At 40.3% G+C, this 144,179-nt stretch overlaps 4 protein-coding genes and 1 non-coding gene across 5 annotated transcripts; 3 read left to right on the forward strand and 2 right to left on the reverse strand.

Annotated features, from left to right (window-relative positions):
- Positions 1 to 44,759: 44,759 nt before the first annotated feature.
- On the reverse strand, positions 44,760 to 55,614 carry MAIP1 (matrix AAA peptidase interacting protein 1). Its single transcript, XM_049773292.1, has 5 exons — positions 55,131 to 55,614; positions 51,380 to 51,451; positions 50,427 to 50,553; positions 48,578 to 48,725; positions 44,760 to 45,147 (listed from the first exon to the last, which is right to left on the reverse strand). Exons 1-5 carry the CDS (start codon positions 55,587 to 55,589, stop codon positions 45,069 to 45,071), a joined length of 885 nt encoding a protein of 294 aa, XP_049629249.1. The 5' UTR covers positions 55,590 to 55,614; the 3' UTR covers positions 44,760 to 45,068.
- Positions 53,281 to 53,344, forward strand: LOC126009955 (small nucleolar RNA SNORD43). The gene has a single exon (XR_007496105.1). It is a non-coding gene; the product is annotated as a small nucleolar RNA SNORD43 (small nucleolar RNA).
- A 171-nt stretch (positions 55,615 to 55,785) lies between the features above and the next one.
- Positions 55,786 to 79,187, forward strand: TYW5 (tRNA-yW synthesizing protein 5). Its single transcript, XM_049773286.1, has 8 exons — positions 55,786 to 55,895; positions 59,983 to 60,137; positions 67,846 to 67,915; positions 70,536 to 70,580; positions 72,193 to 72,330; positions 75,863 to 75,950; positions 76,314 to 76,430; positions 78,785 to 79,187. Exons 1-8 carry the CDS (start codon positions 55,818 to 55,820, stop codon positions 79,039 to 79,041), a joined length of 948 nt encoding a protein of 315 aa, XP_049629243.1. The 5' UTR covers positions 55,786 to 55,817; the 3' UTR covers positions 79,042 to 79,187.
- Positions 79,188 to 86,191: 7,004 nt separating this feature from the next.
- Positions 86,192 to 91,027, reverse strand: C5H2orf69 (chromosome 5 C2orf69 homolog). Its single transcript, XM_049773275.1, has 2 exons — positions 90,589 to 91,027; positions 86,192 to 87,051 (listed from the first exon to the last, which is right to left on the reverse strand). The coding sequence occupies exons 1-2, from the start codon at positions 90,904 to 90,906 to the stop codon at positions 86,227 to 86,229; spliced, it is 1,143 nt and encodes a 380-aa protein (XP_049629232.1). The 5' UTR covers positions 90,907 to 91,027; the 3' UTR covers positions 86,192 to 86,226.
- A 29,750-nt stretch (positions 91,028 to 120,777) lies between these two features.
- LOC126008682 (DNA (cytosine-5)-methyltransferase 3A-like) lies at positions 120,778 to 122,487 on the forward strand. The gene is made up of 2 exons (XM_049772920.1): positions 120,778 to 122,144; positions 122,178 to 122,487. The coding sequence occupies exons 1-2, from the start codon at positions 120,804 to 120,806 to the stop codon at positions 122,463 to 122,465; spliced, it is 1,629 nt and encodes a 542-aa protein (XP_049628877.1). The 5' UTR covers positions 120,778 to 120,803; the 3' UTR covers positions 122,466 to 122,487.
- The last annotated feature ends 21,692 nt before the right edge of the window (positions 122,488 to 144,179 follow it).

Here is a 144,179-nt window from a genome sequence, read left to right on the forward strand (position 1 = left end):
AACAACAAAACAACAACAACAACAAAAGAATAAGTGTTAGACCTTATCACATGCTTTCTCCTTTTTTTCTCTTTTATTCTCTATTGATATGATCATGTAGTTTTTCTTTTTTTGTTGTTGATATGGTGCATTTTGTTAATTAATTTAGATATGTTAAACAATTCTTGCATTCCTGGAATGAAACCTACTTGATCATGATGTATGACCTTCTTGATGAGACGCTGGATCCTGTTTGCCAGGATTTTGTTGAGGATCTTTGCATTTGTGTTCATCAAGAATATGGTTTGTAGGGGTTTTTTTGTTTGTTTTTGGGTTTTTTTGGCAGCTTCTCAGTCTGGTTTTGGTATCAGAGTGATATTAGCTTCATAAAAAACTATTTGGGAATGTTTCTATTTCTCAATTTCAGGAAAGAGCCTGAAAAGGATTGGTAGTACTTCCTCTTAAAAAGTTTGAAAGAATTCATTAGTGAATCCATCTAGGCCAGGGCTTTTGTTTTTGAAAAGACTTTTGATTACCATTTTAATTTCCTCAGTTAGTGATGAGTCTCTTCAGATATACTAGATCATGCTGATTTAACCAAAGACGATTATAGAGTCCAAGAATTTATCCATTTCTTCTAGGTTCTCATGTTTCATGGCATAGAGTTTTCCAAAGTAGTCTCTGATTACTCAATCTCTGTAGTATCTGTAGTAATCTCCCCCTTTTCATTTCTTATCCGTTTTATTAAGTTTCTATAAATATTTTTTCTTATGAGTTTTGCTAGTGGTTTATCAATATTGTTTATTTTTACAAAGAACCAACTTTTGTTTACATTGATCTTTTAGATTGTTTTATTTTTGGGGGGTGTGGAATTTTTGAGTCACACCCAGTGGTGCTCAGTGGTTATTCCTGGCTCTAAATTTAGAAATCGCTCCTGGCAGGCACAGGGGAACATATGTGATGCTGGAATTCAAATCTCTTTGTCCTGGATTGGCTGCTTGCAAGGCAAATGCACTACCACTGTGCTATCTCTCTGGCCCCATTTTTAGATTGTTTTTTGGATTTCCACTTGATTGATTTCTGCTCTAAGGTTTGTTTTTTCCTTCTACCTACCTATTTTTGGTTCCTTTTGTGGATCATTTTCTAATTGTACAAGCTAAGTCATTAAGCTATTTATATGTCCCTTCTTCCTTTTTTTGTTTTTTGTTTGTTTGTTTGTTTTTGGTTTTTGGCAGTGCTCAGAGATTACTTCTGGCTCTATGCTCATAAATCGCTCCTGGCAGGCTCGGGAGACCATATGGGATGCCAGGGTTTGAACTACTGTCCTTCTACATGAAAGGCAAATGTCCTACTTCATGTTATCTCTCCACCCCCCTTCTTCCTTCTTTTCTTAATCTTTGAGTTTGTTCCTTTAATTCTATGAAAGCCCTTGTGTTCTTGATCATAGGGCACTGGACAGTGTTCCAAGCTCCCTTCTTTCTTCTTAATGTGTGCTTGCAAAGCTATAAATTTTCCTCTTAGTACTGCTTTTGCTGTGTCCCATAAATTCTGATAATTTGTGTCTTCATTGGCATTTGTCTCCAAGAATCTTTTGCTTTCTTTCCTCTTTGATTTTATCTCTGACCCACTGGTTGTTCAGTAGTTAGCTGTTTAATTTCCAAGTGTTTAAGTTTTTCTTCTGTGTCCCTTATAGTTCACTTCTAATTTCAATGCCTTGCGATCTGAGAAGGTAGTCTGTACAATTTCTATCCCCTTGATATTATGGAGATATGTTTTATGGGCCAGAATGTGATCTATTCTGAAGAATGACCTATGTTCATTGGAGAAGAATGCATATCCAGTTTTCTGGGAATGCAGTGCCATATATATGTATATATATATATATATATATATATATATGTGTGTGTGTGTGTGTGTGTGTGTGTGTATAACTTTCTTTCATATACATGTATATAACTTTATGTATATAAAACTTTCTTCCATATATATGTATGTATATATATATATATATATATTGTAGTGTACCTGAGACCCACCCATTTCTGGGAGGCGTCTTGGGAACCGGATATTAGGTGTGACCTTACCTGCAAGACCCACCCATTCCTGGGAGGGGTCTTGGAATAGGTAGATAAACCCGGAAGCCAGGGGATTAAGGGTCTTTGCCTTTTGGCCCTGCTGGGCTCTCGGAGGGAGATAGCTGAAAGAGGATAAGACGCAGGGCAAGCCTAGAATGGCTGAATGCTTGAAAGGTTATGAGTAGGCCACACACACGTGGTGGCTAGGGCCTGAATAAAGATAATGCTTCCAGATGCCTGCCTGTGAGTGAGTTTGATTCTGCCATTCGCCTAACCTGGGACCCGCCGGCTGCATGGGGGTTGCTGAGCCACGTGGCCTGGGGGGTTGCTGAGCCACGTGGCCTGGGATTGCAGAAAGAAATCCATCACCATCCACCGCCATTCAGCCTGATCATTAATTATTTAATACAACATCTGGCGCCTGAACAGGGACATGAAAGCTTGTATCACCTCCAGCCGAGGCCAAGGCCCAGCACTGAAACTTTGTTACAATAAACAAAACCCTCGGCTTTCTCATAAACTTATTAAAAGTCAAAATTGGAAACAAAGGAGAAAAAAGACTATTGAAAATGGACTGATTTTCTGAGAATGACCTTTGGCTTGAATTTGGATTTCAACTTTGGAAATTTCGGACTGAACTTTTAGTTTAAATCACTTGGAACTCTGGACATCCAAAAGCGTCCTGTGAAGATGTGGGCCATAAGCTGCTTCCAAAGTGTGCCCGGAGGGAAGAAAAGGCAGCGGTGAAGCCCGTCCAGCATCAAAGAAGCGGCGAAAAGCTCCAAGCGGCTTGGCTCAGCTCGGCTCGGCTCAGCTCGGCTAGGCTCAGCTCGGCTCCAAAACGGCGAGCCTGAAATCCAGCTGCAGAACCTGGAACCACATGGTCAACAATAGCGCGAGCAAAACCGGCCTGCACAAAGTTTACAGAAGCCACATGGTGAGATCAGCATGGAACAAATTAATCATCTGAACTATGGTTTTAGGTGTAGAAAATTAGTGGGTAGTCATATATTTCACTCATAGTTGGTAATGGGATAAGTTTTAGTAAGTTAGTGGTTAAAAAATAAAAGGGAGGTAATACAGTTCAGCCCATTTAAACATCTGATTTCTAACCACCTGCATCTTTGCCTTAGTCATTTTCTTTATAATTTAAATGTTTTGTTGTCTTTCATAGTTAATATTTTCAATTGCAAAATGTTTTACTGTGTGTATTTTAATGTACTTAGCCTGTTTTTAAAATGTATGTTATGCATGTATACTAAAGTACTTGTGTATAGGAAAGGTATAGGAACAATAAAGTTCCCCCAATATAGTTTAAAAGTATAGGAACATAAAAGTTCCGGAATAGTGCTTGGTAAAAAAAGCATTAATAAAATTTTAGGTTACAGGTGTATAGTATATTTTGCAAAAATGTTATGTTTTTGAAAAGGGCTGGTATATTAATTTTCACTTTATTACGTTGTTAAATGAAAATATTAACCCACCTTTGGCTAAAGGTGTAGTCAGAATTACAAAAAGGGTTTTATATTTCAGAAAGGGGGGAAATGTAGTGTACAAGAGACCCACCCATTTCTGGGAGGGGTCTTGGGAACCGGATATTAGGTGTGACCTTACCTGCAAGACCTGCCCATTCCTGGGAGGGGTCTTGGAATAGGTAGATAAACCCGGAAGCCAGGGGATTAAGGGTCTTTGCCTTTTGGCCCTGCTGGGCTCTCGGAGGGAGATAGCTGAAAGAGGATAAGACGCAGGGCAAGCCTAGAATGGCTGAATGCTTCAAAGGTTATGAGTAGGCCACACACACGTGGTGGCTAGGGCCTGAATAAAGATAATGCTTCCAGATGCCTGCCTGTGAGTGAGTTTGATTCTGCCATTCGCCTAACCTGGGACCCGCTGGCTGCATGGGGGTTGCTGAGCCACGTGGCCTGGGATTGCAGAAAGAAATCCATCACCATCCACCGCCATTCAGCCCAATCATTAATTATTTAATACAACTATATATATATACATAACTTTCTTCCATTTCTCTTTCAGACTAGTATTTTCTTATTGGGTATCAGAATGATTGACCTTTCAAGGTGTGACAAGGCAGTGTTGAGGTCTCACATTATTATTGTGTTGCCATTGATGTCATCTTTCAGATTTGTTAACAATTGTACTAAATATTTTGCCAGTCCCTCATTGGGTGAATATATGCTTAGGAGTGTGATTTCATCCTATTGTACATATCCCTTGATTATTATTAAATGTCCACCTTTGTCTCTTATAACTTTTCTGAGTCTAAAGTTTGTGTCATCTAATTTTAATATGCCCACTCCAGCTTTTTTAAAGGAGTTGTTTGTTTAGATGAGTTTTCTTCAATCTTTATTTTTGAGTCTAAATTTGTTCTGACTATGCAGATGTGTTTCTTGTAGGCAGCAGAATGTTGGATTCAGCTTTTTGATCCATTTTGCCACTCTGTGTCTCTTAACTGATGCATTTAGTTCAATGACATTGAGAGAAATAATTGTCATGGATTTAGTGTCATCTTTGTGTAGAAGTTTGGTGTGTCTATTGATCTGTCTTGTCTTAAAGTAGACCTTTCAGTTTTACTTGAAAGGCTGGTTTTGTGTCTGTAAAATTTTTGAGCTGTTGTTTGTCTGTGAAGCTGTGTATACTTCCTTCAATCCTGAAAGTGAGTCTGGCTGAATGCAGTATTCTAGGTGAAACATTCATTTCTTTGAGCTTTGTAACTATATTCTACCACTGCCTCCTGGCCTTGAGGATTTCTTGTGACAGGTCTGCTGTAAATCTTAAGGATGCTCCTTTGAATATAATTTCCTTTTTTGATCTTGCTGTTTTCAGTATTCTATCCCTATCTGTGAGATTCCTCATTGTGACTAGGATGTATCTTGGGGTGCTTTTCTTTGCGTCTTTGTTAGCTGGTCCTCTTCAGGCACTCTGAATTTGGCTGCATGCAGTATTTAGCTCTGGAAGTTTATCTGCAATGATGTCCTTGACTGTTTATTCCTCATGGAGATTTTATTCCTGTGTCTCTGAGACTCCATTGATTCTTATGTTGTTTCTGATGAGTTTATCAAAGACTTCTATTTTCATCTGTTCACATTCTTTGAGTACTTTTTTCCATTGTCTTATCATTTGCTTTAAGATTCGTTTCCAGTCTCTTCTGTTGTATGGAGTTTTTATGCATCTCATCTTCCAGTCCACTGATTTTTTCCCAGCTGCTGTTATTCTGTTTGAGAGGCTTTCCACTGAGGTTTTCATTTTTGTTTACTGAGTTTTTCAGACCTGTTATTTCAGTGTGGAGTCTTCTGATTTCTATCTTCATATCCTCTTGATTATTTGTGGTCCATTCAACTCGATCTATGCTTTCTTTGAGTTGTATGAATATCCTCCATATTTCTTCTCTAGTTTCCTTATCTGAGAGGTTAAGTAGGTGGTTGGCACTTTTCAGGACATCAGAGCTGCCATCTTTGTCTCTATGCCGGGTGTTGGCCTGCATTGTTTACCCATTGTCACACTTGTGTGGGTTTTTCTACTTGTTATGGTGGGGTTCATTGACTAGAAAATGAGCACAGCTGCAAAGCTAAGCATAGTGGCCAGGCTTTTCTTGTTTCATCCTCTTTGGGCATTTCCAGCTCACTTCCGATCATGCAGCTTTTGCAAATGCTTCTGAGCGGATTTGTCTTAAAAGCCTCAGCCAATGGTCAGGCTTCAGACTCTTGTAATGGCATTAGGCTGCAATCAGGCTCCACCCTCCTTGAGCATTGCCAGCCTACCTTCCACAGACACTTTTGGCCTGGGTTGTTCTCAACCACAGCTACAGCCGATGGTCAGGCTGCAGCCCTTGCAATGGTGTTCGTTGGCCCCACTTTTTTTTTTATAACCAGTTTACTCCACACGGTGAGGGATCAGGAAAGGACAAGTATAGGCATCCCAGCCCCCAAGACCAAATTCCAGACACATCTCCCAAATGCTTCCTGAAGAAGTTCACCCAATTCCTCAGGAAGACTAATACTTGAGCATGAGAGCACATGCCTTGATGGCTTACTGGGAAGGGAATTCTGAGCTTCTTCTTCAGGGTGCCCAGGTAGAAGTGGTTTGCAAAGAGGAGTTTGAATCCTCCCTCCAATCCCCACATATACACTTCTCTCTGCCCTGGGGTGTTGCATTAAATAATTAACGATGGGGCTGGATGGTGGATGATGCCATCCAGCCCACATGGCTCTGCAACCTCCATGCAGCCGGCGAGTTCCAGGCCCAGGTGAAATCACTCACTCACACGCAGCCTTCAGGAAGAATCATCTTTATTTATGCCCTAGCCACCACAGGTGTGTGGCCTATGTCAACCTTTTAAGCATTCAGCTATATTTTGCTAGCCCTGCATCTTATCTCCTGTTAGCCATCTTCCCTTTGGGCTCCATGCGGCCCAAAGATCCAAAAGCCAGGAAACCAAGCCGGGCCAAAAGAGAAACGGCAAAAGCGCCGAATCCCCTGGCTCAGAGGTTTATCTATCCTTTTCCAGACCCCTCCCAGAAATGGGAGGTCTTGCAGGTAGTTACACCTATTATCCGGTTCCCAAGACCCCTCCCAGATATGGGTGGGTCTTAGGGTCTTTGCACCCAACTTCAGGGTTTTAGCTAGGTACACCAACATTTCCTCCTTTTCTTAATATTTTTATGCACCAACGTAATAGAGTGAAAATTAATATACCAGCCCTTTTCAAAAACATATCATTTGCAAAATATACTTTACACCTGTAACCTAAAATTCTATTAATGCTTTTTTACCAAGCACTATTTCGGAACTTTCATGTTCCTATATTTTTAAACTATATTGGGGGGAACTTCACTGTTCCTATATTTTTTCTATACACAAGTACTTCAGCATACATGCATAACATACATTTTAAAAACAGGCTAAGTACATTAAAATACACAGTAAAACATTTTGCAATTGAAAATATTAACTCTGAAAGACAACAAAACACATTTAAATTATAAAGAAAATGACTAAGACAAAGATGCAGGTGGTTAGAAATTAGATGTTTAAATGAGCTAAACTGAATTACTTCCCTTTTATTTTTATTTTTTAACTACTAACTAAGTAAAACTTATCCCATCACCAACTATGAGTAAAATATTACTACCCACTAATTTTCTACACCTAAAACCATAGTTCAGATGATTAATTTGTTCCACGCTGATCTCACCACGTGGCTTCTTTAAACTTTTAAAGTTCAGATGTTGGTTTGTCCCACGCTGATCTTACCACGTGGCTTTCTTCCGTAGTTCCAGGCTCCGCTGCCGGTTTGTGATCTGGAGCGTGGATTCCAGGTTTTTCGCTTTTCCGGGCAAAGCTGAGCCCAGCCAAGCCGATCCCAGCCGAGATCCCAGCCGAGCCGAGCCCAGCCGCTTTTCCCCTCTGGGCATTACTTTGGACGGTTTTTCTCGCTCCTGCTGTTTTACCTTTTCAGGCTTGCAGCGGAGCAAAAGCTGAGCTGAGCTGAGCTGAGGCGTTCCTGCTTCTGGGCCGATAGGAGCTTTTTGCCGCTTTTCTGATGCTGGAGGGGCTTCACCGCTGCCTTATTTTTTCTTCCGGGCGCACTTTGGAAGCAACTTATGGATGTTCAGAGTTCCAAGTGATTTAAACTAAAAGTTCAGTTCGAAATTTCCAAAGTCGAAATCCAAATTTAAGCCAAAGGTCATTTTCAGAAAATCAGTCCATTTTTAATAGTCTTTTTTCTCCTCCTTTTCCAATTTAGACTTTTAATAAGTCTTTGAAGAGGCCCAGGTTTTTGTTTCTTGTAACAAAGTTTCAGTTTTGGGCCTGGGCCTGGGCTGGAGGTGATGCAAGCTTCCACCTCTTTTGTTTTAATTGCCCTTGTTTCCCTAGAAGGGGTCACGGCCATGTTTGAACATGGCTGCACGTGGCCCAGTGTTTTGGGCTCAGTGCACCCGAAAAGAGCCAAAATGAAACAGAAGAGCAGAAATCTCACCATTTTCGCTGTTTTGTTGGGTTCAGGATTCAGGTCAAAGTTTGGAGCGCCAGATGTTGCATTAAATAATTCATCTTTATTTATGCCCTAGCCACCACAGGTGTGTGGCCTATGTCAACCTTTTAAGCATTCAGCTATATTTTGCTAGCCCTGCATCTTATCTCCTGTTAGCCATCTTCCCTTTGGGCTCCATGCGGCCCAAAGATCCAAAAGCCAGGAAACCAAGCCGGGCCAAAAGAGAAACGGCAAAAGCGCCGAATCCCCTGGCTCAGAGGTTTATCTATCCTTTTCCAGACCCCTCCCAGAAATGGGAGGTCTTGCAGGTAGTTACACCTATTATCCGGTTCCCAAGACCCCTCCCAGATATGGGTGGGTCTTAGGGTCTTTGCACCCAACTTCAGGGTTTTAGCTAGGTACACCAACACTGGGGGATTTTGTTCTGTGGAGACAAGAGGGCCATGATTGGGTGGAAAGGCCCACACAGTAGTTGCCTTTCTCAAGGTCTAAGGACTTTGGGAAGCAAGAACTGCGGCAGTTTGATTTTTAGGAGGTGTCAGGTTTGAGGAGATGGTGAGAAATCTATGTGGAGATGCCTCATAGGCCTTTAGAGCTCTTATGTTTAGGTTTTAGAACAAAGGCAAATAGAAGAAACTGGAGATGTCTGAGCTAAACAAACGGAATCAAGTGGAGTTTCCCACACCAGCTGCCAGATGGTAGAAGGTTGTTAAAGAGAGCAGAGCTTCCCAATGCCCTGAAATTAGCACTCCCAACAATGCTAAGGTGGTAGTTCCTGCTCTCTTTCTTTGAAGAAGAATTTTTTTAATGAGATGTGTGCCTTTGGGGGGATCATTCAGGTCATCTGAAGTTAAAGCAATCTGATGTTAAAGCAATGATTGAATATAAAAATATATTGGGCCTGCTGCTAAGTAGCCAAAAGTTTCAGTAGCTTAAAGAGTGGCAATACAGACAGCTACCTTGATGCTTTGGTCTTGAGGATTCCAGTCTCCTTCTGTCATTCTGGTTAACAATTTCTCATAGCTCACAGTTGTTACTAAAGTCTCAGTCTTCAATTGTACCTTCTAAGTAGCAGCCATGAAGAAGAAAGTATATATACTTCTCTTTTCAGGCAATCTCTCAGTAGCCATATGCAGCAGCCTTACTTACAGTTCTCTGTTCAGAACTTACATACCTAGTGCAAGAGACTGAGAAATGCAATTTAGACAACCATAGTTTTCCTGCCTTTTTAGACCCCATACACCTAAAATTCAAGGATTCTAGAAGTAGAGGTGTATGAAATAGTGACCATGTCAGGACAATTAGCTTCTGTCAAAGAATGGCTGAAATAAGAAAGAGTGTGAAGAACCAGAGTAATTGCACAGTGGTTAGGGCATTTGCCTTGCATGTTGTTTTCCCAGGTTTGCTCTTCAGCAGCCATAAAATCCCTGGAGCAGGCCAGAAATAACACTTGAGTGCTGCAAGGTGTGGCCCAAAAACAAAGAAAGGAAGGAAGGGAGGGAGGGAGGGTGGGAGGGAGGAAGGAAAGGAGGGAGGGAGGGAGAGAGGAAGGAAGGAATGAAGGAAGGGAGGAAGGAAGGAAGGGAGGGAGGGCAGGAGGAGGGAAGGGAGGGCAAGAGGAAGGAAGGGAGGGCGAGAGGAAGGAAGGAAGGGAGGGCAGGAGGAAGGAAGGGAGGTGAGAGGAAGGAAGGAAGGGAGGGCGGGTGGGAGGAAGGAAAGACAGAAGGAGGGAAGGAAGGAGGTAAGGAACAAAGGAAGAAAGGGAGAAAGGAAGGAGAGAAAGAAGGATGGAAGGGAGGGAGGAAGGAATGAGGGAAGGAAGAAAGGAGGGAGGGAAGAAAGGAAGGGAGGAGAGAAGGAAAGAAAGGAGGAGGGATAAAGGAAGGGAGGAGAGAAGGAAGGAAGGAAGGAAGGAAGGAAGGAAGGAAGGAAGGAAGGAAGGAAGGAAGGAAGGAAGGAAGGAAGGAAGGAAGGAAGGAAGGAAGGAAGGAAGGTAGCTGTAGGGACAGTCTCCTCTTCCCTCACAATTAGCAGATCCTCTGTCCCGCTCTTTCTGCTGCTTCTCGGTCCTTCAGCTTCACAGTGCCCTCTGCACTCCTCTATTTCAAGGCTAACCCACCACTGCAGGCCTCCCTCTGGTTCTGTGAAGAGTCACTCCTCATTCGTCCTTGCATGCTCATCAGAGGCCATTTCTCTCTTTGAATGAGCTGGAGCTGGAGCCGTTATTATGTCCAGAAAGACTGTGAAGTTTCCACGGATCAGCAGTTTCGGTCGTTGACTCTGCCTGATGAGATGTGGAGCAAATCATCAACTATTCAACATGTAAACACCAAGGATGCGCGCCTGGGAGGATCCTGCGAAGTTTGTGTGGACCCTGAGCCTGGGAGGGTTTTAACCCAGTCTTGGGGGAGGGGGCCAGCTCTCAGTCCCCTCAGGATCAGCTAAATTCAGTCAAGATGGAGAAAATGCACAAAGAATGAGAACAATCAGTGCTGGCGGGGATGTGGAGAGAAAGGAACTCTTATCCACTGCTGGTGGGAATGCCATCTAGTCCAACCTTTATGGAAAGCGATATGGAGATTCCTCCAAAAACTGGAAATTGAGCTCCCATTCGACCCAGCTGTTCCACTCCTAGGGATATACCCTAGGAACACAAGAATACAATACAAAACCCCCTTCCTCACACCTATTTTTATTGCAGCACTATTCACAATAGCCAGGCTCTGGAAACAACCAAGATGCCCTTCAACAGACGAATGGCTAAAGAAACTGTGGTACATATACACAATGGAATATTATGCAGCCATCAGGAGAGATGAAGTCATGAAATTTTCCTATATATGGATGTACATGGAGTCTATCATGCTGAATGAAATAAGTCAGAGAGAGAGAGAGAGAGAGAGAGAAAGTGAGAGAGAGAGAGACACGCAGAATAGTCTCACTCATCTATGGGTTTTAAGAAAAATACAAGTCATCTTTGCATCAATTCTCAGAGACAATGAGAGGAGGCTTGGAACTTCCAGCTCACTTCATGAAGCTCACCACAAAGAGTGGTGAGTGCAGTAATAGAAATAACTACACTGAGAACTACCATAATCGTGTGAATGAATGAGGGAACTGGAAAGCCTCTCTAGAGTACAGGTGGGGTGGGGTGGGATGGAGGGAGATTTGGGACATTGGTGGTGGAAATGTTTCACTGGTGAAGGGGGTTGTTCTTTACATGACTGAATATTTGTAATCAAGATGTTTAAATAAAGAAGAAAAAAATGGAGAAATGTTGAAAAGGGAAAGAAGAAACAAGTGGCCTTTGTTCCACAGCTGAGTCTCCCCAAGACCAAGTCTTTCCTCTTCCTTTTCCATAAGCATCTTAAAGACAAGAACTCCCTGAATCTCCTTTGAGGAAGGTTTTCTTTTCTTGATGTTTGGTTTTGTTTTTTTGAGCACCACTTAGCGGTGCTTACTCCTAGAAGGCTCAGAGTATCATATGTGATGCCAGGGATCAAACCCCAGTCTTTGTGTGTAAGGCAAATGCTCTACTCGCTGTGCTATAACTTCAGCCCAATGAGGAAGGTTTTTCTAAATGCTTTCACTCAGCAACCTGGCAAAAGAAAGAAGGTGGCACAGCTCACTCTCTGGGTGCAAAACAAGCCACAATTCAGGCTTCATTTACCAAAAATCTTTCTACACATTCAAGCCTGTCAGCCAGGTCACTTTCAGGGTGAGTAAGGGTGTGAGGATAGGAAGCCAAAGGGTGCCAAAACCCCATTTTGGCAAAGGTGCAGGATTCAGGGATTCTGTTTATGGCTCCAGATCTGCTACTTCCTAGTGACAATTCCTGTTTTTTAGCCTCACTTTGCCAGCCCTGAAAACACAGGGAGCAGGTTGGTGGCTGAGAGGCTTGTTGTGAGGCCTAAGTCAGGACATATGCCTCAAACTCACACTGGTCCTCCTCACTCTATCCTTGCCTCTGCCTTCTCTTTTTCTCTTTGCAAGCAGAACAGCCTCTGAGGGGCTGACTCAGATAAACCTGCTGTATTTAAGAGTTTTGTCCAGTCCCAAGTCTCCCGGCCATAAATTTACTCATTGCCTACTTGGAGTCTATGTGTGTGAGCCCATTCCTCATCCAGATCTTTTCTGACTCATTCAGAATGTCCTTCCTCAACAGCTGTCTGGCTCGCATCATCCTCCCTTCCCCAAAGAGTCTTCTGAGGAAAATCTTTCATTTTTCCACACACAAAACTCTCGTTAGCTAAGCAAGACTTCAACCAAGATGACCCGGGTGTCCAAGGTGTCAGCAAAGCCACAGCTGTGAAAACAGGCCATTCCATTGGCTGAACTCTCCTTGTTACATCAGCCCCTCTGGAATCCCCCTTAACCCCAGTAACTAAAAACGTCTAGGATCAGAGCAGGATGTGGGATCAAGTCAAGAGACTCCAACTCCCAGCCTTTTCTTGACTATTACATGTAGGTCAAGTCCTCACTTCCCTTGTCAGCCTCTCAGTCACCTTGACAGTCTGGCAGTCTGGCCATGGCTTCCTCAGGGGCCAGAGTGATAGGACAGTGAGTTATGTACATTCCTGGCATGCAGCTAACCTGGTTCAATCCCTGGCATTCCTATATGGTCCCCTACACATCACTAGGAGAGATCCCTGAGTACAAGAGCTTGATGGAAGCCCTGAGTACCATCAGGTGTGGCCCCCAAACAAGCAAAACACACACACACACACACACACACACACACATAAACACACAAAATAGGCAACCTTGGAGTAATGTGAATAAAAGTGTTTCTTCTCACTTGCTTCTTTAATAAGATGACCAGACCAGCATTTACATTCCTTTCTTCTTCCTGCCACAGTAGAAGGAGCCTACGAAAGCCAGTCCTTGCTCAAGAGCAAGTCCCAGACCCTTATATTGTCTCCTTTCATTTTGCTCTCTTCTTCTCTTTGGATTGAAACACTCCTAGCATTGTATAAATTGTATAAATATCATCTCTCACTTTTCATCTGCTTCAATCACTGTTCCAGTTCTCAGAATCCTTGGGCTATTAGTAATCTCAGGCTTTAATTCCTCGTTCCCATTCCCTCCACTACATGAACACATCACACAATTTGTGATCTTTTTTCTTCAACCAAAAATAAATGTTTTTTAAGATACAACAATTCAAAAATAATAATAATGATAATAAAGATACAACAATTCTACCTAGTGAGTTATTTGGGTCTATGATCTGTATTGAATGTTTGTTCTCTATGGACATGCCCCCCCCCCCAAATGGAATGATGAATGACATAGTCATGAATGACACAGAATTCAATATATATTGTTAAATAAATGATTTTTTGCCTTTTTCTCATTCCCTACATCTGATACACCAGCAAATCTTATAAATTATACATCAAATTATCTCCCATCTCATGGACATTATTCTTATCATCTTTCACCTGGGTGTCTAAAATGACCTTTCTTTTTGTCTTAAGGCACCTGACCAATTGTTTGGCCTTCAAATCCTTGGATGAGAGCTTGGAAGTATATAGCTCTGTAGTAGTGCATATGTTTCATTAAGGTCTTGAGTTTGATCATTGGCACGAAGGTGAAAAAGTTTTAAATGCCTTAGTCATCAACTTTATTTCAATGCCCTTCTCTTATTTTTCTTGAGCCATCTTAATAAGTCTCATTGTCTCCCTTGACATCCAGAAATTGTCTGGTTATTTTATCACAAGGCCTTTTCATTTGCTGTCCTTTTTGCCTCTAGTGATCTTCCCTTTTTTAATATACCACGTTGGCTTTTTCTGTTAAAGCGTCCTTATTATTAACACAGAACACAACCTGCCTCAACTTTGATCACTAATGTAAACTTCCTAATGTTTGAAAGTGGTTGGTTTCTTTTCTTCTTTTATCCCACTAGTTCTGGGGTAGAGCATTCAGTCTATATTTATCAAATAATGAATGAATGACTCTGATGTGCCTTTCCTGCCAATTTCCATATGTACTATTGAGAAATTGAATCCTACATTTAGGGTCATTTGAATACTGAGTAGCTCACAGGGCTACAGAAGCACCCATTCTTTGAGATTTTCATATAGTTCAGAGGCGCTACTTTTCCTGCCAAAGTTCAATGCCTCTGCAGGATGTTTTGAATTCCTGGTGTCTTATGTACTAAAGAGAACTTCTGGCTTCAATTTGCTGCTCCTATAAATTCTCATTCTCATTCACATCATTTCTCAGGCAGCTGTTCTTAGCTTCCTGCTCCAACATGACCCAGATGAGAACTCAGCTTCCTCTTAGTCCTTGGCCCCAAAACCCACTTGGCCAGACATTTTAGGACCAAGCAGACTCTCTTGAAGTTTTGGAGCATTGATTGGAATGGAGAAGAAGTGGTCAGCAAAGCTAATGTTTTATATCAGCATTAGGAAAAAAACAGGATTTTAACTTCAGTATTACATATTTCTGTCCTTAAGAGTCCCCATATTGGAGAGACAATACAGTGGGTAAGAAACTTGCCTTACACACACCAGACATGAATTTAATCTTCTAATCCCCATATAGTCCCCTGAGAATTGCTAGGAGTAATCTCTGAGCACAGAGTTGAGAGTCATCACTGAACACTACCAAGTATGATCCAGAAAAACAACTCCTTGGTCCACCGTGATCACACAGACTGCCATAGGTGATTTTTTTTTTTACAGGGGACATTTCTCAGCTTCTTCCCCTTTCCTTTTCTTGTTCTCCTGCTGGTTTTGGAGATCAACTTAATGTTCTCTTCCTATTCTTTTCCATCAGAGGGGTAGTAATAAGGAAAGAATGGAAGGAAATAGGAGACACGTGTCTTTCAAATACAGAGAGTAGTCTATTCCCAGAGAAAATCTAGTTCCTTAGGAACAAAATGGCTTCAATTTGTGGTCTTTAAAAGTAAATTTTTATGGGGCTGGAGAGATAGCATAGTAGTAGGGATTTGCGTTGCAAGCGGCCAACCCAGGACCAATGGTGGTTCAAATCCCGGCATCCCATATAGTCCCCCGTGCCTGCCAGGAGCAATTTTTGAGCAGAAAATCTGAGCGCTGTTGCCAGGTGTGGCCCCAAAACAAAACAAAACAAAAAAATTTATATTCCATGTTACCCACACATTTGGTGCACTAATTAAGCACTAGATGTACAAACATATATATTACCTACAATAAGAATGGCTTATAGAGACAGGCATGATAGAAATAGAGAAATGAACAACTAGAAATACCAAGTGAGATAAGTCAGAAAGAGATAGTTATGATAATTTTATGACACTTTGGACTTTGGGGACCACAACCAGAAGTGTCCAGGGAGCCATAACAATGCCAGGATTCAAACCAGGTTAGTCATAGGCAAGGTAAATGTCCTATCCAATGTACGATCTCTTCAACCAAGTACTCTAGGAAATTGTTTTTATTCATTTTCAAAGAAGTGTTGTAGATAATAAGTTTTACTTGGAGTAAATATTCCTCTTGTCTGGGTGTATAACCATTCCATCCCCACTTCAAGCTGGTGCATGGTACACTTTGGTTCAAATAAAGCAAATAACTGTGCATGGTAGAAAGATTGATGGAAAAGGACTGAGAAACAGTTGCACAGGTTCCAGTTTAGCTTAGAGCAAAGGAAGAAGAATCCTTATTTAAATGTTAAGTATTGACCATCACTGCAATGCTCTGACTTGGTATTTCAAGAACAAATTTAAGCATGGGGAGGAAAATCACACATCTCAGAAACAATAAGAAAAACAATAAAAGGTCTTTCTGGTGAAAGAGATTGAAACTATTTTCTCCAGATGAAAACATTTAGAAAGGTCATGTTTAGATTATCCTGGGAACATAATAGCTGTCTCCCCAGAGTTCAACACAAAGTACACTCCCACCCAGGCTTCAGTCTGGGATAGAAGTAGATTCCCCTGACTCTAAGCTCAAGTTGATATTTTCTATTTCATTCAGTCCAAGAAAACTTGGTCTCTGAATATAAAAGAATTTCTATTGTGTAGACAACTCTGACCCAATACTGTCTTGCATAAATTATGGAAAATCAGGCTGTAAATGGAATGATCTGCCTTTGTTTTCCTGTGGGTTACTCGGTGAGAGACATACTGAGTGTTCTAGAAAGGATAGAAATAGGGCTGTTCTACCCTCCTAGCAAGGGGGAGGGGAGAGAGGAGAGTATGTTATTGTTCCAATGGTCTCTTGATCATTGATCATGCTAAGCTTCACTGGCAACACACTGTTTTTCCCAAGAAGTCTTCTTTTGAAACTATGTTTGAGAAACAGAAAAAATAGATTCTTTGCCTTTGGAAAAAAGCTGTCCACTAGGGACTCATTGTAATCCCTTGGATGAGGAAAGCAATATTCCAGTTCTGTGATTAGTTGAACTGCCAACTCATCTATCATACCCCCTCTTTGTCTCTTGCCTTCTGGCATGTTCCTCTTCTACCTGAGATCAGTACAGGTCACTTCATCAAAGTCAATGACCAACTCCTCTTGACCAGGATGTCACCTCTGCAGAGAGGTCTTCTGACCCATAACTAAGCCAGCTTTAATTTTCTTTTCTCTCTGCTACCCATTATTCTGTATATCAAACTCTATTTTCTTTATAATATTTTTAAAAAATGTTTCACTCTTCCTGACTAAATAGGAAGTTCTAAGAATGTGAAAAACATATCATGGTGCTCATAACCCTTTGACACTAAAAAAATATTTGGATTATAGTAAAGTCATACTGACTGTACAAAGAATTATGGGTCACTAAATTAAGACAGCAATAATTAATAACAAACCTGGGCTATGCATATGCATGATCTTTTTGTTTTGTTTTGTTTTTTGGGGGGTCACACCCAGCGATGCTCAGGGGTTACTCCTGGCTGTCTGCTCAGAAATAGCTCCTGGCAGGCACGGGGGACCATATGGGACACCGGGATTCGAACCAACCACCTTTGGTCCTGGATCGGCTGCTTGCAAGGTAAACACCGCTGTGCTATCTCTCCGGGCCCGCATATGCATGATCTTAATCATGTATATGCATAATCATAAAAACTGAAGTCAAAAATATAAATGCGGGACAAGAGAGATAGTACAGGAGTAAGGCACATGTCTTGCTTGCAACCAACTCCTGTCCGATCCTTGACAACACAGTATCACTGGGTGTTCCCCTGTATCACTGGGCACAACTCTTGAAACCCTCAACCACCACCAGATAAAGCCCTTGAGAGCTTCCAAAACTATCAGGTAGCCTGGATAATCCTGGGCACTGCAGTACCCAAGCAATACCGTATCATTGAGACCTTGCATTCAACTGCCACCAAAGTTAGTTAAGAATTTCCAGTAGGAACCTGTTATAATGAACACTGCTTGGGATTCTAGATAGAGATAGATAGATAGATAGATAGATAGATAGATAGATAGATAGATAGATAGATAGTTAGATAGACAGACAGACAGACACAGACTGACAGACAGACAGACAGACAGACAGACAGACAGACAGACAGACAGATGGACGAACAGACGGACCTGAGGACAGATGGGAAGATGAACAGACAGAGGGACAGAAGGAAGGATAGATGGATGAATGGATAGTTGATTGATCGATAGATAATAGAGGATAGTCTTTGATGAACTCAAGTACTGGGCTTGGGAAGATAAATGTAAGAATGTATTTTTACCATGCTTAAGTATACATAGAATCATACTAGCATAGCTTAGCCTAGCCTCTTGACAATACTATTGAAATTTGGGACTGGATAATTTTTTTGTAAGAAGATAAAAAGTGTACTTTAGGATATTTAGCAGTATCTCTAACTTGATCATTCTGGACCTACTTTGTTTACAATCAAAAATGTTTCCAGAATTCTTCAAATGATCCTAAAAAGCAACATCATTCCAGTTGTAAGCCGTTTATCTGGCGCAACACGTCTTCTTCAAGAGAAAAAGAGAAGAAAGCTAGATTGATAATCAATTTCTTTGCTTTTTTTTTTTCATAGCTTGAAGACTAGCACAAGCATTGAAGGGCCAGAATGTGTGATTTCTTTCACTTTAGCTTACGAAATAGACCCAAGATCTCCAGAATGAAACTTAAAATTCACTAAAGAAAAAGTAAGGTGAATGAAATATGACTCAAGAAAATGTCAGGCAACAGTAACAGGATTTAATTACGGCTGTCTCCAGTCAATGTATGCGAGTCCTAAAAGTGCCAAAGGGATATCGTGCCAAGATGACTGAAATGATCAACATTAATGACTGGTGTTGAAGCAAGGGCTTGCTGGGTGGACAAGGCATGTGGAATAAATTGCGTCTGAATCTTAAGTACCAGACTGAAGGTGTCATTGGACCATTGTACTGTGTGAAGAGAGCTTTACAGACCATCTTGATATCAATCCTAATAGGAGAAAAACAAAACTGAGGTCTTCCCCCATCTCAGACTTTCATCTGAGATGAAAGGGTCTGACTTATACATAGATAAAATTGAGTCAAGAAAAAAATAAAAGGGATGAGAAGGAATTGAAATGGGCTTGATCCAGAGAAACACATTAAAAAATTAAACTGTTTTTACAGGAATGCAAATGTAGCCACAGAGAAGGCAGCATAACAGTTAAGAAAATCGACTTTGAGGGAACTGAGAATGGAAAAATCATTACAGTCCAGAGTCCTCCCAAGAAAAACAGGAAAGACTGCACTGCAGGGAAGGCACAAAAACGTCCCCCTCACAGACAACCAGACAGCAAGTGGAAACTTGAGATATGGAACCACAAACTCCCACAAATGCTCAGGCTGCCTGATGCAGTGCAGAGTCTGTGAATAAGGCTTTGAAATTATCAATGGCAATAGCTGAATAGAACAGAAACTCTGAAGACTTCTCTGTTGGGAGAAGCATTTAGAGGGAGAAAAAAAAAGCTGGGAGACCACTGACTTCATGATTTTCACAGCAGGAGGGGAAGCTTTTGAATCTTTAAACCACAGCTTGAATGTAACAATCGCAAAGAAACTTACTTTTAATTAAAAATTAATCAGCACAAATTTTCAGTGGAGCCATTGTTCCGCCAACCTGAGGTTAAACTGGAAAGGAAACTATTAACGGATGTGGTGGCCAATCTATCTCAATAATTTAAACACCTTTTCCAGAAAACGTTTGACACCATTCTTCGCTTTTTTAAAGAAAGAGAAAAAAAAGCTCATCTGCAAAAATATATTCTGGCACTTACAAGTCAAGCTACTTTAACCCCAAGGAGAAAAATAGAATCTCTCAAACCAATTTTCAGATAGGCTATCGGATTACAGTCAATATTCGAGCAGGGCAGGAAGAACACTGAGGCTCATTTGAAATACTGTGTGTGGCTCTGATAAGAACATAAATATGGAGAAGGTGGCGCAGAGAGCAAGTAAGTGATAAAGAGACTCAAAGGAGACATACTTTATATTAACACGTATCTTGCAAAATCAGCAACTGCACAGCACTTGGTCAGCAAAGACGGGGATTTATGAGAGAATTTCATTGAGATGTTTGGGAAAAATCTAACTGGATTACAAAGGATAATGCAACAGGCTACTTGACTTTGAATAGAAGGGTCTGCACAGTCCAATGAAATAAAAAAAATGGATGAACAAACTTTTCCCATTGGCTGTGAAGCACTTTGTTTGGAATTGGAAGTGCAGGATTAAAGACCAAGAGATTCAGCAACGTCATTGTCAGAACTGTAGATAGATGATAGGCAGGAGTCCAAGTTCATAGTCTGTTTACTGGAGAAAAAGACACATTCCTTCTTAGCATGACCTTACAGTTTTAAGTATAGATGTTTCCCTTCGTGGGTTCACTTCATGGTGGATTTTGTGCAGACTTGTTTCATGATGCAGAAAGTAACTTCAAGAAAATCTAGACCACAGAGCTCAGATTTCTGAAGGTTCTCTCTGGCTTTTTATTTCATCTCTTATTGAGTCACAGTTTCAAGACAAATGGCAAGACAATGTTGAGAAAAGTTTGAAAAACTGCAAACTGCAATTATTTACCTCTGAGGAAGATTCAGAATGAAAGGTTGTTCCTGAGCAACCCCTCTGGGAAGAGGAAGAAAATAGGAAGTCTAATTTTTCTTCCATTTTCTCTCTCCCCTTGGGGCTTCCTACTAGAAACAAATAGTCAAGTTGCTCTCTCAGTCCCAGGGGACAACTGTATAGCATATTGATGGGCCTTATTTGCATCTCATTGATTAGTCTGTACTGCAAAAGATAAGCAATTTGGCCCTGTCATAATTTCACAGTTAGAACTGACTCAAAAAAAAAAAAAACCCAAAAAACACTAGTACATTTTACACAAATCCATACTTTATTTTCTTGGAAAAGAACATTGGTTTGGTATTCACAGAGTTAAAAGCTAACAATTTCATTCTATTTTCAACTGTCACTAAAACTAAAAGGGAACTTGAAGACAATTCACTTACTGTCTTTTAAAACAACAGTAAATATTAATTCCTTCATAGTGTTTAGCATGGATATGATACTGGTTTATATATAAACTAATGAATTCTGGCAACAGTTCTGTGAGGAGGAGGACCATTAGGTTAATTCACTCAGACTCTCAAAATAGTTTGAAGGCAACCAGCAGACCAACACAGCAGGCCAAAATGTGAAATTTTTCCCCTTTTCCATGCTTTGCTGCAATTCTATGTTCCTTATCAGATGTCAGACAACTAGATGTGCATGAGAAATTATTATTAATAGCACTGCAACCACAGAATTCAATTAATATTTTTAACAACAACAACAACAAAAAAAGAAATGAAGAAATACGGCACGACTCCTCTACCATGTTCCAAAACAAAATAATAGTCTCCAACACTTCTCAGGTAGTCTGATACTCTGTGGAATTCTCAGAATGAGTGGGAGCACATTCTCCTTTGTGCATGAACCTCAGCACCCCAGTGTCACATCCAACAAAAATGGCCCAGCTCCGGAAACTTAACCTCATCAAACTACCAAATCAACAAATTAATTTTAGATCTATAAATTCTGGACTGAATGGCCACTTGACACCTCAACATTTTATAGTATTATCAGCCCAGTAATATCACAGGAAATCTGATGGGAAAGTTCCTAGACATCTACCAAGCTTAGTGAGCTTAAACAGTAAACAGAAGATCAGCTAGAACTGACCACAACCCCATAAATCCTCAGACATTGATGTGGAGAGAAAAAAATAATCATTTCAAATTGACCCTTTTTTATATAAGTTTTGATCATTGCATTTGCCTTAGTGTTGTAACAAACAATATGAAGAAAATGTGTTTGTGCCTGCAAGAGAGAAGTGGTAGGAAATTGGGGACTGATGAAGGGAAGGTCACACTGGTGTCGGGATTGGTGTCCGAACACTTAATACCTGAAATGACTGTATTCTGAACAGTATGGTATATTATAGCATTATAATAAAATATTAATTAAAAAAGAACTGTTTCTATAAAAAAAAAAAGACATGTGAACCCACGCCAAAGCAAGACCTTCTGTTCTAATTGTGACCAGAAAGATAGTACAGGATTTAAGGCACTTGCCTTGCTTTCATATGACCTTTTCATATGCTTTCATAAGTTTCAATCTCCAGCACCACATATGTTCCCCTAAACACCATCAGGAGTAATCCCTGAGCACAAAGTCAGGAGTAAGTTCTGAGCACAACTGAGTGTTATCCAACCCATCTCCACCCCTCCCCAAAGAGTCTCCAGCCCTCTTTGGAATCCTGATCTTCTAGGAAATAGAAGAGTTCCTGCAATGGCAATATGTACTTCTCAGAGACAGGGGAAGCTCCTGATTGTAAACCCTCCAAACTGTCTTGGGTTGGAGCAGGTAGAGCAGGGCTGTGAACCTTCCTGAGAAGAATCTGGAATGAAATTTACCTCCAGAGTTGATTTTGCGGGAATAGGGGTGCTCTGTCCTTCCCTAGTACACTAGAATGGTTTTCTCAAACAGAGGCCAGTGGGCCCCAGGATATTGAAAGGGACCACACGTAAGAATGGTCTAAGTGAGAGCGCCACCACAGGAGACTGGGAAGTACTACAACCAGAAGTACAAAGGTAGAAAAAGAAATTGAGAAGCACCAAGGACCTTTGTGAATTCATGGCTCCTCTTGACAACATAGCTGCCACATCACTCGCTCGCTCTCTTCCTCTCTCTCTCTCTCTCTCTCTCTCTTCCTCTCTCTCTCTCTCTTCCTCTCTCTCTCTCTTCCTCCCCCCCCCCTCTCTCTCTCCCTATATGGTCCCCCGAGTCTGGAGTGATTTCTGAGTACAAAGCCAAAAGTAACCCCTGAGCACTACTGGGTATGCACCACCACCCCCCCAAATAAAAGACTCTGAGGCTAGGCAGGTGATCAGACACTGGGACCTGAGTTCAAATCCTTGCCTGTCAATCCCCATGCGAGCAACCAGGAGGTGCAACCTGGTGCAACCTTGGAGACACCCTCTGCACACACCCCGAGCACCCCTGAAGTTGATGTGGTGAAGTTGATGAATACCACTGAAGCACCACTGATATTCCCCTGACATACAGGGCCTGAGTAGTTTCACAGCCTCCAGCACTAACGTTTAACCAGCTTGCCCAGTAGGCTGAGGGGCACCACGTCTCCCTGAGCAATGCTTGGTAGACCCTCTAAAGTTTTTTATTTATATGAATTATGTAACACTCCTTGAACTGAATTGTACTGAAGGAATTAAAGTCTTGAGAGTTTTCTGGATCAGTATTCAGTTCCCAGGTGTTCCAGAAGCTACAGAGTCTCAGGCCAGTGAAGCATCCCTGAGCTGAGAGGTCCTTATTGACAGGAGAGGAAACTGCAACATCTTAGTGGTGAGCCCAGCACTTCCGCCTCACAAAGAATACAAACTTACAACCCTGTGAATGTCTCACAGCTCTCCTGTGTTGTTCTCCAGCTAGAAAGGTGAACCAAATCATTAGCAGAATAAGAAAGACTATTTAATTATAGACACATGTAAGGAGAAGCCACTTGTTATAAAGTAAATAAAGGGAACTGTCCAGAAGAGAGGAGGGGTCAATATTAAGAGAAAAGGTTTTCCTAGATACATTACAGCAGGCAAGGTGCTTGCTTTGCACACAACCAATTTAGCTTCGGTTCCTGGCTTTGCAAATGGTTCCTTGAGCCCTGTCAGGAACAGCCCTGAGAACAGTTGGGTGTGACCCTAAAAACAAAACCAAGAAGAGAAGAGGATTCATATGATAAAATCTTGACTTGAAATATTTGCCTGCCATAAGACAGGTTTCTCTGATTTAAAACAAATAAACAAACAAACAAACAAACAGGCAAACCAAACAAGAACAGTTCTTTCTGGCAATGATTCAAAAGCTAGGAAGTGCTGATTCTTTTTTTTGTTTGTTTTTGGTTTTGGTTTTGGTTTTGGTTTTGGTTTATGGTTTTTGGGCCACACCCGGTGACGATCACCTAGCTATGAACTCAAAAATAGCTCCTGGCTTAGAGAACTATATAGGATGCCGGGGGATCAAACTGCAGTCTGTCCTAGGTTAGCACGTGCAAGGAAAACACTCTACCATTTGCGCCACTGCTCCAGCCCCAAAAAATATCACATTTCCCGTGAGGCCCTTGGGGTTACTACTGACCTTCATTCAACAGAGTGATATTACAAGCGACTTGTATCAGGAACGTCTATTCCACATATCTTTGAAAAATAAATTTTTGGAAAAATAAAAAAATATTTGAAAAATAGATGTGGGCACCCTATAGTGGCATAAAATAAAGCAGGAACTTTTCCTCTCAGACTTTGAAGCTGGAAGACCACAGTCAGGAAACTGCTGAAAGTCACCACCCTCTAACCTCTCCACAGATCCCTTCCTAGTCTCCTCTGACTCTGAGGGTGCCAGGTCGTTCTTGGCATGGACAGCATGATGTCCATTGCTGCCCCTCTCCTGAGGCCCTCTCGTGGGGTGTCTGGGTTTCCTCTTTTTGTTATGGGGACATCAGTTATCTCCTTTGAGACCTTCCTAATTTCAAGTGATCTCATCTCTGTTCTTCTCTAAGAACATTTGCAAAGACCTTATTTCATAAATCGGGGGAGGGGGAGGGATTATGCTCTATAAACCCATGAAAGTGGGTTAGTCAGATTAACTAAACAAAAGTCATCATCAAGTCTCATTCAATAGGGCTACATTATAAGCTTTTAAAGAAAACAGGGCATGATTATTGCTTTCGTTCTTTCTGTGGCTGCAGGAATGATAGTTGTCTTTTTATGAAATGAAGAAAAGAGTTTGAACTGGGAATGAAAGGGTAGTAGGCCCAAGGTTCCATGAGGGGGTGAAGGAACTGGGGAACAAGCTGAGGAGAGAAATAGCAGCACAATAGAAGCAGGAAGCTCCAACATGAAATGATGTCAAAGGGATGCAACCAACATTAGCATTCAAAGAATAGAAGTAGGAGTCTCAGAAAGGTGGGTGAGGGAAGGCATGAAGGGGCCAATCATCATTGAGGCGTGCTCAGTGCCTGAGACTAGACAATACTAAGTTTGTACAGGGAAACTGGACACATTGGCCTGACCCTTCAGCTCCTCCCCAGTGTAGCCTTACTTCAAGATGAAAGGAACAGAATAATCTGGGGATAAAGTTGCTTCCTCTCATAATTAAAAGACATCCCTTCCACTTTCCTTAAGGACTAGGTGTAAGGCATTCCTCCCCCAATGCTCTAAACTTTCTATGGAAATGTTAATCACACCTGGATTACAGGGCCACCACCACCCCCCACGCTGGTGGGGGAAATATAGAGGATAAAGAAAAGGGTCTGACTAAGGGAAAGGGAGGAGGAAGAGGCAGAGAGCCAGAGGAGAAGCAGCAGAGAGGAAGATGCTTGGAAGAAGCTTAGCAGAGTAGCCATGTGAGGAAAAGCATATGGTGGATAGGGCCTTGGAATAAAGCTGGCTGACTCCAATGAAACTTTGACTGCTCGTGATTTCTTCACCACTATTACCCTGCATCTTCAGACTCATTTGCCAAAGGGGCTAAAGGTGCCAGGCCATGCTGTGCCAAGAAAGGCCTCACTCAGACACGTGGACATTAGACATTATAATTTATATTAAAACAACAACTAGAGAGAAGGTTAGATTCTAGAAGCAATGTTCAGGGAGCTAAGGTCTCCTCTTTGAAAAGTGAGAGCCAGGAAGAACAGTGCTGAATGCCAAGTAAATCACCTGTTATTCCTGAAGATTCCTGGGTGACACAAGTGGAGCAAGAGGCAGTGGTGCAGGTTGGGGTCTAATCTAATCTGAGACCAGACAGAAGCCTCCTGAGTGCTGCGCTAAAATCAATTCACCCAACGTCCATTCTGATGGGACTGGGTAGACATTGTCACTGATAGTTCCAGGGTGTGAGACACACATCTGTCGCTGGCAAAGATTCAATAACAAGCATTTAGTGATGCCTAAAAATTAAATATAAAGTTTTAATTCAACATTACTTAGACCAGTGATCTCAAACACAATTTACCTGGGGGCCGCAGGAGGCAAAGTCAGGGTGAGGCAGGGCCGCATAAGGGATTTCGCTTACCGAATATTCGCAATAAAAAATCCCATTAGTAAGAAAAAAAATCGCATTAAACATTTGCATACCCCAAACTGAACTGCTCGGGGTATGCAAATGTTTAATGCGATTTTTTTTACTAATGCGATTTTTATTGCGATTATTCGGTAAACGAATAATTCGAATACTGCAATATTTGAAGGCTGGCCGCGGGCCAGAAAATGTTGTACGGAGGGCCGCAAACAGCCCACGGACCTCGAGTTTGAGACCCCTGACTTAGACAATGTTTCTACAATGGTGGTGACATTGGTGGTCTTGTTCACACTCACTACATCCAACCACCACCAAAATGCCCAAGACCTCCCTTCCTCAACCCATGCCCCTTGCATCATCCCATTCATCTAATCCTATCCCCCATTTGGGGATTGGGGAGTAATGGAATGATACTCAGCAGTGTTCAGAGGTTACACCTAGTTTCGTACTCAGAGATCACTCCTGGCATCTCAGGGGGTCATATGAAGTGCCAGGGTTCAAACCTGGGTTAGTCACATGCCAGGCAAACATCCTACACGCTCTTCTATCATTCTGCCACCCTATATTTTTTATAGGGGGCCACATCCAGCAGTGCTTAATTCATATTCCTGGATCTGTGCTCAGAAATCACTCCTGACAATGCTCAGGTGGTGCCAAGGATCAAACTGGGGTCCAATGCAGTCTACCTCTGTCTTTTCTCTCCATCCCTTTAGGTAGATGCTTTTAAACGTGTGTGTGTGTGTGTGTGTGTGTGTGTGTGTGTGTGTGTGAGTGCATGTGTGTACTAAGCCTATGTAGTAGTCTGGTGAGGTGCCTGGGCCCCTTTTCTGAAAATGTTTTAAATAAAAAAAAATCTTCATAGTATTCCAAAGCAAAAAATAATAATACCATAAGATAACAATTAAAACCACAATAGGGGAGCTAAAGAAATATGCAGGAGGTAAGGCATTTGCTTCTCAAGGAGGTGTTTTGGCCATGCATGACCCTGGTTTGACACACACCCCAGCACTGCATCTGGTGCCCTGATTGACCTCAAAGCTCAGAGAAGGAGCAACCTTTGAGCTCCACCACAGACATGACCCCAAAACCGAAAATTTCAACAAGAAAAGCAATTTTGGAAGGTGGTTTATATTTTATTAACGTATTGAGTAATAAGACCAACCAGTGTCTAGAAGGTTCGATAGCTCCATTCATGCCTAAGTAATGAGTTCTACTGAAACTGCTGTATTTCACAATCTGTAGCAATGGTAGTAAAGTCTATAAGTATCTATGATTCGTATCTATGATATTTTTTATCATGGAAATAATATGCTCCCTTTGACCTGAGTCCCTTCGCTTCTGGCATCAAATCACAGAACTCTAGGAGATGTTGCCCCTCCCCCCAATTCAGAATTTCTGTTCCAAGTTAGCTTTGCAGAGGGACCCACATTTTTTTTTCTGATTAAAATACAATTTTTTTATAATGGCTTACATATCTTTCATAGTAGTATTTTAGGTACATATTAACATTGAATCAGGGGAATACCCATCACCAAATATGTCCCCCCATCCCAGTTCCCTTTTTACAACCCATATACCCCACCATCACCCCCCGGGTTGCTAGAGTAGGTGGGCCCCTCTTTGTCTGGCTTACTATTAGTGATCATATATCTATCTGTTTGGGACCCACATTTTAAAGCTCTGAACTAGCCAGAATCCCTGACCACTCGCTTATGTTAGCAAAGGGCGCCCTCTGCAGCCACAAAGCTCACCCTGTTCCTCTGAAAGTTTAATTGGCGATGTTAGAAAACAATAGGTCGGCAATTAATTCACTGACTCATATGGAGAGGGAAGGCTACTTGTCATCCAGGCCCCAGGGTACCTAATCAGCACAGATTTAAAAGCCCCATTTGACTAAATGGGAAAGTGCTGATAGCTGGTGCTGTTGGTCATTAGCAGAAGAGGACTGATTCCAGCCTGGCAGGCTTTCTACCTAGTCCTGGTCAACAAGTTAACCTTGCAGTAGAATGCCTTTTCACCAAGGTCTTTAGACTGAGCTTTCATCAGAGCTGGACTCTTGGAATCAAATGGAAAAGGAGAAGAGAAATGAATTCAGGACCACGTGCAAGAAACTTGGCAAAGAATTTTCAGAAGTGCTTCTGCAACCAGTTCCTAAATCACCCCTGTGTGGAAAGTACTTTCAGGGCCCTGATTACAATGAGTGCTTTGACTTTTGTAGTTATTTGCCACAGGATGAGGTGTGGGGAGAAATGTTCTGACTTGCTCTTCGGTCACTCTTGCGTGGAAGAGGAAAATGGAGAGGTCTGTGATGTCCAGAGAACCAAAGAACGCTGAGATTTTACGCTAGTGTTGGTTATCTAGATCAGCAACACAAAATTCTGGAATCTGCCCTCTAGAATTCTGCTTTGCTTCCCAGCCTTCCTCATTTACCAACAGGGAGAAGTGAGACAAGTTTCTCATTTGCTCTGTACCTCAGTTGCCTTCTCTTCCCAAGGAAGATACCAATTTTCAATTTTTTTTAAATTAAAATCATTGTGATTTACAAGGTCCTTAATAGTTGGACTTCAGATATACAATGAATCAATGCCAATACCACCACCAATGACCACTTCCCTCCACCAATGTTCCCCACGTGCATTCCATACCACCCCTTGCCCCCTAGCCTGCCAATATGACAGGCCCATTATAAGTTTAGATGGTTAGAGTTTGGGCCTCTTGATTCCATTGTTGTTGCCCTTGGCTTGGATATTTAGTTCTGTTCTTTTCTTTTATCTCCACCAATACATATAAAACCGCTTAGTCCCTGGTCCCCATCCTTTCAGATTTGTATTTCTCGTTCACTCAATTTCTTTCCTTCTCCTTGGGGCCTCCCCATTGGGGCCAATGGTGTTTGAGACAACTCCCATTTAAACCATTCTGTTTCTTCATACAGTTATTCTAAATACCACATATAAGTAATATACATTCTGTATTTAAGGGTTCCTGTAATGACCTACCTAAAGTTTGGAAACTGAAGTTGGCAAGGCATTTGCTTTGCATGTAGATGACCTAGATTTGCTCTTCAGCACCCTATCTGGTCCTGTGAGCTTTGCCAGAAGTGATTCCTGAGTGTAGGGCCAAGAGTAATCTCTGAGCACCACTGGATGTGACCCACTAATAGAAATAAAAGGAATAAGTACAGACCCTCAGATCAGTGGAATAGACTTGAAGTATTCAGAGAATGTTCCCCAGACATACAATAACATAATCTTTGATAATGGGGCAAGAAATGCAAAATGGAGCAAGGAAAGCATCTTCAACAAGTGGTGTTGACACAATTGGTCAGCCACTTGCAAAAAGTAAACTCAGACCTCCATCTAACACCATGCACAAAGGTTATATTCAAATGGATCAAAGACATTGATATCAGACCTGAAAATATAGGTATATAAAATAACACGTGGGTAAAACACTCCATGACATTGAGACTAAAGTCACTCACAAGTGGACATGGAAATAAACAGATGGGACTATATTAAGTTGAGAAGCTACTGCACCTCAAAGGAAATTGTGACTAGGATACAAAAGCCACCCATAGAATGGGAGAAACTATTCACCTCGTATCCATCAGATAAGGGGCCAATATCGAAAATATACAAGGTACTGGCAGAACTTAACAAGAAAAAAATCATCTAACCCCATCAAAAAATGGGGAGAAGAAATGAACAAACACTTCCTCAAAGAAGAAATACAGATGGCCAAAAGGCACATAAAAATGTTCCACATCACTAATCATCTGGGAGATGCAAATCAAAACAACTATGAGGTACCATTTCATGCCACAGAAACTGGCACACATCACAAAGAACAAGAACAATCATGCTGGTTGGGATGTGGAGAGAAAGGAACTCTCATTCAGTGCTGGTGGGAATGCCATTTAGTCCATCCTTTATGAAAAACAATATGGAGATTCTTCAAAAAAACTGGAAATTGAGTTCCCATGATTCAGCTATACCACTCCTAAGGATATATTCTAGGAACACAGAAATACAATTCAAAAATTTCTTCCTCACACCTATATTCATTGCAGTGCTATTTACAATAGCCAGACTCTGGAAACAACTAAGATGTCCTTCAACAGATCAATGACTAAAGAAACTGTGGTACATATACACAATGGAATATTATGCGTCCATTAGGAGAGATGAAGTCATAAAATTTTCCTATATGTGGATGGACATGGAATTTATTATGCTGAGTGAAATAAATCAGAGGGAGAGGGACAGATGCAGAATAGTCTTCACTCATCTATGGCTTTTAAGAAAAATAAAAGACATTATTGTAATAATGCTCAGAGACAACAGAGATGAGGGCTGGAAGGACTGGCTCACAACAACTGGCTTACAACAAAGAATGGTGAGTGCAGTTAGAGAAATAACTACACTGACCACTATGGTGACAATGATAATGAGAGAGAAATAGAATGCCCATCTCAAATACAGGCAAAGGGAGGGGAGATTGGGGACATTGGTGATGGGAATATTGCACTGGTGAAGGGGGGGTGTTCTTTTTATGACTGAAATCCAACTACAATTATGTTTGTAATTAAGGTGCTTAAATATAATATTAAAAAATAAAATAAAAGGAAAGGAAAAAAGCAAAGATCTGTTGTAATGAATAAATGTGATATTCATATAAAAATGCCCCATCCATGTAGGTACTCAAAGTAACACTAAAATCTCTTCTAGTAATTTATTGTCCACAAAGTCTATTACTGCATTGTTTACTTCTGGTTTGAGGTCAGCAAGGTTATGTTTTCCGTCTAACGAGTGGTTTTTCCTCATGTGTGCCACATGAAGGTAATTAGGAAGGATAGAGACCAAAAAAAAACCAAGTCTGGTTCACTCCTCGGGACGCTTCCAACTGCTTTGAGCAGGTGCAATATTGCAGTGTGCATTCTGAGAACCAGTAAAGCCAGGAAAGGGGAGAACAGTAGATATGTCTGGTAAACACAGACTGCCTATTCTCTCTAGCTTTTCCTTCCTTCCTTCCTTCCTTCCTTCCTTCCTTCCTTCCTTCCTTCCTTCCTTCCTTCCTTCCTTCTTCCCTCCCTTCCTCCCTCCCTTTCCTCCTTTTCCCTCCTTTCCTCCCTCCCTCCCTTCCTTTTTTCTTCCTCCCTCCCTTCTTCCCTCCCTTCCTCTCTCCCTCCCTTCCTTCCTTCTTTCCTTCCTTCCTCCCTTCTTCCCTCCCTTCTTCCCTCCCTTCCTCCCTCCCTTCCTTCCTAGCTCTCTTCCTCCCTCACTCCTTTCCTCCCTCCCTCCCTTCCTCCCTTCCTTTCTTCCTCACACTCAGCAGAGCTTTTTGTACTCACAATAGACCATAAGGACAGTATCATAAAAGAATGATCATCTAGTGACCGGAGCAGTGGCACTAGCAGTAAGGCGTCTGCCTTAAAAGAGCAGGACCTAGGAACTAGGATGGACCGCTGTTCAACCCTCCGGCATCCCATATGGTCCCTCAAGCCAGGAACAATTTCTGAGAGCATAGCCAGGAGTAAACCCTGAGTGTTACCCAAAAACAAAAACCAAAAACAACAACAACAATTAAACAAAACAAATGATCATCTAATTCTCTCACTATTCTTAGTGATTTTCTTTACTGAAGACAAAAAAAAAAAAGTATCTTGTTCAATACTTAACTTACTTCTTACATAAAAGCAAATTCGATTTGGGAATTGTTAAGTAAATAAAATAAATTATGGTAGAATGTCCAATCGACTGATTGCTTTATAAAATGGGGGTAAAGTTTATATAACCTAAGGAAGACTAGGAGGAGCCTGTATTCTTTTTTTTGTTTTTTTTTTGTTTTTTTTTTGGGGGGGGTCACACCCACAGCACTCCTGGCTTTATGCTCAGAAATTGCTCTTGGCAGGCTTGGGGAGCCATATGGGATGCCGGGATTTGAACCAACGACCTTCTACATGAAAGGCAAATGCCTTACCTCCATGCTATCTCTCCAGCCCCAGGAGCTTGTATTCTTAAAAATACAAGCCTCTATCCTATACCCCGTTAGGTATAAGAAATATCAACAGCTTCTATAACAAGTCAATCTACCAAAAGTTTGTGTCATGCAGTCAGAAATAATTCTCATACACAAACCTTTTCACATTTACGCACATTGTGAGATCAAATACCGACAATTAAGTTCTCTTATAAAGCCTTTTTTTAATTTCTAAAATTGACACTTTGCAACAAGCAATTGGTAATAAAATTGAGACTGTATAAGGGTTTAACTGAACAATCGTGACTTTATTTGGAAACCGCATTCATCTGAAGAGTAATTTAACACACCTTGCTAAATATCATCAAATGAAGAGACAGTAGTTCGAGTGTTCTGTGATCCTGTTTTGCAATTGTTGGTATACAAAATTAAAGTCCTTCATCATCAGTTTCCAAGAATACAGTAGTCAGCAGCTCTCAGAATGTCACCAAAGGAAGATCTGAAAAGCCACTTTGTTCTTTAGTTCCCTGATCTCTGTGCAGCAAAAGGCACATTCATAGCTCTATGGAAGCCATTCACAGAAGTTAAGCAAGAGAAATATCTACCGTATTTTCTGGCGTATAAGACAACCCCTAATTTTGCAGTTAAAGCATAGGTTTAGGCCTATATTTGCTGTATAGGACAGAATGTTCCTGTGCTGCAACTATATCTTCCACAGTGAGCCAATCACAACAAGCAAAGGTTCAGAGGTTTATAGACTTCCTCTCTGACTCTGGCCAATCTGAGCAGGCTTTTTACAGTGTAGATTCGGGTACAGAACACTGTATAATTTGCATACATAAAAAGCCTGCTTGGATTGGCTGAGTTAGAGAGGCTGTCTGAGCAGCCTTGCAGTGATTGGTGCAGGATCGAGTTGGAAAATTTGTTTTGTGGCAATATTCAGACAATTTTTGTTTAGCGGCATATTGAAACGTTTTTCAGGATATACTCGGTGTATAAGATGACACCGGATTTTCGGTCGACTTTTTTTGTTTCGAAAGTCGTCTTATACGCCGGAAAATACGGTATAAGCTTCATGCGGTCACATTACTGCTGCTATTCAAATGCTTTTCTTACTCTCAACTTTCCAGGTATGTGGTAGAATTAGACTTATTGGCCCTTTTGATTGAGTCAGGTCTTGTTCTTGCCAGTAGACTGTATTTCTTCCCGTTTAACTTTTACTTACTCACTTGACATCCTCCAGAGCTGTATTTTTTCTTGGTCCTAGTACCAGCTAGCAGTAGCCTGTCAGCTGAGTGTCTAAAAGGGTATGTGATGCTACAACCACATAGATTCCCCAAGTGTCAACTGGACAAAATCTATGAACCCAGATTATCTTCTCTTTGCTTAACTCTACTGGAAATTTGGAGGGTTATTTTTGTTAGTGCTGCATACTCTTTATTATCCTGACTGATGTATCTCATCACCTGAGAATAAAGGAATTGATACAACCTGTGGTTCCAGCTACCAAAGAAGTGAGTTCCTTCTGATTTGACTCATGCTTATGTTCAGGGGTTGGGGAAACAGTAGAAATAGAAATAATGGGGGAAGGCACCTGTCTTACACTGATAAGGGTTTGGTCCCCATACACTCACAGCTCTAACAGGAGTGATCCCTAAGTGCAGAGGACTAGAGAAAGCCCTGAAGACCACTGGGTGTGGGGCGAAGACACCCCCCCTCCCCATTTGTTCATAAAATTCATTGAGTCAGCATAGTACAAAAAATAAAAAAATAAAAAGAGGTCCTTTTCTCAGCAACTTCAGATTCTTTTCCAAGGTACTGCCAAGCCACACATTTAGATCCTATGTACAGATAACGCCCCCGTGTGGTGTAAGGAATAAATGACAGAGACCAAAAAAAGCTCAAATTTAGTACCACACTTCCAGAGGTGGTTGTGCATGGTCAAAAAGTCATGCCCAGCTAAAACATAAGCATATGTTTTAGCTAAAACATAAAGTAGGAGGCAAGGATCTAGAGAAATAGTACAGCAGGCAGGGTGTTTGCCTTCCACGCGTTGGCTCAGGTTCCATCTCCAGCACCTCATAAAGTTCCCTGAGCTTCACCAGGTGTGATAACCCAGAACCAGAAATAAACCCTGAGCACCACCAGGTGTAACCCAAAAACACCAAGGAGAGAAAAAGGGCAAGAGGAAAATGTTTCTGTGCTGTGAAGCAGGACCTCAACAAGATACTGTGTCTGTGTATACACAGATATTCATGGGATATACATAGAATATATTACAATATTCCACATGTGTTTCCATATATAAAGGATACAAGGTGAAAAAAATATTTTGAGAATTTGATTCATCTTACTATGGAAGACAAAGCTCCAAATTCATATTTTAATACCAATCAAAAGTTGCTATTGTTGAAAAATAAGGACTCATCCCTCAAAGACCAATCAGTTCTTTAAAGTATATTTAAAGTATAGATAGAATAGAATGAGATGAAAGCCATTTTATTGGGAATGGCAGAAGGTCACACTTAGTGGCAGTCAGAGCCTACTCTCAGCTTCCTGCTGAGGGCTGCTCCTGGAATGCTCAGACCAAATTAGTGCTGAGAATCAAACCTTACTTGGGGACCAGTTCACTGAGCCCAAACCAACTTTGTTGTGCTCAAGACGCTGAAAGAAAACAGAGACAAGTGGAAATCTTTTCCTAAACAACAAAATAAGAAACAAGTGGAATGTCTATATCTGAAATAAAGTTGACATAAAACCACCCAGAATCTTTAACCAACAAATTAACTCTTCTACAAAACTTCTCTAAGATAAATAGTTTGCTCTGCTAGGTGATCAAACAGTGCTTGTGGCTATAATGCTACATCATTGTTTTTAGGGTTGGAACAGGGGCAAGTGTATAGTGAAGGATCATTGGGAAGCAGGGACCCTCCACATCTAAGCCCATAAGTTTAGGCTTATACACGGACAGTTGTCTCCCTAGCATTGCTTCTCAAACCCATCACGACTTTATTGTTACTTTTTTTTAAATTATTGTGTGTAGTTTTTTTAATTTTTAGTTACTTTTATTTGAACACACTGGTTTAAAGGTTGTTAATAATACAGTTGTTTGTTTCACCACTACAGAGTTGTTAAAGGTAGAGTTTGTTTTATATATATATATATATATATATATATATATATATATATATATATATATATATATCCTTCTCTACCAGGTAATTTTTGGACCTTACTGCTTTTGAGTAGCCGTCTCATCTTTTTTGTTTGTTTGTTTTTGGGTCACACCCGGCAGCGCTCAGGGGTTATTCCTTGGCTCTATGCTCAGAAATCGCCCTGGCAGGCACAGGGGATCATATGGGATGCCGGGATTCAAACCACCATCCTTCCGCATGAAAGACAAACGCTTTACCTTCATGCTATCTCTCCGGTCTCTCATCTTTTAATAATTCTGCTGTACTGTGCTGTGGTTGAAACCCCTAACTTAACAGTGTTCAGGTGTGCCTGCTAGAATGGTGAGTTTGTATCTAATTTAGACACCAAGTGATCTTGAATTTTATACACTTTCACTCGATAAACAATAATTACTGAGATTTCTATCCAAAGAGATCTTGACAGAGGCTACTCAAGTTTATTTAGCTGCACTCTTTGGTAACTATTTTGGCCACTGAATTAGTGGTTCTTCAACTGCATGATTATTTTTGGGGGGAGAGGGGTACATCCATTGACACTCAGGGGTTACTCCTGGCTCTGCACTCAGAAGTTGCTCCTGGCTTGGAGGACCATATGGGACGCTGGCTCCAAAACTAAAGAGGTCAACTTTTGCATGATTGTTTTCTTTTAGTTCATTTATTTGTATGGAATCTTGACTCAAGAGTTTTGTTTCTGGGGGCTGGAGAGACAGCATGGAGGTAAGGCATTTGCCTTGCATGCAGAAGGTTGGTGGTTCAAATCCCAGCATCCCATATGGTCCCCTGAGCCTGCCAAAAGTGATTTCTGAGCATAGAGCCAGGAGTAACCCCTGAGCGCTGCCGAGTGTGACCCAAAAAAAACAAAAAACAATATATATATATATATATATATATATATAGTTTCTGTAATCTTTGATAGTTTTTAATCTGTTGATGACACATATAGTCTTCATTTGTTTGTTTGTTTGTTTGTTTGTTTGGGCCACACCTGGCAGCACTCAGGGGTTACTCCTGGCTCTGTGCTCAAAAATCGCTCATGGCAGGCTCTGGGGACCATAAGGAATGACAGGGATCAAACCCGGGTCTGCTCCAGGTCATTCAAATGAAAGGCAATCGCCCTACTGCACAGCTATCACTCTGCCACCCCCCCCCCCACACACACACACATATGGTCTTTTAAAAGGGAAGAGATTGAGTAGTAAATTCCTTAAATTTCTAAGTCCTTGGACTAAACCAGTGGTCAGCAAGCCGCGGCTCGCGAGCCACATGCGGCTCTTCACACTTTTTTTTTAATATAAATTTTTATTTTGATCATAGTGGCTTACATATTGTTGACAATAATATTTTAGGTACATATTTACATAAAATCAGGGGGGATTCCCATCGCCAAATTGTCCTCCCTACACCTCCGTTTCTGTCCTACCTCCCTTTTCCTTTTTCCTCACCCCAGGGCGGCTAGAATATGTGGTCCCCTCTGTATCTAACCCACTACTTAGTAGTCTTGCACCTGTTTGGTCTTGATGCCTCCCTTATGTCCCCCTCTAACTGGAGTCAGGACTAGCTAGTTCAAGTTGCGTGGTTTTGTTTGAAGGAGAGAAAAGTAATAAACTGGGGTAAGAGTCTAATACCCCGAAAATGGGCGGAGTCCTTCTAAAGGCTCTCATCATCAATTTGGGAGATGGAGAAAAAGAAGGTGAAACACTCCACTAGTACCAAAAGAAGTGTCAAATATCCAGTGAGGGCTCCAGCTATATCGATAAGCACCACACAGAGCAGACAAAACAAACAAACAACCAAATAAAAAACAAAAACAAAAACAAAAACAAACAAAAATCACGCCATGGTCTTGAATTGAGAAACATCTTCACACTTTTTAATGCGGCTCTTCTGTGTTCCGGGCGGCTGCTCCAGGAGTCAGGACTCTGCTCCTAACCTCTGTCAGTGTGTGCCCTGTATGCAGGCCCGGCGGCCGGCTCCACACAGCTCCAGTCAGGTCATGTGGTATGTGGGGGGTGACTTTTCGGTTTTAAAAATGTGGCTCTCAAAATAAATTTTAGGGGCCAGCGAGGTGGCGCTAGAGGTAAGGTGTCTGCCTTGCAAGCACTAGCCAAGAAAGGACAGCGGTTCGATCCCCCGGCGTCCCATATGGTCCCCCCAAGCCAAGGGCAATTTCTGAGCGCTTAGCCAGGAGTAACCCCTGAGCATCAAATGGGTGTGGTCCGAAAAACCAAAAAAAAAAAAAATTTTTTTTTAATCGTGGTTTTGGCGAGATCTGGCTCAGTTGAAAAAAAAGGTTGCCCACCACTGTCCTAGGAGTGGTATAGCTGAATTATATGGGAGCTCAATGTTCAGTTTTTTTTGTTAGGAATTTCCATATTATTCTCCATAAACAATATGGGCTAGATGGCATTCCCACCAGCAGTGAATGGAATTCTCTCCACATCCCCACAGGCACTAATTGTTCTTGTTCTTTGTGATGTGTGCCAGTCTCTGTGGCATGAGATGGAACCTCATTGTTTTGATTTGCATCTCCCTGAACAGTGATGTGGAGCATTTTTTCATGTGCCTTTTGGCCATTTGTATTTTTTCTCCTCATTTTTTGATGGAGTTATATTTTTTTCTTGTTAAGTTCTGTCATTATATATCTTCGATGTTAGCCCCTTATCTGATGGATACTGGGTGAATAGTTTCTTCCATTCTGTGGGTGGCCTTTGTATCCTAGTGACTATTGCTTTGAGGTGCAGAAGCTTCTCAGCTTAATATAGTCCCATTTGTTTATCTCCGCTTCCACTTATTTGGAGAGTGATGTTTCCTTATTGAAGATACTTTTAGTTTCACTGTCAGGGAGTGTTTTATGTATATGTCTTTCTGTATACCTTATGGTTTGGGGTCTGATATCAAGGTCTTTAATCCATTTGGATTTGACCTTTGTGCATGCTGTTAGATGGAGGTCTGAGTTTGGTTTTTTGCATGTGGTGGACCAGTTGTCCCAACACCACTTGTTGAAGAGTTTTCCTTACTTCGTTTTGCATTCATTGCCCCTTTATTAAAGATTGACTATATATCTGGGGACTAATAATTATTCAAAATTTTAAATGGAGACCCTGGAGTACATTGTGATAAGAAAAATGTCAAATGTCAGACAAATACTTCATGATATCACTGAGGAATGTCATCATATTTATTTGGGGGGGCGTCGGTTTCTGAGCCACACCTTGGAGCGCTCAGGGTTTACTCCTGGCTTTGTGCTCAGATATCACTCCTGGCTTGGGGACCATATGGGGCACCGGGGGATTGAACCACATTTTGTCCTAGGTCAGCTGCATGCAAGGTGCATGCAGCCCTACCACTGCTCCACCACTCTGTCCCCATCACATTTTTTATGTCTAAAATTTTTATTTACATTTTTATTTAAACACTGTGATTTACAAGATTGTTCCTAATACAGTTTTTTTTCATAATCACTACAAATATTTTTGTCCTTTATTTTCTCTTCATTTTTTTTTATTTAAACACCTTGATTACATACATGATTGTGTTTGGGTTTCAGTCATGTAAAGAACACCCATTATACAGTTTTTTTCACGTCTTCAATGTTGCAATATCAATCCTACTAGCAGTGTGACCTTCCCTCCAAAAATATCCCTAGTTTCCCACCCAGTCCCCACCAAACCTGCCCACTTAGTGAGCACAAAATAATTTGTTACAAAAAAAGCAAATGAAATTATCAAGAATAGTTCAGTAAAAGAAAATTTGTAAAAATTGTTTTATCTCACAGTGATGTGACTAAAATAATTGGCTGTGGATTTATTGAGCTGTTGGGTGTTAACTGAACCTTCTGTGTTGTTTCCACTCATGTCCTTAGTGGCCTTCTACATCACTTTCCTATCTGCTTAGCTGTGTTGTTACTGGGTTTTCTGTAAAATTTGAAAAGATCTCAAATGTTCAGCAATAAATCAATGAGTATAAAAGTGAATGAAAGAAACTAGACACAAAAGAGTAATATTTCTAGATAGCCTTTAAAAGGTTAAAATTTAATCTCTAGGTCCAGAGAGATAGTATAGTGGGCAGGACTTTTGCTTTGCATGCAGCCGACCCGAGTTCCACTCCCAACACCACATATGGTTGAGTTCCACCAAGAATAATCTCTGAGTGCAGAGCCAGGAGTAACCCTAGAACTGGTGTGGTTCCAAAAAGAAAATAACAGTAACAACAAAAAAGGTGCATTTCACATTAAAAATAAATTTATACATGATATATCTATTGTAAAAGTATTCTACAATCTGGGTCTAGAGTGATGTACAGTGGATAGGCATTTGTTTGCCTTGCTTACAGTTGATCAGATTAGATCCCCATCATCCCATAATGGTCCCCGGAGCCTACCAGTAATAATTTCTGAGTGCAAAGTCAGGAGTAACTCCTTAGTGTTGTTTAAGTTTTGCCCCCAAATAAATAAACAAAAAATATCCTACAATTGAATTCATTATCTCATATCCCACCACAACACGCACACACACGCACACACATTTTGATTTTTGGTAAGAATGCTTAAGATTTGTGGGCCGGAGAAATAGCATGGAGGTAGGGCATTTGCCTTGCATGCAGAAGGATGGTGGTTCGAACCCCAGCATCCCATGTGGTCCCCCAAGCCTGCCGGGAGTGATTTCTGAGCATAGAGCCAGGAGTAACCACTGAGCACTGCTAGGTGTGACTCAAAAACCAAAAACAAAAAAAAAAAAAAAGATTTGAAACCAAAGTGATAGTGCAGCAGATAGGGTGTTTACCTATCACATGCCTAACCCAGGTTTGATCCCCAGCATCCCATATGGTCTCCTGAGCATTGCTGGGTGTGGCCTGAAGACAGAATTAAAAAGAATGCTTATAAGTCTCTCCTGGAAATTTTCATCTTATAATACAGCAAATCCTCAATGTCACTCCTGGAAACTGTGACTTTAAATAAAACTACATAACTGTGACAGGTTCTCAGACAGTACCATTTAGAGAAATGATGATGAGATGATTTTTTATCAACACTATTATAACAAAAGTCATAGAATACAATGTTATTCAAAGGAAAACTACTATAAATCTATTAGTTGCCATTAGTTTTTCAGATCTTATTCATTTTACTAATTGAAAGTTGTATTTTATTCCCATCAGTGGTCTCTTCTGTTTTGACTTAAAAATTATTACAGATAGTTCCAAGACTAATATCAAAGTGATGCCACCTGGCTCAGTGCTGAGATCTCTGGAACCTTCTAGGGATGGGGTTGGGCTGAGCTCGTGTCCTTCAGTTGGGCCAGCACTCCATCCACGCATGGTAGATAAATGGCTGTTTAACCACTCAGCAACACACCTAGTCTCGAAGATGCCAAGCTGCTGAATTGCCTCCATTTCACGCTCCTAGAGTGTGAAATGTGGAATCATTCTCATACAGAAGGTATATGCTCATACAAACCAACATTGCTCTGCTTTTTACTTCTGTTGAATAAATCCTAGAAACAGAATTTCTGGGTCCTAGGGTATGTTCTACACATTAATGTCAACAGTTTTAAATAACTACACTATTTTAGCATGGGAAAGACTTGTAGAAGTCTATCAAGATTGCCTGAGGGATAGCACAGTGCCTTACAAAAAGTTGTACTGGGTTGACCGAACTGGGCTTGATCCCCAGCATCCCAGATGGACACCCAAGCCTGCCAGAAGTAGTTTCTTCTGGTACTCAGGAGATACTCGGTGTCACCAGATGCATCACCAGATGTGGCCCAAAATTAAAAAAAAAAAAAAAAAGTCCACCAAGTTCAATAACACAGAAAGTTCCACAAGCACCAGTCAGTTCAGCAAGGCTGGAGACTTTATTGACACACCATTGTGAAGATATTTAATGAGCTCAGAGATATGATGGCACAAGTAATTTGCAAAGATTAAGAAAGTGTGAGTGCCAAATGAGAGAGCTGCAATCAGAAATGAAAAGTATGGTAGGAGCTAAAAATATAATGGTCACTAGAAATTCTCAACAGAATAGCATCAACTGAAGAAAAGGAAAGCCTCTAAGACTCACAGTAAATAGGTCCAATAAGACTTTGGTCCAAAAGAGAATGGAGGAGTATTGTACAAGAACTCAATGAAGTGAGTTCCTCACCCAGGGCTTCAGGGAAAAGCAAACAATAGTTTAGAGAATTCATAGCCTTGAAATCAGTCTTGCAAGAACCATTACTTGAGCTTGCATTAAGTATGGTAGTCACTCATAATGCTTACAGTTTCCCTCAGCTGTATTAAAAAAGGTTTGTTTCCTTTCCATCCTGCTATGAGATCATATTTATTTGCAGTCATAAATTAACGTTTCATTTATAATGAATATTCTTTGATTAAGTGTAATTTTACATCCACAAAGATCTCTATTACAATCTTTGACTTATTAATGCAGACATTTAAGCAGTGTTTATATGCTCTAACAGTTTCTATTCCATCTCTCAGGATAAAACAAACCATTTTTCTATAGTTCGAGACTCTCCCTTTGAATCTTTCACCTACTAAATTTTACATTTGTAGGATTTACCTATTTTCATGTAAATCTTAAAATGTATCAGCATATGGGCCGGGCGGTGGCGCTAAAGGTAAGGTGCGCCTGCCTTGCCTGCGCTAGCCTTGGACGGACCGCGGTTCGATCCCCAAGCCAGGAGCAACCCCTGAGCGTTACCGGGTGTGGCCCAAAAACCAAAAAAAAAAAAAAATGTATCAGCATAGTCATTCATGTTAACTTTTAAATACACGCAAAAATAGTTTTTGAAAAATCTGGTTTCTCAATTTATCACTTACAATTTTGTAGAATTACAGATTAATTCTATTCACCTCTCACTGTAAATGTTGCCACCTTCACGATATATAAAAAAGGGAGGCATATCTATTACAAGTGAGATTAAAAATAACACAGTAAGTGAACACATGGTCAGTCACCAGAACTGAAGATTTTGTCTCTAAAAACCAAGTTTACATGGGGAATGGTGTGGGGTCCTTGGAAACATGGAAGCACACTCTGCTGATAGTGTGGTGTTGGAATAAGGTACACAGGGAAAGTACAGTAGTATTATAAATCTAGGCATCTCAATAACAAATGTTGGAGCCAGAGCAGTAGGTAGGGTGTTTGCTTTGCATGTGGCCGATCTTAGTTCCATCCCAGATACCTATATGATCCCCCAATCCCCTCAGCAGTGATGTCTGAGCACAGAGCCAGGAGTAATCCCTGAGCACTGTCAGTTGTGGCCCCCAAAATAAAAACAACAGCTTATTGAGGATCAGGAACCTTTTGTTGGGGAGTTTACAAATGTGTTTACTGGGGGTTTTCTCCATAATTTTGGGCATACTTCAAATTCTGGTCATGTTCCCACACGTCCGCTGTGGAGTGCCACACTCTAGTCTGAGGTGCTTGCATTTCCTGTGGGCCAGGTACTTTCGCTGTGATACTCACAAATGCTTTGCTCATGGTGGATTTGAGATCACTTTAGTGAGCCACAAACCACGCATGGTGCAGGTAGGAGCACTGGTGACTGAACTCACAACCCACCACTGCAGCAGAGGTGACTTTTTGCCAACAAGCCACACCCAGATCCCTCCAGGTCTTTTGCCCAAGTGACCTGTTTGTCCTTACTACATTTAAATGGTTAAGCACTTACTTATATCAAATGTGTTGTTAAGCATCAAGTTTTCATATTTAGAATAATCATTTGTTAGATCTATGTACTCGTATCTTCTTTTAATTTGCACACGGCTTATTTTCATCTTGCTTTTTGTAAAGCAGAACTTTTTTTTTATTCTCAGATGTTTCTAATGAACTGACCATTGTATCTCCCAGTCTGAAATAAGAGTCAACAGGCCATAGAAAGGTACATCTTTATGCTCTTGCTTGACACCAATATATTACAAACTGCTGGACTTGATGTGGGAAAAGAGCAGAACTTGTAATCCTTATTTATAATTTCCTGCCATAATTCCGCATTGTGTCCTAAGGCATTTTTGCCTTTCCAAGACAAAAATATACTGTTTCTTTTTGGAATTTCCTGTTTTAAGTCTATGATCCATACTGCAATGTAAATTTTGGGTAGCAATACAGAGTTTGCCACAGACTGCTTGGTCGGAAAATGAAGGGGATTCATCAGGTCCTCTTTCAGGAAGGTGGGTGAGCAGATTCAGAAGTGGAGGTGAATCTGAATCTCATTATCGAATCTGCACACCCACCTATTAGGACCCCCTTAGTGTACAGACCAAGCTGGCTGACACCTGGTGCCCAGCATTTAGGGCCACCACACATTAAGCTATTTTCTGCCCTTTTTCTTATTGTTATTTTTTAGGTGCACAGATAGAACCTCTTGCTAAAGGAAGACTGAGTTAAGAAGATGAGAAGGGGGGCAGGGGCAGTGGCTCAAGTGGTAGGTTGCTAACCTAGGACAAACCACAGTTTGATTCCCGATATCTCATATGGTCCCCAGCCAGGATTGATTTCTGATCGCAGAACCAGGAGTAACCGCAGAGCATCACTGGGTGTGGCCCAAAAAGCAAAAAAAGTGGAAAAAAAAATTTTAAAAGGTGACGACAGTCTAAGGTATATGGAAAATGGGACAAAGCTGCTCTAAGAAATAAAGTTTTCCTGATGTTTTCAAATGCATGTTAAGAGCTGGGGATCAAGAACGTCAATTACAGGAATTTCTTCAGTTTGTACAAAAAGTTAGTCTCCTGTTCCCTTAGGAAGGCAGTCTGTCTCTAAGAGGCTGGACCAGGGTGGCAGGACATCCAAGTTTTGTAAAGAAAATGCCCAAAAGACATCCCTATGGCGGTGTTTTTAGTATAGATACAAATTAGGAATCTTATTATTGATCTAAATCAGAAAATCATAGCCTTCCAATGATAAATATTCACCCCCACTTCTGAATGTGGCTGTTTCTCATCACTGAATCTGTGCACCCATCTTCCTGAAAGAGGACCCAGTGAAACCCCTTAGAGTCTAGACCAAGCAGGCTGTGACAAGAGTTGAAATTATTCACCAAATATGTACATTGTGCTTTAAATAACTGCTTTTTCTTCTTTTGACACCTTCATCAACACTAAACTGCTCAATACACAAAGGTACATTTATGAATTCAGTCAACATTTCTCCAAGATGCTTGTCCATTGGCAATTAATTTTCTCCTTTTCATTATCTCAAAGTCTTTATTACCTTTAGAGAAGTCTTCTTGATTAGAATTTTGGGCTAACATGCTTTTATACCTTTCAGCATTTTAGAGATAGTAGAAAGGCCTGTGGGGCCGAGTGGTGGCGCAGGGTGTAAGGCATCTGCCTTGCATGCACTAGCCTAGGACTGACTGCCGTTCGATCCCCCGGCATCCCATATAGTCCCCCAAACCAGGAGAGATTTCTGAGCACATAGCCAGGAATAACCCCTGAGCATCACTGGGTGTGGCCCCAAAACAAAACAAAACAAAAAAAAAAAGGCATATAACTTGCACTGGTTGAGGAAAGAAATCCAGGTCTTTTCTCTGCAGTAATTTTTTTTCCCTCTGCTTTTAATATCTTCTGGTTTTCAGCAATTTAGGATGTACCTTAGTGAGAGTCCCTTTCCTTTTATACAGTTTGGTAAATTTAATGCACCTGTAGGATTAAAGTTTTCAATACATAGGCAAATTTGCAGGCATGTCTTACAATTTTCATCTCTCCCTATCCCACTTCTAGGTCTCCTAATAAAAATATTAGACAATATGACATGATCCTACAGGTACCTGGAACCTTGAACAGGCCTCATGTGCACTCACTGATCTTGATTTTGTGATGATTCCCTCCCATCCATGAGTGTCCAAAGAAATAATCTGATAGCAGTGATTTTTAAAAAGAAAATGTATTCAGACTTGAATTGCTGATATAAATGTATTAACAAAAAATTAAGTACTTAAGAACTAATTGGAGATGTAATCAGATGGTTCAACATCTTTATTGTGTCTATAAAATTAGTATGTACATATATGAATATTAGAATACTATTGGGTATGACATCAACAATGCTATTTTAAGTGGTTCTGATTTAACCCTTTTTAGAAGGTGATGCCAATCTGTGGAAAATGCTTTATTAAACCATGCCAACATAGTACAAGAAGATTTTAAAGTCATACAAAAGTAACCCACAGACCTCGATAAAAGAAAAATGACTGATGAGAAAATTTTTTTTCTTCCTCAATTTTTTAAGAGTAATTGCTTCTAGTCCAATAACCTGATTTTTCCAGAAAGATTAGTCTAATAGCTTTGAGTGTTCAATCCGTGCAATGGTCCAGTCAGGTTTTACGCCTTGTGTAAATTCCCTTTGAAATCTAGGAAGGAAAAAAGTTGTAAGTAATGTCAATCTGATATCAGTTCAAATACTTCTTGGATAGCTATTTAATTTCTAAATAACGTTAGGAAATTTTAACAATAAGCAGTTAATAGTAAATATGAATCAAAATAAGAAAAAGCCCACAAAATCAGAAGTACATGCTCAACTAATATGAGTCTGTTTAAAGGACATATCTACTCTCCAATATCTGCCAACTCTTTGGAGAAACTTGAATAGTCTCTCCAATCACCCGAGTGGGGTTACGGGAAAAGTGGGAATCAGAAACCAGAAGACATCTGTCATGGCTGCCTCAGCATACGAGGTAGTTTTTTTTTTTTTTTTTGTGGCTTCATGAAGCCATCAAGTCACCTTTTATTCTTTTGGTTTTTGGGCCACACCCACTGACACTCAGAGGTTATGTGCTATGTGCTCAGAAAACACTCCTGGCTTGGGGAACCACATGGGATGCTGGGGGATTTAACTGCGGTCCATACTAGGTTAGAGCAGGCAAGGCAGATGTCTTACAGCTTGCGCCACTGTTCCAGCCCCTAGACCTTTCTCAACAAGGATCACAAACAACAGATCTGTCCATGTCATCCTGATATCTGAGCACCAGGCTTTGAACTCAGGGGCCAGATTTGCTGGGCAAGTGATTCCAACCACAAAGATTTCTTACAGACCTCTTTGAATAAATTAAATCAAACAGCACCTTAGTAAGTATTGGGCTCATTTATACTTACTCCATTAAAAAGAACAGTATATACAGAGCATATATCTAGCATGCACAGGGCCTGCCTCTGGGCCATAGCAAAGCATGGAGCTTGAGGAGCCAGGACTGGCCCTGGGCCCCCTACTGCTTAGGTTTGGATCCAGAGTTTAAAAACAAAATCCACTTGTGTGACTTGCTCATAGCCCTAACAGAGATTACTCAAAGGACCCAAAGTTACTCATTCTAGTTGTCTTACATAAAAATAATATTTTTTAAAAAAAAAAAAGACAATTCAGTAGATTTACTTTTTAAATTTTAGAATCATTTGGTTAATGACAAATAAAAACTCAAAAAGAAAAAGAAAAAGACTTCTTTCAAGAAAAGTTAAATAAAAATATGAGGATATTAATAACCTTTTAACATAGTGAAACATAATATACTTTTTGTAGTCTATCTGGGGCTGCTTGTTATTTTAAAGCAAATCTGCTTACCTTGGGCAAATAATGATATAATACTTTTACATAGATAATGTTTCCAGTGACTTTCATAATTTGCCTGTTGTTCCAAATTTTACTGCCACAAAACTATATCATCCTTGAAATAAATGGCTTATCTTACGGGAAGATACCCTTCAACTTTGTATCTATATCAACAGAGAGCTCAGGAAGTATGAGACAACAGACATATATTTAGCACACAAAAACTTCAAGTACTGTTTGTCGCAGATTTTATTTTCTGGGAGTGGCCAGACCAGACACTTCTATAGCACTGGCTCTTCTGCAATGTGCCCTTACTGTTGCCCCATGAAGAGGTTCCTCCGTGCCCCAGGAACAGCAAAGGCCACAACTTCTGCATTAATCAGTAGCTTATGAGGGATCTGATATTGTTCTAATCCTGGATAAAGCCTTCTTATCTGTCTCTTGGAAGCCAACCACTCCATAAAATATGTGACTAGCCTAAGACTACTATGAATCCAAGACTCAAAGAGAGGCCTTTGTGGACCACCATGATAATAACAGTTGAAAATCATTCACTCTGGACAAGAATGAGAAGGAAGCAAAGTGATATATACTTGATATTCCTTCAGTAACAGTACTGAAAATTGAGAGAGGAGAGAAGGAGGGGAGGGGAGGGGAGAGAAGGGGACAGAAGGGGAGAGGAAAGGAGGGGAGGGGAAAGGAGGGGAGGGAAAGGAGAGGAGGGGAGGAGTGGAGAGGAGGGGAGGGGAGAGGAGTGGAGAGGAGGGGAGAAGAATGGAGAGGAGGGGAGATGAGAGGAGGGGAGGGGAGGGGAGAAGATTAAGCGGAGGGGAGGGGAGAAGAGGGGAAGAGAGAAGAGAGGAGAGGAGAGGAGAGGAGAGAGGAGAGGAGAGGAGAGGAGAGGAGAGGAGAGGAGAGGAGAGGAGGGGAGGGTGGGGAGGGAAGGGGAGGACAGAGGACGGGAGGGGAGGGGTGGGGAGGAGAGGAGAGGAGAGGAGAGGAGGAGAGGGGAGGGGAAGGGAAGGATGAAGAGGAGAGGGGAGGGGAGGGGAGGGGAGGGGAAGGGAGGGGAGGAGAGGAGAGGAGAGGAGAGGAGAGGAGAGGAGAGGAGAGGAGAGGAGAGGAGAGGAGAGGAGAGGAGAGGCCTCTCTGAGTCTTGGGCTCAGTAGTATTGGCTAGTCACAGAAAGGAGAGGAGGGGAGGGGAGGGGAGGGGAGGGGAGGGGAGGGGAAAGGAAGGGAGGGGAAAGGAGGGGAGGGGAGCGGAGGGGAGGGGAGGAGAGGGGAAAGCAGGGGAAAGTAGTGGAGAGGAGAAGAGAGGGAGGGAGGGAGGGAGAGAGAGAGAGAGAGAGAGAGAGAGAGAGAGAGAGAGAGAGAGAGAGAGAGAGAGAGAGAGAGGACAAGAGTGAGAGAAGAAAAGTATATGCCATAGAGGCAGGCTAGGATGGAGTGGGTGGGAATGTAGGGGACAGGATCTATGGGAAATTGGAGAAAATGGTGGTGGGAGGGCCGGAGAGATAGCATGGAGGTAAGGAGTTTGCCTTTCATGCAGAAGGTCATCAGTTCAAATCCCGGCGTCCCATATGGTCCCCCGTGCCTGCCAGGAGCAATTTCTGAGCATGGAGCCAGGAGTAACCCCTGAGCACTGCCGGGTATGACCCCCCCCCCAAAAAAAAAAAAAAAGAAAAGAAAAAGAAAATGGTGGTGGGAAATGAACACTGGTGAAGGGACAAATGTTGGAATATTGTATGACTGAAGCTCGACTATCAATTTTTTAAGTCTATCTCTGTTGATTTAATAAAAATTGAAAGCAAAAATAAAAAGATGCCTCAGAATGAGACATAAAATGACAAGAACACAAGGTAGCTATCCATGTGAGAGAAGAGGTTATGATAGAAATAAACCTCTGACATCCACCAACCTGTGAAACCAGGTGAACTTTTCCAAAACCCCAGAGCTGAGCCTTACCAAAATACCTGAGCAGGAAAAAGAACTATTTGAAGACTCAGAGTTTTGGAATAGTCTATGAAGTAGCAGATAGCTGAAATACTGTTTTATTCAATTTAGCAAAATATTACCTCGTTCTAATTTCTGAACACTCCTGTGTCATGGTCAGAATGCCTTTATGACCTTTTCTCTTCATAAATAACTTGTCACATTTCAATCCTTTTCTTCCTAAAGCTCACTTTACTACCTTCCATTTTCTAGAGAAAGGAAAGAATGAAATGCAATTAGACTTACTCATAGCTTGCACTAAGAAGCTGTTTAGTTTCCACATTCTGATCCCCCAATTTAACCTGGAATACACTGGCTCCACTTATAGTTTCATTCGGGATCTTGGCACTGGTTAGATACCAAAAGCACATCAGGATGTTAACAAACTTCCTTCCTTAGAGAAAAAACACACATTCAAATACAAATCACAATAATTTGCCATCCATTTACCGAAGATAAAATCAATACTGGCAGTAGTTCCATAGTTTCTGTTATAGAGCAAGTTCTGTGCTTTTCTGATCTAACCTTAAGATCTGTATTAATACCTTTATATTTCTAGAAAATTTATGATAGTTTTGTCCTGTTCTTCATCTGCATTATTTATTTTCAATTCGTGGGATTTCCTAAAATTATAGTAACACATATATGATGAACCAAAAATAAGGGGGAACACTTCTTGCTGTTAAGTGACGGATCTAACACCAATTACCAAAAAGAAGACAAATTTCTATTTTATCTCAATTTCATTCTGTTATGTGATTTGAAGACAATATCCCATGTAAAAATCAGGCAGTGGCCAGGGTGTTACGATACAACTGAAATACTAGGGAAGAAAGTATTTATCTCAAAAACAAACAAACAAAAAATCCAACAACTGTACTGATTGTCTTTAAGTTATGTGTCTGCATTTTTATTTTAACTATTTAGCCTATCTGTTTTGGGAAATTTATAAGCAATAGTGAGATTTCTTTTTTTTTTTTTTTTTTTTTTTTTGGTTTTTGGGCCACACCCTGTGACGCTCAGGGGTTACTCCTGGCTATGCGCTCAGAAGTCGCTCCTGGCTTGGGGGACCATATGGGACGCCGGGGGATCGAACCGCGGTCCGTCCTAGGCTAGCGCAGGCAAGGCAGGCACCTTACCTCCAGCGCCACCGCCCGGCCCAATAGTGAGATTTCTTGCATGCGTGGCACAAGGAACATCTGTAAAAATCTGTAGAGGGCAAGTTGAATGACTTTTTCAATGGAAAAAAAGATCCAGATAAACCACAAAAGTGTCTTTCAGTTTTTTTTTTTTTTCCCATTATCTCCACATAAATCCCATCTGCAAGTTCTAGAGTTCATATTTCAAAGAGAATTTTTTTTTTTTTTTTGGTTTTTGGGCCACACCCGGTAACGCTCAGGGATTACTCCTGGCTATGTGCTCAGAAGTTGCTCCTGGCTTGGGGGACCATATGGGACACCGGGGGGTCAAACCGCGGTCCGTCCAAGGCTAGCGCAGGCAAGGCAGGCACTTTACCTTTAGCGCCACCGCCCGGCCCCAAATAATCTTTTTTTTTTTTTAGTTTTTGGGTCACACCCGGCAGTGCTCAGGGGTTACTCCTGGCTCTCTGCTCAGAAATAGCTCCTGGCAGGCACGGGGGACCATATGGGACACCGGGATTCGAACCAACCACCTTTGGTCCTGGATCCGCTGCTTGCAAGGCAAACGCCGCTGTGCTATCTCTCCGGGCTCAAAGAGAATTTTTTATTTTGCTTTTGACTCTTTCCACTTTACATAGAACTGCACTTTCAAAATTCTCAACTGATTCTGTCAAGTTAAAAAACTTAAAAACACATTTCAATTTGAGGTTATTTGAGGTTCAATTTGAGCTTGTCCCATATTTTCATCAACCTAAAAGACAATATTGTCTCTTGTGCCTTAAATAGGGTAGGAAAAAATCTAAGCAGAAGTGCATAAACATTATTATAATATTCTAATTCTTTCCCAACTAGATCTTTAAAAAAAAATAATCACTGTATCAACAAAACCCTAATATTTCACGATTACCTGTGAGTCAAGCTTATCTGGACCCTTATTGACAGTGTTCTGGCCTTACCTTTATCGTCATAGTAAATAGAAATATCTCCTGTGGATGTGTAAACAATTTCATCTATGTCAGCAGCCAGGGCATTTTTATGATTGTCAGGGAGTGAAGTGACTTTTTCTTTCAATGCCTGCAATACCTAAGTTTAAACAAAAGAAAACCAAAAGTTACCTATTTAAAAAACATTTTTTTAAGCACCATGGTTTCTATCTAATGACAGAGTTTCATACATACAATGTTTCAACACATTTTCTACCAGCATTTCCCACCCTCAACACCCACTCTTGACATGTAGTCCACCACTTTTTGTGGTGGGACACAACCCAGCGATGCTCAGGGTTTAATATGACTTAGGGATGACTCTTGGAAAGACGTGGGGGACCATACAAGGTACAGAGATGGAACCTGGTTTGGATACATACATGGCAGACTGCTTTCCCACTATACTATTATTCCAGCCCCCACCATTTTAAAGTTTTTGTTAAGCAAAGCAAAATACGAAACTGAATTTTATTCAGCTAGATACTCTAAAAGAATATTCTAGACAAGAACAAAATCAAAGTGTACTTCCTTGTTTAAGCCTTATATGATAGTCCCTCTATGTCTGTATATACTAAGTAATGGCTCAAATGAAAGATTTAGGGACTCTACATTAGCTCATGGTACTAGTGCAGTGGTCGGCAACCTTTTTTTTCAACTGAGCCAAATCTCGCCAAAACCACGATTAAAATCTATTTTGAGAGCCACATAGGGCGCGCACTGACAGAAGCTAGGAGCAGAGTCCTGACTCCTGGTGCGGCCGCCCGGCACACAGAAGAGCCAAATTAAAAGTGTAAAGAGCCACATGTGGCTCGCGAGCTGCAGGTTGCTGACCATTGTACTAGTGTATACACACTAAGCATAAATAAGGAAAAAGAACATCTTTAATTATGTATTTTTAAAGGAAAATTCAAAGTATACTTTACCTCTTTGGCCACCAGTTCTTCCAACAGATCAAATTTGCACTGTGACAACAACTGGGACACATGAGCAAAAGCCTTAAAAAAATATTCAGAGGATGGTGGTGATTATCATTTCAGAATGTCAGGAAAAACTATACAACACACATATTCTTTCTTAAATAGTTAAGTGTAACAAAGACTATTTTGTCCCAGAGATGTCCAGCAATGCCAAATACTAATCTGTGGTTGAGAAACAAGCTTCGTCAGAGCTGGATGACATTTTTTAATTTTTTTTATCCCACAGACTTGATTCTTTTTGACTGTCCAGGGGCACAAGGCAGTAGAATGATAACTGAACTTCCACTCTCTGGACCTGGCAAAAACCAGGTTTGAAAGCAAACTCTAGTTCTCAAGAAAGATCTTCCCAGGTTTTCTTTGAAAATAATAACAGGGGCTGGCAAGATCACTTACTTGCTAAGTGTCTGGATTTTTCCTTGGCACAGTAGAACTCCCAAAGCACTGTCAAGTATGGGCCAAAATTTCCCAAAGAACCTCCCTGAGTCCTAAAAGTCCCTCCTCTTATGAAGCACAGATAGGAGCTGGGGCGTCTCTGTTCTGGACTCTACTAGTGAGGAATCTGGGGATCTGAGTTGCACTCTGAATCTCCTCGGGCATTTGGGGCAAGGTGGAAGCTACAGAATTTACATCAATCAGGATAAAGAAGTGTATGCATGTGTGCATGCATGTATGAGTAAACTGGAGGCACAGAAGGGACCAAGTACTTTATTAGCCTTATTAATAAGGTTATTTTATTAATAGTGAGGAATAAAACTATTAGACTAAATCTTTCTTCAAGGAACTTTGGTTTACAAGTTTAAAATTTTTGATAAACCAAACAATAGCATTTGAAAGGATGAGGATTAGATGGGAAGCTAGGCAGGGCAGAGAACATGCCAAAAAACCAAGTGGTCTGGCCCTGGTACAGAAAGGGACAGACATATATATTTTTGGGCCTGCTGCCTGTACTGTATGGGCCACACAATATGGTATACTCATGGAAACAACCGTTGGCAGAAAGAAACTTCCCTACCCCTGGACTAAAGACATAAAATATAAAATAAAATGTGAATAAGTGGCAGGAGGAGAAGGTCGGCTCGACAGACAGCTGAAAACACATCATTGTGATGGGCCAGACTGGGTCATCTTTCAACACCCAATGGATATATGTTCAAGTACTAATTCCCATGTCTTTCATCTTACTCGGAGATGAGGCCTGTAAGGAAGGTGATTCAATAAAAGGAGGTATTATTTTGGGGTTTAAACCAAACTCACTGGTGTCTTTATAAAAAGAAAAACGTGGACACACTGAGACACCAAGGGGCAATGTGTGCCCAAGTAAAGACTGTGAAGACAAAGCAAGGAGAAGTTAAGGCGAGAGGCCGGAAAAGACAACCAAACCTGCCAATGCACTGACCAACCTACAAAAGTATGAGGAAATAAAGTTTTCTGGCTTAAGAAACTGGAGTGTCCCCTGGTGGCATGGCTGGCTATTAGCGAAGTTGCATGATTCAATCCAAGGTGCATCGCTGCCATCTAAACTGGCTCTGGGATTCAGAGGACTGGCTCTGGGAACATGGGACACTTGGATGGCCCCAGTGGCCACTGTATCTGGTGTAAATATTCGATGCCCGTTTCTTGGTTGGTCTTGGGCCTTACCCCCCCTCCAATGATGTGGGTGCCAGGTTGCATGTGACTTTATTTTATTTGGGTCCTGGTCTGAACATGGGGGGGGGGGGGGGGTTTGTCCTGGAGCACTTGCCCCTGGAGCACCTCGGTTCGGGTTGAAATCCCACGCTGGAATCACTTGGTCTGAAATGCTGGTTCTGGGGCGGCCCCACCCCAGGGCCCCCAGGACATGCAGGAGCCTTGAATGATGAGCCTAACAATAGACAGACAGATCCACTGTGCTGATTATCGTGTTCTGACCTGGCACTGAATAAAAAAATAAAAAGAAAGAAACCTAGAGTGGTAGAGCCATAGCACAGTGGGTAGGTAGGGCCTTGCACCGGGTTCTATCACTGGCATCCCATAAGGTCCCCAGAGACTGCCAGGAGTAACCCCTGAGCACCAAAGGTGTGCTGCCCCCCCCCCCCCCAAAACAAGAAAAAAAACAAGAGTGTGGTTTCTGTTCTGACGGCCTCACCAAACTAATAACTGAGATGCATTTTGAGATCACGCCTCTTTCCTAATGGACTCAAAGCGTCCTTTTTAACGCTTTAAAAAGCGCTCAGGACACTGTATGCTCTCAAACCATGTCATATGCAGGCAGTGATATGTGGGCAGAAGGGCAAGAGCCATTACTGTCATGTTAAACTCCCAACCACAGCAGCATGAATGGTACTTCTGAGTGGTCAGAGTCCATTGTTTCAGCTCCATGGGACTTGTTCTCATCAATACTAAAGGGGATTAGAATAGAATGATGGGCAGTAAGGTACCCTTGGATTTTTATATTCTATGATTAAAAAATAAAGAATCAATGTACTTTATCAGACTAATTTCTAAATTTATATTTACAAGCTAAAGTGACAGCTTCTAACAGAGACATTATCTTCAAGAGAAAGGTAATGATGAAGTGATGAAGTGGAGTCAATGAAACAGGAAAACTAGCTGCTGTTTTTGTCCATTATTTCTAGACCCGAGAATGCTACCCATGGAAGGGAAAAAAGAATTAGCAGCTGCATGAGAGCAAGGCCTGAAGAGAAGCACTAAGTCACAGAACTCTGATTGCTGATAAGAAATTCTTTCTAACCCCAAGGATAAGAACTACACTTTGGAAACATGTCATTTTTCTTTTCAAATAATCCTCATTCTTGATTCATTTAAACATTGATGTGATGCCTACTGAGGCAGAAACACGTTGCGATGCCATGGAATCATATTAAATCCGAACTGCAGAAAGCCCCATTCCACAGAAAGATCCATTACTGTCTCTACAAGAATCTAACTCGTGGATTGGGGCCAACATCACTGATATGGCGAGCCACCAACAAGATCAGTTCCCTTATAAAAGGAACTTGTATCAACTTTTGCTTTGTGACCTACTTATCCGACCTTTCCCCTAGTACTCAATTCTTTTAACCAATACCTAGCCATCATCTTCCTTCTTCCTCCCCATGCCTGGAACCCCTCATTTCAATTCTCTGCTAAATCCCAAATTCTGATGTGCTCACTCATTTGGCAGATCTCAGAAGTGAAGCAGATTATCTCCGCAGAAAATCACGTTTGGAAACGATAAAAGAATAAGACCTTTTAAGTGACAGAAGACTGCTCTTGAATCCGCCTCCTCCCACCGAGCAGAAAAGCAAGTTGGGAGGCTCCTTTTGGCATTGCCTTCAAAACTCCTCTAAGATGCTCTGAGCTTACAATCAAGATCGAAAAGCGGCCGAAAAAAGGGCTGGGAGGTGGGGTCCCCTCAAGATGGAAAACTGGGACCCAGAAAACACATCTCATCGCCAAGATCCACGCCGGGAACCAACCAACCTGCTTGGCTCCTTCGGAGAACTGGGCGATGCTGAACTCGGGGTCCATCCGTCCAACCAACCAACCAACCAACCAACCAACCAACCTCCTTGGCTCCTTCAGAGAACTGGGCGATGCTGAACTCGGGGTCCGTCCAACCATCCAACCAACCAACCAACCATCCAACCAACCAACCAACCCACCAGTCAACCCACCCACCCACCCACCAACAAAACCAACCAACCAACCAACCAACCTGCTTGGCTCCTTCCGAGAATTGAGCGATGCTGAACTCGGGGTCAAAATAGGCCCAGATGAGAAAGGCGTAAATGCGTGTCCGCACCCAGTTGATGGGGTTGGAGAAGCCCAGAATGATCATCTTGGTTTTCTGCCGTGGCGGAGACTGCTGCTCTTCGGTGCTGTAGCCGCGACGGGCACAGGCGGGGGCAGCCGGGAAGGCGGCGGGCAGCCCCGCAGAGAGGAGCAGGCGACGCCGGGGATCCTGGGCAGCAAGCCGGGCCGCGGCGGCCGAGGCACAGGCGCCATAGGGAAACAGAATCGCTCCCGAGTTCAGGCGGCGGAGACAGAAGCAGCAATGTCCAGGCCCCACCGACTGCCTCCGACCGGCCGCCCTAGGGCCCCAGCTTCGAGCCGCCTCGACAGGCAGCGAGCGGCGCAGCAGCAAGTGGGGTAGCAAGCGCACGGCCAGCGCCATCTTTACGACCTTTCACCCCGAAGTTTGGTGCTTGACCCAAAAGAGGCCGGTGGGAAACTATCGCACCGCGGCCTTTCCTGCACCGCGCACCGGCTCAGGCCGAGAAGAAGCTGCTTTGGCTCGTCCGCCGCCTTGGCGGAACTCTAAACTCTCGGTAGTGTTTCCGGGCAGACCGCGCGCGGAGGACGCTGTGGGGAGTGGAGACCGGAAAAAGTAGCAAGAGCTGTCATGGCCGGGCAGTGCATTTCGGTAACGCGTCTGCAGGGGGTTTCGCAGGAACAGTTCACGCAACACTTTTACCCGCAGGTGAGAAATAGAGGTATCGCCCGCTCCTGCTACCCTTCTCTCCATCGATTGATTCTGGGGGCCCCTGCAACTGAGAGGAAATCAGCCACTCTGAGGCCCTTGTTGCGAGCAGCGGAGTTAGGGACTTAGAGGAGCAACTTTTCTTTGTAACCAGCGAGAGGCAAAGGGAACCCCCAGGAAAACTCCCCATTATTGTTGATTTATTTTTTTAACCTTATTTTATGGAAACTATTGTGATTTACAAAGTCTTTCCTAGGTGGGTTTTAGACGTACAATGAATCAGGGCCAATCCCCACCACCAGTATTCATCTCCCTTCACCAGCGTTTCCCCAAGTGCATCCCATACCCTTCTATCCCTTTACCTTCCAGGCTGCCAGTATAACAGGCCCATTGGAAGGTTAGATGGCTAAAGTTTGGGTCTCTTGATTCCATTGTGGTTGCCTTTTGGCTTGGATACTTAGTTCTGTCCTTTCTTAACACCACCTGAGAGCACATGTGGTCTACATCTGGACTACATTTTCATGACCACTCGTCTGATGTTGGACATCTAGGTTGATTCCAAGTATTAGCTATTGTACTGAGAACTGCAATGAATAACGGTGTACATCCTTTTGGATGAATTTTTTCTGTCCTGCAGATAGATACCTAAAAGTGGGATTGCTGGGTCCTATAGCAGCTCAATTTTGAGTTTACTGATCACCCTCCTATGTTTTTCATAGGGGTTGGGTCAGGCAGCATTCCCACCAGCAGAGGATGAGAGTTCCTTTCTCACCACTTTGTTATTTGTTGTTGATTTCCAATCTGGTTTCCTATTCAGAAGGTGGTGTCTCATTAAGTGTCATTTGATCCCTGATGCTCTGAGAAAGTAAGTTTAAGGGGGAGAATGCACTCTTTGTAAAACTTTGTACTTATAAGGGGAGCCCAGGGTTCAAAAGAAAAAGGGATGAGCAGCCCAGCAGTATTTTTAACATTTGAATGCTTGAAGTGTTTTTACTCCTTCACAAGGGGATGGTATGTAGTGCTTTAAAAAGAGAAACAAGGGGCCAGAGATAAAGTACAGCCTTACGTTCTACTGACAAAGGTTCGATCGCTAGCACCCTTCTGGTCCCTGAGCACTGCCAGGAGTAACCCCTTAGCACTTCTGGGTGTGACTCCCCCCCCCCAAAGAAAACAAGGCTAAAACAAAACAAAACAAAACAAAAAAAGATGATTAACATTTGAGTATTTAAAAGAATTATGATTTAAAAAGAATTATGATAGAAACATGGAGAAAATCATTTTAAGTGTTTATTATATGAACATTGTTTTACAAACAGGGTTAGAGGTTCAAAATATGATTGAAAAATAACAATTGGCAAAGATAAAAAATATCCTTGACATAGATCAAATAGTGTTCAAAAGAAAGTTTAAAACCATGGAGCTGGAGCAGTGGCATAAGTGGTAAGGTGTCTGTCTTGCCCATACAAGCCTACAGACCGGTTCGCTCCCCTGGTGTCCCAGATGGTTCCTCAAGCCAGGAGCAATTTCTGAGTGCATAACCAGGAGTAACCCCTGAGCATCACAGGATGTGGCCCAAAAAGCAAAACAAAACAACAACAAAAAAAAAACCCAACAATTTTTTCCATACCATATTGACAAAAATTAGAAGACCTTACTGTATTTGGTGAGATCACTCTCACTCTGTAAAGAGAGATAAATTTGTCCAATTTCTGGCAAGTCCTCGTGAGTTACTTTATGCCATAGCAGTTTCTTTTAAGAATTTGCTCCAAGGATATACCTTTGACAATATCAAGGGAACTGTAACGTCTGTTTTACTTGCAAATTCTCACAAATAATGTAAAAGATCAAGGTGTTGGAAGTGATTGACTATGGGAAGTGATGTTCATATGGGGCCGGCGTGGTGGCGCTAGTGGTAAGGTGCCTGCCTTGCCTGCACTAGTATAGGATAGACCGCGGTTCGATCCCCCGGCGTCCCATATGGTCCTCCAAGCCAGGAGCGACTTCTGAGCGCATAGCCAGGAGTAACCCCTGAGCATCACCGGGTGTGGCCCAAAAACCAAAAAAAAAAAAAAAAAAGTTCATATGGGGTCCGGTGAGGTGGCTCTAGAGGTAAGGTGTATGCCTTGCAGGCACTAGCCAAGGACCACGGTTGGATCCCCCGGCGTCCCATATGGTCCCCCCAAGCCAGGGGCAATGTCTGAGTGCTTAGCTAGGAGTAACCCCTGAGCATCAAATGTGTGTGGCCCAACCCCCCCCCCAATGTTCATATGTAATAAGGTGTACCAAACTGCAGAAAAGAATGAGAGTAATGTTCTGGACTGAACAGATATTTATGGTATCTATTTTACAAAGGAAAATACTTTTTTTATTAAAAATGGGGAAATAAAGTACATTCTTCTAAAAATACATACCATGAATCATGGAGAAATTACAGATGAACTCAAATGTAGAGACATTGTTCAAAGTAACTGGACAGTGGTGTCCAGAAAATGTCAAAATCAAATGATAAAAACTCTAGTACTTAGCAATGAAAAGAGGTGTGGCTACTAAATGCAATATGACACAATAGAAATAGAGAAGAATAGTGTCTTATAAGGGTGGCTAGCAAAATTTGGATATAAACTAGATTAGACAATGTACCAGTATTGAATATAATTTTGAATCTGTGGTTTTGTAAGAGAATGCCTTTGTTTTCAGAAATATACCAAGTTAGGGAAAAAGAAATGAAATATTTATCACACTTAATCCTGTGTCCCTCATACTACCTACTCATAGTGTAAGTAGCAGCAAATGAGAAAATGGGGGGGGGGGGGTGGAGTGATGGCGTATTGATAGGGTGTTTGTCTTGCATGCAGCTGGCCCAGAATGGACCTCGGTTCGATCTCCTAGTGTTCCATATAGTCCCCCCAGCCAGGGGTGATTTCTGAGCACATAGCCAGGAGTAACCCATGTGCATCACTGGGTATGGCCCAAAATAAAAAAGAGAGAGAGAGAGAAAATGGAGCAAAACATTAAAATTAACAGCTAATGAATTAGTGAAGTGTATAGGGCTTTTTTTTTATTTGTTTGTTTTTTCACCTTTCCCTATAGGGGATTTTCCTTTTTTTTTTTTTTTTTTTGTAATGATCTGGTAACTGTCAAAAATTTGAAGTGGGGCCCGGAGAGATAGCACAGCGGCGTTTGCCTTGCAAGCAGCCGATCCAGGACTAAAGGTGGTTGGTTCGAATCCCAGTGTCCCATATGGTCCCCCGTGCCTGCCAGGAGCTATTTCTGAGCAGACAGCAAGGAGTAATCCCTGAGCACCGCCGGGTGTGACACAAAAACAAAAACAAAAACAAACAAAAAAAAATTTGAAGTGGTATCAAAAAAAAAAAATTTAAGAGCTGGTGTGTTAGCACAACAGATAGGGCATTTGCCTTGCACTCCGTCAACCCTAAATGGATTTGGATTCAATCCCTGGTATCCAGTAGGGTCCCCTGAGCCTGCCAGGAATGATTTCTGAGCTCAGAGCCAGGAGTAACCCGAGTGCCACCAGGAGTGGCCTGAAAGCAAAACAAAAAAGGTTGTAAGCAAGATTTGATATCAGATATAAATTTTATTTATATTTTTGTCATAAATAATGTTCACAAAAATGTTCTCAGAAATCTTCCAATTTCTTTTCTTTTTGGTGGGGGGGTCACACCTGGCAGTACTCAGGGGTTACTCCTGGCTCTGTGCTCAGAAATCATTCCTGGCAAACACGGACCATATGGGATGCTGGGATTTGCTCTGTCCTGAAACGGCTGCGTGCAAGGCCCTACACTACCTACCAGGCCCTACCTACCACTGTGCTATCTCTCCAGCCCTTCTGATTGCTTTCTAAACTATTGATGGGACATATGGCTCTTGCTTTCTTCAGTGTTCAGGTTTTGTTCTAAGTATATCACAATGTCTCCTTTTAGTGACAAGACATACTGTCCAAAGTTTTGAGTTGGAACGTCTTGGGACGTCTTGGGAAAGTAACTATTTTCTTGGTTTTGTCCCTCTATCAAATATAACTCTGTGTTGTTGATTTCCCTTAATTTGGGGGTTCTCTCTGTCCTTACAGAGAAAACCTCTAGTGTTGGAAGGACTTGACTTGGGGGCATGTATAAACAAATGGACCGTGGAGTACCTACGCCATGTTGGAGGAAGGAAAGAAGTGAAGATCCACGTTGCTGCAGTGGCCCAGATGGACTTCATTAGTAAGAACTTTGTGTATAGGTATTTTCTCCTGAAGTTTCTTTTGGACATACAGATTAACTTCTTTGAAGCAGACATTTTTTGCATTATCATACAAAGACCATAATTGGCTTCTCATCCTTTGGTCAACTTGATATGATCATGGAATACTAATATTTAAAAAATGACTTTTGGGCCCAGAGTGGTGGCAGCTGACCTAGGGACCACGTTTCGATCCCCTGGCGTCCCATCTGGTCCTCCAAGCTAGGAGCAATTTCTGAGTGCATAGCCAGGAGTAACCCCTGAGCATCACCAGATGTGGTCCAAAATTAGGAAAAAAAAAAAAAAAGGAATGGTTTCCCAGAGATTTCAGTGCAGCCTTTTACATTACTATCCAAAGACATTTTTTTTAAAGCTGAGTATAGAAACAGTATCTCTGGTGCCATAGAAGAAAAAGAATTTCTAGTTAGATTACAATCTAAAGTTGGTGAATTAGTTTTATTCATGGTACAATCCTTTGTTTATTGATCTAGCCACATTACTAAAACTTCTCAAATCTATTTTTATTTCTCATGACCTTATTTTGGAGAATATTTTTAATTTTTAATTTTTAATGTTTGGGAGGGGATAATTATAAGTCCATTTTGCTTCTTTCTATAGATAAGCTTGGGAAATAGTGTAGAGAATCAGACATTTATCTTGGATTGTGTCAACCCTGATTCAGACCTCAGCTATACCTATAGTTTTCTGAGCACCAAATACAGGGGAAGTCATTGCTATATTTGATAGGATAATTTTTGAGTTGGATGGTTTAAAACAGTAAGTTAGACTTTATTTTATTTTGATAAAATTGCTTTGAATATTTTTCATTTCCTTTATGTGTCATTTTAGGTTTTGGGTTTCTTTGTGGATATATATTTATTTTAAACCAAAGGTGCCAAGAATCATTTCTATGCCATGTAAATGCCTAAAGCCCATAATGATCTTAGGAGACTATTTTCCTAAATGTTTGTCCTCTGTTCTTTTTACCTTTCTTTTTTTGGGAAGTGGGGGTGTTGTTTTGGGGCCATACCTAATGGTACCCAGGGCTTACTCCTGACTGCTCAGGAGACCAGATGAAGTCCCTGGATTTGAACTGGGGAGAGGAGTGCTGTGTGTAATCCTTACACTATCTCTTTGGTGCTGAATTGGTATTTTAAAAGTAAATAATGAAGAGGCCAAGGAGATAATGTCCAGGGGTATATGCGCCTCTGTCTTTCTGAGCTTCAGATCTACATGGTTCCTTAAGCATCTCTGGACTAGCCAGGTGGTCTCCAAGCACCAGAATGGCTCTAATACTCTCAGCACCACAGATTCTGAGTAGCATAGTTTCTGTGAGGCTTCATGTCAAGTTAGTGGCCCCAGGTTTGTGAGCAGCTGTGACCATGTCTATACTGAAAATATATAGGTTTACTATTACAATACTATTTTCTCCCCAGTACATTTCCCATGAATTTTATTATTATTTTTTCTTTTCTTTGTGATGTTAGTGGTGTCATGGGAATTTTTTATTTATTTTTTTGTGGGTCACCCCTGGCAGTGCTAAGGGGTTACTCCTGGGTCTATGCTCAGAAATCGCTCCTGGCAGACTCGAGGGACCATATGGGATGCCAGGATTCTAACCACTGTCCTTCTGCATGCAAGGCAAATGCCCTACCTCCACGCTATCTCTCCAGCCCAAATTTTATTTCTTTTAAATATGGCAATGGCTATCAAATATGGAATCTATACAGTTTTCAGTCACTTTTTTTCTTCTTCATTTGTTTTGGGCCATATCTGGTGATGCTCAGAGGTATTTCTACTTTTTTCTTATTTTTTTAAATATGTATATCAATATATCATCTGCAAATAGAGATAGTTTGACTTCCTCTTTGTCTATTTGGATTCCTTTGATTCTCTTTCCTTGTCTGATTGCTATTGCTAGGACTTCTAAAACTGTGTTGTTAATAATAAGAGTGGAGACCGTGAACAGCCTTGCCTAGTATCTGACCTTAGTGGAAATGCTTTGAATTTTTTGCCATTAAGGATAGTGTTAGCTGTGGGCTTTTGATAGATAACTGTAACTATCTTGAGGAAGGTTCCTTCCAACCCTATTTTGCTGAGTGTTTTCATCATGAATGGGTGTTGGATTTTGTTGAATGTCTTCTTTGTGTTGATTGATATGATCATGTGGTTTTTGTCCTTTTTGTTGATGTGGTGTATGATGTTGATTGATTTGCATATGTTGAACTATCCTTGCATCCCTGGGATGAAACCCACTTGGTCATGGTGTATAATCTTTTTGATGTATTGTTGGATTCGGTTTCCTAAGATTTTGTTGAGGAGTTTTGCATCCATGTTCATTAGTGAGATAGGTCTGTAGTTTTTTATTTTTTGGGTCACATCTGGCAGTGCTCAGGGATTACTTCTGGCTCTATATTCAGAAATCGCTCCTGGCAAGCTCGGGGGGGGGGGGGGGGGACGGACGGACCATATGGGGTGCTGGGATTTGAACACTGTCCTTCTGCATGCAAGGCAAACACCTTACCTTCATGCTATCTCTCTGGCTGTTTTCCCAGATTTTTTTTTTTTTTTTGGTTTTTTGGGCTACACCCGTTTGATGCTCAGGGGTTACTCCTGGCTAAGTGCTCAGAAATTGCCCCTGGCTTGGGGGGACCATATGGGACACTGGGGGATTGAACCACGGTCCTTCCTTGGCTAGTGCTTGCAAGGCAGACACCTTACCTCTAGCGCCACCTCGCTGGCCCCAATTTCCCCAGATTCTTAAGATGTCCCTTTTCGCTGCTGATTTTGTCATTTTCCTCTTTCTTGATGTAGGCCTGAATTGCTATTAGTTTCCCCCTAATTACTGCTTTTGCTGTGTCCCATAGATTTTGACAGTTTGTTTCTTCATTGTCATTCATCTCAAGGAATCTTTTTATTTCTTTCTTAATTTCTTCTTTGTTCCAGCTGTTGTTGCAGAATGTTGTTTAATCTCCAGGTGTTACATTTTCTCCACATCTTTTTACAGTCAATCTTGATCTCTGTTGCATTGTGGTCTGATAGGCTGCTTGGTATAATTCTTATATATGTGACTTTATGCAAGTTAGATTTATAAGGCATGGTCTATTCTAGAGAAGGTTCCATGTGCATTTGAGAAGAATATGTATTCTGCTTTCTGACTAGTGGATCTGTCTAGTGGTGATAGTGGTGTGTTGAAGTCTCCTACTACTATCACATTTCTGTCCATGTGTTTTTCTAGGTTCGCGAGCAACAGTGCCTTACATATTTTGTTGGCTCTACATTTGGTGCAAAAATGTTGATCAGAGTCAGTATGTCTTGGTCTGCTGTTCCCCTGATAAGTAATTTAGTGACCTTCTTTGACTTTGAGAACTTTTGTGAGGCTGAATGCAATTTGGTCTGATATAAGTTTGGCTGTCCCAGCTTTTTTTTTTGTTTGCCAGTGGCTTGAATAATTGATTTTCATCCTTTTATTCCAAGCCTTTTTCTGTCCTGATCTTTTGGGTGTGTTTCTTGCAGACAGCAGATATCTGGTTTTGTTTTCTGATCCAACCCTCTCCTCTGTTTCTTTTAATGGGGGAGCTTAGTCCATTGACATTTAAGGAGATTATTGACTGAGAGGGTTGTTATGCTCTTATATTGTATAGGGTTGTTGTTAAAATTGGGTGTTAGGGTTGTGTAGTTGTTCTCTGAAATGTTGCAAGTTCTTCTTCGTCTGAGAATGTTTTAGTCCTCCCTCCCATGTAAATGAGAGTTTTGCTGAGTAGGGTAGTGACTCTAGATTGGAAGTTTCTTTCATTCATTAGTTTAAATATGTCATTCTACTGTCTTATTGTCTGAATTATTTCGAATAGGAAATCTGGTTTGATTCTTATATTCCTTCCTTTGTACTTGAGGGGTTTTTTTCTCCTTTTGTTCTTTAAAGAGTTCATTTCTTTGTTTTTTTGCTATTTGAATTACTATGTGTCTTGGTGTTTATCTATTAGGGTCTATTTTATTTGGAACTCTTAGATTTTTACAGATGTCCCATTCCAGAGGGTGGGAAAATTCTCTGTTATTGTTTCCCTCATTACTTGTTGTTCCTTTCCCATTTTCCTCCCCTTCTGGTATTTCTATAAGTTGTAGATTATTTCTTTTGTATTTGTTTCTTAAGTACTGATAACTTACATTTTCTTCCAAAGTTTTGTCTCTCATTTCTTTGTTGAGTTCTTTGTTCTTGCTGGCTTGCATTTTGTCCTCGGGTTCATCCAGGCAATTCTCTATGTGTGTAATTCTACTACTGTGGCTTGTTAGTATGTATTTTAGTTCCGTTGGTTCCGTTTGTATGAACTCTCATTTTCTGACAGAGTTCTTTGAGTTGGATGAATTGTTTGTCTATGGATTTCTTACTTTCTTTAGTTAATGATTCTTTGAATTCTATTGCTAGACATTAAATCTATTGCTAGGACATTAAATGCTGATTTTAGGTCCTCATCTATGAAGTTCATATGTTTTGGAGGACTTCGGAATCTATTAGGATTTCTCTCCATATCTTCAGCTACTGGTATCCTTAGTTTCTCATTGTTCTTTGTGTAGGGGGGGTTGGGGTGCTGGAATGTTAGGTTTTTTATTGTTTTTTTTATTTGTTTTTGTTGTTGTTGTTGTTGTTTGGGTCACACCCAGCTGTACTCAGGGGTTACTCTTGGCTTTGTGCTCAAAAATCATATCTGGCAGTATTGGGACCATATGGGATGCCAGGATTCGAACCACCATCCATCCTGGATCAGCTGTGTGCAAGACAAACACCCTACAGCTATGCTATCTCTCTGGCCCCTTAGGTTTTTTTTTAAGAGGTTTGTTTGAATGTGTAGGAGGTGATTGGAGGTAGATCTATTTTAGGGTTTATTTATTTGAGATACATGATTTTACCCAAGTTTGGTAAGGATGTTAGAGTCCAGTTAGTTAGGTTTGGGGGCTATATATTTTCAAAGGGAGAAAAATGTTGTGCCTGCTCTACCTAGGACTGTCTGGTATAGACTTAAGTGTCACCGGGGTTTGTAGGGCAGTGAGATTATGACCAGAGTGTGTAAGTCTGAGTTTGGATCCCTCTTATTGGTCTCCTGATTCCCAGCCCTGATTCCCAGGTTCCACCTGGCACTGGTGTTGCAGTAATGGCATTGCTTTTACTTGGTCTGAGGTCAGATTCCTCCAGTATATCCCCTGGGCAAGATCAGATCCCTCCAGTCTGTCCCCCGATTCCCAGCCCTTACTGGCGATTGCCAAAATCTGATTAAATTTTAAAGATCTAGAGATGAGTTAAACTGAACTTCTGATTTTCTGGTCATTGCTTTTTCATTAGAATTTTCTAGGCTCACATAGCTGCTTGCCAAAGCATTTTTCAATTTTGGTCTCGTAGTATTCAAATTGTGGTCTTGGGTTTGTAGTAAGGCATGAATTGATTTTAATTACCATAAATCTTTTCAAGTGTAAGGACTTATCATTTTTTATAAAATCATTTAAGTGGAAGAAAATACCAGAATGATGAGTGTTTTTTAGTGTGTAATTAATGATGTTTATTTTCCAGAAAGTCCAGTGACATAACACATGGGGAATGAAACTTCATCTTCAATTTCTTTGATGTTTTGTCATGTTTACAAATATTTCAAAACTTGTTTTTGAAGCGCATGCATTATGTAATAGTGCCTCTTCCAACTTCCTCACTTTCATTAGTGTTATTAAAAGTTGCAAGAGTATTTTTATTTTCTTCATACAGAAAGAAAAAGTCACTTTTGGCATTATTAGGAAAAAAGAATGAGGAGACATCAAGGAAAAAGATATTGGGAAGCATAGAACCACACACACACACACACACACACACACACACACACACAAAACTCATGAAGTAGAAGGTGTTGCGTTACTGCATAGTAAACTTTGGAGATGAGCTTATTTCCAGATTTTAGTAAGCTTTTACTACTTCTTGGTATCTTTTACTGTTCTAGATAGTTGACCACTGTGAATTTGAAGAGCCTTCCTCACATAAAAGGAAAATGTGGGTCTTCTTTTATTAATTACAGGTTGCTGAATCTTTTTTTATTTGTTTTTGGGTGCACCTGGCGGTGCTCAGGGTTACTCCTGGCTCTGCACTCAGAACTCGCTCCTAGCAGGCTCAGGGGACCATGTGGGATGCCGGGATTCGAACCGGGGTCTGTCCTATGTTGACAGCATGCAAGGCATGCTGTGCTATCGCTCTGGCCCCAGTTGCTGAATCTTTTATAAGTCTGAATCTTATATAAGCTTTTTGCTTCTATCACTAGAAGAAATCACCTGATTCAAAAATCTGATTTCTGTAACTTTTAATTATGCATCATACTCAGGTTCATTTTGATCTGATTTTGAAACCATGCCTAACCAGGAATAGGCAGAAGAGACTGCTTTTTCTTTTTTTCTTTTTATCAGTATTCCTAACTGCTGGTCTACTATTAAAGGAAGCAGTCATTGCTACAGTCCATCCCCCATGCCCTCTCCTGAGCACTGTAGATCTGTATATCTGGTACTGTACCATCGTTCTAGACTGGATTACTTGCCTCACACTTAGGTGCTAGTGTCTTAATTTGTATTTTTTGGCATCTGGTGTCACCCCAATAGAATTTGAGCAGAGATACTTGGTAGTCAGAATGCTTTGTTCCTGACTCTTGATGAGCATGTGGAGATGAGTTACAGTGAAGCTAGAGAGACTTATCACTGATTGTGATTCTTTCAGCTGATTCTGAGCATGTCATTGTTCTCATGTTATAGACATAATCATCTTCTTAAAGGGGGCAATCAGTATCAGATAGACTTGGACTTGAAGGAAAAAGATCTAACACACAAAAGAGTGAGATAAAGGAAACAAACTTTGCATCTTGATTGTTCATCCCTTTTCCTGGGGCTGGATGGAAATAGACACATGGATTGAAATACTGTTCATGGGGCCAGAGCGATAGCGCAGCAGTAGCAGCATTTGGCTTGCACGAGGCTGATCCAGGACGGACTTCGATTCTATTCTGGCATCCCATATGGTCCCCCAAGCCAGGAGTAATTTCTGAGCACATAGCCAGGGGTAACCCCTGAGCGTCACTGGGTGTGACCCCAAAACAAAACAATAAAAAGAAATACTGTTCATGAAGAAGAAAAATGTCATGTAACTGGGATTTTGGAGCTACTGCTTTGAGAATTTTACAGGGTGATGAAAGCTATGTGCGAACTTCTGGTTCCAGTTGTAGTGCGAGAGTAGGAAGATCCTGACAGTCTTTAAAAGCCCTTCCTCAAGCCTTTCTCTACCTCTAACTTCCCAACTAGCTAGTTTGCCCTGTGCTTCACAAGATTTGTTTTGTGGAGTTTTTTTTTTTTTCCCCTATGATACTTGAAAATAGGCCCTGTGAAGTCTGAAACTATTTCCAAGTGTGTGAATACTTTTTCTAATAGCAGATAGAAAGGGGGCATTTGAGATAGATTCATGTGTAATATGGATTTTAAAAGCTTTCAATTTTGGGTTAAAAATGTTACATCCTGTTGCAAAGAAGCACATGACTAAATGAATCTTAAAAATAAGGAATTCCACATAATAGGTTCTAGCAAAACATTGTGGATATTTCAAATATATATTCAACTTTAATATATTTGATGATTAAATTATTGCTGTTGGCTTATCACTAAGTTCTCTTTCTGGATTCTTTTATGTTTATTTCAGAACTTTACCTTTCGATGAGCTGATTCAGAGGGCAGCTGAAGACAAGCATAAAGAATACTTTATTTCAGAGGTAACTTTATTTTCTTTAGATTAAACACTTATCTAGCAAATGAGTGGTCTTTTTTGTTTTGGGGTCATGCCTTGTAGTGTTCAGGGCTACATCCAGCACAGTGCTTGGATATTTCTCCTAGTGGCTTGGGAGATTACATGGTACTGGGGTTAAACTTGGGCTTCCAGTACTTGCTCCAGCTGGAACATTGCTGGGAACAATTGCCTTTTTATTTTTCTCTCTAGATTGGGAATTATAAATGGATTTCCTTTAAGAGAACATCAGAAAAGAATGCACAGAACGTATAACCTTCTCTGATTTGTAAGGTTTAATTAGATACCGCAGTGGAGGCCTCATGCCCCAACCCCAGGGAATTGGAGAGATGAGAGTCTGGAAGCCAAGGCCAACTCAGGAAATAATCCACACATAGTTAAGGGGATGAAACAGGTTCTGGAAATCCCATACACAAGCCTCCTGTGAAGCAGAGCTCAGTCATGGAAAAACTGAAACCATGAGGTCTCTCCCTAATAACCGGGGTCTTTATTAGGAAGCGCAAGGCCACACCCTCAGGTGGAGAATGGCTGGTCAAAGGCACCAATCCAAAGTATGCTTCTAAAGATACTTCCAACCAATGAATAACAAGCATATCCTGAATAGGATGGATACCGATTAACCCAGCACCACAGACCTTAGAACTCACACCATGGCTAATTTTCATTTGGCTCAGTATACTACTCTATAAAATGGAAGTAATAATATAATAATACAATATAATAATAGTAATAATAGTACCTATTCCACTAACAACATAAAATTTGTAAAGTATTCTGGAGTCTGATTGGACTAAACAGATCTGATTGCTAAACAGATCCCTTTAGATTTACCTGAGATGTTTTTTTAAATTTTATTGTCGGGCCTTAACATGCTAAACATTATATTCTATCTAAAATAATAAATTGCTCCTTAAAGAGTCATGAGGTGCCAACTGAAGTGAAAGCAGAGGACAGGAACAAAAGATGAAAGCCTAAATATGATGTAAATGAAGATAAACAAGGACAGTTCTGTCCTCTGAAGCAGCTGCTTAGTTTGAATTCAGAACTCAAAAGGCTTATTGAGGTGTGAAGTAATTGTCTATGTGAATGGGAGCAGTCAGGGCTGGGTGGGAGGAAATAAGGTCTCAGTCTGGGGGCTCAGTGGCCTCTTGAAAAAGTTGCATCCTGTTAGAGGAGACCCAGTGGGAAGCGTTATATCTCATCTTGCTCCCTCGTTGGTTGATTACCTCAAGGAGAGCCTGTGTGGAGTGCAAAAACTGAACTGAACCCCAAGGAATAAAAAGCTGACAGGCATAAGTTAATGATATTCCTCGCAATCTGAGTGTTTTTTTTTTCTGGAAAGACTTCTATAACAACCCATCTTTGGATCTGCAATATTATTTAATTTTATAAAGCTTGAAATGTTAGGATTGGTCAAAAACTCCTAGAATTTTGAAGAACATTCTTTGAAACCTGCATGTACTGATAAGGTTTTAGTTATAAATATAAAACAGTAAATAGTCTAGTTAATCATCAGTTTAATTAATCATCAGTTTATAGTACATTATTAGGTAAATCAGATATATTTTGAAGTTTGCATTAAAATTATAGAGGAGGCAGAGTTCTTTCAGAGAACTGCGCCCCAGTAGTGTTGAGCCAGTGGTGAAGGGGGAGCCCTCCCAGCAATTCACTGCCAGTGGGGCCAGAGGATGCAGCACTGCCTGGGCCCTGTGGTGCCAGAAGTAAGCCGGGTTTCCCTTCTGCTGTCAGCCACATGAAATGCAAGTGCCTTCATATTTGGATGTTTCTCTCTGGCCTCAATACAGCATTCTAGGTCCCCCAAGCCTGCCAGGAGAGATTTCTGAGCATAGTGCCAGGAGTACCTGAGCACTGCTGGGTGTGACCCAAAAACCATTAAAAAAAAAGATAGTATTCTGGAGTTGGTTTAACTCCATACTTGAACTGACATATCTCAGTACTCTAATCATACCAGAAGTATTGGCAAGAATACTTTGTAACTCAAGAAGTTCCTTGTGCTACTTAGTGAATTATAACAAGCATCAAATTAAATTTTCTCTTATGAAGTGATTCAATTCTAAATTATAAATGATGTGACCTGGCATTTATCTGGAGAATTTATATAACCAGAGATAGGCTTAGCAAAATGCGGCATTCCATTTTTGTAGCAATTTATTAACCCGTAATTTATCTCAGTATATATTTGTTATGTACATTTCTTGTTGATCCTTAATAATACATCAATAGATCATGTGTAACTGTACAAATAGGAATTATTTTATTAAGCTTTAAAATACTGTTACAAGTTTAAACAACACCTATCATCAGTTAAGCACTCAAACATGGTATATGTTGTGTTGAGTTCCCTTTAGAATATATTCTACTTAATGTTTTGTGAATTCAGTCATGATAAAATGCAACATATAAAGATATTTCTTCAAGTGGCCACCAGAGAGCATTACTAGAAAGGATAAGAAAACTGAACTTCTTAGAAACATACTATGAGTCAAATATTAATATTCATTTTTTTATATCTTTGCTTCCTAATATTTTTAAGTGACTGATACTATTTTTTTCTTTGGCTGCTTAAGGATGAGAAATACTATTTGCGATCTCTTGGGGAAGACCCACGAAAGGTAAGAAGTTTGAATATAAAATAATTCAAACCTAAGTGGATTTGTATTTTTTAAACTGGATTTTAATGTATATACTCATTGCCTGACATTTGACCTATTTTATTCTTTTTTTTTTTTTGTGGTTTTTTTTTTGGGGGGGGGGTCACACCCAGCAGTGCTCAGGGGTTATTTCTGGCTCCAGGCTCAGAAATTGCTCCTGGCAGGCACGGGGGACCATATGGGATGCCGAGATTCGAACCGATGACCTCCTGCATGAAAGGCAAATGCCTTACCTCCATGCTATCTCTCTGACCCCTACCTATTTTATTCTTAATGGTTCATGTTCTTTTTTTGTTGTTGTTGAGTGAAGGGAATATCTAGTAGTAGCAGAGAAGAAATCCCAGGTCATCTGCACAGAAAGCTTGTCTTCTAGCCTTATTTATTTATTTATTTATTTATTTATTTTGGTTTGGGGGCCATACTTGGCATCGCCCAGGTGTTACTCCTGGCTCTGTGCTCAGGAATCACCCCTGGCAGGCTCAGGGGATATGGCATGCTGGGGATTGAACCCAGGTTGGCCGCATGCAAGGCAAAATGCCTTATTTGCTGTGCTGTCACGCCAGCCCCCTAGGTTGACAATTTTTCTTTTGTCCTCCAGCCTTTGAGTGCTCTTCCTCACTCCTTATTTGTATTCTTTGATACAAAAAGTAAGATTACTAAAGTTTAGTTTGGGTTATTGAGTTTTTAAGTAAGACTATAAAATCTTGCTATTTAAAAGTAATTCAATTTGTATATAATTAAGTCCTATATATTTTCCAGTTGGGCATTCAACATATATATATATATATATATATATAGTTGTAATATAAATTTAATTTAAAATAATTATCAAAATTAAAATAATTCACTAGGGTCAGAGCAATAGCACAGTGGGTAGGGCATTTGCCTTGCATATGGCCGACCTGGGTTTGGTTCCCAGCATCCCATATGGTCTCTTGAGTTTGCCAGGCATGATTCTTGAGCACAAAGCCAGTAGTAACCCAGAACACCTATGGGTGTGGTCCCAAAACCAAACCAAGCAAACAAACAAAAAAATTCACTATATACTTTTTGACATGTGTTCACAGTAAAAAAATGTGCTCTACCATATTAAATCATGGTCCCTACAGAATGATCAAGTGTCAAGTGAGATTTCACACTTCCCTTTATTTCACCATTCAGTTCTTTTATTGTCCTTAAGAATAACCTGGAGGTTTTACAGAGTTGATAAATTCAGGTTGGTTCTTGCATTTAAAACACTTAATATTAGAATAGACACTGACTGTATGACTTAATAAACTTAAATTAGGAAGAACCTATCAATGATGCAGCCTAAGCTTATACATATTGTTAAATCTATACTCTTATTCCATGGCTTGTTAATCCATCATTTGAAAAATCATGTATTGGCCATGGTGAAAAGTATTTTGAAATAGTAAACTAGGTTTGGCTCATTTTTCCTCTATAAGTCCTAATGGCCATCCTTGATAAAAATGCATTATGCTAGTATTAAGCTTATTATTTTTATTTAATAAGATCTTATGTTTTTATCGTTTTTTTTTTTTTTTACATAATTGTGTTTCTCTCAATACAGGATGTTGCAGATATCAGAAAGCAATTTCCTTTATTGGAACAAGATATTAAATTTCCCAAATTCTTCAAAGAGGAACAGTTTTTTTCCAGTGTTTTTCGAATTAGCTCACCAGGACTCCAACTATGGACCCACTATGATGTATGTTACAAAAATGAGTGATTTAAAATAATAACAGATCTTTAATATGTATTCATCAGTCACAGTTTTAGCTTTCTATAGGATATTTAAAGAGCTTTGTTATGTAATGAATTGAAACATGGTTTTTTTCCTTTTTAAATTTTTTTAATTTACAGAACCATGATATACAAAGTTATTGATAAGGTTGAGTTTTAGGCATATTCCCACTACCAGTGCCAACTCCTATTACCAGTATTCCCATATTCCATCATCCTTCACACCTCCTTGATAAGCACATTAGAGAATTTAGTGGTTGCAGCTTATAGCTCATGTTTTCAGTGTTGTTGAGTCTGTGCTTTGGATTTATAGCTATATTACTCGCTCACATTATCAATAAAAGCCCAAATTGTTTCTGAGTTGGCAAAGTCATTTATTTGGTACCAGTAAGCTGCCTTGCCCACTCTACATGATAGGGGGTGGAAAGAAATAAATTTTAAAAATGTGCTATATTTATGACATAAAGTCACTACTTAAATTGTTGTGCAATTAAGATGTAGCTATAACATAGATGTGATAATATAGATAGCATAGGTATGATAACAATATACTAGTTAATTTCCAAGTACTACACTATTTAAATTACAACATGGTTCTATATGTGAGCTGCTACATTTTTTTGAACTAACTTCAAAAGTTACCCTAATTTTGTATAACTGAGTTGAGCTGATTGGTTTCATGAGCAGCCAAATAAGACTATGTGTATAAGATGAGCAGAAAGCACTTGCTTGTCCTATTGCCACATGTAGAGTCCCAGATGCTGTGGGTGAGAGGGCAATCAATGTAGCCTTCGAGGATGTGGGAAAAAAAGCTTTGCTAGCACATCTGTCAGAAGACAGACTCCATCTGAGTTAATAAGAAGTCGTTTCAATTCAACATTTGGATGTGCTCCCAAGCCAGTCACAGTAAATCTTGATAACTACATTTCATTTCAAGCCAAATACAGGCAGTTTGTTTACTTTAACCACTTGCTCGATGGGTTACTCCCCTGGAAAAATGACCTTGTTTTCATCTCAGGCCTGAGCGTCTTATACTGTGGAAAATTATAATAGAAAGTGTCTTTGGGGACTCCCAGTGCTCCAGAGCCTTAGTAGAGGCCTGTGGCTTCCCAGTTCAGCAAACTAAGCACTGCCCAGGTAAAGCAAAGCCCTGCCCGCACCTGGCTTCATGCAAAGCCCCACAGACTATGTGTGAGGCAACTGCTGTTCTTCTGAGTACTTAAAAGCTGGAGCATGGGTTTTGGTCATAGATTGGAAGTGAATTACTGGTTAATGTCAGTCTACTTTTTCCATTTGCCTTTTTTAGGTGGTTTTGTTCTGATTCATCAGTGTGTGTGTTTAAATATAAACAGTATATATAAAAATATATAGTTACATATATTTATAAGCAGTATATGCTTACATATACTGCTCATGTGTGAACTATATGTATGTATATATGTTGCTTTATGAAGTGGCTTTCTTTTTTTACCTGTGGAAAATGGCCATCACATGAGGGGGGATCGTGAGGGTAGAAACCATGATAAGGATGTGGCATGAAGATGTTCATATGATATACATGACTGTGGAATTGTTCAGAATAAAGGCATAATAAATCTGTGGAGAGCCAGAATTTCCAATGATGAGAATTGGAGGCTATCTGAAAGTCTTACATATTCCTTAAAATATTTGCCAGATGTCTGTTGTATTTATTGAACAGTGAGATATATAGACTTGTTCTTAGTTGCTATAATTTTGTAATTTTGTTTGCTTAAATATAAATATATGCACATGTATAAATATTTTTGAACTATTACAAATCTGATGTTAAGCTCAGGATCCCTTGGGAGTATTTTAATACAGTAACTGTAAATGAGATAAATATTATATTTTAGTACATATTTGTGACTTCCTATGAGTGATCTAGATCCTGATGTGATAACTCAAAATACTTGTTGTCATTAGGAACAAAATTCCTCACTGCCAGCCTACCAGGGCCACATGCGACACTGCTTACCCTTATGATTTGTGCCATTGGTTGATTCCTGGGCTCAGCCAGGTAGTGTTCTAGGGGTCAAAGGACTCACCTGAGGGCTATGGAAGTTGGGGGTGCTGTGTGAGGGATTAGACTCAGAAAGCTTGATAAGCACCTACCACTTAAGCCACATACACAACCCACAAATATAGTTTATTATTGTTGTTATTTTTGGTTTGGGGTGCATCTGGCAGTGCTCTGGGGTTACTCCTGGCTCTGTGGCTGTGGGTGGTGCTAAGGGAACTGTGTGTAATGTGGGGATTGAACCCCGGTTGGCCACATACAAGACACGTGCTGTACTGGACTATCACTCGCTCTGGCCCCCTAAATATGTTTTAAACTGTATTTATTACTATATTTTACATTTAAGAATGCCCCTCTTACTGAGTTATAATGGGACTATTGTAAAACTTTACTTAAGATAATTTGCAGGAGGAGATTGGAGATGGTAACAAATGGCAGGGCCCATGGAAGAAGCCCCAGGTCAGTTTTCTGCACTGCTTCAACTTCCAGAACAAGTATAAATCATACTGCTTAGATAGATGTGGTTGATGAGAATAGGGCAGTGTTAGGGAAAGGTAAGGTAGAGACAGTCCATAAGTAATCAGGAATGTTTCTTGCTTTGTGTGTATTTTAATCCCATAGTTAAGAAGAATGTATATAATTTTTTAACATTTTCACACCTAATCTCACCAACAAATTATAATCCCAAAAGTCAAGAAATTATAATCTAAAATTTATAATCTGAGAAAATCAAGAATCTTGCCAAGTTGTATGTCTGTAGAAATAATTGATAAATCAAAATGCCTGTGATGAAATTTTGATGGTATTATATATATTTATGATACCATTTATAAATATTATAAATAATATACTTATAATAATATATTCTATACTGGGGTTGCAGCACCTCTGATATGTGTGTGTGTATTTTCCCACCACTGAGATTTTCTAAGTTCCTTCAGTCTATTAATGGCCTTAGTGTCCTTCCTTGGCAGGTAAATAAAATCAATGACTGACCAAGGAAGAATTCAAATAAGTGTGTGTAGCTACATTCAGTGCTGTAATGGGACAGCAGAGACAAAGACTTTTCTTATTTCAGGTTACTTAATGGCTTGACAGATCCTCCCCATTTCTTATTTTGGGAGTACAGGCAATGCTTAGGGCTTTATTCCTGGCTCTGCGTTCAGGAGGGACTGGATCATGACCGGAGACTGGATCCTCTCTGTTAGCTGCAGGCAAGGCAAACACCCTACTTTCTGTACTCTTTCTAGCCCCCCCATTCTTCCCATTTTAAGGCAAGCTGCAGAAGTATTTTTAATAAAGGCATTGTTAAATATAATGTTTTCATTTTTAGAATGTTATTCTAAGATATATGTGATATAAATCTTAATAAAAGAATCACATGTAAACTATTTTGAATACTGTTGATTCTGTTTATGAGAATTTTCTATACTAATCCATAAATTTTTTTGGTCTTTAGGTAATGGATAATTTCTTAATACAAGTGACAGGAAAAAAGCGTGTTGTACTCTTCAGCCCACGTGACGCCCAGTACTTATATTTATCTGGTAATATTTTCTTTCAAATTTATATTTCTAAAATCTAGTAATATCTATTGCCCTCTCTGAGAAATATCCTTATTCCTAGAAAAACATCTTAGTACTTCTGATTTAGTACCATTGTGTATTTGTGTATGTGCATATGCATAACGAATACAGGATCATGAGATTTTCATATTTTCATAATCACTATGTGAATATTAGTGGTTATAAATTAAGAGTGGATATGGGAAAATGAGCTTTCAGGAAAAAGCACTTCTCTCAGTGAAGGTCTAGTAATTATGCAAAAAATGAACTGTCAGATATTTGAATTTTTGTAATAACTGCTAACTTTACTGAATTTATATTATCCCCTTTTCATCTTTTTTTCAGGTAGTAAATCAGAAGTACTGGATATAGATAACCCAGACTTAACTAAATATCCATTATTTTCCAAGGCTCGAAGGTATGAATGTCTCCTCAAAGCTGGAGATGTCTTATTCATTCCTGGTAAGTTTCTCTGCCTCAGCAATATGCTTATTATAAAATTGGTCTCTGCCAAGAAGTCACTGATTTTTTTCCTTTATCTGTTGTGTCATCCCATAAAGGATGATATTACGCAACTCTGTTTAAGCAGTGGGCTATGGACTAGATTCGTCCATAAACATTCTGTTTGTTTTTTGTTTTGGGTCAAACCCAAAACGCTCAGGGATTACTCCTGGCTCTACGCTCAGAAATCACTCCTGGCAGGCTTGGGGGACCATATGGGAATGCTGGGATTCAAACCATTGTCCTTCTGCATGCAAGGCAAACACCCTACCTCCATGCTATCTCTCCGGTCCCATTCATAAGCATTCTTAATGGGCATGAAGAAACTGTTGCTGCTTACCAGTGGTTTTTAGTCACAGGTCCTAGGACAGATAAGTAACAGTGGGTCCATGAGCTGGGTATAATGGGTAAGGCACTTGCCTTGCATGGGGCCAATATGACACACGGATGGTTCCCTGAGTACCTCTGGAAGAGATGCCTGACACAGAACCAAGAATAAGTCCTGAACCCTGCAGGGTGTGGTTCTCCCCACACATGCCGCCCCTCTCCCCCATAAAAAGGATCTGAGGCATAGTACAAGTAGGGTACTTTTTTCTGCATGCTGCTGACTCAGATTCAAATCCCCAGTACCCCATAGGGTCTCCCAAGCCTACCAGGAGTAATAATTGAGCAGAGAGCCAGGAACCTTGTGTGTAGCCCACAACCCCCTAGAATTCAATGGTCCTCAAACTACAGCCCGCGGGCCACATAATGTATTTATTCCCATTTTGTTTCTTCACTTCTAAATAAGATATATGCAGTGTGCATAGAAATTTGTCCATAATTTTTGTTTTTACTATAATCTGGCCCTCCAATAGTCTGAAGGACAGTGAACTGACCCCTTATTTAAAAAGTTTGAGGACCCCTGCAAGGTATGCAATCTGGGATCCAAGTGTTGGTACAGTGGATAGTGTATTTGCCTTGTAGACAGCTTAACTACCTACAAGGCATTCCTGAGCCCACCAGAAGTAACTTAACCCTGAGCATTGCTGGGAATGTCCCCAAAACAAAACAAAAAAAGTACTCAGTCCAATTCATGTAAACATAATTATTTTGTTTTTAAAGTAACCTATAATTTAATATTATTTAATTCTTCTAAAATATACAGCTTTTTTGTTTGATTTTTGGACCACCCCTGGTGATGCTCAGGCTTACTATTGGCCCTGCTAAGGAATCACTCTTGGCAGGGCTCACAGGACAGTATGACACTGGGGAATTAACCTGCATTAGCCTTATGCAAAGCACAAGCCTCATCTGCTGTACTGTCTTATCAGACTCTTCTGATAGCATTTATTTTATACATTCATATACATTTTATATATTTTAAACATATATTTTTTAACAAAATTTTTAATCTTTGGACTTAAATTAGCAAATTATTAACTTTCTATTCAGGAAGAAGTATTTGAAAGGAAATATATTTAAATTGAAAATTGAAAATTTATTTTAAAAGTAGTTTTTGAATTAAAATATTTTAGGCTTGCTTTTCCTAGAGTACTCTTAGGATTAATTTTTCTATAGAATCTGTCATCCGATAAATCTTCTTTTCACAAAATTAAACAGTATTTGATATGAATACATTAATGTGGTATTGTTGCTTTAATATTCTTGTAGTACCTCTTTTTTGAAAACTCTTAATAAATTAAAAACAAAGAACTAAAACCTTCTAGTGAATATAAATACCAATTAGTTATGTGCTATGTTTTTCATTCTCCTGATCACAAAAGTATGTGTTTTATATAACTAAAGAGCCCGAAACATAATTACATTAGAAATATAATGCCAAGGAAGCTACAAGAGTAAATTTAGACAATTCAGAAAACCAAATGCTGCTCTAAAAGGAAGTCTTTGAGAACAAAAGTCCTGTACTGAGTCAGAAAAGGTCAAAAATACTCATCAAATAAGTGAAATGTTGTGTTTATAAGAAAGGAAACACTTTTGATGTGGTTCTGAGACTCGGGAAATGTAAACAAGTAACACAAAACATAGTTCCAGATTACAGAGCTACAAAACAAATATGACTTTATTATGTCTTTCAAGTTAAAAGGGAAAAAATGCTATTTCCAAAGAACGTAAGGTTGTGCTATTGACACTTTAAATTGGTTGGCAATTCATAAAAGTTAAAATGATTCTGCTAAGAGCTGGGAGTATGCTAAAGAAGAGCTCTTACAAGAATTTTTTCTTGCATTGGCTATATGCAGTCTGTGATATTTCACTGACATTTTGGTTTTAACTGTACATTTTATTTTTAACTTGTTTTTTAAAACTTTCTCTAGCTTTATGGTTCCATAATGTAATTTCTGAAGAGTTTGGAGTGGGAGTGAATGTCTTTTGGAAGCACCTTCCTTCTGAATGCTACGATAAAACAGATACCTATGGAAACAAAGATCCGACCGCAGCATCAAAAGCTGCACAAATTTTGGACAGAGCCTTAAGAACGTTGGCTGAGTTGCCAGAGGAATACAGAGACTTTTATGCTAGGCGAATGGTCTTACACATTCAAGACAAAGCGTACAGTAGAAACTTGGAGTAAATGGATAATGGAGTCAGTGCTGTGAATATCAACTTTTCTGTATAATTTAGCTCGAATGTTGCAGTAGCATTAACAAATTACCTTTTAAAGAGTGTTCAATTTCAAGTTTACAAATCAAGCAAATAAATATGAAGGGCTATTTGTAATTTCTATTTGAGACAATGTTGGGGTTGAAAGCATACTGTACTGGGAGCACCCTCATTTTCAACTGCATATAACTGAAAAGTCCATCTCAAAACAGGAAGAACATGTAATGAAGGAGTTTGCTGGTAGAATAGGGAATAGGCTTCTTATTCAGCAATTCATTGGTATCACCGAGAATCTCTGGGCTTTTCCCCATTCCTCTCTTTCAGGAGCAGCATTGGCACCCTCCTAGGGCTGGCTCATCTCGTAGGTATGCTTGCCAGTAGCAGTTGGGGCTTTGTGCCTCTCATTGACATGCAGTGGGGGAGCCATGCCCGGTCCCAGTGGCCTCTCAATAGAAGAAACGGTGGCCACAGACTCCTTGGGGCTCCTTGATCAGGTGTCAGACGAGTACATCCTTGGCAGCCTCTGGCAAAGGGCAAGGGATAATCCTTTGTATGGTCAAGTCTGCGGAGCTGAATGCTGAATTCTCTTTTTCTGAGGCACATGAAAAGGGATACTTTGGGGGTGGAGTTGGTAATTTTTAATCAGAGATCTCATAAAAGAATAAAAAGACTAGCAATGCCTGTTTATAGTGATCTTTGGAGCTTTTAGAACTACAGCTACTGCCTTGGTCTCCACTGTAGACTTTGAGTCAATGTGTTCAGAACTTAGCAAAGGTTTGCTGTATAAATTAAACCTTGTAGGCTGTTCTGATTCATGAGAACCACTCTGTATTGGATAACAGTCATTTGGATTATTCATTTTATAGCTTATCCAAACCATTTGTTTCTTTCTGGTCATCAGTGTAGCTCTTTAGTTTTTGAGTATTAAAAGCATTATTTTTCAGTATACTTAAAATATCAGTTTTAATGTATTATCTAATGGATAAATATTTCACTGAATATTGCTCTATTCTTTTGTTGCTTTAAGAAAAAACAATTGTGGGGCCGGAGAGATAGCATGGAGGTAAGGCCTTTGCCTTGGGACAGTGGTTCGAATCCTGGCATCCCATATGGTCCCCCATGCCTGCCAGGAGCGATTTCTGAGTGTAGAGCCAGGAGTGACCCCTGAGCGCTGCTGGGTGTGACCGAAAACCAAAAAAAAAAAAAAGAGAGAGAAAACAATTGTAACAGTGAATGAGAGATCCTAATAGTGCTATGGTTATTAAAAACAATAAGGCATTGTATTAGGACTGTGTCATTCTTTGTTTTGTACTTTTATTACAATGCCATTGAAGAAAGACACTTGCCTTGCACATGGCCAACCCTGAGTTTAATCTTTAGTAACTCATAATCCCTTCATCTTGGCCAGTAGTGATCCTTAAGCACAGCCAGGTATGACCAGAAAACAAAAACAAAACAATCTACTCATAACTTGTGTTTAGAGTTATATTGATCTCAGATCATTTGAAGCAAATTATAAGAAAAAAATATATTAATATTATTCTTAATTTGGGCCCAGAGAGAGAGCACAGCGGTGTTTGCCTTGCAAGCAGCCGATCGAGGACCAAAGGTGATTGGTTTGAATCCCGGTTTCCCATATGGTTCCCCATGCCTGCCAGGAGCTATTTCTGAGCAGACAGCCAGGAGTAACCCCTGAGCACTGCCGGGTGTGCCCCCCCCAAAAAAAATTATTCTTAATTTTCTAGGTGTCTTTGAAGTTAATTGCTCAAGTTAACAGACTGGGGTGAAGGAGTGTTCATCTATATATAATTATTAAATTTTGATCTTTGTTTCTTTTTGTGTGTGTGTGTGTTTTTGGGTCACACCCGGCAGTGCTTAGGGGTTATTCCTGGCTCCAGGCTCAGAAATTGCTCCTGGCAGGCATAGGGGACCATATGTGACACTGGGATTCCAACCGATGACCTCTTGCATGAAAGGCAATCGCCTTACCTCCATGCTCTCTCTCCGGCCCCTGATCTTTGTTTCTTAAAGCACCTTAGTAATTCCTTTTGGGGGGATCAAAAGTAAGTCAATCCTTCTGAGTTAGATCAAGTATTTGTTTATAGTTAGCTTTTAATAAGCCTTCCTGAGTTTGCTCATTTTTCTTTAATCAGTAAGAGAATTGGTGCAAAGTATCTGTGTAGTCATAGATAGATACTTGTTAACTAGGAAAACAGATGAGAGTTTTGGCAGTAAATATCTAAATTATTTGGGAAGTAAATTCCCTGTCCATAGGCAAATTAAATAAAACTTTATGAAGCATATTTTCCTTTTTTTTTTTTAAAAAAAATACAGGATTAACTTGTATTTATGATTGGTTAAATACAGAAGGTCAGGCATACAGTTTCTCACTGTTGCTTCAATTTGATCATTCCTTTACAGAGCAATTTGAGATAGATTCTGTTGAAATATTCAAAGTGATTGTCTAGGTGCCAGAACAGTAGTACAGTGATATTTGCTTTGCACACAACCAACCCAAGTTCTATTCCTGGCACCACATGGGATTCCCTAGGTATGTTAAGAGTGACCCCTAAACCAGAGCCAGGTGTAGGCTCTAGAGCACAGCTAGCTGTGGCCTGTAATCAAAAATATAAATGAATAAAAATGATTGTCCTGGCTCAGTCTAGGTAACAAAACTGGAATTATAGTTGGACCAATTTGAGAATTTCCTGTTCTATGTTAATACCTCATTAATGAATTAGTTACATGGTTTTGTAATTATAGCTACTGTTTGGGGCTTAGCTTGACTTACAAAGGTTATTTTCATCTACTGGCAAAACTTCTATATTACTCCACATAGAAAGGCATACAAAGCAAGACTCGTGATGAACAGTTACCAATAGAGTAGAGGATGGAGATGATAAGAATTAGAAAAATGAGGTGCAGGGCCAGAAGAATAGTACTGAGGGGAGGGTGTTTGCCTAGTATGTGTCTGACTTGGGTTCAGTCCCCAGCATCTCATATGGTCCTGAGCACGCCAGGAGTGATTCCTGAGTGCAGATCCAGAAGTAATTCGAGCACTGCTGGGTTTGGCCTCGAAACAAACCAAAACAAAAATGAAGTGCAGATATATATGGATAGAGATACATCTATATAGGCAAGGGAGTTTTTTAAAACACCAAATGACAGGATTTAAAAAAGGGTTTAGTTTGCATTTGTATAAAACAAACATGTCCAAAGTGAACATTTGTAACTGTGTAGCATTATTTAAGCATATCTACAACAGTGAAGATGGCTTCTAAATAGAGGTTGAAGAATGGAATCTACAGTTGTGAATTTTTAATATATTTTTGGACCTTGTATTTATTACCTCATCAAAGTAAATTCTGAAAATATACATATAGGTTTTAATTATTGGCTTTTGATGAACACTGAAAATTTGTCTTTGTATTGGAATTATATCCAGTTTTAATCTATTATTCAACAATTGATGTTTAACTTCTGGCTATGAAGTACCAAAATGGAAAACAAAAGTCAGTTAAGTTTCTTTTGAATCTTCATCCTTTAGAACACTAGCCATGTCTAGCAAATTTGGAAAGAACCTTAGTATCAGCTAAGTCTTTCTCAGCTATCTAAAATTGCTAACAGACTTAGAAGCTGAATATAAGAAGTTAACCTAAAAAATAAATGCAGGAAGTTGGAAGCAGGTCTGTCTGTCTGTCTGTCTGTCTGGAGTTAGATCTCTCTGACTCCTTCTACTAGTGCTTAAAAAAGAAATGATTGAGGAGAAACTGCCATAGGTTGGCAGCCAACCATACATCTCTAGGAATACCTTCAAGTCTTGCTTCTAGCACACAGAACAAGACTGGTTAAGTGTCTTAAATATGCCAAAACTGTATCGCCGTTTTACCATTTTATGGGATTCTAAAATGACAGTGAAGTGACTGCTTGTCTATGCCCACTTATAGCTGTTTACCCTTTTCTTAAAAAACACCTGGAATTATCCCTATTTCTACCTAGGAATCTGTCATAATTCTTGAGACTCAAAGAGTTTGCCTTACTAATTTAGCCTAACACTTCTTTTCCAGGAAAATACAAAACAAACTTCTCAACCCTGACTCCTGGAAATCTACTTCTATGAGTAACACTCCAGTTGTACCCAAGGCTGCTACCACTCCACTTCGCCCCCATCTTTTTCAGGAACTCAATTCTTACTGTGGCAGTATGCTTCTCACACATCTATTTAAATGAGGCATACGATTCACCCTTTTAAGAATGCTGCCTTTGGGCCCGGAGAGAGAGCACAGCAGTGTTTGCCTTGCAAGCAGCCGATCCAGGACCAAAGGTGGTTGGTTCGAATCCCGGTGTCCCATATGGTTCCCTGTGCCTGCCAGGAGCTATTTCTGAGCAGACAGCCAGGAGTAACCCCTGAGCACTGCCGGGTGTGGCCCAAAAACCAAAAAAAAAAAAAAAAAAAAAGGAATGCTGCCTTTTAGGCCTTAGACAGGCCAAGTGCTAAAGTGCTGGTAAGCAGCCAACCCTGGTCTGTCCTTAGCACCAGTGTCCCCTGAGCACTGCTAAGGATGACCCAAGGGAGGAATAAACCCTGAGCATAGCCATTTGTGGCCCAACCACCCTCCCTGCACCCCAAATACTTTACACAGATTTTTTTTCCACCTCCAGCCTTAATCTAGTTCTCATTTCTTTTTTTTTTATTGATAGGCCACACCCAGTAGTGCTCAGGGGTCACTCCTGGCTTCTGCATTCAAATCGCCCCTGGCAGGCTGGGGACCATATGGGATACCAGAAATCGAACTGGGTCCCTACTGGTTGGTCACATGCAAGGCAAACGCACTACCACTGTGCTATCTCTCCGGCCCCTCTAGTCCTCATTTCTGCATTCACATCTTAAGGACCATTTTGTCTGTACTATATCCTAAAATTGGGTTCTAACCAAGTCTAAGAACAAAAGGAGCTGGAGTGATAAGAACAGCTGGTAGGGCATTTGCCACGCTTGTGGCTGATCCCATTTAATTGCTGGCACCCCATATGGTACCCCTAAGCCCACCAGGACTGATCCCTGAGCCAGGAATAAGCCTTAAGCACCAAAGGGTGGGTGTGGCACAGCTAAAGGAAGAGAGATGATTGGTGGAAAGGGGAATAATGTGTATTTGTGAGATTTTGTTTTCTAGGAACTCTGAACAGAAGAATGAAAATAATTTCGATTTTAAAAATAGGAAGTATTCTTATAGAAAAGAACCACAGCTGGCTTGGATAAACATAGCTAATGAAGGCATATAAACCCAAAGGTGAAAAATAGAAACAAACAGCTTCCTTTCAAAGAACTAAAGTTTTAACATACTCAGTAACATGAAGCACATACACAGTTCTGTGAGTTAATTTTAATACAGTTGCACATTCATATTCTGGTGAGAATAACCTTCACAGTTGTATGACTATTTAGTTGACTATTTCATACCACAATCCAGAAGAATATAACATATACAACAGTTTTAACCATGTGAGTGTTAAGATTATATGAAGATGGATCAACTTAAATGCCTCATTTTGATGCAACGGCAGTACCAAGAACCCAGTGAGTTATTTAATGGAAGTAAAGTTTTGGCACATTCACGTGACTGAAGAGCTAAAGACCCAAATTTCAGGTTTTGACCCTGAACGTCTTACATTTGCCATTTTAGCTTAATCTGTAAAATAACTTCTCAAGAGTATTCTGCATTTGCTACACAAGAATGTAACCAAGAATTAGAAAAAGTCTTCCAGTCAGTGCTTTATGAGAAATATATAAATCAAATGCTAGAATTAGGCTGATTTGTTTTTCATAATGGGAATTTTGAGTTTCAAAAAAAATGACAGGTATTTTAAAGAAACTGAAACAATATTAAAGAACTTTGTCCTAAAAACTCATCCACAAATCATTGACTACACTATTCAGTAGTCAACAGAATTAAGGATATTCAGACATATAAACATTGTCTTTTTTAAAGATTTTAGATCATTTGGGTTACAAAATACTAAGTTTTGGTGACCTAAACCGGCCAGTAACGTCCCTTCAATTATTTTCTAATTATGAGTCATAAAAACCATAACTCCCCTTTTATTGTAATTGAAATTATGTTTCAGTGTAGTTTGACAATGGATCTTGACTTTCCTAAATGTATGTATATGGGTCAAGAAAACTGGGCAGAATGAAACCTCATACAAATTATGTAGCAGTGTTAAACAAATTCCGTTTCTGAGCCAAAACAAAATCACTGTGCCTTCAGACTTTCCCTTTTAACTTTTCATATAGCAATATAATTTAGCATCTTTGCCAAAGAGAATTGCTTTCTTTTGCCAGACAAAAATCATGCTTCTGGAGTAATATAAAGATCTATAGAATTTGTCTCCTTTTAGTAAAGCACTAACAGTATTAGATATTTTACTTGTTAGTCTCTTGCAAAATTGCAATAGGAAAAAAAAATCAACTCTATAGTATATATTTCTACACAAAACACAATTATGTTCAACTTTTTTTCAACTTGTTTAAAAATTATGCAACACAGATTTCCAGAAGAATTGTTTTTGGCGAAAGTTAAAGGAACTCTAGCATATCTTATCCAAAAGTTGTCAAAAATTAAGCCACAGTGTAATGTTTTAAAAAAAAATCAGCTTTACACTAATGTATTTCAAAACAAATATATTTTGACTCAAGAAAAACACTTGGTGGCACATTGAAAAATGAGCCCATGACATGAGCTTACAAAATTTAAGAGACAGCATTTAGTTATTCTAAAATGACAGAAAACATCAATGCCTTTGCCTGTGACTCTGAAGAGAAAATGTTTCCACTCAAATTTTAACTGCCAAAAGAGCTAATTATAATTACAGTGTTAACCAAAATGAGACTGAAACATTACTCAGAAAATTAATTGTTTGTAACTAAGTAATTTTACCTTTCATGAGGCTATAACCTTTAGGATCTTTTATCTCCTTGTGAGATTATCACAAGCCACCTCTGAAAAAACTTCACATTCATATGGAATACCACTGCCCATTACAATCATATGTTTGGAATGTCTGCTTCCTCCTGATACAATACCTCTGCGAAGATCTTATCAGAATTGATAGTACTTCAACTCTTCTGCAGAACAGGCACATTTTTAATCTTATGGTCTCAAAATACTTCATGAATCCTGAAGTGATTCTCTATGGAAGGATTTTCATTTACAAAATGAAGTTGGCTCGTCACTTGCATACCCAAGTCTCCAAGGATCTGCACAAATTTCTTGTGCTCCTTCCCAATCCATGATCTCATTGGGTCTCGTACTTGGTAAGGTGTTACGTGCGTGTGAACAACAATTCCTGTTTGAGCAAACTCTTTCAAGATTTCTGGGTCAGTGATCCATGTGTTGCTTCCTCCAGAATGACCCCCATCTAGCCAATATATTGTTCTGATGCTTTTGATGAAAGTGTCCATCTCTTTGTCTTTCTTGGCTTCCTCCCATTCAAAAAGCAACTGATTCAAAACGACACAACCTTTACTGAATCCAACCAAAGTAAAAGAGGCACCGTTTAGTGAGGGTGGATGAAAACTCATGACAGGCTCGTCAAAATGTTCACAGATGTTCTCATTTCCTTTCTGACAACCATTAGAGGGAGGAGAAGAGCTGGATCTACAATTTGAAACTCTGGAGTCCTTGCTCAAATCTCTTGTATTCTTTGGTAGAAAACTGTTTTGACTTAAATTAAAAGCATTAACTACTAACATATAAAGGTGTTTCAAGGCTCCAAAGTTGTTGTTGTGTTCAGGTGCACCAAACATATTGCTTTTCACAAAATTGTCATAGCAGGTGAATTTGTGCAAATGCATTCGAGAAGACTTGATCACCCAGATGTAGCTATTGGGGAAACGATGGGCCAACATGGTGGCAACATTTTCTAGACTCCAGTCTGCCCACTGGTAATTCTCAGGATGTCGTGTCATAGTTTCATGGTAATTCTAAAAGTCAAGAAAAATGGAAGAAGTATTAAATACAAGAAATTATTACAAAAAGATTCCCAATTTTGTTTTGTTTGTTTGGACCACATCCAAGTAACACTTGGATTACTCCTGGCAGGCTCAGGGACCATATGGAATGCTAGGGATCAAACCCAGGTGGCTGCGTGCAAGGCAAATCCCTACCTGCTGTGCAATCACTCTGATTTTCGTTTCACAATTTTTATTTGATATATGCTATAATTTCTGATACATAATTAAAAAATAAACTTTGTTCATGAGGCTTTAAAAATACTATTTAAAAAATATATATGTATATAATATATATTTCTATTAAAGTTGTTATCCTGAAGGAGGCCCCACCCCCGGAGCAGCCACGGCAGGTCAGAAATCCCTTTCCCTCTGCGAAGATAAGCTGGGCACGACCCCCCCCCCATAAGTGCTCGCCACCTCAATTTTGTGGACCCTATCTTTTTTGAGTGTGATTAAGAAACAGGAAAAATAAAAAAAAGCTTTTAAATTCTAACTGCGTATAAACAGCCCCTCCCCCAGGGTTTTACTCTTGTCGATGCACTCAAAAATTGCTCCTGGCTTGGGGGGAACATATGGGACGCTAGGGATCAAACCAGATCAGTCCTGGATTGGCCATGTGCAAGGCAAACACCCTACTGTTGTGCTATTGCTCCAGCCCCTTAATTTTTATTTTTTAATTTTATACATATACTTTCTTTTTTTAATTTTGCTTGTTTTGGTTCTGCTTGGTGCAGAATTCTAGAAGAAAATGTCTTGCTTGAGGGGCCAGAGCAGTTGCACGGAGCACTAAGGCATCTCTGCCTTGCTGGTGCTAGCCTAGGACAAACTGCAGTTCGATCCCCAGCATCCCATATGGTCCCCCAAACCAGAACAATTTCTAAGTGCATAGCCAGGAGTAACCTGAGTGTCACTGGGTGTGGCCCAAAAAAAACAAAAAATAAAAAACAGTCTTGCTTGGGTTATAAAAGCTCAGGTCAAAACCAGGGCACAGAGATCGTAGAGCCTGTCATTCTTACCCCCAAATGCACCAGCAATATAATACAGCATGATTCCCTTTTGCATGGGCATATTAAGAAAGGGAAAATTTTATGTATAGAAATAAGCTCTTATCTACTATGGATAAAAACCCATAAATTTTATAGTATAGGGGCACCTCCCACTCTGAACATTTGTCATGGGAACTTGACTTAGACTCCATGTGATCCAACAGCAACTGTCCAACCCCAAACCCTAGATACCAACCATAAAACTGACATGGTTCCCTGCAACAGCACCAGGAATCAAACTCCCCGCAGGGAGTCCCTAATAATGCTCTGGCACTGACTTGCGCCAGGAGAATATGACACCCCGACGACAAGGAAACAACTTGATCTAAGAACAGGTTGCCCGAACTCATCACTTAACTATAAGATGGAATCAGAAGACATTCCATCATTTGATCTGTGAAAAAAAAAAAATCACTAATCTCAGAAGACTGACTTTGACAATTGTGCCTGAGCAGAACTTTTCCTGAGACCAACAAGAAAGACCCTAGCCGTATGCTTCAGCTTAAAAGATTTGTACAAAACCAAAGATCTCTCATTTCAGAGGACTGACTTTGACAACAGCGACTGAGCAGAACTTCTGGAACCAAAGTAAAGACTCTATCCTAGACTTTGTCCTAGGATCTGTGCAAAAAAAAAAAAAAAAAAAAAAAAAACAAGATTACTAATTACAGAAGACTACAGCAACCTAGATGGAACATAACTTCTAAAACTGTACAGACTCCATCCTAGACTTTGTCCTATGACCTGTGCAAATATCAAGATCTCATTACAGAGGACTGATTTTGTCAATCACAAATGAGCAGAACATTTCCAGTCACCATAAAAAGACCTTGGGGTTTGATAATGAGCATGTCCAGAGCCTGTAGTTGTTCCCATGACAGTACGCTTCAAGAGTGGAGAAACCTTGTATCTTTAGAGCAAGGGAATTCCCTTTTCAATTTCCCCAATACTTACTATGCCTATGCAAAAAACCAAATCAACCAACAAAAAACAACACATAACCTTGCCACACTAGCCCTCCTTCCTTTTTTATTTCCTCTTTCTTGTTGTTGTTTATTGCTTAGAAGCATTTCCTGCTTGGCAAAAATCAACCATATACCTCTGTCCAAAAAGCTAATAGAATTTCTGGCTTCAAAAAGAAATGAAGAGTGTCAAAATGAAATGAGATCTCTTGTATTAGCATTTCAGATTTCATCAAGAGTTGTGTTATATTCTGGCCAACAAGTTTTCAAATAGCTTAGCAGGTACTCAATAAAAGTTAATTATCATTAGGATCCTCCCCCTCTTCCTCTGGGGCTCCCTCAATAGCTAGACCACAAAGCTCTGAAAATAACCGGTGGCAATGCCCAGAGAGGGAAATGTCAATTGAGGACTGATTAAACCAGAGTTCTTAAATCTAAAAACTAAAAATGATAAAAACACCGTTTTTATCAGTAGTCAGCTAGATGTTCTGAGATGAGAAAAATAAAACTACATAAAATTTTCACTTTGTAATCCAAAATTTGTTAAGTATTTATTCTAAAGAATCCTTTGAAAGTGGTAAATCGCTTCATGTAAAAGAAACACATAAAACCACCGCCTTACTCTATCTGTCATGGTGGTATCACCATGATCTCACAGAACATTCTGTGATGATGGAAAATTCCTATCAGATAGTGACTGACCATCCTGTCATGGTTTATACTTGTTTGTTTTGCCCATTACAGCACCCACAGATCTACTGGGCTGCCAGGACTTCTTGAGAAAAAGGATTTGCACTTGGATTCCATTCAAGTTCACATGCATAGCTAATGACAACCGTATTACACAACAGGTTTAACTAGAAGACGCAGTTCTCCAGGACACCTTCATGGGTATTCGCAAAAGCTATAAAACGAATCATAAAGATAACATCAACCCCTTTATTCCCCCCCCATAAATTTGACTAAATTGGGGGAGCAGCCACATAAATACATGCGTCTTTCCTTTCCTCTCTACCCCAACCTGCTATTGTTCCTTCTGATTGTGTTGAGTGTTGCACACCGTTAAGCTGTTGTTGGGGTTTGCTTTGCTTTTGCAACTGCCGCCGAGGTTGTGGGGACACCACGTGGTAGGTGAATTCACACACACACACACACACACACACAGACACACACACACACACACACACACACAAATGCACAGACGCATTATATATCAGGTTCCTTCTAGGTCTGAAACTCTACTACCTCGAGGCCTGGGCCATCGCCCTCAAGTCCCTCCAAGGACACCTTGAAAAGGGGGAGCTCCCAGAAAAGGGGAGGCCGGGGCGTGCAGCAGGCGGCTTAGAAATCTCCTCTGTGTGTGTGTGGGGGGGGGGTTGTAATAGAGGAGCCACCCTCGGGGCAGCCTGCCTGCAGGGGATGGAGGGATTCGGGGTGAGGTCGAGCGAGGCCGGGCGGGCGTGGACGCAGGTGCCGTGGGAGGGAGGCCCCGGGGTTACCTGCACATCCCCGGGGAAATAGAGGACATGATGCTGGGGCGCCGGGCGCGGCGGCTCTTCCTCCGCCCCAGGGGCGCCCCTCCGCGCCGGGCCCTCCCTCTCCGCCAGCAGCAGCAGCAGCAGCTCATTGCAGCGCTGCGGGTCGGCGCCCGGGACCGCCGAAAGCCTCACGCACCGCTGCGGGCGCAGAGCGCTGCAGCCGCCGCCGCCGCCGCCCAGGCTCATGGTTCTGGCCGGAGTCGGGCAGCCAGAGGCGGTTCCGAGTCGCAGAAGCAGCGACGGCGGCGGGGGAGACCGCAGGAGCCCCGGGCCCCACATGGGCCGCGCGGCTGGCAGCGGGGAGTCCGGGGCACGATGGGCGGAGGGAGGGCGGTGTCAGGCCCGCACCGTGCGCCCCCACGTCGGGCTCCGCGGCCCGGGCGGGATTCAAGCCCGGGACGTCCCGGTAACGGCGGCCCGGCCCCGCCCCGGCCCGACGTGCGCACGCAGCGTAGCGTGCGTCATGCAAGGGGCGTGCCCGCGGCCTCATAGCCACGCCCCACGGCGCTAGTCTGTTTGGGTGGGCGTGTCCCGAAGAGTAACGTCTTGTGATTGGTGGATTCTGCCGGGACCCGGGAAACTCGAAAGGAATCTTGGGAAGAAAAGCTTTCTTCGCGCAGGCCGTGGCGGAGCGAATGCAGCAATGCGTGAGTTTATCCAGCCCGGTTTTCAGATTCTTTCGTCCTTGAAGGATGTAAGTACTCAGAAATCTATGGGAAGTGTGGCTTGGACCGAAGGGCTCTTCCGCCTTTTCGACGCTTTTCTTTTTCGGAAACAGGTTTGGTTTGGGAGCCACCCCGGCGCTGCTCCAGGCTGACGGACTCCCTGGTTCTGCGCTCAGGTCTGCCTGACTCCCGGTGGGCTCCGGGTTTGGGGACCCTCTGGGGAAGCGGCCCAAGGCCCGCAGGGGCTGGGACTCGGTCTCCTCCAGGCGCGCGAACTTCTAGCGACCGCCGAACCGGGCCCGAGAGAGGGAAGAGAAGCAGCTAAGTCTCCTCTTTATTCCTCTGTGCCTGAGTCCTGCTGCCGCCGCCCAGGGTTTTCCAAGAGTTAGATGGAGGCCTGGGTTCAGATCAAAAACAAAAGGAAACCGTGTTAGTGTCCAGAAATCGAAGGACTAGGCCGCACAGATTGGATTCCAATTTAAGCTTTATTCCGCCTGCCAACAGCTCCTAACTGACTGGTCAGGGTTCTCTCCCACGAGGGGTGCCAAAGAACCCCGCCCAAGGTCGTGAATGGGATTATATAGGAGAGGGGTATACGGAGGTTCCAGCTTTCTGATGATCTCCAAAATAATTGACTCTTCTCTAGGGGTACCTTCCCATTGTTCTTCTGTCCCTCCCTAATAGGCTACCTATATGGCCAGGTAGACTGAGATGGTTCTATGGAAATAGGCTCACACCATGTGGTCCTTAAAAAATGGAGTCCCTCCTTATTCAGAATTTAGGTCCCAACAATAGAAAGCAGGCAGGCAGCATTTTCCCGATGCTTTAATCTCTGCCCTCTCCTTGCGAACTTCATTGATTCATTAGTTTTGATTAGATTGATTGATTTGATTAGCACCACACCCGGTGGTGCTCATGGGTTACTCCTGGTTCTGCAAATCTTCCCTGGCAGGCTGGGGGACCATATGGGATGCCAGGAATCAAATGGGTCCCTCCCGGGTCAGCTGCATGTAAGGCAAATGCTCTACCGCTGTGCTATCTTTCAGGCCCCTTGCTTGGTCAGTGCACTATCCCCTTAAGAAAGCTGCCACATCAGTCAGCTGACATATGAAAACTTGAAAAGAAATAGAAAAGGCTAGTATAGTTATTAATTTGCTTTACTGCCTGCTTAAGTTTTTGCTTGACCACCCTGCTTGTTTTTCCTTCCTGACCTCCTTATCTGAATACCCCAGATGTGCACAGCTCCTACGTAGGTTGATTCCTATGTAGACTGTCTTCCTTATCACAGGCCCCTTACTAAAACTTATGATTTGCTTTCTCCTTCCTCTTTCCCCTTGGCTGTTCAATTAGCTGCCGTTGCGACCTTGCAGAATTACGCGTGGAAAAATCTTCAGCAGGACTATGAACCAGGAGACTTGGCAGTACCACATCCTTACAAACCTGGAGGTCAGGTCCCGGTGAGGCGGCACCGTACTTAAAACTCTGGAGCCTCAGTGGAAAGGACCCTACGTTGTTCTCCTAACTACTCCAACTGCAGTCAAGGTGGACGGAGTTGCCTCGTGGAAACATGCCTCGCATCTGAAGCCTGCCCCTGCAGAACTGGTTCAAAATGACTGGGAGGCAGAACGAACCGAAAACCCTCTCAAAATTCGACTCAGGTGCCTGTAGTCTTCTGCTGTTGCTACTTCCCCTCCTACCCTCAGTACTAGGGGGATTTGAACAAAATGTTGATCCGGAAAAGTTAATAAGGGCTCTGTATGGAAATCCTTGTGACTGCCAGGGCGGGTATCACCTCAAGCCTGGACTCCGCTCCACACAGTCGGTTGACTGTGGATCAAAGATTGCCTACCTTCAATTTCGTCCCTCCTCCTCTACAGGGGAAGTCAGACAAGAATGGGTATGTAAGCAAAAACCCCAACCTCTACCCCCGACTTCGGGAGGAACCTGCCCTGTTAATTGTGTAGAGCTGACCCAGGTACATTCACGGTGTTATAAGACTTACCAAAAATGCATCAAAAACAACCAAAACTATTTGGTGGCTAGGCTAACTAGCACCTACGAAGGAGGTACGGGTGGAGAATGGGGACCTGAGGTTTTCAAAACCCCATATGAGACAGCCGACTGTCGGGCCTCTGTTGGGGATGTGGTATGTTGGCCTCTTAAGGCTCCGGTTCACATCTCTGATGGTGGGGGACCTACAGATCAGGAAAGAGAAAGAAAGGCAATAGAGTGGGCCGAACAAGAAATCCAAGCCCTTGTGCCAAAGTGGCCTAAACATCCTTCCCTTCAGGCCCAGGTGCCAGCTGAAGAACTGGATCCAAATACTCAAGGCATTCTAGAAACTACTCATAGACTTTTAAACCAAACAAACCCCTCTTTGGCTGCGGATTGCTGGCTATGTATGAAAATGAGTAACAATTGGCCGCTAGCCATACCAGTGCCAAAAAGCAAAGCAATTGTTAGTGGCCTCCAGAACTGTACTTATGTCAAGCCTTTTAAGGTAGTTCCCTATGGTTTTAACTCCTCTATTTGTTATGCCCGAAATACCTCGCTAGAAGTGGACTTAGGACAAATAGAAGCTACTAGCTGTTTAAACATTTCACAAGTGCCCCCAGACCTAGGGTGCTTACCCCCAGGGCAGGTATGGGTCTGTGGAGGAAACCTAGCCTATTCTTTGCTGCCGCAAAATGGAACAGGCGTCTGTATTCCAGCCTTACTCTTGCCTAACATTGATATTGTCCCAGGAACAGAACCCATCCCACTCCCAAGCATCGATCTCCTAGGTGGAACCTACGTTCATCGCTCTCGCCGGGCAGTCACGTTTTTGCCACTTCAAGTAGGCTTGGGCTTGGTCCGAGGGCTCGGGATGGGGGCCGCAGGACTAGGCATTTCATTAGATCGTTATGACAAGTTATCCGAAAAACTTATTTCAGATGTGGAACAAGTGTATAAGCCAATACAAGGCTTACAGGACCAGCTTGATTCTTTAGCCCGGGTTGTCTTACAAAATAGACAAGGATTAGATCTTATCCTAGCTGAAAAAGGTGGGCTTTGTGCGGCCCTGCAAGAAGAATGTTGTTTTTATACCAACAAGTCAGGAATAGTGAGGGACAGAATTAGAAATCATCAAGAAGAATTGGCAAAGCGAAGAAAGGAACTTTATGAAAGACCGCTATGGTCCCTGTGGGGAGGAATACTTCCCTATCTGATACCGGTGTTAGGCCCCCTTTTAGGTATATTAATGTTAGTTGCTATAGGACCCTGCATTAACCGACTTACTGCTTTCATTTGCACCCAAGTTGGGGAGGTTAAACTCATGGTACTAAAACAACAATACCAGGAATTATCCCCAAGTGCAGAGGAGTATTTGGAAAGGCAAGTGCCTTGACGATGATTCTAAGCATAGAATCAGGCACAACTAGAAGTGGGGAATGAAAAGAAGTAGAAAAAGCTAATATAGTTATTAATTTGCTTTACTGTCTGCTTAAGTTTTTGTTTGACCACCCTGCTTGTTTTTTCTTCCTGACCTTTTTATCTGAATACCCCAGATGTGCACAGCTCCTATGTAGGTTGACTTCCTAATCACGTTTTTCCTATGTAGATTGTCTTCCTTATCACAGACCCTGGTATGTTTCAGGCAGGCTTTTCTTATCATATAGCCGCTGGTGTAGTTCCCTATGTTGGTAATTTTCCATTTTCTTTTAGGTCTGTTTATCCCTTATAAGGAAACAATGACTAAGTGTGGTATTGCCCTTGCTTAAAAAGTATATAAGCTGTGTGTTTTAGGGCCTCGGGGTCTTTTGCCTCTGTCCTGTTGCGGACATGCACTAGATCCTGACCAGCCAGAAATAAAGAACTCGCTTGAGCATTTGGCTGAGCGTCAGTCTCTTCATTTCTCTGCATCGGGCAGCTGGGATTGGGACTTTCGGGCCTTTCAAACTGGCACACTTATTCATCCTAGAATGGCCCACATTCAATGTGGATGACCCCCCCTCCTAGAAGAAGTCTAGACCTGCAGGTCATGCATCAAGTCTGTTGTCTTAGCCAAGCCTGGACACGTGGACCAGATACCATACATATTGAGTTGGCAGTATCTTTTAAAAGACAACACACACACACACACACACACACACACTCACCCCTGGTTACAACCTTTTCTTCTCCAGAAGGTCCTAGCGACTAGGAACTGACAGAAATTGGATGGCTCTCCTACCCTATGCCCTTTTCCACGTCTGGAATTCCTCAGACATGAAAATCTTACCCCCTGCGAGATTCTATATGACAGACCCCACCTATCTTTCCCAGATCCATTCCCAGCTTATGGAAGAACTAAATTTCTTTTCAAATTTCTCACTGCTATCCAGGGTCTCCAGACAGCCCAGAACATCATTTTTCCTGCTCCAACGGGCCTATGAATCACCTGTGAAATTGCACGGAATAAATCCTGGTGACCTTGTCTGGATCAGGCATCGTCAGGAGACTCTGACTCCCCAGTAGAAAGGGCCTCACACCTCGATTTTCACAACTCCAACAGCTGTAAATGTGAATGGCATTAGAACCTGAATCTACCACACCCATGTGAAGCTGTTTCCTGGGATCTGTCCATAGATAATCTGCTGAGCCACCAAGTCTCAGACAAGAAAGGCCATGAAGAACTTGGCCTCACTCAGAGGACTGCTAAAGCTAAAATGATCACTTCTGACTGTATTGACTGTTTTTCTGTGTCTTCTGAGCCTGTTCATTCCCACTACTGGTTCATTCGTCCCCCAATCCCCAAGAACCACATAATCTGACCTGGTTGGTGTTTAACACAGCCACTGGGAAAGTGGTGGGGTCAGCTTCCAAAGAGGTACTCCATGGAACCTGATACCCTGAGCTCATTTTCGATCTGTGTGACCTCGTGGGGAGCTCATGGGATGACCAGGCCCATCAGGCCTATGGGTGCAGAGGACCAGGCCCACACACTGGGATACAAAAACACTATTTTTATGTTTGCCCAGGGAGCACCCATAGTTCAGAATGTGGTGGATTTGGGGACTATTTCCGTGGGGACCGGAACTGTGTGTCTACGGGGTACATTTACTGGCCTGCTCCTCTGGAGTCAGACTTGATCCAGGTTACTAGAAAATGGGAAGGAGTTACCTGGGACAAATGTAAACAAGGGAATTGTACCCCTGTGAGCATCAAATTCACAGGGGAAGGCTGAGGAGACCCAGTGGTATCGGGGACTCACCTGGGGCCTCTGCTTATATGCCACTGGAAAGGACCCAGGAGTACTGTTTACCATCCAGTTGCAAGCTGAGCCTCAATACCACCCCACCCCCATCGGCCCCAGTCCCGTCCTGGTTCCACCAACACCGGTCCCAGTCCTGACCACTCTAGCATCAGCCTCCCTCTCCAGTGTGCCTGCTCATCCAAGAGATTCAACAGAGGTGAGTAAACAACACCCTTCCACTGAACCACTGGGCATACTCCAGGCTTCCTACCAGTTTCTAAACGCTGTCCGCCCAGACCTTACAAACTCTTGCTGTCTGTGCTTAAACATGGACCTACACTACTATGAAGGGATTGCTATGCTGGGTCAGGTTTCCCCAGTAGCCTTCCACTCCCAGTGCAGGTGGACATACCTGGTTGGTCTTACCCTGCAAGCAATATCAGGAACAGGACCCTGTGTGGGAAGCATACCTGCCAGGTATCGTCACTTGTGCAGCTCCATCCTAGGACCAGGCCCCAACCAAACTTAACTGGTTCCCCACAACAATGCCTGGTGGGCCTGCTCATTTGGTCTTACCCATTGCCTCCACACAGAATACTCAAACAAAATGGAAGGTTCTGTGTCATGGTCCAGCTACTTCCTCACATCTTCTATCACACTAATGAGTAGTTTTTCACTTTTGGAGGCTCCTATTGGGGCATATCGCCATAAGCCAGAGATAGTTACAACTTCCCTCTGGGGGTGTGGGAGGAGCTGGAGATTTTGGAAACAGCCAAAACCCAAGTACTTCAAGATCGGTTTTACCAAGGGATGCAACGAGCCATAGATTTAGATCTGCTGGATCTAAGTGGTGGAACCCACCACCAAGATTCTCCTTCCCTGGCAGAGGTTGCTGTGCAGAACAAGCGAATTAGCGATCTACTTTCCTTAGAGCAAGCTGGCCTCTGTGCTTCCCTGGGAGAGGAGTGCTGTGTGGACAAAAGCATGGTAGCATTCTGGAAGATAAAAGATAAGTCGAGACGTGTGAAAAAAAATGCTGGCAGCACTCCAGGAGAGCTTAGACGAAACAAGAGCTACAGCAGTTAAGAATCTGGCCCCCGTGGCTAATCGCCTTGCTTTGCACCCTAATCATACCTCTGGTGCTACTATTACTGCTTTCTTGCAGCCATTGTATTTTAAATGCTCTGGTTAAAAATATCATGGAAAAAGTCCCCGCAATTTAGATACTAGTTCTGCACGCTCAATAAGGCTCTGAACATCTTGATTCAAGATGCCACACAATTTAAGGGAAGATTGAAAGGGCCAGACCTACACCATGACAGGTTCTGAAGTAACCAAGCTGTGACTGGGCCTTAGTTTGTTTCCCCAAAGGGAGCAAGTACTTTCCAAGAAATAAATGTGACCTCTAGAATAACCAATCAGGACATTACAGGCCACCACAAATCTGGCCAGCCCAATCCCTCCTAGTTAACCACCCAACCCTACCCGTAGAGTTTACTTTCTTTTTTTTTTTTTGGGGGGGGGGTCACTCCTGGCTCTATGCTCAGAAATCACTCCTGGCAGGCTCAGGGGACTATATGGGATGCTGGGATTTGAACCATCGACCTTCTACAGGAGAGGCAAACGCCTTACCTCCATGCTATCAATCCAGCCCCCCATAGAGTTTTCTGATCAACAATAATCCTATCCTTTGCATCAAAGTGTTTGAAAGTTGAGCGGGAGCTAATCATTGTAAAGGTTGAACCCTCTCCCCTGCCTTTCACTGGCTGGAAATTCCCTAACTGCCTTTAAAAGAGGGCCTGCAAACCCTAGTTCAGGGTCACCGCCTTACTGTGTATTGTGTGTGTATTGTATGTATTTCAGCATGCTGAAATTTTGGCTTCAATAAATACCTTTTGCTTTTGCATCCTTTGTGTCTCTGGTCTCAAGTCTGAACCCTATAGTCTTAACTGCAGATACTCTGTGCAGTGGAAAAGATGGTCTCATTCTCATTGTTTCTGGCTTGGACCCTTAATGATATTACAAGTTCCTGGCTGAGTGCATACCTATCAGCAAACATGCATCCAGAAACCAGAACCTACCTCATCACATATGCTGTGCGTTACTACAATTAGGAAAAGTAATTCTGATATTGGGATTTTTTTTTTTTTTGTTGAATTTCATACAGAAAATCCAGGTATATAAGTCCTAAACCAGGGGTCTCAAACTCGCGGGCCATTTGTGGCCCTCCGTACAGCATTTTGTGGCACTGCCCTAGAGGAATCTTTTTTTGTTTTGTTTTAGTTGTTTGGGTCACACCCCCCAATGTTCAAGGCTTACTACTGACTTTGCACTCAAGGATCACCCTGACTTTGCCTCTTGCGGCCCCCAGGTAAACTGAGTTTGAGACCCCTGTCCTAGACCCTTGATATTTTAGATGGTGATACAAGTTTGAAGGTTGGCTTTACAGTAAAATAGTCAATACAGTCAGAAGTGATAATCTTAGCTTTAGCAGTCCTCTGCGTGAGGCCATGTTCTTCATGGCTCTTCTTGTCTGGACTTGGTATCTCAGCTTTGGGAGCATCTTCAGGGAGACATCTTGCTTAATGCCATAGGGGCAAGAATTTTTAATATGTGCTTAACAATCAGGTTCTAAGGATTGTCCATGTGCAGGAAGATCTTATTGGAAATATATTGCATGGGACAATGAGGTGATATGGGAGATGTGCTATGTTCCATGATGTGGCCAGGAAGTGATAAAAAGGATATGGGTCCTTTTCCAATAAGTGTACATCTCTCCCTTTAGGAAATGGCCACTATTTACAGCACCAGTTAAGGGTTCTTTCCGATGGACCAGGCGAGAGTGCTGAATGAGGTTTAGCCAAATCTCCCCCTTTTTATTTATAAGGTGGACTCATTGCCATCACCTGCATTGTAGGGGATGAGATAGGCTCATACTTCTAGATAGTGAATTGGTGAATTAGAATGTGGGTCATGTCCTTCAGGTGAGTTTTGGCAAAACTGTTTCAGGAAGACTCTATTAGTTGTAGGCGGCATACAAAAGTGATGGAAGAGCATGAAATAGGCCCATGAGTGTATTCCATTAGAAAATCAAGGGAGAGGGGAGGGCAAAGTATGGTGGGTTCAAGAAAGGAAAAAAAAAAGAAAATCAAGGGAATATTGCCTGGTTATTATATCTATCCCTCAATTCATTTTGAGTATTCAGTTTGGTGATACTATTTTCCACTATCTCTGACTCACTGACATAATAACAATAACCTTGTTCTGTTTTTGTTTTTGTGCCACACTGTGTCCCTCAGGGGTTACTCCTGGCTACACGCTCAAATCACTCCTGGCTTGGGGGTCCATATGGGACTCCAGGGGATTGAACCAAGGTCCATCCTAGGTTAGCCACGTTTGAGGTAAGCGCCCTACTGCTGTGCCACCGCTCCGGCCCCAACATTGTTCTCTGAAAAATGCACGTCTCCCCACTTGTCTAATGTGATTAAGTCTAAGGCATGTAGGTTTCAGAGGACCACTTCAGCCAGTGAGGTAATTTGTCGATGAAGAAAGGCCAGGAAGGCAGTTGGAGGTGCCTATGATCTCATGTAGCTGCTGGATGAAGTCACAGGCCAAGAGAGATCAGTCCATGTGCCAGGGCTCTGTTCAAGTCTGATGGAATCAGACAGTCTATCTGCTATCGCCAAGGGTAGAATAGATGGCTCTTTGTGTCCTTGCTTTAATGCATCAGACTCATCAAGAATGAACTGGGAAACCACCACCACTAAGTAGCAGCCCTCTGGTTCTGGTGGAGCAAAGCTAAAAAGAGTAAGTTGCACCAAACACAGAGATCGGGAAGGGGTGCAGTGCTCCAGGGCACAATAGGATTGGGTTTCAGGGATCTTCCCAAAGTGGGACCTCTTGGAACAGTTATTATGGTGCTGGTGCAGGTGCTGGTGTGGTGCCATGTGGAGCCACATCATCTAAAACCTTAACTGGGACAGTAGCAAACAAGGGCTGGGACAAAGAAGCGATCTTAAGTTTCTGAGGTACTGGAGTTTTTAAGCTGAAGGGCATTAATACTGCAAGCACTTTGGACAGGAAAGGAAGTCCGTGGGGTAGAGTGCTTTACCTAGTTCTCCTTGACCTCTTTCTCTTAAGGGGACTGGGGCTTGGGACAATCCTTAGAACCTTATTGATTAAACATGTATTAAAAATTCTTGTCCCTATGGCATTAAGCAAGCTATCTCCCTGAAGATACTCCCAAAGGGTTATTCTGTGATTCTGCACACTCATTCTTCACTTTTCTGCCTCACCCTGAGCTGCCATATGCCTGGAACTTATCGTCCAACAAGCAGTACTTAATTATATGTTCCCCAACCCAAGATTTTGTGCCACACTCATCGATGCTTGGGGTTATTCCTGACTTCACACTGAGGAGTCACTCCTAGTGGTGCTTGGGGTATATATGGCTTGCCAAGGAGTGAACCCAGGTCAGCCACATGCAGGTGAGGCATCTTACCCACTATAATATTGCTTTGGCCCCACCATGTGCATGGTTTTTTTGTTTTTTGTTTTTTGTTTTTGCAAAATAGCTCATTCATCTTTATTGCTAAGTAATATTCCAATGTTTTGATCTTCCACAATTTCTTAGAAATGATTGCTTCTAAGTTTTGTGTCATTCTGGTAAAAATCAAGGAACACAATTATTGTGCCACCTGGTAAATATACATATAATTTTGAAATAAACTGTCTTCCAATCCATAACAATCAATGAATGTTCCTATAGTTCCATATTTTTACCACTATTTGATATCAGTTTTTTTATTTTAGTTATTCCAATAGCTAAGTAATAGTAGAAATTATCCAGAAAGAGCTAAAGAGATACTACAGAAGTTAAGGTGCTTATCTTGCACACAACCATATCCATTTTAATTCGAGTACAGAGCCAGGAGTAGTGAACTGTTGGCACAGCAAGGTATGCCTCAAACAAAAACCCATCAGTAAATCTAAGGTATTTTCATATGCTGTGTACTAAAAGTTTAATAAATAGTTTTGCATTTTACTTTTATGTTTGTATTATACTGAATTAATTTTTATGTAAGTATAGGATCTGTGTCTGGACTTTTATTTATATTAGTACCTATATTTCATTTTGCATATGGATGTAGAGATCTAACTTTATTTGCTTAAAAGACTACTTTGTTCTGTAGCCTTCATCCTTGGTCATCTCTGCAACTCAGGCCCTCTGCTGCATTCTCCAGGTAAGACTGACTTTCCAACAGATCAGTCCACAACCTTTTGTAGTGTAAGGATATATGCTTCTCATTCCTTCAACCTGAGTACTGGAAACATCCATGCCCAACTCTGCCATTTCTGTAGGCCCACCCACAATTCAGATTTTTGGGTTTTTCTACATTCTCCAGGTTCACATTTGCAGCTTTTGCCCATAACTCTGTCACAACTTGTACTCTGAATTGTTCAGCCACGTGACAACTCTTCTCCTCAAATCTTATGCTGCACATATTTATACTTCCTGCAGCAAACCCACAGTTTTGAGTAGCTCTGGTTGTGATCAATGACTTCATGCTGTTAATACCTTATTTCTAATTCTGTCTACCTCTCCCACAGAAAAAGGCCTCACAAAGACTGGTGGTAAGAAATTATAGATCCGGGCTGGAGAGATAGCATAGAGGTAGGGCGTTTGCCTTTCATGCAGAAGGTCATTGGTTCAAATTCCAGCATCTCATATGGTCCCCCGAGCCTGCCAGGAGTAACTTCTGAGCATAGAGCCAGGAGTAACCCCTGAGCACTGCCAGATGTGACCCAAACCCCCCCCCCCCCCCAAATTATAGATCCTTAAGCTGTAACCAGAAGAGAGGCCGGGTTAAAGTGTCATCATTTGTCATTTTAGTTCATATAGAATCTCAAAAATCACAAACCAGAAACAACAAGACTTCTCTGGGAGAGGACTTTTCAAGGAAGGGAAAGAGCAACACTCAACTTAATTCTCAGAGAGGGGGTAAATTTCACAGGACTGAACTACAGAGATCCATCCTTGGAACACAGCAGACACAATTGGGAGATCACTTAGAAAATCACCAAGCTCAGTGATATTAACAGTATGGAAGGCTCTGCCACTACCAACCATTTTTTTTAGCCTTTTGGATAATCACTATAGGGACATTATTAGGATGTTTAATGACCTCAAAGAAACAAGGTACATATGCAAGAAAATTTGATAGTAGTAATAAGAAAACTACCATCAGAAATGACAAATTAAGAGTGTGGTCGAGGAAATGAAAGAAACATTGGTCAGCTTCAATAGCAGAATAACAATTGAAAAAAATCAATGACCTCCAAGACGAAATTCAGGAAATCTATAGGAAACAACAGAAAGATGAAAGAAAGTCTAAAAAATAATGAACAGCATATCAGGGAAAGTCTAAAAAAATAGATGAACAGTTTATCAGGAAAGTATGGGCTAAGTTCAATAGGAATAATAGAATCATTGGAGAGGCTGGAGAGATAGCACAGTGGTAGGGCTTGCACACAGCCCATCCAGGACAGATGGTGGTTCGAATCTCGGCATCCCATATGGTCTCCCGTGCCTGCCAGGAGTGATTTCTGTGTGCAAAGCCAGGAGTCACTCCTGAGCATCACCAGGAGTGGCCCAAAAACCATTAAAAAAAAAAGGAATCATTGGAGTCCCTGAAGAATATGAATGTGAATTTGATAAAGTCAGAAATTATAGATAAGACTTTACCAGAATTGGGCCAGAGCAATAGCACAGTGGTAGGGTGTTTGCCTTTCATGTGGCTGATCCAGGATGGACCTCTGTTCGATCCCTGGCATCCCATATGGTCCCCCAAGCCAGGAGTGATTCTGAGTGCATAGCCAGGAGTAACCCCTGAGCATCACTGGGTGTGGCTCAAAAAACAAACAAACAAACAAACAAAAACAAGAATTTACCAAAATTGAGAATTGCATGCATCCAGATTCAAGAGGCCCAATCCCAGCAAAAAATAGACCCAATTAGAAAGACTCCAAGGCACATTGTAGTCAAAATGATGAGAGACGGAGATAGAATACTAAACACAGCAAGGTCAAAGAAGGAAAATCCATATAAAGGAGTTCCAATAAGGTTCATAGCATACCTATGAAATGAGACTATACAGACTAGAAAATAATGGTGCTATATAGTAGAAAAACTCCAGGAAATAAACACCTCACCAAGAATACTTTTTCCAGTTAGATTCAGATTTGAAGAAAAGATACAAAGCTTCATAGACAAAGAACAACTTAAGGGAATTCATGGCTTTAAAACCTGTTTTGCAAGAAACATTGAAGGAGCTTCTTTAAATGACAAGGAAAATTCAAATACGTAATATAATACAAAACTATGGCAATAAATTTCAATTATCTCACTAACATCAATGGCCTGAACTCACTGATCAAGGAGACATAGACTATCAGGATGGGTCAGAAAACTGAACCCAACTTTCTGCTGAGATAAATATGAGCAATCAGGATAAATACAGGCTAGAAACCATTTTCCAGGCAAACAGACTCCAGATTTGAAAAGAAATAAGGACAGAATGCTAAAGTGAGGTAAAGTGATATGCATGATAATCTTATCAGCAACAATATTATAAATCACCATTGCTTAAAAATAGGGAAATGCTTACTATTGGGAGTGGGGCAGTAAGAAGTTGGAGACATTGGTGAAGGAATTTTTGTTGGAACATTGTATGCCTGGAACTTAATTGTGAATAACCTTGTAACTTTGTAATTCAGTGATTCAGTTAAAAAAAATTTGAAGGACATAAAGGACATGGTTATTTAATGATCAAGGAATCGGTACATTGAGATGAACTCATAGTTCTAACTAAACATGTGCACCTAATGACAGGCCATCAAAATATTTAAGGCAACTACTAATAGAGAAAGGAAAATGCTGAAACCAACACAATTATAGCAGACATTGACACTTCTATCACTGATGTTTGAGTTAATATCAAAGCTTGATGCCAAAGGATGGGACATATCTTAAGCAAAATTCTGAGGCTTGGGAAAAAGTTAGCATTATCCTGAAGAACATGAAAGTCACTTTAAGGTTTTAAGCAAGGAAATGTTATGATCCTACTCATGCTTAAATCATTAGAGTTTGTGTGGAGAGTATACTGATATTAACTGAGACAAAGGACCAGCTCAGAGGGGTTTAACAGCTTTTAATAGGGCTGAATAGACCAGTAGAAGAACTTACGTTTGAGAGACATTTAGGAGAAAAAGCTTTGTAAGATTCTATATTGGGGTAAATTAATTATTTAAGTTCTCAAGTTACTCCCAAACAGCATTTTTCTTTGTCAACTTGAGTAAGTACTTCTTACTGTTGCACAGTTTGAATTACTGGACTTCATCTTTTTTTTTTTCCCTCATCACTAACAGACACCTTGCCAAGAGGGTCTCCCCTATCAGAGAAGAAACACTCCAAGGAAATATTAGATTGCCTTGTCAGAATCTCTGGTACTTCTTCTGAAAAGAACTTATATTTTTCCAAAACTGGGAGTGATCTGCTTAAAGTAAAATGCTGTTTGCTAAGAAATATTAAAAGAAGGTACTTAGATATATCATGTGTTGTATAGCCCATATATGGTCCCAGTTCAGTCACATGAACTATAGAATTTCATTGGCAAGTTTTAAACAGTCTATTCAAAAAGTCAAAATTTTCTTTCTCTCCACCCTCTCCCTCCCTCTCTCCCTCCTTCCCTCGGAATCCCTTCCTCTCTTATTCTCTCTCCCTCCCTTCCTCTCTCCCTTAATCTCCCCCCTTTTTCTGTTTTCTCTTTCTTTTTTTAATCAATTTTTTTATTTTTAATTATGAGAATATGATGCAAAGAGGACAAGGTAAAGTTACAGTGAAAGGACAATCGCCCATCAACAGAGTTCTCAGAAGAAATCCCCTTGCTGACGCCTAAATATTGAACTTACAGTCAAAGAACATTAAGAAAAATAAGGCAAAACCCATGTACAATTACTTTGTCCACAAGTCCCCAGATTGTAGTACATTATGACATTTCTTAACAGTACACAAAGCAATCTAAAGCCATGAGATTAATTTGACTCCTTAAACATTGAAGGCGTAGTATTTTTTTATATTTTCATGCACATGGATATTAGTTTAAGTTAACATCAAAAGTTTAAGAGGTTTTTTTTTTTAAGGGTTAGTCAAAAGAGCACAGTAAAAACGATGTTAGAATGGCAAATATTGTTTGCATAGGCCCACCAAAATATGAGGGACATGGAAAGGAAAAGTCTTGGTCTAAATACAAGGAGACCCTACCCCTGATGTTTCCTGGCATAAGACCAACTTTAGGCTCCAGGCAAACTAGTTTATTCAATCCAAGTCATTGTAGTGCCAATACAGTTTTATTTTTCACACAGTCTCGATTGTTGGCATCAGGTTTCTGTATTAAAGATCCTGGAATCTGCACATCCTACATTGAAGTCAGGCTGGTGTGGAGTATCTTCTAGTTTCACTTCACAATTAAGGAGCAATACACAAGCCCTGTCCAGTAAGCAGGTCATTGTTGTTGTCTTCACAGTGTTAAGGGAAGTCTCTTTTGAGTAGGTCTATGTCGATGTCAGAGCAGCAGTAGGGTCTTCCCTGGTAGAGAATTGCCTCCAGGTGATGTTATAGACAACCTTGGATGTTTCGTAGATGTCTTTCCTAGATCAGGGGTGAATGGAGAATGCCCATTCTTCTGAGGCCTGCGCCAGGTCTTTATGTCAATGTTCAGGGTGTAAGGTCCCATTGCACTACAAAATTTGTGTGTTCCCATCTCTATTAGATAAGAACTTATTTGTATGTATAGTATTTTCCCGTTTTAGTGTGCCTATGCAAACAAGAAATAAAGCCACGTGGCGTTATCAGAGTATTTGGGGGTGTAAGAACACGTCCAACAATACCCATGACTTAGTTCAAACATAAGCATTAAACTGAGGGACTTTTTCACCAAATTCCCTATTGAACAGTTCACAAAGAGAAGAAACGTATAAGAAAATATTCAGCAAGTTATAGCCATCAAAGAAAACACACATAAAATGTTGAAAAGACATATGTGTCCTTTTTATGCCTTTTGGAATAGTTGGGTGGGTGTTAACTCCAGGGCACCACTTTGGTCTGTGACTTAGGACTCTACAGTACTTAAGTTAAAAAGAGTAAATGTGGAGTAATGATGATAGGGGGTAAGAGAGTTAAAGAGAAAAATGATCTTTTGTAGGGGTGTGCGAAAGGGCAGAGTACAAAATGGACATTCTTTATACATAAAAACATAATTAAATGATAGTATTATTAATGTATCTAGTGCCCCGTGCTGCTAGAGACTCCCGGCTCCCAGGAAGGAAAGAGATCCTTCAAGAAGCTAGGAGGCCGGAAGTTCAGAGCCCCACCCAGACTCTCCCTAAGGAGCCGAGTGGGGAATGGGGGAAAGCCTAGGGTACCTTCAAGCTCTGCCAAGGGACCCACCTCACTGGCTTGCCCAGGCATGTGGCCCGTGGAAGCCCTGGAGATCTGGAGCAAGGCGGTAGAGGGGTGCTGGGGTCATCCAAGTCCTGCACCCCAGCTAGGCCTAGTTAAGAAGGCCTCTGGCATGGTAGAGGCCTGCTGAACCCCATGCTGCTAGTGACTCCTGTTTTCTCTTTCTTTTCTCTCCTCTCTCTTCCTTTTTGTTTTTTTTTTGTTTGTTTTTGTTTTTGTTTTGTTTTGGTTTGGTTTGGTTTTTGGGCCACACCCGACGTTGCTCAGGGGTTACTCCCGGCTATCTGCTCAGAAATAGCTCCTGGCAGGCACAGGGGACCATATGGGACACCGGGATTCGAACCTACCACCTTTGGTCCTGGATGGGCTGCTTGCAAGACAAACGCCGCTGTGCTATCTCTCCGGGCCCCTCTTTCCTTTTCTTAAAAAAATTTTTTGTTTAGTTTTTGGGCCACACAGGACCGTGCTCAGGGGGTTACTCATAACTGTGCTCAGAAGTTGCTCCTGTCATGCTCCGGGGACCATATGGGTTGCCAGGAATCAAAACCAGGTCCTCCAGGATTGGCTGCATGCAAGGCTAAGACCCTACTGCTGTGCTTTCTCTCTGGCCTTTCTTCTCTCTTTTTTCCTCTCTCTTTCTCTCCTCTCTCTGTCTCTCTCTTCTCTCAAAAAGGAGAAGAAAAAAATAGAAAAAGAAGTCAAAAATTAAGTTGAGTGCTTCATATTTAGACTGGTGTCACAGTGGAGAATAGTTCCTCCCAGCAAGGACTACTTTAGTTTTCATATTTAGAATTGCTGTCACATGATGAAAGGAATTTTTCTATAGTGCCAGAGAGATAGTTCAGAGGTTAAGTTGCTTGCTTTGATGCAGCCAACTTAGATTTAAATCCCCTGCACCATATAATTCCCAAGTACAACCAGGAGTAAGCCCCTCAGCCTTCTGGTTGTGTTCCTGGAGACCTAGTTGTTCTGTTCTTTCAGTCTCCCCCACAGTTCTGAAATTTCCCATCTCCACTTAATATATGTTTTTGCTCATTGAGCCAGAAACATTTTGTTCAACTGTGAACCTGACTGATAAACATTTCTCTGAATTATTGTTGCCAAGAAAATTGTGAAAATTGAGACAGTGATAATATAATGAATAATAATCTTAAGTCCATTGTTTTAGAAAGCAAACCTTTGAAATATTTAGAGAACTATTTTTGAGTGATAACTGAGAATGAGAGCTTTTAAATAACATACATTTGCCAAATATTTTTGTTACTATTAGAAATGGTTAAAAAAAAGAAAGGGAAACTGCTCACATTTTTCCCAAAATAAATCATCCCAAAAGCAAAAAATTTTAATCCCTGTATATTGATTTTGCAGAGCAGTCCCAAGTGGTTTATCAGTTCAAGTGGAAGCTAGAATCAAAATAAATCAGGCATTATATTGCATATTAAATTTCTAGAGCTCAGCTCAGTTTCCTTAATCTCATAGCAGCAGTAGCAGAGTGGCAGCTCTCACTCATTGCAATAGGGAAATAAAGCAAAAGAAAGATTGCTGCTGCAAAATGAAGCACATCACCACATTTCCATCTCATCCATTATAGCTTGTGAATGTCCCAGGAGCCAGGAAAAACACGGGGAAGTCTTTAAAAGTGAATCCAGATGTCAGCCATCACCACAGCAGTGCTTTAATTATCAAGAAACAAAGAAAACTCCTTGGGTACATTCTAAGCAGGTGTTCTTTTATAGAAAACAGAATAGCTGAAGAAACAGCTGTGGCATTATATCTGCTTGAAAACTAGGGAAGAAAATTACAGCTTAAGAGGCTACTCAGAGGAGCCTAGATACTAAAAATTATTAAAATTTGGCAAGTAACAAAGCTATACAACATGACTAATTCATATTATTTCATTTTACAGATGGGGAAACTGAGTGTCTTGTATAACAATCACTTATAACTCAAAGTCTGTCTGATAAATTTACTACATAATAAAGTCATTTGACAAGACCACATGGGTAGTTTTCTAGAAAACATGATTTTGCACAGATAAGTCTATTTTAATACAATTGGAAAATTAAGATGAGGAAAAGGAAATCTTTATTTTATTTTGGGGCCTCACCCATTTCAGGGCTTCTGATTGCTCAAGGATCACTCCTAGCAGGCTCAGGGGCCCATCTGGGTGCTGAAGATTGAACCCAAATGGACCACATCAGAGACAAACACCCTTGTTCTGTGCTATCTTTTCGACCCTGAAAAAGGAACACTTTAAGCCAACTTTCTTTTTCTCTTTTATTTTTGTTTGTATTATTTTTTGAACCACACTCAGCTGTGCTCAGGGCTTACTCCTATCTCTGTTCAGGGATCCCTGCTGGTGGTGCTCATATTGGGTGATAGGGATCGAACAAAAGTTTGTCATTTGCAAGGCAAGCACCTTATACACTATATCACTTCAGCCTCCTATTGGATACGTTTTTATATTAGAAAAACTGTTTATTTTTTGGGCCACACCTGGTGACACTCAGGGGTTACTCCTGGGTATGCGTTCAGAAATCGCTACTGGCTTGGGGGGACCATACGGAGTGCCTGGAGTCCATCCTGGGTCAGCCATGTGCAAGGAAAATGCACCATCGCTCTGGCCCTATATCAGAAATTTTTTAAGACTGCATTTATAGTTGGGCTTTAGGGAATGTGCAATGTAATGTGCATAGTGGAAAACATAGGCAGAACACTCTGACATTGAACCTAAAGGGCATTTCCAAGGATAAAACACCACTGGCCAAGCAAGTTGAAGCAAAGACAAACAAATGGGACTACATAAAACTAAAAAAACTTCTGCACCTCAAAGGAAACAGTGACTAGGACATAAAAACTGCCCGCAGGATAGAAAAAGTATTCACCCAATACCCATTTGATAAAAGGCTCATATCTAAGATATGTAAGACACTGGTAGAGTTAAACAGGAAAAAGTTAAACCCATTCCAAAATGGGAAGAGATGAACAGACATTTTCTCAAGAAATACTGGTGGCCAAAAGGCACATGAAAAAAGTGTTCCCATAATTAATCACCAGAGAGATGCAAATCAAAACAATTAGATATCTCAACACAGAGATTGATGCATCTAAAAGAACAAAACAACCAGTGCTGGTGCAGATATGGGGAGAAAGGGACTGTCACTGCTGTGGGAAGGTCAACTGGTTCAGACTTTTTGGAAAAGAATATAGATATTTCTCAAAATACTATTAAAGTGAGCTTCTATATGGTCCAGCAATACTACTCTTAGGAATATATCCTAAGGGCCCAAAAATAGAAGGCAGAAGAGGCATTTATCTGCATTCCTATGTTCATTATAGCACTCACTATTCACAATGGGCAGAATCTGGAAACAAATGAGTGGATAAAGAAACAGTGGTACATCTATACAATGGAATACTACACAACTGATGAGAAAAATGAAGCCACGCTGTTTGCTTGGATAGATATGGAGAGTATTATTTTGAGTGAAATGAATCAGAAATAGACCAAGAATGTTTGCACCCTCCTGTAGAAAACTTTCCACAAATAGTGGAGGAGCACAGTTAGGGCAGAGAAGGGACACTATGACAATGAAAGAAGAAAAGAGGCAGGCGGGGGAGGGGGGGAGGGAAACTGGGGACATTGGTGGTGGGAAGTGTCTACTGGTGAAGAGTGATGTATATTCTATGACTGAAAATCATGAAGAAATTTATGACTAAAAAAATCTATTATGAACAACCTTGTAAACTATGGTGTCTAAATATAGCAAATTTAAAATTTAATAAAAATGGATTCCTGCATATATACAGGTCACTGACTAATGGAGAGACATGTTTTTGTTTATTTAAGTTATAGACTATAATGATGAAAAATTAATGAACTATAACAAGGCAGAGTAACAACTGAATCTCAGAAATATAATGTTGAGTTAAAGCTGTTTACAAAGTATGATCTCAAAAAGAAAACGAAGTGATGTGACTTGGAATTAAAAAATACACTCCATTTTGGTCACAATAAAATTTATTAAAATTAAAAACAGATCAAATATGTACATACTATGAAATAATACTCAGCTATATGAAAATATAAAAAATAATTTAAAAAAACACTCTTTTAGAAATCAAGGGAATTACAATAAAAATCAAAATAAGTAGTTATTTCTCAGAAAGATGGTAGGAAATGATAGGCAAGCATATATATACTTATATGTATATATGTACATTTGTCTATGCATGAGTACCCACAGATCTTTTGTAAATGAAATAGTGTATAATTTTTAAAATTAACAGTAAAATAAAGAGAGTTTTTTAGTTTTCCAAGTTGCATTTTAAGGCTTAAAAATGAGTCTTACATTTACAAATTGAACAAGTTGCATGCTATTAAAAACACAACAGTTATTAAGTGCTATCATTTGATTCACCAAGAAAAGTCCTTAGAACATTTAAAAACATAACTGGCACCATATATTCTGCTTTCTGGCTGTTTTCTACTTTCTCTTTGTTGATCTTGGGCTTTTATACATGGAATTTTGCTTCTAAGCCAAACTTTGCCCTTATAAAAGAAACCATTCCTCGGTGAGAGCAAAAATAAGGGGAATGCAGAGAAAACTTGCACAAAATAATAACTCACCTTGTTATCTATTTTAATTTTAAATTTTAAAAAATTTAAGTTTTAGGAGTTAGAGGTGTAGCATAGTGTAGGGTATTTGCTTTGCTCGTGGCTGACCAGGACAAACCTCGATCCCTGGCGTTCCATATGGTCCCCTAAGCCAGGAGTGATTTCTGAGCGCATAGCCAGGAGTAAGCCCTGAGCATCACCAGATGTGGCCCAAATACCAAAAATAAATAATTTAATTTTTATTTAAATTTAATATGCTTTTTATAATTATAATTTTAATATAACTACATTACATTTTTCAAGAAAAATAATCATTTTTTACTCTCCCTAGCTATTTATTATAAGCATTTGCATTTAAAAATAATCCATATTGGGACTGGAGCAGTGGCAAGGAACAGTAAGGCATCTGTCTTGCTGGCGCTAGTTTAGGACATACTGGGGTTCAATCCCGGCATCCCATATGGTCCCTCAAACCAGGAGTGATTTCTCTGCTCAGAAATTGTTCCTGGCTTGGGGGATCATATGGGACACCAGGGATCGAACCCAGATCTGTCTGGGGTCAGCCATGTGCAAGGCAAATGCCCTATAACTGTGCCATCACTCCGGCCCTTAATTTGTTTTTAATTGGTCTCTCTCTGAAAGTAAGTCTTTTATCCTGGCATCTGAGTCAATAATAGAACTTTAAATCTCCCTTGTGCCTTTCTAATAAAATTTTCTTCAACGCAGTCCTTATATGGACATTTGCTGACTTAAAAATCTCTCAATGACAAATTATCCTTTAGGTTCTGGATTCTGTTTTCTTTCCTTCCGAAATGTGCAGTTTTTCATTTTAGCAAAATTTTCTTTTCTCCCAGATACAAAGAGAATAATTAGATTAGAGACAAATTCCAGAACCAATTTTCCTCCCCCAATGTTTTTCATCTGACTTTCCACTTTCCTTCTTTTTATGTAGTCCTTTCTTCTACCTTCAGCTACTTTTCCTTTTGACTCCTATTCTGTGTAGTGATTCATTCCTGGTTCCAAATATAAACCCAAATTGAGTGTTTGGTTGCTAATCTTTCACATATAACTGCTGTCTTTTGCTGGTCTCTAGTCTCTGGTCCGTTTCTGTTTATCATTCTCTTATTCCATGCATCTTTTTGTTTTCCCAGAACATATTCTCTCATTTTACCCTTTTTTAAACTTTAACCATTTATCCCGTTATTAGTTTAAAAAATTCCCATAGAAAAACACTATATGGTTGATGTCTAAATTCTCACCTTATAAGAAGGAAGTGGTGATAATTTACAAAGAGAGAAAGGAAGTAAGAAAATTGTAGAATTATGTTGCCTACAACTACATCTTAGATTTGATAGAGAAGCAGTCAGAGAATAATTACTATATATCTATTACCACTTGGTGCTCTTATCACTTAGATCAACTTTTTCTCAGAAGGAGTTTTAGGGACCATTTGATGACTCAAGAGTCATCCCTAGATCTGCTATGTGGCCTGAAACACCACAGATGTCTCAGGCCTTTTCTCTGCTGTTCTGCTGCCTGGGATTTAGTTCCTCTCTGCCATTGTTCCCTGAGGGCTCATCTTCTTCAGAGGTAAGCGTCCCACACACAAAGATTGGAACCAGAGGAGCACTTCCACTTCACTTAGCAGCAGCATGCATCATTTAGCCAACGAATAACACCACAACTTGTAGAAAAATCCATAATAAAAGCATGACAATGGGGAAATTATGCAGGCCAATACCAGACATTGAGAATGAAGATGGCAACTCTCATGACCTGAAAACTGCCAACCACCTAGTTACTCTCAGGTATGGAATTTAGAGAAGAAATATGGAGGATGTTGTTCATAGAACTCAAAGAAAGCAGAGATTTGAGTTGGACGAAACACAAATAAGAGTCAAGAAGATATGAAGATAAAAATCAGAAAACTCCAAACTGAAAAAACAGGTCTGAAAATCTCAGTAGATGAATTGAAAACCTAAATGGAAAGCCTCTCCAACAAGGTAACAGCAACTGAGGATAGAATCAATGAGCTGGAAGATGAGATACATATCAACTCCATACAGCAGAAGAAATTGGTAAAAAGCCTTAAAGCAAATGATCAGACAATGGAAAAATTACTCAAATAATGTGAACAGATGAAAATAGAAGTCTTTGATAAGCTCAACAGAAATAACATAAGAATAATTGGAGTCCCAGAGACCCAGGAAGAAAATCTCCAGGAAGAATCAGCAGTCAAGGATATCATTGCAGAGAAATCCAGAGATAAAGACTGCATGTAACCAAATTCTGCATGTCAGAAGAGTACCCCAAGACACATCCTACTCACAATGACAAATCCCACAGATTGGGATAGAATACTGAAGGCATCAAGATCAAAAAGGGAAATTACATTCAAAGGAATATCCTTAAAATTTACATCAGACCTGTCAGAAGAAACCGTCAAAGCCAGAAGGCAGTGATGGGGACATAGTAACAAAACTCAATGAAATGAATGCTTCACCTAGAATATTGCACCCAGCCAAACTCACTTTCAGATTTGAAGGAAGTATACATAGCTTCATGTATGAACAACAGCTCAGAAACTTTGTGAAGTGTAGACTCAAAACCAGCCTTAAAAGAAAAAATGAAAGGTCCACTTTAAGACAAGACTGACCAACAGACACAACCAAATTTCTACACAAAGATGACACTAAATCCCATGACAATTCTTTTTTTATTAATATCTTTATTTATACACCTTGATTACAATATGATTGTGGTTGGGTTTCAGTCATATTAAGAACACCCTCCTTCACCAGTGCAACATTCCCATCACCAATGTCCCAAATCTCCCTCCTCCCCACCCCACCCCCACCTGTACTCTAGACAGTCTTTGTAATTCCCTCATTCATTCACATTATTATGATAGTTCTCAGTGAAGTTTTCTCTAACTGTACTCATCACTTTTTGTGGTGAGCTTCATGTCATGAGCTGGATCTTCCAGCCCTCCTCTCTTTGTCACTGAGAATTATTGCAAATATGTATTTTATTTTTCTTAGAACCCATAAATGAGTGAAACTATTCTGCATCTATCTCTCTCCCTCTAACTTATTTCACTCAGCATAATAGATTCCATGTACATCCATGTATAGGAAAATTTTATGACTCTCCTAATGGCTGCTTAATATTCCATTGTGTATATGTACCACAGTTTCTTTAGCCATTCATTTGTTGAAGGGCATCTTGGTTGTTTCCAGAGTCTGGCTATTGTAAATAGCACTGCAATGAATATAGGTGTGAGAAAGCGATTTTTGTATTGTATTTTTGTGTTCCTAGGGTATATCCCTAGAAGTGGTATAGCTGGATCGTATGGGAGCTCAATTTTTAGTTTTTTGAAGAATCTCCATATCACTTTCCATAAAGGTTGGACTAGACAGCATTCCCACCAGCAGTGAATAAGGTTTCCTTTCTCTTCACATCCCCGCCAGCACTGCTTATTCCCATTCTTTGTGATGTGTGTCAATCTCTGTGGCATGAGATGGTACCTCATAGTTGTTTTGATTTGCATCTCCCTGATGATTAGTGATGTGGAGCATTTTTTGATGTGCCTTTTGGCTATTTGTATTTCTTCTTTGTCAAAGTGTTTGTTCATTTCTTCTCCCCATTTTTTGATGGGACTAGAATTTTTTCCTTGTAAAGATCTGTCAGTGCCTTGTATATTTTGGATATTTGACAAAATATTCTCTCTCTCAATGTCAAGGGACTAAATGCACCAGTTAAGAAACACAAAGTGACTAAATGGATAAAAAAAATGAATCCAACCTTCTGCTGCCTACAAGAAACACACCTGAATAGTCAGAATAAATATAGACACAAAATAAAAGGCTGGAGAAAAATCATCCAAGCAAACAACACCTTTAAAAAAAAGCTGTAGCAGTGGTACTAGAGGTAAGGCATCTACCTTTCAAGCGCTAGCCTAGGATGGAACAAGGTTTGACCCCTGGCATCCCATATGGTCCTCCCAAGCCAGGAGCGATTTCTGAATAACTCCTGAGTTACTCAGCCAAAAGTAACTCCTGAGCTTTAACAAGTGTGACCCAGAAACAAAAACAAAAACAAACAAACAAAAAAGCTAGAGTGGCCATACTAATATCAGATAACATAAACTCAGAATATGACTCAGAAAAGTCATAAGGGACAAAGATGTATACTTCATACTAATCAAGGAATATGTACAACAGGAAGAAATCACACTCCTAAACATATATGCACCCAACAAGGGACCAGCAACATATTTAATATAATTGTTGACAAATATGAAAGAAGATATTGATAACAACATGATAATTGTGGGAGACCTGTCACCCCTTGATAGGTCAACCAGACGGAAACTCAGCAAAATATACTAGCTCTGAAAAGAGAATTGGAAGAAAGTGGACTAGTCAATATATATAGGGCACTCCATCCCCAGAAACCTGGATACACATTCTATTCCAAGCACATAGGTAATTCTCCAAGATAGACCATATGCTGGCCCTCATGACATTATTCTGGTAAATAGGATTGAGTGCCCATCAAGAAGTTCATTAACCACGACCAAGTAGATCTCATCCCAGGAATGCAAGGAAGGTTAACATCCATAAATCAATGAACATAATACATCAAAGAAACAAAAAGAAAAATCATATGATCATATCAATATATGCAGAAAAAGCATTAGATAAGGTCCAACATCCATTCTTGATAAAACCCTCATTAAGATGGAAATGAAAGAAACTTTTCTAATATAGTCAAGACTATCTACCACAGGCAATGGCAATTATTATTATCAATGGAGATAAACTACAAGCCTTTCCTCTAAAATCTGGTACAAGACCAGGCTGCCCTCTCTCACCACTCCTATTCAACATCATACTGAAAGTTCTTGCTAAAGCTATTAGGAAAGAAAAAGGGCATCCAGATAAGAAAGAAAAAAGTCAAGCTCTCACTGTTTGCAGATGACATGCTACTATATTTAGAGAACCCTAAGACGCTGCTAAAAAAAACTTCTAGAAACAATAAATTCATATAGCAAAGTGGCAGGTTACCAAATTAACACCCAAAAGTCACTGACCCTTTTATACACTAATAATGATAAAGAAGAAATGGACATAAAAAACAATCCCATCACATATGTGCCACAAAAACTCAAAAATCTTGGAGTCCACTTAACTAAAGATGTGAAGGACCTACACAAAGAAAACTACAAAAGCCTGCTTCAAGAAATAAGAGAGGACACAAGGAAATGGAGACACATATCCTGCTCATGGACTGGCAGGATTAATGTAATTATAATAGCAATACTCCCCAAATCATTGTACAAATTTAATGCAATCCCTCTAAAGATACCCAGGACATTCTTGAAAGAAGTGGATCAAACACTCCTAAAATTCATTTGGAACAACAAACACCCACGAATAGCTAAAACAATCCTTGGTAAAAGAAATATGGGAAGCATTACTCTCCCAATTTTAAATTATATTACAAAAATAGTTATTAAAGTAGCATGGTATTTGAATAAAGACAGATCTTCAGATGAGTGGAATAGACTTGAGTATTCAGAGAATGTTTCCTAGGCATACAATCATCTAATCTTTGATAAAGGATTTGTGTCCAAATGTCCAAATGTTCCAAATGTTCTTTTCCTCCAAATTGGAACAAGGAAAGCCTCTTCAAGAAGTGGTGTTGACCCAATTGGTTAGCCATTTGCAAAAAAGTGAACTCAGACTCCCATCTAACATCATACACAAAGGTCAAGTCCAAATGGATTAAAGACCTTGATATCAGGCCTGAAACCAGAACAAAATGTACGTAAAACACTCCATGACATTGAGACTAAAGGCATCTTCAAGGAGGAAACAGAACTCTCCAAACAAGTAGAAACATAGATAAACAGATGGGACTATATTAAGTTGAGAAGCTTCTGCACCTCAAAGGAAACAGTGCCTAGGATACAAAAGTCACCCACAGAATGGAAGAAACTATTCACCCAATAACCATCAGATAAGGAGCTAATATCGAAAATATACAAGATACTAACAGAACTTAACAAGAAAACAATCTAACCCCATCAAGAAATGGGGAAAAAAAATGAACAAAGACTTCCTCAAAGAAGAAATACAAATAGCCAGAAGACCCATAAAATAATGCTCCACATCACTATCATCAGGGAGATGTAAATCAAAACAACAATTAGGTACCATCTCATGCCTAAGAGACTAGCACACATCACAAAGAACAACAACAATCAGTGCTGGAGAAAAAGGAACTCTCATTCATTGCTGGTGTGAATGCCATCTAGTCCAGCCTTTATGGGAAACAATATGGAGATTCCTCCAAAAAACTGGAAATTGAGCTCCCATATGACCCAGCTATACCAGTCTTAGGGATATACCCTAGGGACACAAAAATACAATTCAAAAATCCCTTCCTCACACGGGTCTTCAGGGCCATGCCTGGTTAATCGGGCCCTGGGGGGAGGGGGTGAGAAATTCCTCCCTAGGCATCCAAAAACTACAGAGGCTCTGCTGGGCTCAGAACACTCCAAATGCCAGGATTTCTTGGTGTGTTTGCCTGGTATGTTGGGGGCTCTGGGCAGGACAGCTAGCCATAGGACCCCTGGGCTGACCACTTAGTCCAGGGGAACAAGATTTCCCCCCCACACCAGGCGGGTCTTCAGGGGCACGCCTGGTTAATCGGGCCCTGGGGGGAGGGGGTGAGAAGTTCCTCCCTAGGCATCCAAAAACTACAGAGGCTTGGCTGGGCTCAGAACACTCCACATGCCAGGATTTCGTGGGCTTTTGACTGGTATGATGGAGGCTCTGGGCAGGACAGCTAGCCATAGAACCCCTGGGCTGACCACTTAGTCCAGGCGAGCATGAAGAGCAATTTACATTCATTGAAGAATGAATTTAAATTCATTGAAGAGCAATTTACAATAGCCAGACTCTGGAAACAACCAAGATGCTCTTCAACAGATGAATAGCTAAAGAAACTGTGGTACATATACACAATGGAATATTATGCATCTGTCAGAAAAGATGAAGTCATGAAATTTTTCTATGCATGGGATGTACATGGAATCTATTATGCTGAGTGAAATTAGTCAGAGAGAGATATATAGATGCAGAATAGTCTCACTCATTATGGGTTTTAAGAAAAGTTAAGAGCATTATTGTAATAATCCCCAGAGACAATAGAGGGTGGAAGGACCAGCTCACAATATGAAGCTCACCACAGAGTAGTGGTGCAGTTAGGGAAATAGTTACACTAACACTAATATGACAATCTTAATGAGTGGGAGAAGTAGAATGCCTGCCTCAAATACAGGTTGGGAAGGGGGAAGAGGGTATTGGTGGTGGAAATGTTGCACTTGTGAAGGGTGGTATTCTGCTTATGACTGTAACCCAACTACAATCATGCTTGTAATCATGGTCCTTAAATAAATATTTTATATATTAAAAAAGAGTCACCCATATACTTCTTTCCAAACCCACAGATTCACAGAATTAGGAGATGGGGCTTAACAATTCAATTTAACAAGTTCAAGGGAATTCTCTGGTAAAGTAAGGGGTGGGGAGAACATCTCTCCCTGTTTCCTAAGCTAGTGAAAGAATAGTTATAATGTGCACTTCCTATATTATGCCTTTCATAAAATCTATTTATACTTTGGGGGGGGCATTGTGCAAGGCCTTACCACTTGTGCCACTACTTCGGCCACCAAAATCTATTTATTCTTTTGTTAATTTTATAAAATTCCTTGAGGCAGGTTTTCTTTATTATTTTTTAAACATTTATTTGTTTATTTTAGTTAGTTTTGGGGCCACACCCAGCGGCACTCAGGGGTTATTCCTGGCTCTGTGCTCAGAAATCGCTCCTGGCAGGCTCTGGGGACCATGTGGAATACCAGGAATCGAACCAGGGTCTGTCATGAGTCGGCCGTGTGCAAGGCAAATGGCCTACCACTTGCTATTGCTCTGGCCCCTAATTAAAGAAAGAAAGAAACAGAGAAAGGTTTGAGGGATGTATGCACTCATCTAATAATTTGATGAAGTGGTCTGGAAGAATCCATGTCTGATTCTCTCATCTTGGATTTTAAGAACTTATGGTCCATCTGGGTTTGATCCCAGTACCCTATGGTCTCCTAACCCTGCCAGGTGTGATTCCTGAACACAGAGCTCAGGAGTAAACTCTGAGTACCATTGGGTGTGCCACCCTCTCCCTCCCCACAAAGAACTGGCATGATATATATGCAGGGGATATTTTTGGTCTTTAGGCCACACCCAATAACTCTTAGGGGTTACTCCTGGTTCTGCACTCAGAAATTACTCCTGGCAGGCTAGGGGACCATATGGGAAGCTAGGTATAGAGCTGTGTGCAAGGCAAATGCCCTCCTCACTATTCTATCACTCCAGCCTGTTATGTATATTTTAAATTTAGCTTAGTATGCTTAGACATAATGTTACCATATATGTAAAGTTATATTAATTTTATAGTTTACAACATACCATGAAATTAATATAAACTCATATTCAGCTGTTAAACTGCAGATCATTAGAAATTTGTTTTAAAATAAGTTAATGAGGCCAGAGTGACAGTACAGTGGTAGGGCATTTGCCTTACATGCAGCTGACCCAGGATGTACCTGGGCTCAATTTCCAGGATTGCAAATGGTTCCCCAAGCCAGGAGAGATTTCTGAGCACAGAGCCAGGAGTAACCCCTGAGCATTTTGAGTTTGTATTTACCAAAAATAAATAAATGAATAAATAAATTCATGACATTCGTTATTTTTTCATTGTATAATTTCCCCCATCCTTCTCCCCATTTGTATATGTATTGCATACATTTTGTCAAAAAGGGATGCTGAGTGAAAAGTTTTAAAAGTACTGCTGTCGGGGGGCTTGGGGGGAGGGTGGGGAGGCAGCCCCAACCGGTGGGGGGATATCTGGGAGCCCCCCGGGTCTCCTAGGCACCCCCTGGCTGGAGTTCTGGAGGTGCTGAGTTATTCCTGGCCCACCTCCCACGCGCCCTGCAACTCCCAAGGCCTCCCACACCTGCCTGCCTGCCTGCCTGCCTGCCTGCCTGCCTGTCTGTCTGCTTGTAGCCAGGCTGAGAAGAAGGCCAAGGTCATTGCAGTAATGAACGCGGTGGAGGAGAGCCAGGGCTCTGGTGAGACTCAGAAGGTGGAAGAAGCCAGCCCGCCTGCCATGCAGCAGCCCACAGACCCGGCCTCCCCCACCGTGGCCACCACGCCCGAACCTGTGGCTGCCGATGCTGGGGACAAGAACGCCACCAAAGCCACCGACGATGAGCCCGAATACGAGGACGGCCGGGGCTTTGGCATTGGGGAGCTGGTGTGGGGGAAACTACGGGGCTTTTCCTGGTGGCCGGGTCGCATCGTGTCCTGGTGGATGACCGGACGGAGCCGAGCCGCTGAAGGCACACGCTGGGTCATGTGGTTCGGAGACGGCAAGTTCTCAGTGGTGTGCGTGGAGAAGCTGATGCCGCTGAGCTCCTTCTGCAGCGCCTTCCACCAGGCCACCTATAACAAGCAGCCCATGTACCGCAAAACCATCTACGAGGTCCTGCAGGTGGCTAGCAGCCGTGCGGGCAAGCTGTTCCCCACTTGTCATGACAACGACGAGAGTGACACAGGCAAGGCTGTGGAAGCACAGAACAAGCAGATGATCGAGTGGGCCCTGGGGGGCTTCCAGCCCTCTGGCCCGAAAGGCCTGGAGCCCCCAGAAGAGGAGAAGAATCCATATAAAGAAGTCTACACAGACATGTGGGGTGAGCCTGAGGCGGCTGCCTATGCACCACCCCCGCCAGCCAAAAAGCCAAGGAAGAGCACCACAGAGAAGCCCAAGGTCAAGGAGATCATCGACGAGCGCACCAGAGAGCGACTGGTGTACGAAGTGCGGCAGAAGTGCCGGAATATCGAGGACATTTGCAGCTCCTGTGGGAGCCTCAATGTCACCCTGGAACACCCTCTGTTCATCGGAGGAATGTGCCAGAACTGCAAGAACTGCTTCCTGGGGTGTGCGTACCAGTATGACGACGGCTACCAGTCCTACTGCACCATCTGCTGCGGGGGTCGCGAGGTGCTCATGTGTGGGAACAACAACTGTTGCAGGTGCTTTTGCGTGGAATGTGTGGATCTTCTGGTGGGGCCAGGCGAGGCGCAGGCGGCCATCAAGGAAGACCCCTGGAACTGTTACATGTGTGGGCACAAGGGCACCTACGGGCTGCTGCGGCGACGGGACGACTGGCCCTCCCGGCTCCAGATGTTCTTCGCTAACAATCACGATCAGGAATTTGACCCACCGAAGGTTTACCCACCGGTGCCTGCCGAGAAGAGGAAGCCCATCCGGGTGCTCTCTCTCTTTGACGGAATTGCCACGGGGCTCCTGGTGCTGAAGGACCTGGGCATCCAGGTGGACCGCTACATCGCATCGGAGGTGTGCGAGGACTCCATCACCGTGGAGTCCTCGCACACCTCCGATGCGATGTAGTGTTTGGAGCATGGCCGCATCGCCAAGTTCAGTAAAGTGAGGACCACTACTACGAGGTCGAACTCCATAAAGCAGGGCAAAGACCAGCATTTCCCCATCTTCATGAACGAGAAGGAGGACATCCTATGGTGCACTGAGATGGAAAGGGTGTTCGGCTTCCCGGTCCACTATACCGACGTGTCCAACATGAGCCGCCTGGCCAGGCAGAGACTGCTGGGCCGGTCCTGGAGCGTGCCGGTCATCCGCCACCTCTTCGCTCCACTGAAGGAATATTTCGCCTGTGTGTAAGGGACACGTGGGGGCCAACTGAAATAGCCGCAAAGTTAAGCAAATGGAGAAAAAAATAACAACAACAAAAACCAACCCACACACAAAAACCAACCAACACCCAAGAACATGAGAATGGAGAGAAGTAGCAGCACCCAGAAGAGAGGAATTACATGGAAAACAAACCAACAAAAAACACAAAACAAAACCTACAGGCACGGAAAAATGGAGGGCTGAGCCTGGCCGAGGAAGGAGGCCGCTGAGGGCGCCGACCCAGTGTCTGGCTTCAGCCCTAATTCAAAACCAAACCAAGCTCACCCCTTGCCCCCATCCCACCCCTTACCCCCAAGACCTAGTCCTCCACCTCCTCCCCTTTATTTTGTTTTGTTTTGTTTTTGTCAGATCTTTTCCTTTTCTACTCTTTCAGAGGGGTTTTCTGTTTGTTTGGGTTTTTGTTTCTTGCTGTGACTGAAATAGGAGAGTTGATTGCAGCAACAACAACAAAAAAATCCCTAAGGACAACAACAAAAAGTAACAAGACCTTGCCAAGGAAAAGATATGAGAGAAGAAAAAAATTTAGAAAAAAATTCTATCAAAATTTCTAAAAAAAAAAAAAAAAAAGTACTGCTGTCAGTTATAAAATATAAATTGGTTCATTCAAGTTTTTAAATTGAGATTTTATTGACATGAATTTCAAGTGGACATAATTTAATATTTTATATCTTGTGAAATGGTCATCACAAGAAGTTAACTTACAAATTTTTATCATACATATTATGTTCTCTATAATGAGAAAAATTTAATTTCAGTAAATTTCAAAGATGCAGTATTGTTCCAAGATGTGCATTGTATCCACATGTCTTTTTTTTTTTCCTTTTTTGGGTCACACCCGGCAGCTCTCAGGGGTTACTCCTGGCTATGCGCTCAGAAATAGTTCCTGGTGGGCTCGGGGGACCATATGGGATGCTGGGATTTGAACCAATGACCTTCTGCATGCAAGGCAAATGCCTTACCTTCATGCTATCTCTCTGTCCCCAGTATCCACATGTTTTAAGGTCCTGAATGGGTGGCCATTAGGACACTGTCCCCACAAATGTCTTGATGGGGTAGAATTTCCCCCTGTGTTCTGACCCTCCACAAATGGCACAGTGAGACCAAATGACTCAGAACAATTAAGCCAGCACAAGTAAGTCAGATAATCTACCCCTCCTAGCCACTATGGTCTACATCTTGGCCTCTCACTATACTGTTGGTATAATGTGGTTGAGGTGGTCAGGCTGCACAGGAGAAAGTTTAGTAGGGATGTACTCAGGGGACCATATGGGATGCTAGAGATCAAATCCAAGTAGGTTGTTTGTAAGGCAAGTGTCTTATTTACTGTACTATCTCTCCAGCTACTGTTTAGAATTTTTGCATCTGCCTTGTCACAGATATTGACCTGCTATTTTCTTCATGTAGTAGTCCTTTTTATAGTTTTTATATTAAGGAAATGTTATGTTTGTAAAAATGAACAAAAATTCTTATTATTTTTTGTAAGGGGAGGAGATCATAGAGGGAAATGTGTTTTAATGAAAGAAATGTATTCTGTATAGAAAGCATCTGCTTATGGAGCCAGAGAGATAGCACAACGGTAGGGCATTTGCCTTGCAAGCAGTTGACCCAGGACCAATGTTGGTCCCTGTACCTGCTCGGAGTTATTTCTGAGCGCAGTCAGGAAACTAACCCTGAGCGCCACAGCCGGGTGTGACCCAAAAACAAAACAAAACAAAACAAAAAGAAGGTGCTGGAGAGATAGCATGGAGGTAAGGTGTTTGCCTTGCATGCAGAAGGACAGTGGTTCGAATCCCGGCATCCCATATGGTTCCTTGAGCCTGCCAGGAGCGATTTCTGAGCATAGAGCAAGGAGTAACACCTGAGCACTGCTGGGTGTGAACTAAAAACAAAAACAAAACAAAAAAAATGAAGAAGAAAGCTAGCTTCTGCTTAATAGAGTCTAGCTCTATTAAATGTTTTTGAACAATTTGATAATCCTTTAAATTGTATATCATTGAGGAATAGTGTAAGTTTTATAAACTCTTTGATCATTAATTTTTTATTATAGTCTTCTTTCCCACAGACCTAGTAGTTTTGTTTTTATTTGCAGTTCATCACAGTCTTCTTCTCTTTAGAAATCTGTGTTGTTTGACTTTTGCTTGAATAGGTTATAATATCTACCTGGTTTACTTATGAATAAAATCTTCGACACATGTTTATTATAGTATGCATTTTCTGGTCATTACTATATTTTTTCCTGAAAGTTGTCTTAAACATAAAAAATTAAGCCAAGAGTAATGACAAAAATAACTAAAAATTATGACCAGGCTGACTTTATCATAGAAAATTATCACATTAATAATGAAAAATTACAATGAAATGTTCTGAGCCAGGCATGTCACCCAAACTAGAACATAACACTGGAGAGCAGAAATCTTGAGCACTGAATTCTAACAACTAGACCTCCAGGGAGTGTAGAGAAAGAATCTCAAAGTGGAAACGGAATAGTGAGGCTGGTAGGAAGAACTTGAGACCAGCTCTATCCATAATACAACCCTTGAACAGCTTTCTAAATTTTTAATTTTTAATTTTTTGGTTTTTGGATCACACCCAGCAGTGCTCAGGGGTTACTCCTGGCTCTGTGCTTAGAAATCGCTCCTAGCAGGCTCAGGGGACCATATGGGATGCTGGGAATCGAACTGGGGTCTGTCCTGTGTTGACTGTGTGCAAGGCAAACTGTCCTACTGCTATGCTATCTCAGACCCTGCTCTCTAAATTTTACATGGAAAGAAACTTTTTAAAATCCTGTAATTTGGGTCTTCTGTTTCATATAATTGAAACTAATCTGCAACAATCACCCCTCTGCTATAAAATTATATCAATAAATATTAGTGCTTGTGAAAGTCAACAGTTCTATAATAATAATAATAATCTCAAAAGGCTAAGTCAGTGATCATGATGTAGTGTTTTATTTTATTGTAGATATTTTGGGCCACACCTGGCAGTGTGCAAGACTCATTCCTTGTTCTGTGCTCAGGGCTCTCTCCTAGTGGGCTTACAGGACCATCTGAGGTACAGACCCAGTCACCTTACCCACCTATCTCTCATACCCCAGAGAATGTCATCATTTAAAGACAATTAAAAACTTCTCAGTTATAGTAATGAAATATCTCTTTTATGTTTAGTAATCTGACATGAGATTTTTATGTAGGAAAAAAGTTTGTGTTTCTTAAATATACATCAGAATTTTGTGAAAAGATTTATACACACTTCAACTTTAAAATATAGCCAAGATGAAATGGACATAAATTCATTGTTAAAATAATTATTTTTGATTCCATAACAATCTTTTCGAGACAGCTTGCTATGTCAAAAATAAAACTTGGAGTTTTATGGAATGAATAATACATTGAGATAACAAAAAAACTTTTCCCCCAAGAGTTTTTAACTGGGTTTCTGACTCTTGCCCCCGGCTAATTGTCTGTTACCCTTGTAAAGTACCCTATAAGATTTAAAATTGGAATGCAAAATTTACATGGTAATATTGGATAGAACCGAAGCTAATGGAGAAAATAGAAACTCTTGGTAAGAGTTCAAACATCAAGAAAGTCAGTGTAGGAATTTCAGTTTCTTGTTATAAAAAGTATTTTGAAAATCCTGTATCCCCTATTCTTGAAGATGACCCATTGTCCCTACTTCTATTATAGCACCATTTGTTCCTGTGGCTTGAATTTTATTTTTTCACCTTGCCTTTCCAGAGGGATAGCTTCACGCGTGTAGTGATTGTTTTTGTTTATTTGTTTGTTTTGTTTTTGAGCCACACCCATAAATGCTCATGGCTGACCCAGCACTCAGGAATCACTCCTGGTAGTGCTCCAGCACTATGTCGGGGATTGATCCCAGGTCTGCTGTGCATATGAAGCAAGCCCTCTACCAGCTGTACTATGGCCCTGCTCTCAGAAGTGTTTTTAACTGGTTTCCAAAACTTGTGTATGGAGTGAGGAAGTAAAGTAGGATTGGGTTTGGGCATCTAGCATAGTGGGTTCTGAAGAACCAATTTAACTGAAAGGGACACTTTTAACTAAAGTTTTAAAGAATTCCTCTTCTTTATTATTATTATTATTATTATTATTATTATTATTATTATTATTATTATTATTATTATTATTCTGAATACAAGGTGCATTGAACAGACCCAAATTTGAGAAATAGATTTTAGTGTACCTTATGCAGGACTAAATTTAGGATGGATACTACTATTTTCCTAAACATTCAGCTTTTTAAAATGAATTGCAACTTTAACTTCATCAACTTAATAAGTTGGCTTTATCCCTTTCTTTTATTTAACATACATTCACTTAGGGATACAGAGGCCCTCTCAGAAGCTATTAGAGCTACTGCAAACCACTACACAAGGATTCCATTTTAAAAATCTTCCCTAGAGAGTGAATTTAATGAAAGCTCAGTTCTAATTTTCCTCCTACATTATGCCAGAAGACCAAACTAACCCTTTTGGGATTTGATCCTTTAGCTCAATGATATCTCACCTGAGATTTGGGCATTTTAAAGGAGCTTTAAGTACTTTAGCAAACACTCTTAAGACTGTATTTCAAATCAGGAAAACATAAAACAATATCTGTCCTTTAGCTGTGAGGCTTTGCCTTATAATTAATTGTCTCATTTCCTTTCATGTGACATTATCTTGATAAATTGGTATTTTTAAAGATTGCCTTTTGTTTGGAAAGTGTTCAATATGTCAGGTACTGAAGGTTTTTGTTGGAGTTGAAATTTTGACTGCATGTTGTTTAGCCCTACTTCAGACTGAATTAATTCCTGCTGAACTGATTTTCTCTTTAGTTCTAGCAGTTTTCTCTTTAATTCAGTAATGATATGGCATACACTTTACTTAAACTAAGGACTAAAGACTACATACAAGAAGATCTTCATTTTCATAAAAATCCAAGGAGTAGGTAAACTATTTTTAAAAATGAAGGAAGTAGGACCATTCATAAGTTGGGGACACATTTTTAAAAGTCAAATGATAATTATTCCTGGTGAAAATGACCATGATAATTGATTTATAGTGATATATTAGAATTCGACTCAGGTACCTACATTTATCCTTAGAAATCTATCTATAACTTAAGGAAATGGCAATTTTCTGTACTTATTACAGAGGAATTTGTCTGTACTTATTACACTTGGAGGAACACTTAAAAAACACTACACAGGGGAGGAGGGCAGACAGATATCTGGCTTCTGTTTCCCTCTTTGATTCTGGAGGTCAACTCCTGCCTGGTATGGGGTTTGAGGAAGCTCCATGCCGTAGGCCTTTTCCCTAGCTTGAGGGGGAAGGTGCTGGGAGGCTTGGCAGGCCCCCAGCCATCGCCTTTCTGCCCTGGATTCCAGCCTTCCCTGGGTGCCGGTCAAGGTGGCCAGAAGTGGGTGCCGGTCAAGGTGGCCAGAAGTGGGTGCCAGGTGGACTCTATAGGGGTCCTCAGGCTTTCCCCCTCCCTACTCTAGGGGGGTCATGGGGAGGAGGGCGGGCAAGAAAAATAATTTTAAAAAAACACTACACGTAAACAAATACAAAGTAGGCACATTGCTGTGAAGTACAAGTTCCTTAGAGTGACAATAACAATTTGTATATAAAAAAGCAATGTTGGCCCCACAGAGACAGGAATGTAGTTTCCTTAAAAGCAAAGGAGTAATTTAGAGAAAAGCCATTGTCACTTTATATTATCACTGAACTGACTTGAAAATACCCGATGGATATAACAGTGCTACAATGTACTTACAAAGGGAAAAATAATCTGAATTTATTTCTATCTACCTGACCTTTCACTTAGTCTGTACATTTTCCAGCCCCCAATGAGTCAAGATAGCACCTGTAGATTTTTCTATGATATTAGTTTTATACCTTTACTAGAGGACTTCCAAACTATTTTGTCATTACCAAGCAAAGATCCCTAATTTTTACTTAAAAAAAAAGTCAATGTCATGCACAAAGTCTTGGAGAAATTTAGAAGTGGTGTTTAAAATAAAAATTTAGACTACTGACTTGAAATCCCATGCTCTGACCGCCAGACCACATCCCTGACCATGGATACTTACATTTTTTTACTGTTATTCTTCTTTGTAATTAGATGCAGTGATTAGAGTGTCTTTTGCATTACTCTGCATTTTTCTTTTAAGTCAGGGTTGTAAGCCACATGGGGTACTGTCCCTTACAAAACTAAACAAGGGATTTTCAGTTTTGCAATACAATCCTTGATATTTGTTTATAGATTTCACACATCAAAAAAACAATGAAATCTGTAATTTTTCAAATTACAATCTTCTCATTCTCTAAGTTATATGCCTATGAGAATTTGGAAATCTTTTGAAGAGAATGTAATCTTCATGCTTACAAAATGTAGGCTTTCATATTTGGCTACAATTACAATTAAAGGCCTTATACCACATAATAATCAGTGTGTGAGAGTTGTGGGTTTTCCTCATTTGAAAATAAATTAATGGGGATTTAAAAATATAATTCATCCACTTATTAAATCTTTCAGTCTTTAAAATTAGAAACCATATCTATTTTCCCCAAAGAAATAAATGGCCCCAAATGGCTTATAACATATTGCAATTCAATTATTTGATTGAGAAAATAAAAATAAACAACTAAAACCAGTTTAATTTAAAGTTACAAAGGGAGAAATATTTTATGTAATTGCTTATTATTTTGCTTTGTTCATGTCAGCTAAATATTGTGTGTTAAAAACATTAAGTTAATTTCTTTTCAAGTCCTTGGAAGGAGAAAGTGAATTCTGGAACAGTAAAATCTAATATTTCAAATGGCCTTCTAAAAGATTTTGAACTAGACAATATTTAATGTTTAAAGAAAAACTCAGATATCTTATGTAACTCTAATCATAACTTTTTAAAAGTAGATTGCTTCATAAAGGAACCGATTTTGAATTCTCAATAAAAAAACATTGTTTCTAAATTACACAGTACTTTCACTACGATTTATAGTTTCTAAACAATATGCAATGATTTATAAATTGCATTCTCAAAATCATTGGGAGCATTGGGCCTAGGCTTTTTTTTCCCTATTAATTCTTCATTTTTACATGAAATTTGGGTTATCTGTATTTTTTCTCTTATCTTAAAGGAAACTTTAGTACAGGAGGAGATGGACAGTGTCAGTTAAAAGGTAAAACTTTTAACCCCTATAGAAAAGGCATAAGTTTGGGGAGGGTGTGAAAAGTCTATGAGAGGGAAAAAGAAAGTGTAATCATGAACATTAATGGACTTACATAAAAGCAGCCTTTCAAATAGTAGCTGCCTCTTTAATAAAATCTGAAGAGATAAACTGGAAAGACTAATTTGCTTAATACTATGGTCTAGAATAATCTAGAATAACAAATGCTTGTCAAATCAATGAATGAATGGGAGAACTGTGAGTGGATACATTGATTGTTATGAATTATATTACTGATCAGTGAGTTGTGTGGGAAACACTAAAAAAGTTTGAGAGAACTAATACATTGGTTGGGTTCAGGGATTCTTGAACAAAGGTTACTTGGACAACCCAAACTTTTCTGAAATTCATGAAAAATTTATGCTAGCATAATGTACAATCATGTTTCCCCTTAAACTCATTCTTTAAGGATTATGGTGGAGATAAGAGGGGAAAAAACCCAACCTGGAGTATAAATAAAATAAAGTTTGCCTGCTGATCATTGTTTAAAGCTAGATATATGGATATGGATACTCTTCTCTACTTTTGTGTTTGAAATTTTCTATTAAAGGGGGTCAAAAACATACATCCATAAGACCATTATATCAAATTGACAATGTAAATAATATATAGATAATCTAATTTGGGAAAATCCTTATAATCTATAACTTAAGAAAAAAGGTTTTTAAAGATTTATTTTTGTGATCCCAAAGTACTTTAAGGTCTAGATACAACATATTTTAATGGAAATTGTAACTAGCTCTCATATCAGTTTTTTTTGTTTGTTTTGTTTTTTGGGCCACACCCATTTGATGCTCAGGGGTTACTCCTGGCTAAGCGCTCAGAAATTGCCCCCAGCTTGGGGGGACTATATGGGACGCCGGGGGATTGAACTGCTGTCCTTCCTTGGCTAGCGCTTACAAGGCAGACACCTTACCTCTAGCGCCACCTCACCGGCCCCTCATATCAGTTTCTTAATACACAGTCAAAATCTAAAAGTTATGCATATACTTCTTCACCAGGAATCCTTAGCACATCTTTATGCTTACCTGGACAAGAGCCAAAGAAAGAGATGATTGGAAAAGGTGAAAAGGGAGCTCACTAACCAAGGTAATTAATTGATTACCTACCTACTGCTGTGTGACCAAAGGACTACAGAAAAAATTTGGGTGTGGCACTCCTATGAAATCTTGGGTTTATTAACTTATAGAGCTTTTTTGGGGGAAAGGAACTGCACCAGCTATGCTCAGGGATCACTTTTGGCTCTGAGCTCAGGAATTACTCTTGGCCAGCTTGGGGGATCATATGGGATGTTGGGGATCAAATTCGAGTTAGCTGCATGCAAGGCAAATGTCCTACCTACTGTACTATCACTCCGGCCCCTAACTTATAGAGTTTGTAAGTGATTCTTATTACTTAACTATGAGCCATATTTATTTATCAAATAAAATTGACATTAAATTCTGGCTTAACAACCTTGTCATAGTTGATTTAAGTCACTTTAAGAAAATATCATAGATCTGGTGGGCTATAAAAATAATTATATTTCTCATATTTCCAGAGGCTGCATGCCTTTCTGAGATCAAGTATCAGAATATTTGAATTTGGTGAAGACCCTCTTTTAGGGTGCAGCCGATGACTGAATCCCTTATTTTTGTTTGTGAGACAACCTGGAATTTTTTTTAAATAAATACATTAATTCCATACATGGGGGTTCAGTTCTGATGACCTAATCAACTGTGAAGGTTCCCATTTCCTAAACATATCAGCTTAGACATTTGATTTTGAATATTTGAATTATGGGAGAATGAAACATTTTGGTGATAATATACCTTATAATAATTTTCAATTACTCTTAAAGTCTAATTCCTTAACAAGAATAAAAGCATTTTTTTGCCTCTTCAGAGGAGTTTTATAGGTATTTTTCAAATCAGTGATTTGTAATTTTGTAAATGGCATGTATATTATATGCATATATAGTAAGGCAAAGTGAATTTGAATTCTCAATTTATTTTTGACACAATTGTAAGTTATGGGATACATTCAAATAAGAAGTTGATAGGAGGAAACATTGTGATTTTTCTAGCCTAATTCCCATGCTTTCCTAATCAAAGGATAATTTCAATAAGAGTGATCTGTAATGTTTGGCAGGAAATCTTAATAAAAATAACTTTATACTAAAGGGATCTAGAGGATAGGATTATCTTTCCATATGCACCCTATTCATTTTCTTAATTCTTAGTGCTGCTTAACAGACCCCAAACAGTTTTTCTTTGCAATTATTATCCATCACTATTACCACATAACCTGGTACAAAAATGAATCATTATAATCTATAATAGTGTTAATCAAAAATTTGAAAGCCAAATTATATTATAAATTAAGAAAACACATATAATAACATCAGTACTAAGACTAAAAAGTTTTTACTGTAACAAGGTCAGACTTCAGTTAGATGTTTATTCTAGATTGTATCTTATCAGGAGTATTCACACTGTATATTGCAGCTTCCAACTGACCCCAAATCTACTTACAAGAAGAGACATTTATAATTCAAATATTATAGGAAAAGAAAATCTAATTTTGACTTTCAGTCAAATTGATGCCAAAGAGAGTTTATGGTTTTCTTTACTTTATAAGCTGTAATTGCAAATACAGTTTCCTTCATCTAAAAAAACTATTCCACCCTGAAATTTTCAAACAAAAATAGTTGTAGAAACATTGGAAAAAGGCATCTTCAAAGGAATCTAACTATTTTGAATTAGAAGGAGAGAATAAATATGGTGAATATTTTAAAGAGATTATGTTTTCAATATTTGGTCTCGTAAAATCTAATTTTTGTTTCTTTTTCAAAAGCGTTTCTCATTTAAAATCTAAAAGTAAAGTAGACTGGCAATTTAAATATGCTTAATTGCAGTTAAGTTAAAATAATATGCATGTGTATAACTTTAAGAGAAAAATAGTAATATGAAAAGCTTTAAATATTAAACAGAAACAAAAAGCTACAGTTAATGCCACAAATAGCTAAAAATGTATGAGACCGTATTATAGCACTAATAAAGATACATAATTGTGTAAAATTTATTTGCAAATAGATTATGATTATTTGTATCAGAATTTTTGATACTATATTTTATATTTAATTATACTAAGTTGTATTGATTACTTCAATGCTTTTTATTATGGCATGTTTAGAGTGAAAACCATGTCTAAGTTGAAGACTAGTGAACTTACCACTTTCATTACAACTTTTGCTGACTAGTCTACAAGAGACACATCAGGATTCTGATTTTACAAAATCAGTGCATGGTTTCAATGAGTGATTAGGATATGGCAGGAGTTTAGAAGTGAATATCTACAGGGGAAAAGGTGCATTCCTTGTTTGCTGCAAACACTAGTATAATCCTTAGCATTACATATGGTCCTTTGAGCACAGTAAGCACAGTAGAGATGGCCAAATCCCCACCTCCGAATAGACAGACAAATCATTTCATTTTACTTACTGTGCCAGGCCAGGCCTTAGTTTTTTGAAGGTTCTTTGCTCTTAGTTCTTTGAATATGACTTTACTACACAAACTCTGCTTGAGCAACATGCTATAAAGGAATCCACCAAATAAGTCTCAAGTATTTTTTCATTCACCTCTGAGTCAAATGTAACTAAGTTATTTTAACTATTGAAATGAGAGTTACAGTCATGAAAATTAGGGAAATCTAAACTATTGAGAGTAGTTAAGTAGATCACTAAGTGAGTTCATTTAACTGTTAAATGGCCTCCTCAATTAAAGAACATTCAGGACAAGAGAGGTAGTACAGTGGGTAAGGTAAAACAAACAAACAAACAAAAAGAATTAAAAAAAAGTTCAAAGTTTTTGTTTCTGTGAATAAATAAGTGGAAAAACAATCAACAACCAACTAAAAGGAGTTGGAGACCTGGAGATGCAAGGGAATGGCTTATGACAGACAGTACTGTGGAAATGGTATGTCCCAAAGTAATAACCAAAACAAACAATATTGTGCCTAAAATAAACAGACTAAGCAGACCAATCAGAAACTCAATCAGAAAAATAAAGATGAGTTTCATGTTTGCTAAAATTATGATAATTACTGTAAGAAGACATCACAAAAAGGCAATGTAATGGGATTCCAGGCTTGTTTTGATTTTGGAGAACACCACAAGGTGTAAGCATTTTTCAGCTCTCTATAGAAAACGAGGTTGTTTTAATTTTGTTTGGGGGTTTTAGGGACTCACACCTAAAAGTGCTCAGTGTGATACTCCTGTCTCTGTCCTTAGCTACCCTTAGCTAGCTTCAGGGCATGAGGACCCTTTGTGGTGCCACGGATTGAATTGGATCAGTCTCAAGCAAAGCAAGTGCCTTAACCACTGTACCATCTTTCAGGCCCCTACATGAAAAGAATGTTTGACATATTACATTCTGAAAATTATGAAAGGTCAACAAATTAGAACTTAAAAATTTAAATAGTAGAACTAGAAACTCTTCTTTGAAACTTGGAGTAATATTTTCAAGTAAAATAAAATATGTCTGGAGACCTGTGGACTATATAGCAAATAATTTGTATCAACAAAAGTGAGGAAAAAACTAACAAGACTGATTGTACTTCTACCTTTGATCAAAGATTAGAAAAGACTGAGGAAAGATTAAAGATTAGAGATGGTTTTGTTAAATCTGCAAACAAGGCAGGATAACACTGTTCTAACCAACCTTATACACCATATTCTTCTCTCTCTTTCTCTTCTTCTTTCTTTCTTTCTCTTCTTCTTTCTTTCTTTCTTTCTTTCTTTCTTTCTTTCTTTCTTTCTTTCTTTCTTTCTTTCTTTCTTTCTTTCTTTCTTTCTTTCTTTCTTTCTTTCTTTCTTTCTTTCTTTTCTTTCTTTCTTTCTTTCTTTCTTTCTTTCTTTCTTTCTTTCTTTCTTTCTTTCTTTCTTTCTTTCTTTCTTTCTTTCTTTCTTTCTTTCTTTCTTTCTTTCTTTCTTTCTTTCTTTCTTTCTTTCTTTCTTTCTTTCTTTCTCTCTTTCTCTCTTTCTCTCTTTCTTTCTTTCTTTCTTTCTTTCTCTCTCTTTCTCTCTTTCTCTCTTTCTTTCTTTCTTTCTTTCTTTCTCTCTCTCTCTTTCTTTCTTTCTTTCTTTCTTTCTTTCTTTCTTTCTTTCTTTCTTTCTTTCTTTCTTTCTTTCTTTCTTTCTTTCTTTCTTTCTTTCTTTCTTTCTTTCTTTCTTTCTTTCTTTCTTTCTCTCTCTCTCTCTCTCTCTCTCTTTCTTTCTTTCTTTCTTTCTTTCTTTCTTTCTTTCTTTCTTTCTTTCTTTCTTTCTTTCTTTCTTTCTTTCTTTCTTTCTTTCTTTCTTTCTTTCTTTCTTTCTTTCTTTCCACTTGTTGCAGATTGGAAGAGAAAAACAAATTTTCCTCACAACACGATACTGACTTATGAAGTCATATCCCTAATCACTCCAAGCCAGAATGTGCTATTCACAGAACTGATTACTTCCTACAGATGTAATGTGGATTTAATAGAGCCAAATGCCACTATAAGGATTGACCGGGTTTCTGAGTCTCCCTGTTCTGATCCACTTGCTGAGGCTCTATTTTAAGGCACATAAACAGGAAAAATAAACCACTCTTCTGTGCAAAGAGTTATTTGGGGGGGGGGGTCAAATTAATTTTGTGAAAGTTTCCACAGGAAAAGTTTTTCTCTTTTTAACACTCCTGTCATGAAAGTACAAGATAAAGACAAAGTACTTTGTCTCAAAGTAATAAAACTTGATCTGAGATAAGAAACGATCTTGACTACCAGTTGTCCCACTCTGAACCCAACTAGCAGTTCTTGGTGTTTTCATTTGAAGATGAACAAAAAATATGATCCTGAAATAAAATATTTTACTGTATGACTATAATAGATGTATGTCATAGAAAAAAAAGTCAATAATGTGTCAGTATAAGAAAAAATTTAGATGATGATTTTTGTTTATAAAGTTAGATTTTAATTACATTTGTCTGTAGAGCTGCTTTTCCATATCAATAATCCTTATGGACTGCCTATTCTTTTCTAATTAGTATTTGATACTCCTAGTAGCTTGTGATGGATAGTTTTTTTTTTTACAATCAGAAAAGAAAACTCACGTTTCTAAAAGAGGACGAAAATTTAAATTTAATATGCTAAGCATAACCTCCTCTATATTTTACTCCACTTTTATATTTAGAAGGAAATGAGTTCATATTTAGGCCAAGTTCCAAGTGGCTTAGTATTCTATCATTAAATTTCAAAGGGTGAAGCTAAAAAACATCAAAAATTTTATTTTTTAGATATCAGAAATGTAAAAATTATGCTCAGAACCATAAAGAACTCAGCAGTAAAGATGTTAAGTGTAATTATATTGTTAAAAGTTAAATAATAATATTATCATTTCTCTATTTCCCACTATGACAACATAAATTTATTTTTCTCTTTTTTTAACCTAAGACAACTGGCTTTCACAGTCTGCCCTGATTTTGCAGCATTTTTGCTCTTCCAATACTCCTAACAGAAAGAGATTTTTAACTCCAAGATATCTGTATATTCTAAGTGAATATTCCCAAATTAGCTATTCAACTAGAATGGGCTTCTCTGATAATATTGTGCTCTTGCACTGCTGACTGAACATGTGGCAGATATGGTAAGGATGAGGACGGAGGCATACAGCGATTTAACTTTTTAAAGACCAATAAGAAGGCAGAGTCTAAGACAAGTTAATATGTTCGCCAACTTTCAAAGTCAATATCAAAGTGTCTGATTACTTAGTTTCTAATTTATTGTTTGGTAAAAAGAAATATCTCCATAAGCAAAGATGTTCTGATTTTATTTTTTTATTCTTCATTTCCTTTACTGGAGAAATAACGATTTTAAAATGAAAATAGGAGGCATCGGTGCTGAAAATGTTGCACTGGTGAAGGGGGGGTCATTTTTATGACTGAAATGCAACTACAATCATGTATGTAATCATGGTGCTTAAATAAAGAAAAAAGTTAAAAAAAAAGAATTACAGAAATGACTAGAAAAATTCGGCAGTTAAAAAAATGAAAATCAATTAATTCTTCAAAGATCCACAAGATGGTGCTGTGAAGTGACATTTGGGGAAAGTTTTCTAGTAGTAATTTTTAGGCAGGGCCAAATGATTGCCATCACACTGACAGAGATCAAAGCAATTTCATTCTTTTTTTTTTTTTTTTTTTGTCAATTTATGCGTACTTCTGAATCATGCTCAGAGTGCCCCACACCTACTCTGGGCTATTCTTGGCCTACTCTGACAAGTCAGTACTGGAACTCATAGCCATGTGCTTTGGTCCAGGGATGCTTGGGTCAAACCAGGCCATTTCTAAGGCGCTCAGAGACCTCCTGGACTAAAGTGACAGTGCTTGGGGAAAAATATAGTGTCGGGAATTGAACTAGCTCTAGCTTTCTGAGCTACTTCCCTGACCTATATCAGCTATTTCTTTTTGTTTGTTTGTTTTTGTTTCTTGGGTCACACCCGGCAGCGCTCAGGGATTACTCCTGGCTTCTACTCTCAGAAATCGCTCCTGGCAGCTCGGGGGACCATATAGGATGTCGGGATTCGAACCACTGACCTTCTACATGCAAGACAAAAATACCTTACCTCCATGCTATCTCTCCGGCCCCCAGCTATTTTTTAATAAGAAATGTAAGCCAGATTAGTTGATAAAGAAGGCAAGCCTTTATTCCTACTGTTTTAAAAATAAAATACTTTATCCCATAACTTATACTTTTGTTAATTCTTACTCCTCTTTGTTTTGTTTCTTCTGGGCACCACACCTGGTGGTGCTTAGGGCTCTGTGCTTAAGGATAAGGAGCACTCCTGGTTGGACTTGGGGAAACCACATGAGGTGCCTGGGATCAAACCTGGGTTGGCCATGTGTAAGGCAAGTGCTCTTCCTGCTACACTATTGCTCTGCCCCCCATCTCATATTTTTAGAAAATTAATGGGAAAGTGAATAATTGAAATAGGCTGTCAGCAAGGCCAAGTCATAATGGAGAAAATATTAAAGTAAAACAGAAAGCAGAGTTCTCATTTCAGTCCTTTGCCTAAATTACTGCATTCGGTCATCCTTCCATCTCCTCCAAAGCTTCCCTTTTCTTTTTTCTTTAAAGAAAATTTTATTTGAATCACCTTGAGATACAGTTACAAAGTTGTACATTATTGAATTTTACTCAGAGAATGTCCAATACCCTTCACCAATACACATTTCCCACCACCAGTGTGCTTAGTTTCCCTCCCCTTCCCTCTGCCCTCCCTTTTGCCTGCTTTTATGACATTCTCTCTCTCTCTCTCTCTCTCTCTCTCTCTCTCTCTCGCTCTCTCTCTCTCTCTCTCTCACACACACACACACACACACACACACACTCACTCTCTTTCTTTTTTCCCTTTTAAACTCTGTAGTTTGTAATATTGTTACTGAAGGGGTATTATGCATGTCACTTTACTTCCTTTCAGCACCCAGTTCTTGTCCAGAATGATAATTTTCAACTATCATTGTCATAGTATCTCTTCTCTGTTCTAACTGCACTCCCTCACTCTTTGGTGAAAGCTTCCTGTCTTGGATTGGTCCTCTTGTCTCTATTGTCTCTGGATACTATTACCATACTATCTTATTTTTCTTTATATCTCACAGACGAGTGTCATCATTCTATGTTTATCCCTCTCCATCTGACTCATTTCTCCCAGCATAACTCTCCATATCTATCCATGTATAAGAAAATTTCATGAATCCATTTTTCCTAACAGCTACTTATTGTTCCATTGTGTAAATGTACCACAGTTTCTTTATTCACTCATCTGTTCTTGGGCATTTGGTTGATTCCAGGTTTTGACTATTGTGAATAGTGCTGCAATGAACATAGAAGAGTAGTTATTTTTCTGCCTCATGTTCTTGAGGCTGTAAGGTACATTCCCAAGAGTAGTATTACTTGATCATATGGAAACTCAATTTCTAATTTTTGGAGAAATATCTATATACTTTTTCAGAAAAGCTGGAGCTGTTGACATTCTTACCAATAGTGAACAAGAGTCTCCTCTGCATCTGCATCAGCACTGGTTGTTCTTGTTTTTGATGTTCCTCCAGAGTTTTTCAACCTTTGGCATTACCCCTGGTGGAACAGTGGTGTCTGAAACATTTGTGGTAGTGAGGAGAGCAGGGTGCTACCAGCCTCTAGAGTGCAAAGGTCAGGAATGCTGTTTTACCATCTAGTTTTGCACAGTACAGCACTCCCAATATTAAGTTGTTCTACTCAAGCTATCAAGAGTGCCAGGCTGAGAAATTTCATCAATTGGTTCACTCCTTTGCTGGGTTTTCCTGTTCATTTATCAATTAGCTTATCCTTTCATTCACTTATGTGTGTGCTTACTCATTCATCTATCATTCCATACATTCATCCCTTCAACAAATTTTTACAAGCCTAATTCATGAAAGAATTAACTTCCCTGCATAAAAAAGCAAGTTATCTTATCCCAGTCCTATTCAATTTTTTAGGGAATCAAAGTACTTATAAAATAATATAACAAAATGATGTGATCTGTGCTCCAGGGCTAACTGTAAGGTATTTTTGGGGACTCAGAAAAGACTGTGGTCAATTCTAGGAAAGAGGATAGAATTCAGGGAAACTAGGGCAAAGTGATAGTACAGTGTGGTAGGATGTTTACCTTGCATGGAGCAAACTTGGGTTTGATCTCTGTCACCCTGTATGGTATGTTCCCCTTAGTATCACGAGGAGTGATCCTAAGTAGAGCCAGGAGTTATCCCTGAGCATTGCTGAATATGCTCTAATAATAATAATTCAACTTTAAAATGTTGGTATCCTGAAAATACTGCTACACATAAGTTCTATTGTCATTTGAACTTGTCCACACATCTAGCAACATAACAAAGAGGGAAAAATGCATCAAGAAGTACATAAAACAAAATTGGATCTCATGTAAATTAAATCAGAAATTCTGGAAATCTTCTATGGAGAATACTGCTTTTTTTTTTTTTTTTTCACCTCAAATAAAGGAATGAAAGTACCTCTGGAAATGAATAGAGGCACTGGGAAGGGCAGAGCTGTCTTACCCCCTTCTGCTCCTTGTGGTGATTCAAAGCTAAGCTGCTATTGTCTTTGCCTGTGGTCTGACCACACTGTTGACTATATTTGATTGCAGCTTTTTTGAGTGCTCTTGTTTTTCTTCTCAAAAATATTTATCTTTTCGGTTTCTGAGTCCCATTTTCTCAAATGTTAAAGCAAACATATGATAGACTATTTCAAATTTTCATATCCATTGATATTTATTTTCCATCACAGAAATAGTTATTAAAACCCTGGAGCTGAAGAGATAGTATAACAAGTAGGACACTTGCATTGCATGCTGCCAACCCAGGTTCAAACACTGGCATCACATATTGTCCCCTGAATCTTGTCAGGAGTAATCATTGAGCACAGAGCCAGGAGTAAGGTCTGAGCATTGGCAAGTGTGACCCAAAACAAAAAAAAAAGGGCAAAAAGAAAATAAAAACCAATAAACCCTTAATAGCTTGAAAAATGTTTTTTTTTCCTCATTTCTACTTGCATCTGAAATTGCAGTGTGAATTTACTTCAAGATGGTGTTAATTTTCAAAAGAGGAAAATTCTGTGTACTATACCATAAAAGTGAACTAGTGCGTAGTTTTCAAAAGTAAGGAGCAAATTTTCAAAGGAGCAAGGGTATGGCCATTGAGGAAGCAGGGATTCATGTAGGCTCTCAAGGACATCCTGGCCTCCTCTTCCTAGCCAACACTTAGCACCTGTACTTACTGCTGCTGTTCAAGTCAGAGATTATTAGAATAAAGGGCTGTGAGGAGGTGTCAGATGATCTCTAAGGTCCCTTTTCACTTGAGCTTCTGTGAATTTTTAGTTCCCAATCTTTTCCAAAAGTATCGTATTTCAAGCTAATTACTGAGAGGTTCAAGGTAGAATAATCACCTTTCCCAAGTCTTCCTAAGAAAGCAGGTATTTTTATATGTAAATGAATATTTAAATGATCCAAAGTACATTTCAAACAAGTTAAATTCTTCAAACTTGGAGAGAGTTAACGTCAAAAGTCAAATTGATGAGTTGGAAAACCTGCACTAAGCCTTCAGTTTGCCGAACCAGAGCTTTGGTGATCTGCTCCTTCTCAAGATAAGGGGTCGCTCTGAACACATGTCTGAGTCAGGGCATGCAGACGCCAATATGGCTGCTCCAGTTCAGGGTCACCAAACTGCCTAAAAAAGCACGACCCTCTGGCTATCAGTCAAAGCTAAAATTCACTGTGTCTGTCCTCAAAGATCAGCAACAATATAGAAGCACCAACAAGGATACCCTCCTGATAGGCCAATCATGGAATGACACAGAAAGTATTATTGTCATAAAGGTTGGTTGTCATTACTTACTGGTAAAGTTATTTTTTAATTCTTGTTTGTTTTGGGGGATATACAGCATCCTACCCACTGTGCTATCACTCTGGCCCTAGTAGACATTTATTGATAAAACCTCATAACACAAGGAATTATACCTTGAAGAAAATAGTCCTAAAAATTCTCAGCTTTTTTTTCTGAATTATTATATATTTATATGTATTTAATATATTAAATACATTAAATGTTATATTATAAAATATTACATTAAAATACTATATATTTTTCAAAATACATATAATAAAATGTTTTGCATATTGTCATAGTTTTATGAATAATCTTCATTGAATCCCAGCAATTATGACAAATTGGGAATTGTTTTACAACTGCAATATAAATAATAGTATGGCTAACATAATAAAAAGAAAAACCAGCTTTGCAGAGAGGTTTCAGGAGACAGATCCTCCATTCTGTTCACTGACATCTCTCTAATGAAGGACTGCACAGCTGAAAGGCCACATGGAGGGACAAGTAGCTAAGGGATGAATTAAGGGGAGGGTGGATCGAATTTTTACTTTTGGCTACTTCCATGAGATATTCTGGTTCTGTATGAGTAGAAGCATAACCATGGATTCCAATTTAAGTTAATTGCTATGCTTATTCTGGTCCCCAGCTTTTTTCACATTGTGGGTCATGACTCCTTGCTAAGTCTCATAACTGAAAGGGGGGCTCATGAAAAATTGGGCAATAGTGAAAGGCTTCTGAATACCAAATACTTAATGATAGAAAATTAATTCAATATCGACCTTGTAGTGAATAAATCTGAATGTTTATGTTAGCTCTAGCTCTCCTGGCATTTCTTGGTTAAAAAGGGATGGAGATGGGCCAGAGAAATAGCATGGAGGTAGGGTGTTTGTCTTGCATGCAGAAGGACAGGGGGTTAAAATCCTGGCATCCCATATGGTCCCCTGAGCCTGCCAGGAGTGATTTCTGAGTGTAGAGCCAGGAGTAATCCCTGAGCACTGTCAGGTGTGACCCAAAACCAAAATAAATAAATAAAAAATTAAAAGTGATGGAGAGTGGGAACTTATAAAGCCCTGCTCTACCCTGTAAGATGTTTTTGAGGGTGTTTTCCCCTCCTTTATTGAGACAAAAGTGATTGAAGATCATTTTCTGGACTAAAGGAAAAGATGTATGGAAGTATTTCTGTTACTTGTAACTTTTCTGGACATCAAGAGCTTCTTCTTTATTTAAAATACATGAATATCTCTGCCTTCTAAACTCCAAGCTAAAATCAGCACAGGAAGACCCACTTGCTATTTTAAAAAGAGACTAATAGAACACATAATTCATAATATCACATGAGCCAAATAATCCAATGTAAGTAACTAAAAACCACTTCTCCCCTTAACTTTTCCAAGAATGGCAACTAAGATAAATTTTTTTAAAAGTCTTTTATAAGACCACATATAAAAGAATAGGGACCGGCAAATAGCTCAGGGTTGTATACATGCTTTTCATGAAGGAGGCCCCGTTCAATCCCTGGCACCATATAGTACCCCTTGACTAGAGCTGGGAGTCATCCCTGATCACTAAAAGGAGTAAAAAAAATTGTTTAATTTTTCTTAAAGAAAGTAGAGGTACAATGGATCTAACAACATTGCAAAATATTGTAAAGGTGGAATCTTCAAAGAAAAAGAATGCATTCAGAATGTCACTTCTGTCTTTCTTAGGGAAATTCTCTACTCACATTTTCAGATAGATACCAGAATATTCATGGTATCAACAAAAATGTTCTTTTAAAACATGATTGCATGGGGCCAGGAAGGTGGCCCTAGAGATAAGGTGTCTGCCTTGTAAGCGCTACCAAGGAACGGACCGCGGTTCGATCCCCCGGCGTCCCATATGGTCCCCCCAAGCCAGGGGTGATTTCTGAGCACATAGCCAGGAATAACCCCTGAGCGTCAAACGGGTGTGGCCCAAAAACAAAAAACAAACAAAACAAAACAAAACAAAACATGATTGCAAAATTTCAAAGCAGCATAGGAAACATTTTAGGGACCAGATTTGCAGTTTATTAGAACCGTCGTCAATCCTTTGGTTTGTCCTAATCCCTGGTGTCTTCTTTTTGAGATAAATTGGGCAACTATCCTATATGTGGAAGTTTAGGAAACTCCTGAATAGACTATAAATTATAGGTATCTACTGGCCTGGAAATTCTTACCCTTGTCATTTCTGGTTTTGTTGATCATCTTGGGGGCCAGAAGCAAGGATGTAGTCAGGATAGAGTGGAGCAGTTTCCTCTCAACCCTGCAATCAGAAACAGACTGGCACTGAGGAGTCAACCACAGGGCAGGGATCAGACTGAGGCGAGAGACTGAGTTCGGGCCAGTACAGTGGAGGATCCTGTTTTTACTTAAAAGTGTCGATATTTTGTTAACTGTGGATTGCTTACCCTGCATTTCATTTTAGCTCTTGAAGTACCCTCATTGCTGAGTTTTTGTGGACAGGTTTGTGTTAAGGTGAAGGACCTCACCCATTCACCCTAGTCCAGGTCTTTCCTCTTTAAGCAGTACCTGGGTGACAGGTTCAAGCAGGTCTGGAAAGTGACATTAAAATATAGCCTCCCCCTTTCACCCATCTCAGATCAAAGGCCAGGAGAGACTCTTTGAGAACTCAGTTGACCCTGCTTGCAAAAATGAAAACAAAGAATGCAGAGTCTGAGTCAGTGAGGATGTTAGGAAACAGCAGATGTCAGTGGTAGAACCGACACACAGGACTTACAAATATTTTCTTTCCCGATGTGTATCTCTTTCTGAATCAGAACTTGACTAGGCAAAAGAACTAATGTCCTTGAACATGAACTTAGAAGAAGTGTGGAGTCATATCAACACGTTTTCCTTTAAATGATGAAAAATGCCCCCACACAGCTAAAGAAATAAAGATGAGAGACTTGACTGTCAAGGATTTAACACAAGCTGTTAAATCCTGACATGGGCAGGATGACTTGTGATAGAACGATACTAACTCCTATGGTGTCTTTCCATTCTCGATGAAAAGGAT

The sequence above is a fragment of the Suncus etruscus genome, chromosome 5 (assembly GCF_024139225.1).
Source record: "Suncus etruscus isolate mSunEtr1 chromosome 5, mSunEtr1.pri.cur, whole genome shotgun sequence".
NCBI lineage: Eukaryota > Metazoa > Chordata > Mammalia > Eulipotyphla > Soricidae > Suncus > Suncus etruscus.

Bases quoted from the DNA above. Each gene is read 5' to 3' on its own strand.
- MAIP1 (XM_049773292.1), bottom strand. From the start codon at position 55,589: ATGGCGCTGGCCGTGCGCTTGCTACCCCACTTGCTGCTGCGCCGCTCG. The intron at 50,554-51,379 runs GTAAAGTATACT...GTTTAAACTTAG, and splicing joins AAGAACTGGTGGCCAAAGAG to GTATTGCAGGCATTGAAAGA. The intron at 45,148-48,577 runs GTAAGTCTAATT...TTTCCTTCCTAG, and splicing joins CTTCTTAGTGCAAGCTATGA to ATTTCAAAGGGAATTTACAC.
- TYW5 (XM_049773286.1), top strand. From the start codon at position 55,818: ATGGCCGGGCAGTGCATTTCGGTAACGCGTCTGCAGGGGGTTTCGCAG. The intron at 70,581-72,192 runs GTAAGAAGTTTG...CTCTCAATACAG, and splicing joins TTGGGGAAGACCCACGAAAG to GATGTTGCAGATATCAGAAA. The intron at 76,431-78,784 runs GTAAGTTTCTCT...AACTTTCTCTAG, and splicing joins AGATGTCTTATTCATTCCTG to CTTTATGGTTCCATAATGTA.
- C5H2orf69 (XM_049773275.1), bottom strand. From the start codon at position 90,906: ATGTGGGGCCCGGGGCTCCTGCGGTCTCCCCCGCCGCCGTCGCTGCTT. The intron at 87,052-90,588 runs GTAACCCCGGGG...CTTGACTTTTAG, and splicing joins ATTTCCCCGGGGATGTGCAG to AATTACCATGAAACTATGAC.
- LOC126008682 (XM_049772920.1), top strand. From the start codon at position 120,804: ATGAACGCGGTGGAGGAGAGCCAGGGCTCTGGTGAGACTCAGAAGGTG. The intron at 122,145-122,177 runs GTGGAGTCCTCG...GATGCGATGTAG, and splicing joins TGTGCGAGGACTCCATCACC to TGTTTGGAGCATGGCCGCAT.